This window comes from Microtus pennsylvanicus, chromosome 13 (assembly GCF_037038515.1).
Source record: "Microtus pennsylvanicus isolate mMicPen1 chromosome 13, mMicPen1.hap1, whole genome shotgun sequence".
Lineage (NCBI taxonomy): Eukaryota > Metazoa > Chordata > Mammalia > Rodentia > Cricetidae > Microtus > Microtus pennsylvanicus.
In genome coordinates this window covers 83244743-83384317 of record NC_134591.1, presented here as the reverse complement: position 1 = coordinate 83384317, position 139575 = coordinate 83244743, and the positions used below count along the sequence as shown (strand labels likewise).

General features: G+C 48.0%; 7 protein-coding genes and 1 pseudogene across 31 annotated transcripts in view; 3 read left to right on the top strand and 5 right to left on the bottom strand.

The window, feature by feature from the left end:
• Positions 1 to 1424, bottom strand: part of Tmem240 (transmembrane protein 240) — a 5665-nt gene extending 4241 nt beyond the window's left edge. Inside the window, exons 1-2 of one of the 2 annotated variants that reach the window (XM_075945687.1) lie at positions 1070 to 1424; positions 683 to 789 (exon numbers count right to left, since the gene is read on the bottom strand). In XM_075945687.1, coding sequence (XP_075801802.1) covers positions 683 to 789; positions 1070 to 1126 — 164 coding nt within the window. In that variant the 5' untranslated portion in view covers positions 1127 to 1424. The remainder of the gene's footprint in view (positions 1 to 682; positions 790 to 1069) is intronic. The other variant, XM_075945685.1, reaches the window with a different exon arrangement.
• A 987-nt stretch (positions 1425 to 2411) lies between these two features.
• Positions 2412 to 33231, bottom strand: Ssu72 (SSU72 homolog, RNA polymerase II CTD phosphatase). The gene is made up of 5 exons (XM_075945684.1): positions 32917 to 33231; positions 19651 to 19794; positions 4404 to 4543; positions 3902 to 4020; positions 2412 to 2713 (listed from the first exon to the last, which is right to left on the bottom strand). Exons 1-5 carry the CDS (start codon positions 32994 to 32996, stop codon positions 2612 to 2614), a joined length of 585 nt encoding a protein of 194 aa, XP_075801799.1. The 5' UTR covers positions 32997 to 33231; the 3' UTR covers positions 2412 to 2611.
• A 3764-nt stretch (positions 33232 to 36995) lies between these two features.
• Fndc10 (fibronectin type III domain containing 10) lies at positions 36996 to 45545 on the bottom strand. Its single transcript, XM_075945284.1, has 2 exons — positions 43981 to 45545; positions 36996 to 43677 (listed from the first exon to the last, which is right to left on the bottom strand). Exon 1 carries the CDS (start codon positions 45387 to 45389, stop codon positions 44718 to 44720), a length of 672 nt encoding a protein of 223 aa, XP_075801399.1. The 5' UTR covers positions 45390 to 45545; the 3' UTR covers positions 36996 to 43677; positions 43981 to 44717.
• A 17963-nt stretch (positions 45546 to 63508) lies between these two features.
• Mib2 (MIB E3 ubiquitin protein ligase 2) lies at positions 63509 to 78398 on the top strand. Of its 14 annotated transcripts, none has more exons than XM_075947198.1 (21): positions 63531 to 63774; positions 64066 to 64183; positions 65745 to 65900; positions 72017 to 72069; positions 72372 to 72543; positions 73419 to 73525; positions 73620 to 73814; positions 73938 to 74080; positions 74215 to 74310; positions 75186 to 75290; positions 75384 to 75546; positions 75622 to 75755; positions 75830 to 75978; positions 76082 to 76238; positions 76346 to 76506; positions 76588 to 76714; positions 76806 to 77039; positions 77395 to 77573; positions 77654 to 77841; positions 77927 to 77992; positions 78086 to 78398. In XM_075947198.1, the coding sequence occupies exons 5-21, from the start codon at positions 72428 to 72430 to the stop codon at positions 78322 to 78324; spliced, it is 2559 nt and encodes an 852-aa protein (XP_075803313.1). In that variant the 5' UTR covers positions 63531 to 63774; positions 64066 to 64183; positions 65745 to 65900; positions 72017 to 72069; positions 72372 to 72427; the 3' UTR covers positions 78325 to 78398. The 14 variants fall into 14 exon arrangements, with proteins under 14 accessions (XP_075803306.1, XP_075803313.1, XP_075803312.1 ...); XM_075947197.1 differs by having other exon boundaries at positions 74203 to 74310; XM_075947190.1 differs by having other exon boundaries at positions 72017 to 72286.
• Positions 78399 to 79780: 1382 nt separating this feature from the next.
• Mmp23b (matrix metallopeptidase 23B) lies at positions 79781 to 82575 on the top strand. Its single transcript, XM_075945064.1, has 8 exons — positions 79781 to 80121; positions 80714 to 80853; positions 80938 to 81077; positions 81151 to 81318; positions 81678 to 81842; positions 81928 to 82038; positions 82134 to 82260; positions 82379 to 82575. Exons 1-8 carry the CDS (start codon positions 79969 to 79971, stop codon positions 82551 to 82553), a joined length of 1179 nt encoding a protein of 392 aa, XP_075801179.1. The 5' UTR covers positions 79781 to 79968; the 3' UTR covers positions 82554 to 82575.
• Positions 82576 to 83201: 626 nt separating this feature from the next.
• On the bottom strand, positions 83202 to 110308 carry Cdk11b (cyclin dependent kinase 11B). Of its 7 annotated transcripts, XM_075944650.1 has the most exons (21): positions 110210 to 110302; positions 109849 to 109993; positions 109529 to 109652; positions 109410 to 109456; positions 108209 to 108324; positions 106855 to 106982; positions 105675 to 105813; positions 100786 to 100922; positions 94720 to 94842; positions 93506 to 93601; positions 93260 to 93424; positions 92804 to 92869; positions 92030 to 92205; positions 91288 to 91378; positions 85263 to 85384; positions 84936 to 85041; positions 84585 to 84706; positions 84389 to 84496; positions 84190 to 84306; positions 83870 to 84018; positions 83202 to 83643 (listed from the first exon to the last, which is right to left on the bottom strand). In XM_075944650.1, the coding sequence occupies exons 4-21, from the start codon at positions 109416 to 109418 to the stop codon at positions 83361 to 83363; spliced, it is 2253 nt and encodes a 750-aa protein (XP_075800765.1). In that variant the 5' UTR covers positions 109419 to 109456; positions 109529 to 109652; positions 109849 to 109993; positions 110210 to 110302; the 3' UTR covers positions 83202 to 83360. The 7 variants fall into 7 exon arrangements, with proteins under 7 accessions (XP_075800765.1, XP_075800761.1, XP_075800766.1 ...); XM_075944646.1 differs by lacking the exon at positions 109410 to 109456 and having other exon boundaries at positions 110210 to 110308; XM_075944651.1 differs by lacking the exon at positions 109849 to 109993 and having other exon boundaries at positions 110210 to 110300.
• A 1510-nt stretch (positions 110309 to 111818) lies between these two features.
• Slc35e2b (solute carrier family 35 member E2B) lies at positions 111819 to 138991 on the bottom strand. Of its 5 annotated transcripts, none has more exons than XR_012907411.1 (10): positions 138669 to 138991; positions 126182 to 126659; positions 125119 to 125254; positions 124274 to 124401; positions 123409 to 123529; positions 121459 to 121512; positions 120905 to 120977; positions 118987 to 119132; positions 112992 to 116213; positions 111819 to 111897 (listed from the first exon to the last, which is right to left on the bottom strand). XR_012907411.1 is itself a non-coding variant. In XM_075944874.1 (10 exons), the coding sequence occupies exons 3-10, from the start codon at positions 126498 to 126500 to the stop codon at positions 115976 to 115978; spliced, it is 1215 nt and encodes a 404-aa protein (XP_075800989.1). In that variant the 5' UTR covers positions 126501 to 126659; positions 127866 to 127974; positions 138669 to 138797; the 3' UTR covers positions 112835 to 115975. The 5 variants fall into 5 exon arrangements, 2 of the variants coding, with proteins under 2 accessions (XP_075800988.1, XP_075800989.1); XR_012907412.1 differs by having other exon boundaries at positions 113978 to 116213; XR_012907413.1 differs by having other exon boundaries at positions 113978 to 116213; positions 118987 to 119112; positions 138669 to 138944.
• LOC142833362 (surfeit locus protein 6 pseudogene) lies at positions 126534 to 136784 on the top strand (annotated as a pseudogene).
• Positions 138992 to 139575: the final 584 nt, after the last annotated feature.

Here is a 139575-nt window from a genome sequence, read left to right as displayed (position 1 = left end):
ACGCACATGTATATGCACAGACAGTACACACATGCGCGGCTCATGAGAAGATGTTTATTTCATACATGGACGTACAAACATGCAAGGCCAGAAGACTTTATCACTACACATGCACCGAAGGGGGGGTCCCTGAAGGGTGTGGTGGGTCTCACTGTGACCTTGAACAAACCCCTGCCTACTTCAGTTCCTCCCTGCACGTGACCAGTTGTGGCAGGTGTTCCTTAAGGTAGGCCCTTTCTGTCTTGACCTCCTGCACTCGCCTGCCGTGGACACAGAGGACCCAAGAGGAAGACTTGGGTCATAGGCAAGACTACTGTCCCGGGCTTAACCAGCTTCCTGTCTTCCACTGTGGGCACCACTCAGGGCTGCTGCTCTCAGGCCTCCAGGCCCTGAACTAGGAGGCTCCATGGCCCAAAATGCCACCACCAGGCAGCCTTTTCTCTAAAGGAACTGGAGGAAAGGGTCCCTAACAGACTCAGTCATGCTTCCTTTCCCAGAGAGACAGCTGGCTGATCTGGGGTTCCCGTTGGCAACCCCTCCCCCAGCACCTGGCGGGCAGAAGCGGCCCCCACCATTCAGCTCTGGGCTCTGCGGCCCAGCCTGCTCCCGGCTCACGGGCCGAACGGGGCCCGCTGCACAAGTGTGATCACGCGTGTAGTGCCTAGAGCCGGGGCGCACTCACCGGCCACAGTTGCAGTGGCAGACGCGGTCCTCGCCCCGCAGGTGCGGGAGGATGTAGTTATGGAATCGGTCCAGCAGCGCGTTCATGTCCATCAAGCACGCGATGGCCTGGAAGAGCCCATGACCGGTCAGGGCGAGGAGTGGGCCGGGCCGAAGAGGGTGCAGAGTGGGAGCGTCGGGCTGCCGGGGTTGGGTGGGTGGGCGGGCGGGTGGGGAAGCGCAGGGCAGCCGGGGCGAGGGCTGCGCAGGGTAGCAGCGAGGGTAGCGCAGGGCAAGCCGCGGAGGGCAGCGCAGGCCGCGCGGGCCGGTAAACAAGGAAGCGAGGTGGGGAAGGCGCGCGCGCGGGCGGCAGAAGCAGGGGGTGCGCGCGGGAAGCCCCTCCGCTCACCATCACGATCGACGCCCCCAGAATCATGAAGATCATGGTGTTCGCACTCATGGACATCGGGCGGGGCCGGGCCGGGCCGGAGCGCCGCCCCCCGGCCCCGGTGCCCCTCCCGGCCCCGGCCCGATGCTGAGCCCGCGCCGCCTCCGCAGAGGTCAGCGCTCGCGCGCCGGGCCGCCGCTGGCCCCGGGGGCAGGCGCGGTCACAGGCAGCGGAGGTGTGGGGGCTGCTGTAGGGTCGCTCGCTCGCCGCCCGTCGCTGGCCGCGCTCCGCTCCGCCCTCCGGTGCTCCCAGTGCCCGGCTCCCTGCGGTCGGCTCGGCGGCCCCCTCCCTCCTCCCCCTTCCCTCCTCCAGGCTTCTCCCTCCCTCCTTTTCTTCCTCACTATCTCCTCCCTCCTCCTTCTGCCTCCGCCTTTGGGGAGGGACTTCGCCGCCCCGCGCCAGCATCCAGGGTCGAGGTTCTCCACTCCTATCCTTGCGACGCAGGCCCAGACCCCTCCCCTCCGGTCTCGGCTCCACATTCTGCCCCATCTCCTCCGATCTCCTTGCCCAGTGCCACGCTGAACTCTTTTTGGCCTGGACCGGGTGGTCGTTTCTGCTCTACTTCTCCAAGTAAGGCCCCTCCTCTTGGGTCCCCTGGTTCCAGTGAGGGGTAGGAAGGTCGGCACCCAGCCTCCTCCAGCAAGAAAATGCCATCGGGGGAGGGGCCTGCAAGGTCAGAGGAACCAGGGACTGTGACTACTGGACCAGAGGTAGGAGGGCAAGAGATACGGAGTAGGCCAGAGCATCCCAGAGCATCGTGGCAGTGGTGGGAAAGGCTAGCAGGCTTCTGGGAAGGAAGGGGTGCTGGACAGTAGCCCGAAACTAGCAGCTTAGTGTCTAGCGTACTGTTTGTTGTGGCTGCCTTGCTTGTCCTGTCCACAGAGCTGACAGTGTAAGAACCAACCCTGCCCCGTGTGATGGAAGCAAGAGAGGACAGCTGACCTCCATCCCTAAGTACAAACCCCACTGTGCACTGTGTCCAAAGGTTCCAATTGGAGGGGCCCGGTATCCTGGTGTCTTACAGCCCGGGGCCTGTGTAATCTTTCTGTCAAAGGATGGTCTCAGATATGTCTCAGGGCCCTGGGTACCTCTTCTGCAGGGATTCAGGCCAGGAATTCAGGTCCTGAATTTTGCGGTGATTCCAAGTCCCCGTCTCATCCCCTGCTCCCCGCCATCCCCACCCTGTCCCACCCCCCACCCTCCCAGCCAATAAGGCAGTCTATTGTTTTATTTCGGGTTTTTTGTACAATCCAGCAGTGGAGAGCAAAGGGGTAGGAAGGCCACAGACACTTGCTGTAGGCTGTACAGTAAACCGTCTTTACTTCTTTTGGTTAAAAACAATGGATTTCAATCTGGCATTTCTGTGTGCTTCTCATTCCATATGTACAGTACACTGGCGACATACACCTAGCAGTATAAACAAATATCGGAAGAGAAAACACACTGAAAAAGTGGCTCCAAAGGCGGCTGTGCAAGTCAGGACGTGCACGGTCCACGAGTGTCTCAGTAGAAGCAGACAGTGTGCAGAAAGGCCCGGCCACTCTTCTCCTCAAACTCCTGCAGCAGCTCATCGATCTCGTTCTCCATATCCTCAGTGTGCTGGATCTGGGGAAAGCAAAGCCTTGAGTGACACTCGGGAAGTGTGACACGCCTTCCCTCCCCTGCCCTGTGCTGCATCTCCCTCCTGCAGTGGGGACAGTCTCAGGACAGTGTCCTCAGGGTCATCCCAAAGGCCCCTTCCTGGCAGTCCCTGCTTTGATAATGGGCTCCAGACCTGCACAATGGCCACTGTAGTACCCCCATATTGGGAATGCTAGATTCAAAGGAAGGACTGGACCCCGAGGCTGGGATTCGAGCTCTGCCCTCAGGCATCACAGGTTTATGGAAGCCTCACCAGCCAGTGCCACCCCAACCCTGCGATGAGTGAAGCGAGGGGCATGAAGAAGCAGGCATCTTCCTAGAACTGTCCAGCAGAGGCCGACCATGCCTCGTGATGGAGCAGCCTGTGCCCTGCAGCAGGCTAGCGCACATCTGGCCTCTACTCCCAGATACCAACAGCTTCTCCTGGTAGTGAAAACCTACAAGGTGGCCAGGCATTGCCAGCAGGCCTTTAACACTTTGAGGCAGGCTGGCTGCTGACCACACTGCCCTGCATGGCTACACAGTCTCTCAGGCTTTATCAGCCAAACCATGAACTCAACTGCTAGAACTTGAGCAGGGACTGAAAGTGGAAGCTGGGCTGAATTCAACAGGAATGTGGATCCCCATACCAACTTCCCCATCAGCCTCTACTTGGGAAGCCAAGAGGACTTCAACTCTGGCACTGCCAGCTAAACTAAACAAATTCTCAAGGGTGAAAGGCGGGACAAGGCACATGGCTCCTCCCACAATGTCCCTCCACAGCATCACCCCTCCACACAGCAGGTGCACAGCCCAGGGGTCTTCAGAGGATAAATATCTAGACAAATATCAGGCAAAAGTACACAAAATATCCCTATACTGTGAATGTTCCTCTGGGAGCCTCCAGACCCATCTCTGACAATACCAGATGAGCTCTGCACCAGAGGAAGAGGTGAACTATCAGTCATCACGTCTACCAACAACAGACGCATTGGGATGGGCTCTCAAGCCAACGCCACTGTTAACCTCCTGGAATGTGCACTTCTTGGTCTTTATTTGAAATTTAGTATTAACCAGGATGTGAAAATAAGTTGCTAGTGATGAGAGGTCCCCTCCTCTTGCCCTAACAGCTACTTCCTTGGTAAGGATGCCTGGACCAGGGCTCAGACTCACACACTGGCAGAGCTCGCAGATGAGGAAGGCCCCAAGGGTGGCCTCTTCATGGTTGTCCTGGATGTCCACGTTGACCACATGCACTGGCTGGCAGGTCTCCTGTTCTCTGGAATTCAGATCTGATTCAAAAGAGACACAATATTACTAGGCATTGGGTAACAGATGTGTCCATGTTCAGCTCTCGCTGTGCCTGCCCCTGAACTCTGGACTGTAACTCAAGGACTGAGCATCCAAGCTCCAGAAACTAAGGACAGACCCACAATGCAGGCTCAGTGAAGAAGCCTAGGAAAACAGCATACTCCACCCCAGGCCATTCTATGCCGCCCACGCTGGCACCAACAGCAGTTTCTATAAAATGGCAGGCCCAATAAATACGCGACACTGCGCTGAAGGCCACAGGCTCACAACATACAGGAACCCGTCCTCTGCTGACTCCTCACAGGCCGTCCTCCAGATGTCCATGTGGGTCAGAGGATGAGGGCGGGTCCTGTACATCACTCACCTTCTACAACCTGGTCATAGACTCTCTCTTCACAAGTGAGGATCAGGTCAAACAGGTCCTTGCAGTTCTGGAACCTTTCTGGCCGGGGCTTGATCCTTTTGTTTCTGTCCAGCATATGCAAAATCCCATTCTGTGTATAGCTGAACACCAGAGTCAAGGAGCTTTGGATAAATGATTGTTCACTAACCTAGATCTGCCTGTAAATAAATGGTCCCCCTGCCTCTTAGGGTTCCAAGTTGGCTCTTGTCAATATCACACAGCTCTAGGCCTTAGCATAGGCTGGGTAACCACTGCCCCACGACAGGAAGGTACTGACTTCTTGGGGGTGTCATGATTTCTATGAGACCCAAATCTACCGAACGGCTCCAGGTAGCCGTGGTCATTCTGATCAGGCAGAAAGCAGAGGCATTTCTGGTCTCCTCTCATGACAGTGGCCTTTTCCTCTATCATACTGACCACAGCTCTGATCTATGCATTTGTTCCCTCTCAAAACACAAAGACAACGCTGCCGGGAAACCAAACCAATCCAGCTAAGCTACAGCAGGGAGAAAATCTGGGAAAATCCACAGATTGCCCCCACCTCCCAGAGACCAGGTTTCTCTGTACAGTCCTGGAACTTGCTCTGTAGACCAGGCTGGCCTTGAACTCAGAGATCCACCTGCCTCTGCCACCACACCCAGATTCCACCAAATTTCTCAAAACTCAGCAGCAGAAATGTCCGGAAGCACACCACTGGTGAGGTCCAGGAGGGACAAGTCTGGTTCAGCTGAAAGCTGGGAAACTGCCAGCTGAACCCAAAGGGCAATCCAGATGGCACCATGTTCAGGCCCATCAGCCGGGCTTTGGGGCCTTCGAGGTTGTGCCGCCCTATCCCTCAGATAGTTCCTGGAGTGAGCTGCTCTGGACACTTAGAAACAAGCATCTGTTTTAGGGAAACAGAAAGGCTCTCCCATCGTGGGGCCTGGGGACTGACCTCGGGTTACCAGGCTCGAGCACAGGTACCCTTACCCCGAGTCATCTTCCTAACATTTCAACTTATCTAAGCAAGTCCATGGTGCTTTTAAAACTAGTCCCTGCATTCTGGACTGGAAAGGCTGCTTTTAGACCACATTTAGGGGCCAATCTAAACAGTTTAACTTGAAGACACCTGACCACGAGCTGCCAGGCAGCCCCACTCCTTGCATCATCAGCTGATCCTCCCTTCCTGCTTCCCTGCTGCCTACAACAAGAGCTGCGTCCAAGCTTAGAGCCCTTCAAGGTCCCGGGGTGGGGGTGGGGAGGGCGAGTTTAAGACCAAACCCAGTGGCTGGTACTTCTGGGATAGAGACAGGGAGCAGGGGAGTAGACCTTTTGGAAAGGAATCCAATCAGGATCCAGATACTTAAATTTAGCACTGACCCTAAGGAAAAGCTGGACAAAGTCACACAGAGACAGCTAAGGATAGTGGGAAACAACACTTTGCATCCCCACTATCAGAGTCAGGCCCCCAAAATGCTCCAAGAACTACAGTCACAGGATGGCCCTGCCTGGGAATGACTTTTAAGTGACCACCCTCAAGTGAAGAGCACTCTGTGTAATGGAGGTTGGGAAACAATCATGCCAGCACCTCACCTGAACTTGACAATTTGGGGGGCGGGGAAGGATTTGAGAAAGAGTTTCTCTGTGTAGTCCTGGCTGTCCAGGAACTTGCTCCGTATATCAGGCTGGCCTCGAACTCAAGAGATCTGCCTGCCTGTTTCCTGAGTGCTGGGATTAAAGGCGGGTGATACCACCTCCCAGCAAATTGGACACTTCTCACAAACCCCAACAACCATCGAAACACTAGCTTAGAGACCAGGCTAGGATACGAAGGTGGAAATAGTAGATAGGGCCAGCCTTCTCAGGATCCCCTATCCTTGTTACTGTTTTTGACGACCTCATTGAACAGCCAGTTAGCTAGAAAACTTCAAGAGTCCCAAGCTTAAGAAAGTCTTGGGCTAACTCTCACTTGGCCAAGCCCTGGGCTAACCCAGCAAAGCTTCCGAGGAGTTGGAGGCACAGTGTTAAGCCGATTGTGCTCTTTGGTTCTAATCAGCAGTCACTGGAGTGAGATTCCTGGAAGCTGAGGTTGTGCTGTGGCCAGGACTTAAATCTATGTGCAATAAACCAACAGTGACAATGGCTGAGGGTGTGCCGTGGCCCACCATGGATGGACTTACTATGTGCAATGAGTCAATAGTGACAATGGCTGGGGTGTGCCGTGGCCCACCGTGGATGGACTTAATCCATGTGCAATGAGCCAACAGTGACAGTGGCTGACTTTCTCTTGAATGAAGAGCCACTCCCACCCGACCCTGGAAGCCCAGACCTGTCCCCGCTGGCTTTCTGAGGAGCATCCCCAAGAGAGTGAAGGTGGGGAACAGGGCCCATACAGGGTTCACACTGAGGGCCCCAGGACCTGGGATATTGAAGTACAATTCAATATCATTTAAAAACTTCTGGATTTACCAAACAATTCAAACTCCTCTCCTTGCAGGGCACACAGTTTCTCAATACTACGTGATAGGACAGGATGGACAGAGAACAGGAGCACTGGAGCTGGGATTCCTGGTGGACGGCTCTAATTCTAGCACTCAGGAGGCAAAGGGAAGAGGATCAGGAGGTCAACTTGAGCTACACAAAGCTGAGGGAAGCCTAGGTTATACAAAACCTTGTCTCATAAGAGAAAGAGGCTAAGGAGAAGGCTTAGCAGTAGAGAGAGCTTCCTACCCTTCCAGAATCACATTCAGTTTACAGCCTTCCTTTAACACCAGCTTCAGGGAGCTAATGCTCCCCCGCCCCAAACCTACAGACAGGGTTTCTCTGTACAGCCCTGGCTGTCTTGGAACTCGCTCTGTATACGAGACTGGCCTTAAACTCAAGAGATCTGCCTACCCCTAAGATTGGGATTAAAGATGTGTACTACCACTACATAGCCTAATGGCCTCTTCTGGTCTTTCTAGGTACCCACATCTTTAAGAGAGAGAGAGAGAGAGAGAGAGAGAGAGAGAGAGAGAAAGAATCTTGACTACAATTTAAAATGGTGGATTATATTTTTGGTTGTGAGCCTAGCCTTTAACGGCTGAGCCATCTCTCCAGCACTCGGGAGGCAGAGGCAGGCGGATCTCTGTGAGTTCGAGACCAGCCTGGTCTACAAGAGCTAGTTCCAGGACAGGCTCCAAAACCACAGAGAAACCCTGTCTCGAAAAACCAAAAAATAAATAAATAAATAAAATGGTGGATTATGAACTGCCGTTTAGTTCAAACCTGCTGCCTGAGGAGGGCTGGCCCCTTGGGGACCTGCTTCCAGGGTCCTGCAACATATTCCTGAGTAGTTGCTCCTGGGAATGGATACAGTCATCCACTTGTAAATTAAGATTACACAGGTATAGTACTAGTCATGTCTTCACTAGTTAAGCAATCATCCAAAGAGGGCTATTTCCACAACCAACTTCATGGACACCGAGTATGGACTCTTACCTTTCCTATCAAGTGGGAGCAGAACCAGGCATCTTTAGCTACTCCCAAAGGGATGCTTTTGGCCTCCCCAGAGCACAGAGCTTTTGACAGAACATCCTATGAAGAAAGGCCAGACCCACAGGCAGGTCAAGTTCAACACAGGACAAGATTTGTGCTCTTTTCTGTGCCCAGCCACCCTGGAGAAAGGGAAAGTGTGCAGGAACTGCACAACAGCCAGTCCAGGGCACATAGCTCTGCCACCCTGCTTCACTAATTCTATGAAATGCCTGCATCTGTGGCTAAGAGGTACACAGACGCTCAGGACCCCACAGCAATGGGGCCTCTCACTACCTCTCAAGAACCTACTTCAGGCTGAACTTCCTGGGCTGAGTCGGGCCCATGCTACTACTACCATGGATAAATCTTTAACAGACCCCTCAAACACAGGTTTCACCCATCCTGCTGCTCAGAAGTTAACCAAAGGGCCAGCACAATCAGTCCTCCTGTCTCCAGAAACATAACCAACCACATTCAAGACAAGCCTGACTCAGAACTTACAGCAATGTTCCCTAAGACAGGGATTGGGTGGAAACAAAGAACTCTGAGGGGCTCTCAACCTTGCTGCCTTCACCACTGTCCTAACCTAACACCCACAGGTCAGACACAGCCTCCACTCAGGCAGAGGGCAGCTGCAGGACTCCCAGCCCGAGAGAAGCCACAGAAAGCAGGTATTGGAAATGCCGAGGCTGTATACTGAGTTCCTATCCTAAAACCAAACAGCCACCATCAAGGCTAACGTACTTCAGGTGAATTAATGAAATCAGTTTGACCAACAGCTACACAGCTTGAACAGATCACCCTCCTCTCAAGAGTGCTTACTGAACACTAACAAATCTTTAAGAGTTTAATATCAAGCCGGACAGTGGTGGCGCCCACCCTTAATCCCAGCACTAGAGAGGCAGAGACAGGCAGATCTCTGTGAGTTCGAGGTCAGCCTGGTCTACAAGAGCTATTCCAGGACAGCCAGGGCTGTTACAGAGAAATCCTGTCTAGAAAAACAAGTTTAGTATCAACGTAAGAGCCCATGACTTCAAGTGTATGCCATTTATCTACCACCATCCTTTAAAATTACAACTTTTCTACATATCTATGTGTGCATATGTGCATGCAGGCTGGAACACCACCTCGGCTGCTGTTGCCTGTTTGCTTTTTTACAGGATCTCGGCTACCACCGGCCAGAAACCAGGCTAGGCTGGCTAGCCAGTAAGTCCTAAGGACCCACCAGCCTAAGTATTGCAAGCATACTTCAGTCAGCTTTTATTATGTGGATCCCAGGGCTTGAACTCAAGTCCTCAAACATTGTACTGGTGGCTATCACTGCAGCTCCCCAAGTTCTGAGACAGCATCTTCCTGTGTAGCCCACAATGACCTCCAATGTCATATCTTGCCTCAACCTCCCAAATGCACCATCATACTCAACCACAAACACAAATGTAAAGTCTGTGGCTGCAGGTCTGTGCCAAGCGACCTCCTTCATGTACCTGTCTTCCCAGGCTGGGCCAGAGACTCTGTGACTACTTGTTCATCTCAAAATTATTTTACTTCCTTTTTGCTGTTTTTTAAGACAGGTTCTCTCTGAGTAGTCCCAGGTGTCTTGGAACTCACTCTGTGTAACAGGCTGGCCTTGAGCTCAGAGAACCTCCAGCCAATGTTTCCCAAGTGCTGGGGTTAAAGGCTTGTGCCACCACCACAACCTGAAATTACTTTATTTGTAACCTCCAGTTAAATTTGGTTTAAAATAAGGTACAGGGTACAAAGCACAATTTTTATTTTGTTTTGTTGTTTCTGAGACAGGCACTCTCTGCAGTAGATCAGGCTGGCCTCTGGCCTTTTGTGTGCTAGTATTAAAGGCAGGTGCTGCTAACACCACCACCCACCCTGCTTAACACGGTATGTATCTGCCTACACGTACTGGAGCATGGGTCACAGTATACATGCACATGTAAGGATCAGAGGACAACTTGTGTGAGCCAGTTCTTTCCTTTGGGGATGGATCTGGGGCATAGCACACAGTTGTCGGGCGTGGCAGCAACTATCTTGTTAAGCTATCTGGCTGGCCCCATGACTAAGTTTTAATAAATCTTCTAGCCCAGTGGTTCTCAATCTTCTTAATGCTGCAACTCTTTAATACAGGTTCTTCATGTTGTGGTGACCCCAATCACAAAATTATTTCATTAGTTATGCTTCTTCATAACTAATTTTGCTGGAGAGATGGCTCAGAGGTTAAGAGCACTGGCTGCTCTTTCAGGGGTCCTGAGTTCAATTCCCAGCACCCACATGGTAGCTCACAACCATCTGTAATGAGATCCGGTCCTCTCTTCTGGTATACAGGCATACATGCAGGCAGAACACTGTATCCATAATAAATAAATCTTTAAAATAAATTAACTATAATTATATTACTGTTATGAATCGTAATGTAAATAACTGATATGCAGGATATCTGATACGTAACCCACAAAGGGGTGATGACTCACAGGTGAGAACCACTGTTCTAGGGCTTAAGTGTCTACATCATTGAATTTACTAGGCTTCATCAAACTCAAAACTCATGAACAATAATCATCAGAAAAAGGTTGGGAACTTGATGCCATGAGACAACGCTCACTATTGTGTCCTGACATAAGGAAAATGGAGACTTTGGCACGGTTTCAGGCTTGTTAAATGAATGCCCGGATCCCTGACAATGACGGCGGCTTTCTCTAGACCCCAGATTCGTATGTTCAGTGCAGGTCTGATAGCAAGTTCAATGTCCCGCACGCAGCATCCTGTAAACAATGCTGCTCAGGGACTAATGGCTGGAGGAAATTCGAACAGCACCACTGTGCAACAAAAGGGGGTTACTTGGTTAAAAAAGGAAAAAACTTCAGTAAATATTCATTCCAAGCAGTCAGGCTAAAAATGTCAGGTATCCTAGGTCATGGTCTGGGAGTTGAATGTCCCACAGGCAAAGATGGCAGAACAAAGGCCAAACCAGAGCTGCTATTAACAGCTTTCAAAAAATTCCAAGTGATGGCAAAACCAGTAGATCAAATGGAAAGCAGGGTTGCTTGGATACATTCTGTAGGCTACTGCATCAAAGTCTACCTCCTGGAATGAACCCTAAGATAGTTAACACCTGACGCAGGACAGTGAATGGAGAGGGGGCACCGAGTCTAGAGGCCTGAGGTAGCCAGGGTGCTGCCTAACTGGGCACTGATGACCCTTGAACAAGAGCAGAGAGAAATGCAATTACAGAGAAGCAATGATGGACTGAGATTTCTTTCAGTGGACAAGGCGGAATATAGGCACATGAAGGGACAAAGACTGTGTGTGGGGGCACCTATACCCTAGTAAGGCTGCATTGCATACCTGCCCATAAAGAACCTACTGAGGTCCCTTGGAACCCACAGCACCACTATAAACACAGTTTTTCTTTCTTTCTTTTTTTCTTTTGGTGTGTGTATGTATGCTAATGATATTTTTCTTTCTTTAGGGTAATGGTAAGCCTAGAAATAGCAAAACGTCAGGACAGGGTCCGGCTACCCGCACCCACCCCACCACATACACACTGAGTATCTCTGCAAATCGGTTACACCTCCACTCCTCAGTGTTGCACCAGGAGAAACTGTTCATTCTTAAGAGGTCAAGTACTCAGCTCCATCTTGCATTTCCTGAATGGAATACTGGCTGCTCAACCACACCTGCGCCCTTCTTGAAGAAGGCACTGAGAAGCGTGCTCTTCTAGACTCTCAGGATATGCCCTAAGGAACCCAGAGAAGTCTTATTTCAAGGGACGACCTCAAGAAGGTGATGAACTCAGTGGCCAGCAGGAGCATCTCACTGCTGGTACAATGAGGGGAGTGTCCACAGGAGAAAGGCCAGGCACTTTACATCCAGATATTTAAATGGCCACAGCAACTACCCTGGCCAATCAGTTTTGATAAACCTCTGATTACTAAGAAGCAGGCAAATATCCTTCAGCCATAACACCACGTCAGACCTGCTGTAGGACATATGAGATACAATCAATAATTTAGTAAAATTGGATGACTTATTCCTTTGGGAACTGGTACCTGGCTTGGGACATACTTGTGACAACACACACCATTTTTAAAATCTCTTCGCCAAAAAAAATAATTAATTAAGATAAAGCCAAGTGGTGGAGGTGGTGCATGCCTTTAATCCTAAGATTTGGGAGACAGAGGCAGGTGGATCTCTCTGAGTTCAAGGCCATCCTGATCTACAGATCAAGTTCCAAGACAGGTTCCAAAGCTACAGAGAAACCCTGTCTCCAAAAACCAAAACCAACCAAACAAAAAACTCTTTTAAAAGTTCAGTGAGTGAGCAGGATCTGGAGAGATGGGTCAGAGGTTAAGAGCACTGGCTGCTCTTCCAGAGGTCCTGAGCTTAATCCCCAGCAGTGACATGGTGGCTCCCAACACTTAATGGAATCTGATGTACTCCACTGGCATTCAGGAGTACATGGAGTCAGAGCATCCAAATAAATAAATAAATATTTAAAATATTAGATAAGGAAAAAATACAGCTACCAACCACATGAAAATGAAGAGCAAACAAGTGAAAATCATTGCCAAGCTTCGTCTGCGAGACGGCACCATAGTCCACAGGAGGAAGCACTGCTCAGAACCCAGAACCGCTGTGTCTGCACAGCAGGGTGCACTCTGATTCCCATCTTTTGTTCAGTGAGAACAAAAGAAACATTCACTTCACCTGCAACTAGAGATTAGTAAAACCTCATCGAAATACATATATCCAGCAAACTCTCACTGGTTTAAGCTGACAAGGCAATGAATGGTGTGGAGGGCTACAGAGGAAAGAAGGACACGCCCACAGGCTGGATTGTCACAGCAACTTTCATATCATGAGGAAACATCTGAAAGAGCAACCTGGCAAAGAAACAGGGCTCCGAGTTAGAGATGTCACTCAATGCTGGGGGCAGTGGAATGCAGTAGAGACTCGTATAAGGTATAATCCCAACAGGCAGGGGAATGCAGTAGAGACTCATATAAGGTATAATCCCAACAGGCAGGTAAGGGAACTTTCAGAGGCCTTTCAGAGGACCTGAACTTGACTCTTGGCACCCACACAGTGGCTCACAACAGTTCATTAATACCAGTTCCGGAGATGTGATGCCGCCTTCTAACCTCCTCAGGCACCAAGCATACATGTTGTGCACAGACAAACAATCCACCAAAACACTCACATACATTAAAAAATAAATAATTTCAAAGAAAAAAAAAACATAATTCCAGGACATGCTGCCTGTAACCTACTTCTAAAAGCCCCTTCACCTCCCACTTTTGCCAGTATTATGAACTCAAAGGATCAATTGGGTCATAGTCCTCACAATCTACAAAGTCTTGGCTGTTGAGATGGCTCAGTGGGTAAAGAACTTCATATACAAGCCCAAGAACCCACGTTCAGCCCCTGAACCCACAGAGACGTGAGCAGAGACATGGTTTCCATAGTTGTCCTCTAACGTCTACATGCATGTCGTAGCATATGTGCACCATACTCATACATCAAAAACAATAATAAAATTATAAATTAAAAATAAACACTCTCAGACATACCCAGAGCTGTTTTTACTAATCTTCTAGATGTGGCTCATCCAATCAATCTGACGAGATTAACCATACAGCCAAGTCTGATAATTTTCTATCTCAGAAACCATTTTTTTCCTTCTACCCCAAGACCAAAACTAAGGATGAACATTCAATAAATGGATATATAAATATAATCTAAACTCAGAAGGTATCGCGACATCCCAAAGATAAACCCAAGTAGCATGCTAGAGGCAGCGGAGTCATAGCTCCACACACGCACGACTCAGGAAAGTTAAAAGCTGAGCAGTGGTGGAACCCAGTGCTGGGAGGGAGAGGCAGCGTGGCCAGCGTGGTCTACAGCCAGTCAGGGCCACAAAAAGAACCCCTGTCTCAAAAAAATAAAATAAAATAAAATAAATGGAGGGGAAAACAGGAAAGTTAAAAACCACCCTTGTGTAGTGTTATGAACAGCTCATCCATCAGGCAGTGGGTGACAGGAGCAGGGAGTGTCAACCACTGATCTTTTGCTCTGACAGACCTCCTTGTCATTCATTGGTAAGGCTGACAATTCCTCATTAACAAAATCAATTTGCATCACCATCAAAGGTGTTACAGGTTTGCCTACTACTGACAACCAAAACTAATGGGCATCATAAACAAACTCACTCCTTAATGACGATTTCAGACAGTCTTGTCTTGCTAGTCTTAAATTCAAGCTCAGCCTCCCAAGTACTGAGAAACAGGTGTACAATATCAATTCCACCTTTTTCTCTCATTTTTGGAAGGGGAATGGTCTGTTACTCAGGCAGATCCTGCACCGGTAGGCTCCTCCTAGTGATCCTTCTGCCTCAGTCTACAGAGAAGCTTAGATAGTAGTAATAACCACCATATCTGGTTTTAAAGATATTTTTCATTTGTCTCTAGTGATCAGGTGAACTTAGAAGAATTCCTATCACTCATCTAGGCATGTGCATGTGTTTCCTAACCGTCGGGAATTCTCAAAAAGGCAAATTGTAAAACCACGTTGCAGCCTACACGGCTTTATCAAACTGTGAGGGGAAGCAGTTGGTTTAGTCTCAGGTCAATCCCACTCCCTCAGCAATAATAATCGGTGCGGCCCACGGAGACAATGTGAAGCAAGTTTCAACCCTTCAGGTTCACAATCCCTGACTTAGGACAAGTCAGCTTTTCGATGGCTTGAGAATGGTAAATGTTCAGAAGAAACTGTACTCCTGGGCTGGTGAGACAGTGTAACACTCCTAACACCAGGGTCAACACCAGCTGAGCTCAACTTCCACTCACAACGGCAAACAACACACACCGCTGAAGTTACCAAGTGTAGATTAGGTAAACGCACTTTTTTTTTGGATTGTTGTTTTTTGGAGACAGGGTTTCTCTGTGTAGCCCTGATTGCCCTGAACTTGCTTTATAGACCAAGCTAGCCTTGAACTCAGAGATCTGTGTGCCTCTGCCTCGGAGTTATGGGATTAAAGGTGTGAGCTATCACCACCATTTGGTAAATGCACTTGTGACTTAACACATTTTATCCAATAGTCTCATCAGCTATAAAAAAAGAAAAAATGAAATGTTTGCCCTGACAGTGCTGAAGCAGGCATGGGCAGCACATGTGACGGTTCTGCTGGATTTGTTCATACTGGGTTTCATGGTCTAAGTTGATGAGGACGACTGACCAGATCTCATAACAGATGTTTGTGAGCTGGGCGGTGGTGGCACACGCCTTTAATCCCAGCACTCGGGAGGCAGAGGCAGGCGGATCTGTGAGTTTGAGGCCAGCCTGGTCTACAAGAGTTAGTTCCAGGACAGGCTCCAAAGCTACAGAGAAACCCTGTCTCTAAAAAACAAACAAACAAAAAAAACCCCAAAAACCAGATGTTTGTGAGCCACCATGTGGTTGCTGGTAACTGAACTCAGGACCTTTGGAAGAAGAGCCACTGCTCTTAACGGCTTAGCCATCTCTCCAGCCCCTCATCACCCATCAAGAAGTATGTCTAAGGCCAGGTGTGGTGGCACAAGTCTTTAACCCCAGCATTTCAGAGGTAGAAGCAAGTATATTCTAAGTATATTCTGTGAGTTCAAGGTCAGCCTGGTCTACAAAATTACTTCCAAACCAGTCAAAGCTACAGGAGCAATAAGACCACCCCCTCCTCACACACACACTGCCTAAAATCTGTCAGATTTACAGAATACAAGGTCTGTTACGCCGTCGTGTTTCCTCATTTGTCTATTGATTGAGGGTTTGAACTCACGATGCGGCTGAGCGTGATCTTCAACTCTATGTCCATTACCTAGGAGCCAGGCCACTTTCAAATGGCCACTGTTGTGCTCAGCTTGTTTTAGTAGAATTGTGTGAGGTAGAACATACAACTGTATGAGGAGAAACAGGTTCTGGCCACAAAGAGTAGAAATATGGCAGACGTGGTCTCTGGGCCACCAGGTTCTAATCAAGTATCTTTTCCCTGCCAACTCACAAAATCCACTACCAACTGAAAATGTAAGCTGAGTGTTTCTGAGTTACATGATAAAATATTCTTCTAACTTTGCACTATGAAACTATGGGTTTTATACAAGATCAGGAAGGGGCACTTACTACTGACTAAGGAATGCTATCCGGGTTACCTTTCAAAGGGTACCATTCCTTCCCCAATCCCCACAGTGATCCTTCCTTCCTCTACCCTCCCCTCCACATATCCCAACTATGCCCTTATCTGACCTGGCTTGATGCCAACGTACAGACAGTTCCCTGGAAGACATCTCTTTTGGCCAGGGATAGTACTGAGAACAGCACAGCAAAGCTCTGAGTACATTCTGGCTACACCTAGACCAATATACTAGCCACATGAACAAGCTTCCTGAGGACTGACCGAGGGGTAAATAACCTGCCTAGAAGGTACTCAAGAAGCAAATACTGATGACATCGCCAAACTACCAAAGTAGTCGCAAGCTCTTCTGCCTGCCACCCTGTCCCCAACACATTCTCCCCTCTGGATAGTCTGTACATTTCAAGAGGCAGCCACTGACCCTTACACCCGCCCTGTGTATAAAGATCCTGCTCCCTGATGCTGGTCTTCACTCCTTTTAGAACTCCCTAAATAGTTGAAACCTAAACTGCATTATCGTTTTCTCTTGTTTTTTTGAGACAGGGTTTGTGTAAATGCCCCAGTTGCTTTTGAACTAGCTGTGTAGACCAGACTGGCCTCAAACTCGGAGATCTGCCTGCCTCTGCCTCCCAAGTCTAGGACTAAAGGCGTGAACTATAACTGCCCGGCTAAACTTCATTCTTGTAAAACATACTAAGAGCCACCCTATCCAGGAACAGGGAAGTCAGCTGACATCAATATTAAAATTTAATTTATAATAAAGGAGTATGGATATGTGCATTACTGTATGTCTATTTCTCTCACAAAATAAATATAAGAGCATCAAAAATAAATAGTACTAACTGAAGAAATTTCAAAAGTAGGTAAGAGCTGGACATGATAAATGCATGCCTTTAATCCAGAGGCCATCCTGTTCTACACAGTAAGTTCCAGGACAGGCACAGCTACATAATACAGACCCTACTTTAAAACAACCAAAACAAAAAAAAAACAAACTCAAAGCAGCCAAGGCTTCACAATAAGATTAATGGTACACAGGCATTTAACATAAAAAATAAAATCTCAACTTTTCTCTAGGGATAAGAAAATACCCAGCCCCCAAATGAGACTCTCTGGGATTTTATGGTAATACTTACCATGACTCTAATGGAAAGGAGAGGAACACCAAGCTCGCCCAAGAGGCTTCAGGAAGAAGCTGTGCAGACACACCCCCCACTTATGAGCTCTTTGGACAAGGACGAGCAGAACACAGCCTGCTCTAACCAGCTCTCAGTCCTCCAAGTTCAGGTTCCTGGGTTTCTGCGTAGGGTCAAAAGTACCAGATGTGCTCTGGGATCCCAGGGTGGGATCCCAGGATCACGTTGGTAAAGGCCCAATCCACAGTCCCAAACACTCCCAACCGTACTGAGTGCGGCTAACAGGAAATGCCTGTGTCTCCACTGGCCACCTTTCAACTGCAGCCTGCAGCTGAGGAAGGACTGGGAAGCAGGGCGGGGACTGCAAAGATGTAGTGATCACAAGGCTTTATATTTCACTAGAAGGCATCTGAGACCCTTCAAGCTACCCAATTCATCTCTGCACCTACAAAAACATCTTTAGTTTATTATATTATTCTGAGAAAGTTTTAAGACCATCCCATCTCAGCCTCCTGAGTGAGACTGGTGTCATAATACCCGGACCATGCTTTCTTGTGAGGTTGTCTCCCAGTTACCCAGGTTGGCCTTAAACTCTGGGGTCAAGCAATCCTCTTGCTTCAGCTTCCAGAGTAGCCAGGACTCCTCACTAGCTTAAATCTTAGTTTATATTAAAATTTGCAACTATGTATGAATATAAGAAAATGGAGACAAAGTGCTGTCTGGAGTTACATAGTTCTGCAGCCTCGCGGAGGGAAGGTGAGGCAGGAGGAGCAATGTATTCATGGTCTACCTTGGCTAGAGTCTGTTCAAACCCAGCTTAGAAACCTTAGTAAACCCTGACTGAAACTTCACAAGTGAAAAGATAGATGAGGAGGAAAAAAATAAAAAAAGGCAGGATGCAGAGGCCCACACCTTTAATCCAGCACCCAGGAGTTTACAGGCAAGACAGAGGCAAAGGCAGGTAGATCTCTAGGTTCGCGGCCAACCTGGTCTATACAGATTATTACAGACCAGCCAGGAATACACAGTAAAAACAGCTCAGTGGTGCAGTACTAGCCTAGGCTAGCGTGTACAAGGCTGTCGGTCTGATCCCCAAAACCAAAAGGGAAAAAAATAAGTTGTTTGGTGCACACACCCACCGCTCAGACTATGTGGACCCCACTATGAGCACCTGGAATTCTTACTGAGAACTGACTAGGGTCAATCTCAGGGTTCCACTCTGAGCACCTAGAATTCTTATTGAGAAGTGACTAGGGTCACTCTCAGGGTCCTAACACATGCTAAACATATGAACGTGGGAATGTTCAAGAGACTATGGGGGTTATCGTAAAACTCAAACACCTGGAGCACTGATGGACTTAACCACTGCAGAGCACGGTATGGAAAAGCTATTTTAAAGTAACTTTTTCTTTCCTCATGAGTCTACAGTATAGGGTTCGGACTGTTGTGACTCTTTCTGAAGTAAAGTTCTCCCAGAAGACTTTATTTTTCCATGCTTTGTTAGGTAAACACAGTATATTTTGTTTTCATTTTGAGATAGAGTCTTGTGCTATAGCCCAAGCTAGCCTCAAACTATCTAGTCCAGGCTGGTCTCAAAACTTGCAGCAATCTTCCTGCCTCAACTTCCCAAAGGCTGAGATCACAGACATGTTGGAGAGCAGACACTTCTGCAGAAGCGCAGCTGGGCAGCCGCAGTGTGAGGAAGACACCAGCACTCTCAAGTTTCTGCTCCACTGCCTCTGGCAGACCACACCAAGGTGTGCCTCCAGCCAGTGCTTCTCCACCTTCCTGATGCTGGGACCCTTTAATATAGTTCCTCATGTTGTGCTGACACCAACCACAACTGTTTTTGTTGCTACTTCCTAACTGCAATTTTGCTACTGTTATGAATCATAATATAAATGTTTTCTGATGGTCTTAGGTGACCCTGTGAAAGGGTCATAACCCAAAGGTTGAGAATCACTACTCTTGACTCTCCAGTAGGCAAAAGGAAAGAAACTGAGTTCTTCACTGGGCTGGCACTGCACATCTTTAATCCCAGGGCTCTGGAGGCAGTGGTAGGAGTAGCTCTGTGAGTTCAAGGTCAGCCTGGTCTACAGAGTGAGTTCCAAGGTAGGCAGGGTTACATAGTTAGACCCTGTCTCAAATTTACAGGAAAAAAAAAAAAAGGGAAAAAAGAAAGAAAAAAAAGAAAGAAAGAAAAAAGAAAAGAACAAAACCAAAGCTGACTTCTCATAAATAGAAAGGACTGATGTGGGCACCATAGGCACATAAGCCAGAACACATCTGCCGATCCTGCTTCACCTCAACACACCCTGCAGGGTGGGGGGGGTCAGAGTGACTTCCAGTCACAAACCACACCCACCAGAAGACCACCCTGCTTCGCTAAGGGTCAGCCACGGGATACAGTTCTTTGTCTTTCCTGAGGAGATCATTGTACATCTGGTCATATGTGGTTTTGAAGTCATAAACATTGGGCTTGTCAGGTGCTGGTCCTGGGAGCTTCACATGAGTTCCTGTTCCAAAGGACCGGACACTGAAACCCCGCTTGCTGGAAGACACAAAGAAGAAAAAAACATCACAGTTGGATTAAAACATAAAGTTCTCATACCAAGGGACACAAAACAGAAAAAAAGAACAACCATTTCTTTCTCTTAAATATGGAAGGCTTTACAAATATGCATGTCCAATATTCTGGTTTCTCTTCAGATCGTATAAATCTTTCGCCTTTTACAAATATGCGTGTCCCCCTTGCGGGCACCATGCTGACCTCTGTATCATTCCATTTTTAGTGTATGTGCTGCTACACAATCTATTTTTTTTTAACAAATTTATTACATTACTTATTTGTGTGTGTGCATGCACCCACACACGGCATGGTATACGTGTGCAGGTCAGAGAAAATCTTGTTAGAGCTGGCTCTCTACTCCCACCACGTGGACCCTGGAGACTGACTCAGTCATCGGGTTTGGTACTCAGTGCCTTTACCAGCTGACCCTCCCATCAACCCTGTTGTAGGTGGTGAAATGTCACTTGCTGTAGACGCTTGAGAACCTAACTTCAGTGCCTGGATTAACGTGGTGAAAGCAGAGATCAATTCTTCTAAGTTGTCCTTTGACTTGCACACGTACACTGGACATGCTACCATACACAGAAGATTCAAAGATATTAAAACACAAAACAATAAAAAGTGAAATTTAAAGTACTTAAGAACATGATTTTAGGTATTTGCTTCTTAGTGCACGTGTACCTAGGTTCTCATGGGTGTGCACACTTACACATGTGAAAACTACAACATTATGCTCCTTAGTTTTCCTTCACCTTTGAGGGGTGGAGGGAGCAGGGGTGTGAGGTTGTCTCTCACTGAACCTGAAATTCAGCTCCTCTAGACTGGCTGCCCAAAGAGCTGCAGGGATCCACCTCTCTTCTTCCCGCACACTCCTGCCCCTAGTACAGGGTTTCGCATATAAACACACATCTGACTTCTATGTGGGTGCTGGAAATCTGAACTCAGGCCCTCAGAATTGCACAAGCCATCTCCCCAGCCTGTTCTTATTTATTTATTATTTAAGACTTGGGTCTCTCCATGTAGATCAGATTGCCCTTAAACTCAAGAGCCTGCCTCTGCCTCCCGAGTGCTGGGATTAAAGACGTGCTTCTGCCTTCCAAATGTTGGGATTAAAGGTTTGTGCCACAAAGCCTGGCTGACCTGGTTTCTTTTAAAACTTAACAAAGGTGTAATTTTTTTTTTCTACGAGACAAGGTTTCTCTGTGTAGCCCAGGTTGTTCTGCAACTAGCTCTTGTAGATCAGGCTGGCAGCAAAAGTGTAATTCTTTAAAATAAAAAAAAAAAAATTTAAAGGGGTGGATTCCCTAGAATTGGAGTGGCAGATGGTTGCACACCACTATATGGATGTTGGAAACTGACCTTAGGTTCTCTGCAAAATCAATAAATGCTCCCAACCACTGAGCCATCTCTCCAATTCCCCAAATACAATTCAAATGCTGGGACGGTATCTCACTATGCAGCCTTAAAACTACTGTGTGGATCAGGATGAACTTGAACTCACAGAAATCCAACAGCCTCTAACTCCCTAGTGCTGAAATTATAGGTTCGTATCACCATGCTTAGCTAGTTGTGATTTTTAACAAGCATCACCATGTAAAGCTTTTTTGTATTTTTGTTGTTGTTTTGAGCCAGGATCTCACTGTGTAGCTCAAGCCAACACGTAATACAGAACGAACATCTGGCTGGCCTAGAAGTTACACCACCATACACAATTCTCTTGTTTTTTCTTGTTGTTCATTTGTTTAACTGTAACTCCGGACATTTGGAATTATTTTAAACATCTCATTGTCAAACTGGGTAAGAACGCTGCTCACCATCTGGTGTGCAGAGAACCATGCTTACTATAGATTCATCCACCACAAAGTAACGTTACTAAAAATTCCACAGAAGGGGCAATAACTCGGACATAATATCACTGGGAAAGAAATGACCCTTACACGTCAAATATTCTATTTCATGTACAAGAGAAAAACAAAACATGCTGTTGCATGGTTTGTTTTTTTTTTTTAACTCTTTTGGCTTCGGCAGGGGGGCACCACCTAGCTCCCAAGTAAAATCACACACGGAGGCTTATTCTTAGTTAGAAATGCCAGGCCTTAGCTTGGCTTGTTTCTTGCCAGTTTTTCTTAAATTATCCCCGACTACCTTTTGCCTCTGGGCTTTTTCCTTCTCTTCTGTACATCGTTCTTTCACTCTTACTCTGGGTGGCTGGGTGGCCGGCAGGCCCTTAAAATCCTCCTCCCCTTGTTCTCTCCTGGCTCCTTCCCGCTCCAGATTTCTCCCATTTATACCTCTGCCTGCCGGTCCCGCCTATCCTTTTTACTGCCTTGTTATTGGTCGCTCAGCTGTGTATTAGAATCTCAGGTGTTTTAGACAGGTAAAGAATCACAGCTTCACAGAGTTAAGCAAATACAGCATAAACAAAAGAAACACACATTTACATCATTAAACAAATGCTCCACAGCATAAACAAACAATTTTCCACAACAGCACACAGGTACCACTTTTCAACTTAGTCCATTTAAGGGAGTGAAAGGTGACAGAGGCAGTGATGAGAACCCATTACACCACCAGTTAAGGCAGGAGGATCATAAATTTGAGGTTGTACCTAACTATAATACATATTAAAACCCTAAAAAAAATTAATGAAGATGGGGCTGGGCGAGGAGGCACACACCTTTAATCCTGGAATTGAGGGGAAAGAAGCAGGTGGATCTGTTGTTAAAGGCCAGCCTGGTCTATAAAGCAAGGGGTGAAAAGGAAGAAAGCAGAAAACTCTGCTCTGTTTCTGAGTCACTTTTTTTTTGAGATAGGGTTTCTCCATAGCTTTGGAGCCTGTCCTGGAACTAGCTCTCGTAGACCGGGCTGGTCTCGAACTCACCTGCCTCTGCCTGCCAAGTGCTAGGATTAAAGGCATGAGCCACCACCGCCCGGCTCTGAGTCACTTAGGGAGTCAGCAACAAGGAAGGACCGATCAGATAGTATCACACGGTAGCATGCAGCAGGTATAAAGTAAATAAGTGACTGTGGACTTCAGTAGTGAGTCCACACCTAAGAATTTCACTTATAGAAACCCAGTCAGACAGACACAAAGCCACAGAAAAGGCATTCACAGAGTGCTGCCTGTGATCACAAAGGTCAGAAGCCAACAAACCACTTGGTTATAAGTCTATGCAGAGTTCTTTACAGGTCTAACCATCATTTCCAAGAACTGTTTCCAAGAAGTAGCAGAGAGGGCAAAATAAAAGAGAGTTGGTGCCAAGCAACACAGTCCTGTATCACTACTTATCACTTACAAAGAATTCACAAAAGCAGAAATATAATTCTAGCCTTTAATCCCAGCACTCGTGAGGCAGAGGCAGGCGGACCTCTGTGAGTTCGAGACCAGTCTGGTCTACAAGAGCTAGTTCCAGGACAGGCTCCAAAGCTACAGAGAAACTCTGTCTCGAAAAAAAAAAAAAATTAATTCTAGCTGGATGCTGTGGTGCACACCTTTAATCCCAGCCTTCAAGGAGGCAGACAGGCAGATTCTTGAGTTTGAGGCCAGCCTGATCTACAGAGTTAGTTCCTGTATAGCCATGGCTACACAGAGAAATCCTGTCCCAATTAAACAAACAAACGAGTAAATATTCTGAAAAAAGCAGTTCATATTTAAGTTGGGACACCTCAGCTAAGGTCCCTGAGGTTGATAAAAAGCTGGGTCTGTTCCTGTGTTTCTAGAATATCCTGAGCTATTCAGAATGACATATAAGAAACACAACCTAAAACAGAATCATTAAAACCCAGAGTCCACATATGCCTGAGCTATTAAACTGGAAACACAAAAATTCCAATGTTCCAACAAAAAGTGAGTTAGAAAGCAACAAACACCAGGTGTTCGTGAGAACTGAAAAGGTGACAGAGATATCAGACAGGGTCAAAGCAGAAGGTCCCCTTAATTTAAATTTGAAACAATGTCCTTACAAACTTGGCTAATGTGCAATGGAAAGGTGTGTCTCAGGAAAACAAACAAGAATGAGGTGCGGGGGCACACACCTTGAAGATGCCCAGGATCCAGAGAAGCACCATCAGGTGAGACTGATGTTGTAGTCCTGTTTTAGATTGTTCACACACCCAAACTGTGGAGTTCCAGCTTGGTGTGTTCTCCATGAGGACTGGGATTAAGGCTCACAAGAAAAAGACTTGCCTCTTCAAGCCAATGAGTTGTTTGTTGTTTTATTTTTTAAGATGCATCTGTTAAATATACAGTGTTCTGCCTGCATGCAGACTAGAAACAGACACCAGATCTTATTAGATGGTCGTGAGCCACCATGTGGTTGCTGGGAATTGAACTCAGGACCTTTGGAAGAGCAGGCAGTGCTCTTAACCGAAAAGCCATCTCTCCAGCCCCCCAATGAGAGTTTTTAAAACAAAACAAGGATGAGGTCTAGAGACATGGCTTTACAGTAAGAAAATTTGTTCTTGCAGAAGACTCAGGTTCGCCAGGCAGTGGTGGCGCACACCTTTAATCCCAGCACTTGGGAGGCAGAGGCAGGCGGTTCTCTTTGAGTTCGAGATCAGCCTGGTCTACAAGAGCTAGTTCCAGGACAGGCTCCAAAACAAGAGAAACCCTGTCTCGAAAAACCAAAAAAAAAAAAAAAAAAAAGACTCAGGTTCAATTCCTGGCACCATATGAAGGCTCAAAACCTTTGATAACTCCAGGTTCAGAGGATCTGATGCCCTTTTCTTCTCCTTTTTTTAAATTATGTTATGTTTAATATTTTATGTGCATGAGTATTTTGCTTCTGTGCATATATATGTATCATAAGCATCCTGGAACCAGCACCTGAGTCATCTCTCCAGCCCCCCCTGCCCTCTTCTGACCTCCGTGACCACTAGGCACACATGTAGTGCAGAGATTAATCAGGTATTCAAGAAGTCATCTTTTAACTTTTTTTTTTAATTTACTTTTATGTGCATTGGCATTCTGTCTGTCTGTATATCTGTGTGGGGTCCCTGGAGTACAGACAGTTGTGAGCTGCCATGCCGGTGCTGGGAATTGAACCAGGGTCCTCAGAAAGAGCAACCAGTGCTCTTAACCACTGAGCCATTAGAGAAGTCATCTTAATTGGTTCAAAACAAGAAAGAGCGGAGATCACTTTTCCCAAAAGGTCCCACTCTAAAGAGATCTACCAGGATCATTTTAACAATGGGAAAAGCGCCAGGCGGTGGTGGTGCACACTCCAATCCCAGCACTTGGAGGGCTAAGGAGGCAGAGGCAGGCAGATCTCTGTGAGTTCAAGGCCAGTCTAGTCTAAAAAGCAAGTTCCAAGACAGTCAGGACTGTTTCACAGAAAAACCGTCTCAAAACACCAAATATAAATAAATAAAATTTTAAAAAATGGCAAAAACAGCCGGCGGTGGTGGTGCACGCCTTTAATCCCAGCACTCGGGAGGCGGAGGCAGGCGGATCTCTGTGAGTTCGAGGCCAGCCTGGTCTATAAGAGCTAGTTCCAGGACAGGAACCAAAACCACAGAGAAACCCTGTCTCGAAAAACCAAAAAAAAGAAAAAAAAGGCAAAAGCAAAAAGCTGGATGCATAAGGCTCATTTGTTTTGGTCATTCCTTTGAAGTACTAAAAGAGACAGAGCTGGGCTCTGTGGCACAAGGCTGAAGTCTCAGGTAATCAGAGGCTGAGAGAGGCAGGAGAATCAAGATTTTTAAACTAGTCTAGGATACAAAACAAAGGCATGAGTCAGAGGTGCCTCAAATACACACAACATAACCATTGTACAGACCAAAGAGGTCCCGAAAAGCATTGCAGAGGGCAGGATAGACATGACCACAACTCCCTAACGGGTTGTAAGGCTGGTGCAGGATTTTCCACAGGGAACATTCTCCAGTTAATCTATCTATATTCCTATAATCACATCATCTCCAAAACAACCTGACCTAGTCTTGATGTGGCTGAAGTCTAAGAGCTGCCTGCATGGTCAGCCATCATATTACAAGTGCCTCCCCACTCCACCTTTCTGAACTATTACTTTTAATCATCCTTTTTAAAAATAAATGGCAATGCAGTTTGTCCCCCCCCCCCCAAAAGCTGTTCCCAGGTGGCAAAAAGGCTAATTAGCAACAGAAGCTCTGCTTTCTCTGAAGCTTCTGAAACTGGCTTAACAGCCCATTTTGTATGGTGACAATCTGCTTCTTACATAAAGGCAATGAATGCTATAAAAATACTCCTGACAACCAACAGCTTTGTCTGAAGGGCAATTATTCTACCTAATCTTCGAGAAAAATAAGTGTCTTCCACACCTATCAAAAACCGATCAGTGAATTTGTTGTAGAAAGTGTTAAACTAAGGAAAAACGCTGTTTAATTGTTGTACCAAAGACTGAAAGTAAAATACCAACATGTATACCAAAGAAAATGCTCAAATTGTCAGCATAGGTTCTGACAGTTTTGGCCTTTTTTTTTGACTCTTAATGTTTTGGAATGATGAGAGTTTAAATTATGATTTTAATAGACTGAAATCCTGAACCCACTGCCTGTAAAAGCAAATACATCTCTAAACAGTAGGTGCTACAATCCTGTCATCTTTACTCAAGATTATCCAGCACTATCAGTCTGATTTCTAAAATGCTGATGACATCATGTCTGTAGAACCCACATCAACTGTTCACAGGCCACCAGCCCTCTAATATTTCAAGGCTGGTGAGACGGTTTGGTGTGGGCCCAGTGTTGGAGTGGAAGATCCCAGCATTTGGCAGGAGTTCAAGGTCAGCATGGTCTACAGAGCAAGTTCCAGGACAACCTGTCTACAAAAACAAAGAAAGCTCAAGAATTCCAACCTCACCGATGGGCTAATACAAAGGATTCATAATTTGATGACATTACTGGGGAGGAGGAAAGAAACAAGAGGCAGAGCCTAGCTGGACAAAATAAATCACCATGAATGTCTCTTATCCTCACCGTGAGTGAAGAGGTGAACAGCTCTATTCCATAGGTCCCCTCCACAATGCCCTTCTTCACCATAGGACAAAAATGGCACAGCCAAATGACCATGGACTGAAACTAAGCCCTGATCTTTCCTCCCTTCAAGTGTTTCTTAGTCATCTGTCACAGGTACAAAACATCAACTAACACAGAAAGTAAAACTCTTTGGAAATACCTTGACAAAATTTATGCTATCACTAGAAAAATTTCAAAGTACAGGCTCTACCTATTTCTCACCTACAAAAACAGGTTAAGAAGACGATTCTAAACTTTTTTGGTTGTTTGCCACGTAGCCCTGGGTGGCCTAGAACTAGCTATGTAGACCAAACTCCCAAAGACCCACCTACCTGTATCTTGAGTATTGGAATTCAAGTTGTGTGCCACTAAGCCAGACACATAAATTCTTAAATACACTTATTACGTTTACTTTTTACTTAGCATGTACTCACGTACAGGTCAGAGGACAAGCCGTGGGAGTTGGTTCTCATATTCTACCATGTGGGTCCTAGGACTCAAACTCGGGCTGTCAGGTGGAAAGAAGTGCCTTACTCCCAAGACACCATCCTACTTAGCCTGTAACTTTCCAGTGGTTAAAGCTATTACTAAGTTTGACGTACTCACCATTCATAGCTAAACAGAAGTCCATTTTCTTTAGCAATTTCTTGGTCTTAATTCTACTTTTTTGTAGGAATGAAACAAAAACTAGCTGACAGTCCCTTAAAACCTGTGAAAGTACACATGTTCTCAGGGAGGCATGTTTGTAAGACCTGTAGCCTTTTATTCTTTCCTTTTTTTGGACTTTCAAGACATGGTTTGTCTGTGTAGTTTTAGAGCCTGTCCTGGAACTCACTCTGTAAACCAGGCTGGCCTTGAAATCACAGAGATCTATGGACCTCTGCCTCCTGAGTGCTGGGATTAAAGGTGTGCATCACCACTTGCCGGCTTTTTTTTTTTTTTAAAAGAAAAAGGGTCCAAACTGGGTGATAATGGCTCACACCTTTAATCCCGGCACATGGGAGGCAGAATTAGTCGGATATCTGTGAGTTTGAGACCAGCCTGGTCTATAAGTTGCAAGACAAACTAGAGAAACCCTGTCTTGAAAAACCAAATAAATAAATAAATAAATGGGAAAAAAAGAAACAGGGTCTGTACAGCCCACATGGGAGTTAAACCTCAACACCTTGTTCTACCTAAAGTATAGGGCAATTGTCTAAGTATGCAACAACACACTCAGCTTTTTTTTTCAAGGAAGACTCTCACTATGGAGGACAGCAAGTTTATGATCCTTATGTTTTAGCCTCTCCAATGCTGGGATATATAAGTATATTGGTTCCAAGTTTTTGATTTTCTTTTTTTTTTTTAACTTATTTATTTAGTCAGGAGGACATCTTTAATCCCAGCACTCAGGAGGCAGAGGCAGGCAGATCTCTGTGAGTTTGAGGCCAGCCTGGTCTACAAGAACTAGTTCCAGGACAGGCTCCAAAGCTACAGAGAAACCCTGTCTCAAAAAAAAAAAATTATTTCTTATGCATACAGTGTTCTGCTTGCATGGACAACTGCATGCCATACATAAAAGGGCACCAGATGGTTGTGAGCCACCATGTGACTGTTGGGAATTGAACTCAGAACCTCTGGAAGACCAGCCACTGCTCTTAACCTGAGTCACCTCTACTGCCCAGTTCCAAGTTCTTTATGTACCTAAACAATTTCTAGTTCATTCTCTTACAGTATATCAAGAACCAAAAACCATACAGCAGAGACAATTTATGCCACCTCCCTGTGAAAGACTGGGTAACATGGTTCAAGAACAGAGAGGAACTCACGGCACCTCAAAGTGGCTTATGTTCCAATCTTGAGTCAGTTGCTACCAGCTACAGGATGGCACAACTCTGGTGGCCCACAGCATATGCTCACTACGACACTGGCATTCCACAGTCTACCACAAATCAAGGACTTCTGGGATCACAGCTGATAACTTTTCTTCCAGTTCTCTGGATTCTTCTTAGGCTCCTATTTTCTCGCATGGAGACACACATGCAAACAAAACACTGATAAACAAAAAACTTAAGAAGAAAAATATCTTTAAATAAACCAAACCAACCAACCAACAACGGCCTATGGTTGCATTTGGCTGTAATCTGTGGTGATAGTAGCTAACCTCGAGTTTGCTATCAGCCAGTCTGGCTAATTGGTTAGCTCCAGGTCCACTAGGTCTGTGTCTCAAACTGTATGTTAGAGTAACAGGTTATCTGACACCGACCTCCAAACACCCCATTACAGGTACACACACACAAGTTGTCAAGATGAACAATTCTGAGAATGTACCCTGGCAGAGGCACTCACCAGACCAACTCTCCTAAGCTTGTTTCTCCCACCCAGGGACTTAAACATACTTGGCCAGGCTTCACACTGCCTGGCCATCTATCTTAAGACTGTCTCGGTCTCTCTCACGTTTGGCACTATCTATGTAATTAATGCCTACAACCAACTTCTAGTTTTATTGTTTCTACGTCCTAAGTACTGGGATTATAGGCACACATCACCACATCGAGTTAGTTGTGTTTAATGGGATGCTAAGAATCAAATCCAGGGCTATGTGCAAACTGATAAGCATGCTACTGATCTATGCTGTCCCCAGCTTTGTCTTCTTTTGTTTATGAAGTTCTAGGATTGAGCCCATAACCTTGGACATACTAGGCTTCTATTCTATCTCTAAGTTGTATTGCCAGCTTATTTTGAGTGTTTATAATTAAAATTGCAGCTTCTGTGGGCCAGGCACTGTGTCCCAGCCGACTACAAAGAGCAAAGGGCTGGAGAGACGGTCAATGGTCAAGGATACTGGTTGCTCTTCAGGAGACCCATCACCCATACAGTGGTTCACAACCATCTGGGGGGACCCAATGCCCTCTTCTGACCCGTGAGGGTACGAGGCATACAAGTAGTGCATACACATACATGCCAGCCAAAAAAAAAAATAATAATCAGGACCAGGAGCGTAGCCTACTGAGACCACAGATGAAATCAAAGTCTGGCTAATAATAAAATTAAAGGGTTAGATCTTTCTGCCTTAGCAACCCATAAATAAAAGGCAGTAGACAGCACTCCAGTTGAGGCTCAGCCTGTTGTCCTCTTTTCTTATTGTTTTGATTTTTGAGGCAGGGTTTCTTTATGTAGTACTGGTTGTCCTGGAACTCGCTCTGCTGGAATTAAAGATGTGTACTATCTCTGCCTAGCCTGTTGTCCTCTTGAAGTATATTTTTTTGTTTATCTTTTTGAGACAGGGTTTCCTCTGTGTATCTTCGGCTGCCCTGAAACTCATTCTGTAGACCAGATTGTCCTCAAACTCAGAGATTTGCCTGTCTCTGCCTCCCGAGTGCTGGGATTAAAGGTGTGCGCCAGAACACTGCTAGGTGGTGGAGGCACACATCTTTAGTCTCAAAACTTGAGAGGCAGAAGCAGGGAATCTCTGTGCGTTCAAGGTCAGCATCTAAAAGAACAAATTGGTAAACTTTAAGGTAGACACGGTGGGTAGTTCAAATTCGTAATCTCAACAGTTGGAAGGTGGAGGCAGAAGGATTAGAACTTCACACCTTTAATCCCAGCATTTAGGAGGCTGAGACAGGTGGATCTAGTCCAAAATAGCCAAGGAGACTGAGACTATCTCAAAAAACAAAACACAGTTGATGATTGAGTAGGTTAAGGGACCTGTCAAGCCTGATGACTTGGTCTGCTAAACAAGTTCCAGGACAACCAGTGCTGTTACACAGAGAAGCCCTATCTTGAAAAAGAAAAACAAAATTTTTCCCCTATTTTGGTCTTAAGAATACTGAGACTGAGGCAATGGGAACTTTGATCATGCACTACTCTGGAAAGCAGAGTTTAAAAACTAAGAATGTGGAACATACCAACTATTTGGCTCAATAATCTCATTTCTAGCAATTTATACTAGAAAAGTAATCAAAAGCTATACAAACATATTTACACAAGGAGTTGTGGCAGAAATTAAAATCACATGATGTCTAATAGAACAGTAACAAAAATCAATGGCTGCCTAGAATCTCTCTGGTTACTGATAGCTTTGTAACCACCCTCGTTCATTAAACATAAATAAATGTAATTTAAATTGAATTCATAAAAATGCAAAAAGGGGGGAGCGCAGAACACAGCGGACTGCATCTGCAGTCCTAGCATTTGAGGTAGCTGAGGCAGGAGCGCCAAAACTTCACACCAACCTGGGCTACAGTGTGAAATGAGACAAAAAAGTGGGGTAATGGAAGACTGGTCACTGCAGTGCTTGCCGCATGAACACAAGGACCTGAGTTGATTCCTAAGACCAAGAGAGACCTCGTCTCAAGGACCATCTGTGTACAGCATCAAATGTTTATAATCTTAGCACACCAAGCAAGATGAATTTTTTTAGTTCAAGGTCACCTTGGCCGAGAGAGATACGATGAAATACGTATCCAAGAGGATACGATGAAATGAGACACCGCACCACATTTTCTTTTGGAGATCCAGGTCTTATAGCCCAAGCTAACTTTATACTTTGTAATCCACGTTGGTAACATTCAAAGCATGCTATCACCTGTAAAACAAACAAAGCTACCAAGTAAATACTATGTCTATGTCAATGTTTCCCAACCTGTGGCTCCTAACCCCTTCCACAGGGGTCACCTAAATCTATCGGAAAGCAAAGATATTCACACCATAATTCAGAACAGTAGCAAAATTAGTTATGAAAAATAGCAACGACTATAAAATTTGGTTGGGAGGATGGGCAGCGGTGGCACAAGCCTTTAATCCAGCAGTTGGGAGGCAGAGGCAGGCAGATCTCTGTGAGTTCAAGGCCAGCCTGGTCTACGAGAGCTAGTTCCAGGACAAGCTCCAAAACTTCAGCGAAACCATGTCTCGAAAAAAAAAAAAAAATTGGTGGTGGTGGTGGGGTCACCACAACATAAGGAACTGTATTAAAGGATCGAAGCATTAGGAAGGCTGAGAACCGCTCATTGATCTATGTGGTAAACGTTAGGAAGAGTGAAATTTTAGAATTTGCAGGTGATCGGCAGCTAGCACCCTGGCTCTCTAAGAAAAGGTGAGACAGTGTGGTGTGGTGGCAAATTCCTGTTAGCAATCCTAAGGTAGGGAGGCAGGTCAAGGGTGAGATCGAGGACAGCCAACACGCCTTTAATACCAGCACTTGGGAACCGGGGAGGCAGAAGCAGGTGAATCTCTTGAGTTTCAGGCCAGTCTAGTCTATATATCGAGTTCGAGGACATCCAGAACTACACACAGACCCTGTCTTGGGAAAGAAAGGGGGTATGAAATTGTCAAAGAATAAAAGCTACAAAAACCTCAAAAGTTAGCAAATAATTAACTCAGGGAGAAAAAGATGTTTTTACTGTACTATCAAATTTGACATTTATACCATATTTTACCTGTAATGCAAATGCATCGGTTTCTCATTTTGTCTGGAGATTTTTAAGAATATTTTATCTTCAAAATCAAAGAGAAATGCCGTATTAGACACAGGTGAATTCGGAAGGAAATATGAGATGCTACTACAAACCCAAATGTATTTGTGTGTTCCAGAAATTACCACCTAGAGTTATGGGGTGGGAGTGGCGGCTTGTGCATGAGACTTGCAAACGCTGATAGCAACGAACACTAATTCCTGACGGTGACAACTCGGGTCACGGTGGTGGCTTCCAGACTCGTTCCATCTTGATGTGTTGAGAGCTTTCCAGCGAATGTGACAGGACGACACACACGGGAAAGCCAACCGTCGGGCACCGTTCGCAGCACAGAAGACCTTGGTCTCTCCGTCCAGTACCGGAGCTGCCCGAGGCCAGCACGCAGACAGGCCGCGAAAGGCTCGCCAGCTCTTGGGTGTACTGGGACTGACGCTCCTGTGACCGCGAACGATTCGGGCCTGAGACCAACTTCATGGTAAAGCTTACCCTACAGGAGGGCGTAGCGCGCACGCAGCCCGCTGGGGGGTCGAAAAGGCTGCAAGAGTCGGGCAAGGCCCGACCTTCGGGGCCCAGCACGGTCAGGACCCGGGCAGGAATCTGCGGGGGAGAAAAAGGAGGGATGGAGGGAGGGACGGAAGGCAGACGGAGCTTGCACTACCTGAGGATGTTGTGTGCTTCCATACTCCGGTTCTGGTTACTCGAGCACACCACCGCCACCCGCAACGGCGAGGACGGCATGGCACCGATCGCACTACCCACAGCGCTCGTTACGGAGCTCCCACCTAGAAGCCGGCTTCCGCCCGAGAAAGATGGCGGAAACCGGAAGTCAGCAACGCGGAAGTGAGGGCGACGTAGGTACGTACGGAGGTCAGCGCTGCTTTCCCGGGCACGCACTACGCACTGCTGCAAGCTCGGGAGAGCGACCGGACGACGCTGCGTGAGTTTATGGCGAGAGTAGCTAAGACCGATGCTCGGGGCCGTTTATACCGGCATCTGACGTCACAGCACCCGCGCCGGAAAAGGCAGTGACGTCCGCCGCGCGTACATCCGGGGCGTCTTAAATGGTCCTCGCCGTTGATGAAAGTCTGGGCGGAGCGCCTGCACAATATTGGAAATTTCGGGCGGTTCCTACGGTCTGGGGAAACCCTCTCGCAATCCGGTTTCCTCCGTGGCCACTCCATCAACTTCGGAAACGTATCTGAGAGCCAGCACTTTGTTTACGCCCCGTCTCTATAACGAGTATCACTTCCTCCGGAAGTTCCTCATTTCCCTTGGAGAGCCCTTTGAAGTTTTAACATTTAAGTGATAATGAGAAGGTTCGGTGGAAGCTTCACCCCAGCCCCTGGCATTCATAAACCCAGAGAGTCTCTAAATGTTCGGTGGAAGGTCCACCCCAAGCCCCGTCCCCTCTGATCTCTCCAAACCCTGCCACATCTCAGAAGGCCCGCCGAATGATGACCCCACCCCCAGAGATGCTCAAGACCACTCCAACAGCGTATTTTAGCGCCCGCCAGAAACCAGATATGTGGGTTTTCTGGTCTCTTTCCATCTCCTCTCTGGGGGGTTGGAAAATCATTTAGGAGCCTTTAATCCATTAAACCTCGGGTTTTTCTGAGTCTGTTTTGGATTGCTGCATCTGCAGAGAAGTTTATCGGGTACAGAAACTTTTCAGAAAGAGTTTGTGAGGTAACCGGCTCCTCTCATTCAGCTCATCGCGAAAGTGACAGGAAGATCGCTTCACTATGGAAGCCCGTTTAGTGAGAGCTTTGTCTCAAAAAAGAGGAGAAATGGGGCTGGGCATGGTGGCTCATACCTTTAACCCCAGAACTCGGTAAACAAAGAGGCTTACAGGCCCTTGCCCTGTTGCTTTTCCTCTCAATCTCCAATAGAATGGTCAAGAAAAGAAGGAATGGGACTGTGGGAAGGGTATTACATGGGTGATTTGGAGATTCCGAGAACTGTCTTGAGGTTTGGGCTACAAGAAACATGGTCCATTTTTAGTATGAGATACATTGAAAGATCATGAAGCACAAGGCACTAAGCCACTTCCCTCCCTAGCAGGCAGCCAATGACGGCTTGTCTAGGCACTCCAGTTTTTCCTAAGATTGACAAGTTGCTGTGGGAAGAGAATCTGGATTCCCCAGGATAGATTAGGCTTTGTGTTCTCAGCTAATAGGAGGAGAAACATGGGGAGGCAGCAACAGTGAACATCAGGAAGATTGTAGCTCCTTAAAAAACTCAGTCAAAAGGACCTAAAGAGGGTGAAGAAATGAAATTAGGAATGTGTGTATATATATTGTTTTTGTTTTATGAGACAGGGTTTCTCTGTAGCTTTGGAGCCTGTCCTGAAACTAGCTCTTGTAGACCAGGCCAGTCTCTAACTCACAGAGATCCGCCTGCCTCTGCCTCCTGAGTGCTGGGATTAAAGGCATATGTCACCATGGCCCGGCTAAACTCTATTCTATTTATTTTTAATTTTTGGTTTACTTTAAGATGTATTTATTTATTATGTATACAACATTCCTTCCATGTATGCTTGCATGCCAGAATAGGGAACCAGATCTCATTATAGATGGCTGTGAGCCACCATGTAGTTGCTGGGAATTGAACTCAGGACCTCTGGAAGAGCAGTCAGTGCTCTTAACCTCTGAACCATCTCTCCAGCCCCTAATTTTTGGTTTTTTGAGACAGGGTTTCTCTGTGTATTTTTGGTTGTCCTGGAACTCATTTTGTAAACCATACTTTCCTTGAACTCACAGAGGTCCTCCTGCCTCTGACTCCCAAGTGTAACATGAGGTTGGGTGTCATTTTGTAACATGAGGGCCAGCGCTCATGGGGATTTCTGTCCTGCCAGATACCCCACAACTGGCAAGCCCCAAAGAAATCACACAGAGAGTCTGCATTAGATATAAACTGATTGGCCCATTAGCTCAGGCTACTTATTAGCTCTTATAGCTTATATTAAGCCATTGTTCTTATCTATGTTAGCCACATGGCTCGGTACTTTTCTCAGCTGGGTAGATTACATCTTGCTTCTCAGTGGTCTGGGTTGGAATGTGGAGGGAACTTCCTGCTTTCCAGAATACTCCTGTTCTCTTTGCTCCACCTCTACTTCCTGTCTGGTTTTCCTGCCTATACTCCCTGCCTGGCCAATCAGCGGTTATTTGAAACATGATTGACAGAACACAGACAACTCTCCCATACCACCCAAGTGCTGGGATTAAAGGTAGGTGCTGCAACACCCAAATTCCATCTCTCTCTCTCTAAAGACTTTATCCTTTTTCTTTTCTCTACCAAGTCTACATATATTTTTAAACACACTCTAAACTGTTTAAAGGTGTTTTTTTTTCCCATCTGAATCTATCTTTACTGTATAGCTCTTTTTCTGACCACTTGAGACTAATTTGCTAAGTGATGTGGCTAGGATTAAAGCCATGACTTTGAAGGCTGGATCCACCCCCTTCCTTAGCTTTCTGAGAGCCTAGCTTCCTGATGGAGGTTCTGGCAGGAGCCATGTTTATTGCCACAACTCCATGGAGTTTTAAGGTTGCTGCCACCACCAAGAAGCACGCTGTCCGCTATACATAAACACCGTTTGTTTTTTTGAGGGGGGGGGACTCTTAAAAGAGCTGCGATGTTTTTGCAACTCAAGCTGAGTCAGGAAGCCTCTCTTAAATGAGATGTTCTTTCTTCTAGCAAACAGAGCCCCACCTGAGAAAATGCTGCTACCAAGAAGCCGTGTTTAACAATGTTCTTTTGTGTCTAGAATTACGTCCCACGCTCTCTCAGGTTTTATGTGGATATAATTGTCCACATTGGCACGTTTGTTGACGGAGGCCTCTGTGTGTTTCTTTGGGACTGAACAGCTGAGGGACTGGGCAGGACAGAAACCTCTGTCAACAGCTGTATATATTATATAACTGCATAACCTTCAAAAATTAAGTTTTGTGTAGGAAAAAAGGGGATCTGTGGTAGAATGTCCCTAGGGCCCAGCACCAGAGGGACAGCAAGCAACCTCCACTAGCCATGAAACCCTGCTGGGTTACACCTGGTCTAGCTCTGGAGTTTTCACACAGCTCCAGGCCTTACTTTGAGTTACAAATTGTTGTCCTATGTGAATCCTGGCTGAGAGTTTCCCACAGATACAAAGCCTATGCAAAACTTGATTTAGAAGAAAACCAGAAAACCGTGGTACCACATGAAACAGGTATTTGCAACTGGCATTGTATTGCTGGGAAGCTTCTATCAGTTTGTTTTGAGATATGGAAATCTTCTAGTAAAGTGTAAATACAGGAAAAAAATAAAGGAGCTGAGAGGAGAAAGTAAGGAGCTGCAGTTCACCCAGACTGAGCCCCCTGCAGCCGCAGAGGCTATGTTCATTCTCAGTGCTTCTCTGAGTCTTCATTTCTCCAACCCGTGTAAACTCACACACCCACGCCAAAATATTAGTGACACTTCACACTAAATTGTAGATTTCACTAAAATGCACGGATTTTCTCCAGAATGAAACAGAAACAAGGACATAGATGTTACCTGTGTCTGAGTATCTGTGACAACAGATCTGGGGGCATGGGTGGAAAACAGGCCCTTGTTGGAGAGGAAGAAACTCAGAAGCCTTGTGGTGGGGGCACCATACTCACTGATAGTGAAGTCTGCCATCATTGTTCATGTTTCTGAGAAGAAAACGTTTGAGAATGTTGAGATAAGCCCACCAGAGACCATCACACTAACACTATTAGTGACAAAATGAAAGTCTTTATTGTTGCCCAAGGGCTGCACAGAGAACTTTCCCAAATCATGTAGCCTTGAGCCTTACAGCTCTGTCTTTTGTGTACAAAACACATATCTTGGTTGGCACATTTCAGTTATCAAGAAGCAGAACTACAGAAGCCAAAAAGCAAGATTAGTACATTTAGGGACTTTTTCTTAGGGACTCTTCTGGAACTATGGAACACATCTTTGTTTCTATTTTGGTAGGTATCGGGGCCCATGTGCGAGGTTTAGGGCAGAATGGTGTCTAGCATGCCAACAGTCAGTGCTAAAGTCTGGGACTCTGTTAAAACCAGGTGCCAAAAATCCTTAAGGGCCTCTCTAATGCGGTCAAGGGGACAGTATAAAGAATCACGTGAGCCAGGTGACAGTGCATGCCTTTAATCCCATTACTTTAACTCAGAACAGCCAGGGCTACACAGAAACCCTAAAAAACCCCAGGGAAGAAAGGAAGAACCATTCATTTGTTTTGTCAGACTTGGGGGTTTGAGGCATGAATGAAGACACGTTCCCCACTTTTGCAATATTTACTGTTTTAAGATCCCGTTGCTAGGAATGGTGTACCTTTTTGATTGTTTGTTTTGGGCTTTTGGTTGGTTGTTTTTTTTTTGTTGTTGTTATTGTTGTGTTTTGTTTCTGGTATTTTGAGACAGTCTCAATGTATAGCTCTGCCCTGGAACTCCCTATGTAGATCAGGCTGACCTGAAATTCACAGAGATCTGTCTGTCTCTGCCTCCCAAGTGCTGGAATTAAAGGCAGGTACCACACCACCTGGCTGGTAGAGAGAATCTGTCTAAACAACGAAAGCAAAACGAAATTTTTTTAAAAAAAAACCTGTATGTGGGACCAAGGAATAGTTATCAATGTCCAAGGAATCTTTACCAAACTGAGAATGTCAAAGTGAAACTGGGCAGTCATTTGAGAATAAGGATTGAGCCGGGTGGTGGTGGTGCACACCTTTAATCCCAGCACAGCCAAGGCATTACTGTCTTGACACCAACCTCTCCCCTCTCTGCTCTGTCTTGGAACTTGGCTGAACAGCTACATACCTGCTCATCCCATGCCTTTTTCTGTGGTGCACAAGCTGCTCCCATCTGTTGTCTCTTTAGTAGACACCTGCCCTGCTCGCCCAGCTATAGCTCAGTCACCTTAGTCACTGATTGAGTAGAACTGATGCCCTTCTTTCAGAAAGCCTTCCCTTCCTGCTTCCTCACCCCACTGTCCTTTGCCCCCAACACTACATTCAACCTGCCCATGTGTTTCTGATTGTTCTTTTCGGAGCTATATGCTCTGCTTATAGAATCTGAGCCCTCAAGGAGTTCATGTATAAATGCTTACGTACATACATACATACACACATACATGAAACCTAGGGCCTTACACATGCTGAACAAGAGTTCTACCATCCATCTTCATCCCATCTTTTACTATGCATAGACCTGTCCCAAACTGGGTAGGATGGTACATGCCTATAATCTCAGTATTTAGGTCATGGGCACAGGAGAATCAGTTCAGGGTTAATCTCAGCTACAGAGAATTTGAGGCCAGTCTAGGCTACCTGATCTCTATCTCTAAAGCAAAGCAAAACAAAAGCTACTGTCTCTTTATCGGTCTTCACCTGAGTGCTCCCAGATCGTACTGAAGGCAAGGGCTGAAGTGACATCACAGCTCGGGGCACACTGGGTATTCAACCCACCGAGACTGCAGAGTTGGACTTTGTCACTGTCTCAAAGTATGATGTGGGGGGATGGAGAGATGGCTCTGTAGTTAAGAGCACTGACTGTTCTTCCAGAGGACCTGGGTTCAATTCCCAGCACCCACATGGCAGCTCACAACTGTCTGAAGATCCAGTTGCAGGGGATCTGACACCTTCACACCAATGCACATAAAATAAAGTTAAATAAAAATATTTTTTAAAAAGTATGATGTGGGAAACCTAACCTGAAAAACTCTGTGTGTGTGTGTATGACTGGAGCCCCCGGAGGCCTGAAAAGAACATCAGAATCCCTGAGACTATCCTTACAGATGGTTGTGAGCCACCACATGGGTGCTAGAAATTCAACCCAGATCTTCTGGAATACCAACTCTCTCTTAAATGTTGAGCCAATTCTCCAAACCGAGAGCAGTTGGTGTTGTTTTTTTTTTGTGTGTGTTTTTTTTTTAAGACAGGGTCTCTCTATGTAGCCCTGACTGGTGTGGAACTCACTCTGCACACCAGGTTGGCCTCAAACTCCCAAGTGCTGGGATTAAAATGCTACCATGTCTGGCTAGAACAATGTTTTATAGCCAGAATAATAAAACCTAGTAAATCACGAATATAGCATTTAAGTGAAAAAACTTGGGTTATCTTTCTAGATATATGACTATACCTACGAAATCAACAAAACATGTTTTTCTTCATACCACTTTGTAACCTTTTCTGCCTTCCCCTCTTCCAACACTCAGTCATCTCCCCAGACAACTCACTACTACCCAGACAGCAGTAACAGTGTTTCCTCTTACTATAATTTGTGCATTTTAGAGTTACAAAGTATCATGTAGTCCAGGCTAGCATCAAAGTCCATATATATAAACTGGGTGGTGGTGGCTGTGCATGCCTTTAATCCCAGCACTCCGGAGGCAGAGGCAGGCAGATCTCTGTAAATTCGAGGTCAGCCTAGTCTACAAGAGCTAGTTCCAGGACAGCTAGGGCTGTTACACGGAGAAACTCTGTCTCAAAAAACAAACAAACACAAAGAAAGTCAACATATATGTGATAATTACCTTGAGTTCCTGACCCTCTCCCTCACATCACCAGTGCCTATCTTTAATTTTGATTTATTTATTTTGGAGACAGGGTTTTTCTGTGTAACCCTGGCAGTCTTTGAACTTGCTCTGCTTCCCAAGTGTTGGGATTAGAGGCACATGCCACCATGCCAAGTTTCCTTATTGCCATGTTGCTTGTCATTGTTTAAACATAGCATATTTTGTTCAGTCATCTGCAGTCGGGTATTTGGGCTGTCTCGTCTCTAGTCTCGGGCTATTACAGATACCTTATATGTGTGTGAACAATTTGTACAAATACTTTTATTTTGCTTGAGTTAGTACCTGCAGATAGAATAGAGAAGAGGTTTTCTTTCCTTTTTTTTTTTTCTTTTGAGCTTTTATGGCAAGGTCTCACTGTGCAGCCCAAGCTAGCTTCAAATTTGTAATCCTCCTGTCTCACTCTCCCCCACCTGAGTGCTGGAATTACAGGCATGTGCCACCATGCCCAGCCTGCGTGTGTGTGTGTGTGTGTGTGTGTGTGTGTGTGTGTATGCATTTGGGTTAAGAAAATGTCAAGGGGCCAGGCATTGTGGCACACGTCTTCTGTCCCAGCATTCTGGAGGCAGAGGCAGGGGAATCTCTGTCAGTTCTAGGCCAGACTTGTCTATCTAGCAAGTTCCAGCACAGCCATGACTTCACAGTGAGAGTTTGTCTCAACAATAAATAAAAGAAGAAAGGAAGGGAAGGAGAAACATAGGAAGGAAAACTGTTGAGGGGATGAGGGCGCAGCTTCAGTGGAAGGAGCATTTGACCAACATGTAGGACCTAAATTTAATCCCTAGCATAGACAGGAGCTTACTCTGTAACCTGGCTGGTTAAAGCAATCCTCTTGCCTCAGCCTACAAAGTGATGAAGTCATGTGACTATTCCACCATGTTTGGCAATAGGCAGAGACTTTGTTTGCTTGTTTGTTTTTTGTTTTGTGGTTTGTTTTGTTTTTTGAAACAGGGTTTCTCTGTAGCTTTGGAGTCTGTCCTGGAACTAGCTCTTGAAGACCAGGCTAGCCTCAAATTTGCAGAGATCCGCCTGCCTTTGCTCCCGAGTGCTGGGATTAAAGGTGTGTGGTACCACTTCCTGGCTCATAGGCAGAGATTTAAATTTTTTTTACATTCCTTTATTTTGTGTGTGTGCACACGGACCATGCACATGCAGGGGCTGACAACAATCTTAGAAACTACTGCACTTCCTTCACTGTGTGAATCCTCGGAATCAAATCAGATCCTCGGGCTTGACAGGTCCTTTGCCTAGTGTGCCTTTCTCACCAACCTGTGTTTTGTTTTTTGAGACAGTCTCAAATTGCCAAGACTGCCCTGGAACTTCTAATTTTCCTGACTCCACATTTCCATCTTCTGGGACTATATGTTTGAACCACCACACCTATCTTAAATTTTGTAGTTTTTAAATTAATTTGTTCTTTTATGATACATATTGTGTATCAAATAGAAAAAAAGGTGCTGGGCATGATTTTGTTGTTGTTTTGAGACGGTCTCTTTGTACAACAGCATTGGCTATCCTGGAACTCACTTTGTAGACCAGGCTGGCCTCACAGAGATTCCCTGCCTCTTCCTCTCAAGTGCTGGGATTAAAAGCGTGTGCCACCACCACCTGGCACTGGATAGGATTAATGGTAAACTATTCCCTGTAGAATAGAAGATCAGAGAAGCTGAAGGTATAACTAGAAACTTCAAAACTGGGATGGGGGATGAAACTCAGTTGGTAGAATGCTTACCTAGATACAAAACATTAGATCTGATACCCAGCACTGTATAAGGTTATGTCCTGTGGGACATCAATTACTTCAGCACCTGAGAGGCCAAGGAAGGAGGGTCAAAGTTCAAGCTCATTTTTTAATAAATAGTTTCTTTTTTCTTTTATTATTTATACAGTGTTCTGTTTGCATGCCAGAAGAGGAAACCCGATTGAATTACAGATGGTTGTGAGCCACCATATGGTTGCTGGGAATTTAACTCAGGACCTCTGGAAGAGCCGTCAGTGCTCTCAACCTCTGAGCCATCTCTCCAGCCCCCTCAAGCTCATTCTTGACTAATGAGTTGGAAACTATCCGGGGCTACAAGAGACTGTCTCAAAAAATAAAACAGGAGGGGCAGGGAGGGAGAGAAAGAGGGAAGAGGAAGAGGACTGTGAAGGCAGGCAGGAGCGGCGGTACTACACACCTGCAAGACTCAGGAGGTGGAGTCTCACACTTTAATCTCAGCAGCTCAGGAACCAGCTGCAGATCTCTGGGAGTTCAAGGCCAGCCTGGTCAACAGAGCAAGCTTCGTGGCAGTCAGGACTACATAAAGAAACCCTATCTGAAAAGCAAAATTTTCCTTAGTCACACTAGCCACATTTACGCGCTAAGATCTACAGTGTTGTTTTTCTTTCTCCCTGGTCTTTAAAACAACATATAGCTGAGAGTGACTTTTTTTCTGGTTCTTCGAGACTGGGTTTCTCTGTGTGACATTCCTGGCTGTCCTGGAACTCACTTTGTAGACCAGATTGGTCAGGAATGCAGAGATCTGCACGCCTCTGGCCAATTTCTGGAATCAAGGACATGCACCGTCACGTTCATCTGACTTTGAGCTGCTTATCCTCCACTCTCCACATCCTGAGTGTTGGGGTTACAGATGTCTGCCATGGTTCCCAATTTATACGGTGCTGGAGACTGAACCCAGAACCTTTTCAGTGTTAGGAAAGCATTCTAAACACTGAGCTACAGTTGAATCCTGTTGAGGGCCAAAGGAGGTCACATAGAATGTTAGCACCAGACTGTGCCCAGGGAGCTAGAAGCTGGACACTACGGTACTTCAGATACGGCACTTCCAGAACACCAACTTCTGTCCATGCTGGCTGAAGACACCAGAATACACCTCATAAAAACAGCCTAGGTCCCCCAAAGAACAGCAGCTGTACTGCAAACTCCTCCCATTTCTGTCCTGGCTGTCTAGACAGCCTGCTATGTCCTCCACCCCTCAGATGAGTGCAGGCACATCCGTACACCCACAACCCTTCTCCCACCCCCTCGAGATGAGTCACTCATCCGAGCTGGCTCATTCCTGCCTGTGCTTTTGCTTTCTTCGGGGTCACAGGAGCACAAGAGTCTCAAGGACATTCCAGGTGAAGAGTGAGTGGCTCATGCAGTAGCCCCATGCTGGAGAGGGTACCCCTTTCTAGTGCTGCCTGACTGCTGCTTCTCACAGTACAAATGGCTCATCACTGTATGTTGAGGCTGTTTCGAACCACTGCCAGTCCCATCCCCCACCCCCATGCCCAGTACGGCTGGCCTAGGAAGAGATGTTTTCCCAAGGTCTGGGGGTGGACAAACAAGCTATGGACACCCTACCTGTCCTTTTGCCAGAACTGTCAAGTCATCATTTCAGTGAACACTGCCTGGGGCTGACCCCCACCCCATCCCCACCGGGAAAGGTTCAGGGCCAGCCACTGGACTGATGCTCGAGAGGCCCTTCCCTTACCCGCATCACCTTCCCTCCAACATCCCAAATAAACACACAAGACAGTGTTTTTGGTCTGAGAGTGATGGACATTTAGATGTTGGCAACTGACCAGTGCCTCTTGGGGAGCAGGCAGAGCAAAGACAGAGAGGTAGGGTACAGTGCTGCCAGCCAGGGCTCAGGTCATCGTGGTTGCTGGGGTGCGAGTGGAGGGAAAATAGCCAGGGTCAAGTCCAGTGCTCAGAGCCTTACCCTTTCCAGTGCCCAGTATCATCAGATGGCTGGGTGACCTCAGCCAGGTGCCTTTGTGTGCCAGGAGGTAGGCACGGCCAACCTCTGCCCATTCAGATGGAGGGGCAACGTCACTGGGGTCAGATCTCAGGCTCTCCACTCTCTAGTAGAAGAAGGACAGGGGTGGCTCTGTGGCTGTGTGGCCACTGAGGTCTCAAGTTGGTTGAGGCTTGGGATCCAGACCACAGTTAAGGGTCTGGCTGGACAAGGCTGGCAGCTTTCCTTAAAGCCCTCATGATCCCTTCAGCTGCCCTCCCAAACAGTCCCTTCCCCAACACACACACACACACACACACACACACACACACACACACACACACAACCACCGGGAAAGTCCTAATCAAGGCAGTACAAGCGAAAGGAAAAGGGTGAATCCCCAGCCTCCTAAGGTGGAGGGCACTCACCCCTGGATGCAGCAGCTGGACGTTGGGCCCAGTCTGCTGAGCTACATCATGGCTCTTGGCTTCTCGGACACCCACATAGGAAGACAAAACAGGACCTGTGAACCCCTGCCCCAGACTCCTGAAAATCTCGAAGCTGGTGTGTCCTCAGTGGGCCTCTGGCCAGAAGCATGCATAAGCCAGCCAGTCTCAGAGCCACAATTCCCTATGGACAGCTGAGGGATGATGGGTGGCTCCTGCAGTGGGGCAGAGAAACTAAGGCACAAAGCTAACCTAAGCCCACTGGGTAAGGTGGGGTGGGTACAGGATCCAGAGGTCACTCCTCCCCCTCTGCGAAGCACAAAGGGACCAGGCAACGATCACGACCAAGCTCTGACAACCTGGCACGGGAAGAAAGTTCAGGTTGATGATCCTGGGTACCAGTGAGTGGCTCTTGACAGAGGGACTGTATATTCTGGCCGGCCCGAAAAGGACTCTAGAGATGGGGAAGATCCCTGGACGCGGCTGACACTCTAGTCTGGGCCCCATGGCCAGTCTGAGGCCTGAGTCTGGAAAGCAGACATCCAGCTGGGGCTGGCAAGGTCGTGGATGATGACAAGGTCCCTGCATGGGCTAGTCTCCATTAGGCCCTCCAAGGGCATCGTAAAGAGGGAGAGAGAATGAGAGGGAAGCAGGGTAAGGGCCTAGGGTCTCAGCACATTTAGGCAGGTGGAACCCAGATGGGCGGGTCGCCTTGCGCTTCAGGACTGCCTGCGCAGACTGGGTCGCCGGAAGGTCGGGTGCATGAGGTTCTCGGTGATGTAGGCCACCAGCAGGCAGATGACCACCAGCATGACACAGATGGAGCCGCCCACCGCCGTCATGGCCACCACGATCTCCTGCATAGCTGCCGGTTCGGCGGTGAACTCCACGCACTCGGCGAGCTCTGGCTGGGTGGCGGCGAGCTCGGCGCGCAGCGGCAGCGGCTGCAGGCACAAGCGGTAGCGCACGCTGTCGTGCACGTCGGGCAGCAGGTAGTCGCGGCAGGAGGCACCCAACAGCACGCGATCGCACGGGAAGCGTGTGTAGGTGCCACGCCACGAGCAGTTCAGCGCGAAGACTCGCACGCGGCGCGCCTCGGCCGGAGCCAGTCGCCACTGCAGCAACACGCTGCGGTTGCGCAGGACGTGGGCGCGCAGAGAACCACCCGCCGAGACCAGCGTCACGCAGCCCGGCGCCTGGCAGCGGAAGCCCCGAGCGGGGCTGCGAAAGCATAGGCGCCCACCGCCCGCCTCGGGGCCCTCGGACAGCACCTTGTAGGGGCACCAGGGAGCGTCGGAAGCCGGCTCCCAGCCCGGCGGCGTCGGGACCACAGCGGCGCCGGAGGGCGGCGCGCAGGTGGCCAGCAGCAACAGCAGCGGCGGAGCGCGCATCCTGCGGCTGGGCCGGCGCTGCGGGGCGCGGGCTCGCGAGCGCACGGGGAGCGGCGGAGGGTCACGCGGGCCGCGCCGCCCCAGCCGCTCCCGTGCCCGCCCCGCGCAGGGCCCTTAGCCGCCACGGGCTCCAACCCGCCCCACGCCCACGCCCACGCCCAGTGCGCTCTCGGACCCAGCGGCAGAGGCGGGGCTGCCCCGCGTCCCCGCCCCCTTAACCCTCGCTGGACCGCACCCCACGGCACGAGAGTCCACTTACCGTGGGCAGGGGACAGGCCCTGGCCACAATCGATGAGGACCCCTGAGGGATGGTCCCTCTATCTGATGCTGGCCCCCGCTCTGACCAAGGGACTAGGCTCGAGGACTGAAATGTAACTTCACCCTGAACTCTTGCATCTTTGGAACAGTTGGCATCCTCAAGGCTTTGGCTTGGTGGGAATTAACTGCACACCCGAAGAGAAGCTGCAGGTTGACTCGTCCTTCTCCGTCCCATCGGTTTTCCTTCCCTTCTTTGGCGCGTGAAGAGGGTCAGGACCAAAGAAAACGCCCCTTGCAAAAAAGCCCACCCTGCGTCGTGCGGTGCAGGTCTATAGAATCCAAGCCGCTTAAAAGAGAGCCCACCCGGGCTACCAAATGAGTTCAGGGTCAAGCTGGGTAATTTAGTGAGATCCTCAAAATGAAAACAAGATTAAAAATAAAACAAACACCCTAGAGACCTGTCATCCCAGTTCTTGGGAGGGTGGATCAGAAAGTCAAGGCCATCATCCTTGACTACTTAGCAAACTTGAGACCAGTCTCAAAAAACGCAAAACAACCAGACAGAAACAACTCATCTTGCACAACGGCTGTGCTGCTCCACGGATGAAAGGGAAGAAGGATCACACTCCAGGACCACTGCAGTCTTACCCTGGCACAGGTCACCTGGCTAGGCCTGCCTGCCTAACGACGACGGGTGAAGCCGGACCCCCCTGGTGCTGAAAGCTCTGCTGTTGAGGACTGTGTACTGAACAGGGAGGTGAGGGGGGGGTCTCAGCCAACCGTCCTATGGATTCCGACCCCCTCATGACACCTTCGAGGTAACCTTACCCAGGAAAGGAAAAGGAAAATATTCACTGGGTCCTACGTCTTGTGTTATAGATGATTGTACGATCCCACACACCCACAGAGCTCTTTCCTAGACTATGTCCTAGTCTTCCTGAAAAACCTGAGGGGGACCAGTCTCATGGGCAGTAAGGCTCAGGTCAGAATCAGAAGTCTCCCACCCAGCCACAGCGTGCCTCATCACTAACTTGGAGGGACCCATTTGTAGAAAACCTGGATAGGGTCTACTGAGATCTCTGCTCCCATTGGAGGTCAGAGGTTTTGAGAGATATATCCCCCTATCACCCATTTCTACCTTCCTCTTAGGCTGGGCAAACCCCTGACTCTTGCCTCATCCTTGTAAGAGTGCCCAGGAATTTCTCAGCAAAGTAGAAAATAATGATTACCTCAGGGACCTGTATGTCAGGTCTAGACCTACCCAGACCCTTCATCCAGTTGGTATGGAGGTATCAGCTGGAAATCTGGGCACCTAGCGTCCCTCTGCACCTAGGTGCAGGGTATAGGAATGGGCATGGCAACACAATGTGGAATCTTTGGACGGAAGAAAGCTGGATGCTCCCCCTCCTCCCCCATAGGCTCTTAGATCTGAATGCTTGGCCGCTAGGGAGTGGCACTATTAGTAGGGGTGGCCTTGTTGGAGGAAGTGTGTCCCTGGGGGTGGGCTTTGAGGTTTCAAAAGTCCAAACCAGTCCCAGAGTTCTCTCTTTTCCTGTCGCCATGCATCTCACCAAGCTAATTATGGACTCTGTGAGCGAATCCCGATTAAATGCTTTCTTTTGTAAGAGTTGCCGTGGTCATTGTGTCTCTTCACAGCAATAGAGCACTGACCAAGACGAGCTGTCCACCGTGTTACAGTCAGTTGGATTGAAAAACACAATACCCAGAGCTCTGGCCTAGATCTGACTTCATTCACACCTCAGGCTTGTCCTAGGGTGAGGGCCTTTCCAGTGGGCTAGGGGCTCACCCATACTGACCTTTTCCTGGTCAAGGGCATCACTAGCTCTGCTTCCCACTGTGCGAGAGAAGTTGCTCTCCCTCCTGTCAAGGACCAGCCTTGACAAAATCACCTCTTTCCAAGGTTGGGGCATGGGAATTGAAGAAATAGTAAGTAAAGAATATGAAGATGCATAAAAATAAGACAGAAAACATAGAATATTACTGGGAGGGTATTCCAGTGATTACTGCAATCCTGAAATTGATCTGCGTTTATTTTTCCACAGCTTTTATACCCAATATAAACGGGGGTGGGGAGAAGATGACAAAAGGCTTTACTAACCTGATAAAAGGATAACTCACACAGTCAATCACATTATCACTCTGAGACGTATAGTCACAGCATTCTGTAGTCTAGGTAGCAGAGATGCTCCAGATCACAATCCTGAAGGCCGCCCCTCCCCAGGTGACCTCACAGTTACTAAGAAGGAGCAGAAGTATGTTTGCATATCCTGACCATCTGTCAGGATGGCACAGACCCCTCTTAATTTCAAAAGAACCAAGCAGTCACATCCTGAATTAGGATGTGCAACTATGCCTGTCAATCCCCAAACTCTCTGACTTCAGACAAGGTGGAAAGGGGCCTGCATTTCTCGGCCTCCACACCCTCCTCTGGTAGGGGGCTGGCCACGGGGGATGAGGATTTTGTAATAGTCTGTCTGGATCATTCTATCTTTGGCATCTTTCCAGCTAGGAACAGAGAGAGGACAAAGGAGATTTCTACGCAAGCCATGGCAGGATCAGAGAAAGCTGACAACAGGAGACCCTGCTTCCCATCCAACATTTCTAAGCCAACAGAACAAAGAAAGAACTATGCTGTCCCTAGAGACCACAAGAAACCCACCAGCACCTCCCTCCATGTTGACCCACTCCTGTTTTACAGCATTGAAATGCGATGCTCCCTGGCCCTATGGCAGCACCGTCTTAGGGCTTGGCTCCATTGAAGCGTACAGCCCCAATCACCCCACTGGCCCCTGTAAGAGTAGTGGGTGCCCTATTAGGACCTATGTTCATGCCCTACACAGGATTTCCTTGTTATGTCTTTGCAGGTCCCTGCTCACGAGACTACCACTCTGCAAAGAGCACGGTGGGGAGGCGGGCTGGAACAGGTGGCTCCACTTGGGGCTGCAGCCAACTTCCTAGGTAGTGCTGTTGGGAGCTGGAGGTAAAGCAGCCTGCCACAAGCAGGGTGCCCAGAAAGTACATCATGGGGTAGGTAAACAGATGGAGGAGGATTAGCACAAAGTGCACAAGTTAAGGCCGAACCACGTCCTTCAGGATACGGAGGCTGTTGTGGGAAATGGAGCAGGGGCTGACTACCCCTGGGCTATTTCCAGTTTTACTAGCATCGATTCCACTTTCCTCGGGGGACTTTCTTTCTCAGGCCAGGAGGAGTTTAGGTGGGACTGACCTTGCTCTGCCCTGGGGTTGGCAGGTAACTTGGGCTGGCCTGCACATTCAGACTTGCTATCAAGCTCGTGAAAAGGAGTTGATTACCCCAATGTCAGCTTCTGTGACTCTGAAGTTATCTTTTTTTTTAAGATTTATTTTTTTATTATGTATACCCACACACCAGAAAAGGGCAGCAGATCTCATTACAGATGGTTGTGAGCCATCATGTGGTTGCTGGGAATTGAACTCATGACCTCTGGAAGAGCAGTCAGTGCTCTTAACCACTGAGCCATCTCTCCAGCCCTCTGAAGTTATCTTAAGGGAATAACTATCCAAAAGGGAAGCCAAACAGAGCAAATCCAAGAAATCCAGCATGTGTGCTTCCTCAAGTGTCTGGATCTAGCCTCAGATGAAGAGAGCCCATGTGCTGGACTTCACAGTACAAGAGATAGCAAAGTCTTTTTTTTTTTTTTTTGATTTTTCGAGACAGGGTTTCTCCGTAGTTTTTGGTTCCTGTCCTGGAACTAGCTCTTGTAGACCAGGCTGGCCTCAAACTCACAGAGATTCACCTGCCTCTGCCTCCCGAGTGCTGGGATAAAAGGCGTGCGCCACCACCACCCAGCAGCAAAGTCATTTTTTAACAAGCCCTGAAACATGGGATTCTGACTGAGGGTTTCCATGGTGTTTGCAGTGGCAGATCCTACAGAAGAAGTTAGTCCATCCTAGCTCACATTGGGCCTCTAGTTATGAACTGTGGATACTGTAATGATTTGTTCTGTCTCTTTTTAAGAGACAAGCCACGCCCACTCCCCTGTCCACTGAGGCAGGCAGATCTTCCTTCCTGCTTGCAGCCGGAGTCTCTTCCTTTTCTGTCTCCCTCTCAAAGAGGCAACTTCTGTCTTTCTCTCTCTCTCCCTTTTCTCTCTCCCTTCTCTTGAAAGACCCCTACTTAGCAGCATTAAGTTAGCAGCAGCAATAATGCTATTTTACAAGGTTTGAATTTTTGAGCAATATAGCTGAAAGCTAGGACAGGGGAGTTCAATTTAGAGATAAGGGCGTTGGTCAACTTAGGGGCAGGGGTGTTGAGCTAGACAAGATATCTATGGTCAACCATCTTGACTGCCAGCAGGGAACTTGGGGTCCAGAAGAAGAGTTGTACCCTAGATAGGCCGAGTCAGCATGCATATCTGATTTCTTGGAAACCACAGAACTGTACTCAGTTTGAACCCGAGCCTTATTTGAATTGCCCAATCAGAACCCTGTAACTATGCGTCTCGCTTCTGTACCCGCGCTTCTGCTTCCCTACCCTATAAAAAATCCACTGCCCCAACCTGAAGGCGCGCTAGTCCTCCGAGCGACTAAGACGCCCCAGGTACCTGTGTATCTGAATAAACCTCTTGCTGTTTGCATCCGCACGAGTGGCTTCGCTGTTCCTTGGGAGGGTCTCCCCAGACTGAAAGGCAGCCCACTTTGGGGGTCTTTCACTCTCTCTCCCTCTCCCTTCTCTCTCTTTCTCTTTTTCTCTCTCTGCCTCTCTGTTCTTCTCACCTTCTCCCTTCCCCCTCCACATAACCCACTAAATAAATATCCAACCTCACTCTGCATGGCGGGCCTATCCGTCTGTCTCTTGCCCACCACCTGGGACCAGCCACCTTTGGAGACCTGCAGCATGGTCTCATGGCCTGCTGCCCGCTGTAGCTACTCAGGATCCACAGCATTTTTTATTAATCCATTTCAGATACAGATTTAACTTCAGTACTGGATTCTGGGTAAGAGGCAATGGGTGAGGGACAAGGAGAAAATAAAGAAGGACAAGGCCATATCTGTTGGTTGCCATTGGAGCAGAAGAAGCTACTTCATGGTTCCCCAGGTCTCCTATTATCAATGGAGATTTTGGAGGAGAGTATGGCTTGAGAAGGGAGGAAGGCATAGTTTTCTCCAAACTGCTTCTTGCTATTTGTTGGGTGAAGTATTTTAGGGTTCACAGAGACCTTTTGGGGGACCTTTTCTATCAGACCAATTAGCCTGGAAGGAATCCACAGGTTCCAATCCTCTGTGGAAATAAAAGCAGAACCTCTTTTCCAAAATAACATATCCTTAGATTCAAGTTTTGAAGTCAAGATACCTTTAAAATATGTGTTTGGGGCCGGGCGGTGGTGGCGCACGCCTTTAATCCCAGCACTCGGGAGGCAGAGGCAGGTGGATCTCTGTGAGTTTGAGGCCAGCCTGGTCTACAAGAGCTAGTTCCAGGACAGGCTCCAAAGCTACAGAGAAACCCTGTCTCAAAAAAAAAAAAAAACAACAAAAACAAAAAAAAATATGTGTGTTGGTTTAGCTTAGCAGCCTCCAGAATCAAATATCTCTCTGCATTAAAAAATTCAAAAAGACACAATAATATACATAATCCAGTCTTTGTGCATATTCCATGTTTACATGGATTATTTTTCTTTACTCCTTTAATCTATGTCTGTATTCTTTTATATTACTTTTACTGTCTCTTTAAAGATTTTGTTGGGCTGGAGAGATGGCTCAGCGGTTAAAAGCACTGCCTGCTCTTACAAAGGTCCCGAGTTCAATTCCCAGCAACCACATGGTGGCTCACAACCATCTGTAATGAAATCTGGTGCCCTCTTTTGGCCCACAGGCATGCCTGCAGGCAGAGTACTGAAAATACTGTATACATAATAAATAAATTTTTTTAAAAAAATTTTGTTTTATTTTTAAAAACTATTTATTTCTTTTTATAACTGTCTATACTCTTTTTCTTCTCTCTCCCAAGCCTATGTATATTTTTAAATGCACTGTGACCCATTCAGAGATTTATTGTTGTCTGAATATGTCTTTTATTGCGTATCTGTAATAATTTTCTGACCAGGAGCACCTTTTTTGTTTATAATGCTAAGTGGATGTGGCTAGGACCAACTCCGTGGCCCTGCCTGTTGACTCCACCCTGTCCAACATGATAGAGGCATGTTCAACTCCTCTGCTAACCATGCAAAACACCCCAGCTCCAGGAATGCAAATGATCTATGTCATCATTAAGTAACTAGCAGCACGCAGCTCACAAACCCCGTTTGAGTGCAGACCTCCCAAAAGAGCCAGAGTTCATGCAGTCAGCACGAACCAGGTAGTGGCCTTATAGAAGAAGAAGAAGAAGAAGAAGAAGAAGAAGAAGAAGAAGAAGAAGAAGAAGAAGAAGAAGAAGAAGAAGAAGAAGAAGAAGAAGAAGAAGAAGAAACAGCAGCTATGCAGTTCTTGCTGCTATGCTAAGTCAGGAAGCCTTCTCTTAAAGGAGCCATGCCGGGCTGGAGAGGTGGCTCAGTGGTCAAGAGCACTGCCTGCTCCTCCAACGGTCCTGAGTTCAATTCCCAGCAACCACATGGTGGCCACAACCATTTGTAATGAGATCCGGTGCCCTCTTCTGGCCTGCAGGCATACATGCAGACAGAACACTGAGAATACTGTATGCATAACAAATAAATAGATTTAAAAAAAAATGGAGCCATGTCTCTGCTCGCTGTCAGCAAACAGAGCCTATCTGGAAAAAAAAATGCAGCTACCATTTCCAGCTGAGCTTGGCGTCCATTTTGGGAGATCTAGAAGCCCTCTTTTTTTCCCTTAAGCGTTTTTTAGGTCTTAAGTGGATCTAGGTCCTAGACAGTGTGTGCCATTTTGTAAACAGAGACTGCTTGTTCATTTCCCAGCTACCCAGACCCAAATAATCACACAAAAACTATATTAATCACAGCACTACTTGGTCTTTAGAGAGAGAGAGAGAGAAAGAGAGAGAGAGAGAAAGAGAGAGAGAGAGAAAGAGAGAGAGAGAGAGAGAGAGAGAGAGAGAGAGAGAGAGAGAGAAGGCAGCCGGGTGTCTTGGGTTGTTCCTGCTCTTAGGACCCCTTAGGGAGTCAGTGGACACCAAAGTCCGTTTGGAAGGCAGAGGAACCAGTATGTGTCATAATTACCCTCATGGCTTTCTGGCTTCATGGGGTCAGCTAGTCAACACTAGCTCAGGGGTCCAGCATAGGAATAGCGGGTAGACCTGGGTTCAAGGCATTGAAAGCTCTCCTGACCCCTGTCCATTTTGTCTTTGTACAGTTTAATAATTTAGTCTGCCCAGATTTCCTAGAATTTTTCCATTTTTTTTTTTTTACATATTCAGATGTGCTGCCAAAAGCCGTCCACAATGTTTTCATTCCTGCTGTGTGTAACTGTGTCAGCTCTTCCTTCCTGCTGTGGGAGAGAAATACTACAGCACCGTGGCTCGTTCCTGTTACCCCACCTCCTCCTGGATGTTTGGCAGGTTGGAACTCTGCAGGCTTGTCCTTTGGAAGCTTAGCTAGGAAGCTTCCGTCCTGGTATCTAGTGGTCAGTTGTCTGCCAAGGGACAGTGAGTGGTCCCCTTGTCGCTGGCAGCTTCCATGAGGCCAAGACTGAAACTTACCCAAGTCTTCCTGGTCTCCTGACAAGTGGAGAGTGGAACATTTCTGAGCTTTGTTTTGATTTTGTGTGTGGTATTGGTGTTATTTGGCACTGTGACTCCAAATTGCAACATTTGCTCTAAATTGCAACATTTGCCTGTAAGATGGAGTGCCTCCCTGGGTGGTAGTGGCTCACACTTTTAATACCAGCACTTGGGAGGCAGAGAGAGGCAAGCAGGTATCTGTGAGTTCCAGGCCAGCCTTGTCTACAGAGGTAGTTCCAGGACAGCTAGTGCTACACAAAGAAACCTTGTCTCAAGAAGAAGGAGAAGGGAAAGAAGACAAAGACGAAGAAGAAAGGGCTGGAGAGATAGCTTAGTGGTTAAAAGTACTGACTACTCTTCCAGAAGACCTGGGTTCAATTCTCAGCACCCACATGTCAGCTCACAACTGTCTGTAACTCCAGTTCCAGGGGACCTGACACCCTCTTACAGACGTACATGAAAGCGAAACCAAAATGCAATAAAAATAAATAAATTTAAAAAAAGAAGTACCTCTTGGGTCAAAGGAAGAAATTGAGACCATGTTCCTCTTTGGTGGTGTTAGGCAAAGCAGATTGATGTAGCACCACCAAGGTCATCAGAGAAACACGAGGAAACAGACTCTAAGGAAGGACTCCAAGATGTGGAGGCAGAATGGCTCAGAGAGACTGAGGATGACATAGAGCTAATTAATTGTACCCAACCTGGTCTGTGGAGAAGAAGACAGATACAAACGGATGGAACTTTCCATGTCTATGTTCAGCTTGCTCAGAACAGATGAAAACAGACTTCCGGAGGGATTTAAGAGAGCTACAGTTGTAACCCCACTATTTAGTATGGGATGGTGGCTCAAGATATTGCCGGTGTCCTTCCCATCCTCTGGAAAAGGTTCTGTTATGAAGATGACATAATGCTAACTTCTGAGTGTTTTGCAGATGTGGAGATAAATGAGTGTATCTGAAGGAACAAGCATGAGGCATTAATTCACAAAGAGCAAACAAGGGTATCTCACTCACAAGGACCAAAAACATAAGGTTATTGGTGGAAACCCTCAGTTCCAGAAGTCGGTTACTCTTAAGAGCTTATTGGCCAAGGAAGCCCAGAGGCCCCGGAAAGATACAAGTTATCTGCCATAGTTGTTGGTACATTACAGAACTGGACAGTGAGATCCTTTTGCCAAAGACATTGTATGCTTTGCTTGTGAGTCTAGGAGAAATAAAGCTAAAACTTGGCCTGAAGGGTCTCCTCCCTGTGAGCTAGCTGCTGAAGTTTCAGAAGTTGCCCCTGAGGACGCTGTGAAGGACGCACAAAAGTGCTGTTGCTCAGGGGTGGATCCTGCAAGCTTCCCATTAAGAGTGCAGGGCTCCTGGGCTGGAGAGATGGCTCAAAGGTTAAGAGCACCTGAGTTCAATTTCCAGCAACCATGTGATGGCTCACGACCATCTATAATGAGATCTGGTGCCCTCTTCTGGCCTTCGGGCATACATGCAGGCAGAACACTTTTTACACAATAAATAAAACCTAAAAAAAAAAAAAAATAACCACTTGACACTATCACAGCTAGTGTGTCAAGAGTGGTTATTTCTGATTGAGGTGTGTGTGTTCATTTCCCATGAAAAGTTTGCCACATAACAGTAGCAGGGTTTTCTTCTTTTGTTTTGAGACAGGATTTCTCTATGTAGTAACCTTGCTTGTCCTGGAATTAACTGTGTAGACCAGACTGACCTCAAACTCACGGAAAACCACCTGCTTCTGCCTCTTAAATGCTGTGATTAAAGGTGTGTGCCACCACCATCCGGCCTCAGTGGGAGATTTTTTAAGACACCTTTTTTGAAATTTTTTGTACAGGGAAGTTTCTGTGTATCTGACCTGAGAAAGGAGCCTGTCTTAGTTTGGGCTGCTATTGTTGTGGAGAGACAGCAAGATCACAGCAACTTTTATGAAGGAAAACATTTAATTGAGATGGTGCATTAGAGTTCAGTGGTTCAGTCCATTATCATCATGGCCGGCAGACCGCAGTGTGCAGGCAGACATGATGCTGGCTACATCTTGGGCCACACCTCCCAATAGTGCACTCCCTATGAGTTTACGGGGGGGGGGTAGTGGGGGAAGTGTGGGGGGAAGTGGGGGGATCACCTCCAATCTGACCACTGCAGTTGGTTCTGTTACTCTGAATTTTGTTCTGGATTTTTCTTTTTTTACTTCCTTCAGTCAAGGTGGCCTCAAAATCACAACAATCTTTCTTCAACCTTCTGAAGCCTGGGATTTCAGGCGTGAACCACGATGCCCTGCTGCCCTAAACATGCTCTCTGGTATGACTTATGACTTCCCTTTTTCCCCCTGAGAAAAGTACTTGTACAGTTTCTTTGTAGAGCCAGAAAACAAAACAAACAAACAGAAACCTCTGGATATTTTCCCTTCTCCCTTTATATGAAAAAAACAATGCTATAAGGCTGTTAAGAGACCTCGTCTGGTAAAAGTGCTTACCACGCACAAGCTGATAACCTGAACGTGACGCTCAGAACCCAGGTAACGGTGGGAAGAGAGAAGAGCTGACACCACGGGATTGTCCCCGGCACATACTCACATGATATCAGGATCACATCATGCGCAACAATAATAAACTTAGAAAATTTTTCAGATTTTAATTTTTTTATTTTAATGTGCACTAGCATGCATGTCTGTGTGAAGGTAACAACAGATCCTCTGGAATTGGGGCTACAGACAGTTGTGAGCTGCCATGTGGGTACTGGGGACTGAACCCCAGTCCTCTGGAAAGGCAGCCAGTAATCTTAACTGCTGAACCGTCTCTCCAGGCTTTGTTCTTTGGTTTTGTGAGACAGGGTTTCTCTGTGTGGTCTTGGCTGTCCTGGAACTCACTTTGTAGACCAGGCTTGTTCCAAACCCAGGGATCTGCCTGCCTCCGCTTCCCAAATCTTGGGATTAAAGGTGTGTGCCACCATTGCCTGGCTAAACTCTCAAAATTTAAAAGTCATGATGAATTTCTCAAGTTACTGAGTCTCTTAAACAGAGTTCAGTCTTTCCGCTCAATGAAGACGCTCGAAGGCTTCTTTGGTATCACAGGCATTTTTGGGTTGTCACACACCCACTGGCTGTGTCAGACAACTGTCTGTTCTGTTCACTTGTGTTCTCAGCTGCCCTGCAAGCTTCTGTTTTGTCAGCTGTGGTGAAGTCACGAAATACAGAATTGCTGAATGGGTTCCTATGCATATTTCACTCACTAGTTATTCCAAAAACATTGGGTCCCTGCCAGAAAGAAAAATGAGAAAGAATACAGGATTCTTTCTGATGCTAGGTCATCCTCATCCTTCCAGCCCCTCGCTTTGTCCTTGCTGCCTCTCATGTCTCCCTAGCAGCGCCCAGCACCAACCTGAGTCTTACAGTCATGGCATTCTGCATTTGGAGCTTGCATTTCCCTTCCCCTCATCAGCTCAGTCATTAATATGAATAGATGTCTTTTGCATCTTATTTAGCTTTTAAAACTATTTACTTGCGATCTTTCAAGTTACCTGTTCACCTTGTTGCTGAAAATAGGAGCCTCAGATCCTAGTCATTCATTCCTTCAACTTATTATTATTATTATTATTATTATTATTATTATTTTTGAGACAGGGCTTCTCTGTGTAGCTTTGGAGCCTGTCCTGGCACTAGCTATTGTATACCAGGCTGACCTCGAACTCACGAAGATCTGCCTGTCTCTGCCTCTCAAGTGCTGAGATTAAAGGCACATGCCACTACCACTTGGCTATCACTATTATTATTATTATTTTATTTGTTTTTCTAGACAGGGTTTCTCTGTAGTTTTGGAGCCTGTCCTGGCACTAGCTTTTGTAGACCAGGCTGACCCTGAACTCACAGAGATCCGGTTAATTTCAGTATTTTTTTTTAAGGTTCACAAATGAAGTATTGTAAAAGTGTATCCTAGGCCGGGCGGTGGTGGCGCACGCCTTTAATCCCAGCACTCGGGAGGCAGAGGCAGGCGGATCTCTGTGAGTTCGAGACCAGCCTGGTCTACAGAGCTAGTTCCAGGACAGGCTCCAAAGCCACAGAGAAACCCTGTCTCGAAAAACCAAAAAAAATAAAAAAATATAAAAAAAATAAAAGTGTATCCTAGGATAGATTGCTCCTCATTAGTGTCCCCCACAGGTGTTCCCTCACATGGATAATTGTGTCCACCAGGAGATAAAGGTGTGTTGTCTACTTGCTCCGTGTTTATAGTCATAGTGTAAATCCTCCGCTCCCTGGCCTTTCCCCTACCTTAGAGTGATGTGTGTGGAGATACTTGGACACCCTAAAACAGAGCAACACTTTCTTGATGGCAGGATTTGGTTTCAATCATTTGTTGCAAAAATTGCCCTCAAACATACGGTTTCTGCATATGTGTATGGACTCCATCCCAGGAGACATGCAGTCCAAATTGCTGACCTGTGTTAGTAACTGCCGCGCACCACGGCCCCTGTCTGCGCTCTATGCGCTAGACCTCAGTTAGCGAGCTTCGGGCAAGGGGCTGGAGGGGAGGATACAGACGCAGAGACAGACCGACAAGCAAACCTTCAAACACTGGTACAAAAGCCCCTCTTTAATAGCGCCTTGGAGGCTTAAATACGGCCAGTCAACGGCCAACAGGTGAAAATCCCATCCTCTGATCCTCTAAGCTAGGCACAGCTTCTAGTAACTTCAATTAGAAGATTCTAGGAGGGAAGAGCAGCTGAAGGCCAGGACTCAGTCATTAGTCCCAACAAGTAACTTTGAAGTCTTTGAGAGGGCTAACTGTAGATCACTGTAGAGCTTGGGCGCCACCTCCTGGATGTAGGGTGTATTGCATGCTGGACTGGAGATGAAGGTTGCTGTTTGTTGGGGATGGGGAGGAGGATGTTGTGTGCAGCTGCTCTTAGCTCCAAAACAGAAAGGTTATTGTTGTTGTTGTTGTTATTATTATCATTATCATCATCATCATTATCATTATTATCATTATTATTATTACAACATAGCTCTGGCTAGCTGGCCTGGAACTCTCTAACAGACCAGAATGGCTTGGAACTCAGGGAGTGCCACGTGCTGCTGGGATTTAGTGGTGGTGCATTAATAAGCATGATGCATATGGAACTGTATGGGATTGCATTTTGAGATGACTCTTACTATATAGCCCAGGCTGCCCTGAGCTCATGAGTGTCCTGCCTCTGCCTTGCTGGAACTACAGACTGATCTCTCCCAGTTGAATGTTTTTGCTTCACAGCCCCAAGGTCCATTTAGTTATCTCTATTCTTTCCTCTCAGGTGGCTATGCTTCCTCATACGGTTTCACCAGTTCCCTAGTCCTGTGGATTCCATACCATGGAGTTGTCCCATGTTTCTCCTGTGTGCAGAGGTCATACTCGTTGATGTTGGTGCTGAACCTTGCACAGCGGGGAGGTATGGCATTGGCTTGTCTTCCCGGTGCTGTTAACACTGCTTTCTGTGGTTTACAGGGTTTCTCCAATGTGGTTTTTGTTTGTTTTTAACAAACATCTCGCCGGGCTGTGGTGGCGCACGCCTTTAATCCCAGCACTCAGGAGGCAGAGGCAGGGTGGATCTCTGTGAGTTCGAGGCCAACCTGGTCTACAGAAAGAGTTCCAGGACAGCCAGAACTGTTACACAGAGAAACCTTGTCTCAAAAAATCAAAAAACAAAAAATCTCTTTGCACTGTCAATACAGACTCCCAGGCATTTTATTACTTACTTTATGAGTTACAGTTCTGTACGGTTAGTATTGACTTTGTTCCTTAAAGGCCTTCATGTGGCTCTCGGGAAGGCTTAGGTTGAACCCTGCATCTTTTTGGGATACTTTCAGCTATAGTTTTAATTGACATGAAATTTACCCTCAACATAAAGCCAGACACACTGAACCTTATAGAAGAGAAAGTGGGAAGTATACTTGAATGCATTGGCACAGGGAACCACTTCCTAAATAGAACCCCAGCAGCACAGACACTGAGAGAAACAATTAATAAATGGGACCTCCTGAAACTGAAAAGCTTCTGTAAAGCAAAGGACACGGTCAACAAGACAAAACAACAGCCCACAGAATGGGAAAAGATCTTCACTAACCCCACATCAGACAGAGGTCTGATCTCCAAAATATAAAAAGAACTCAAGAAATTGGACACCAAAAGATCACATAATCCAATAAAAAAAATGTAGTACAGACCTAAACAGAGAACTCTCAACAGAAGAATCTAAAATGGCTGAAAGACACTTAAGGAAATGTTCAACATCCTTAGTCATCAGAGAACTGCAAATCACAATAACACAATAACTCTTACACCTGTAAGAATGGCCAAGATCAAAAACACTGATGACAACTTATGCTGGAGAGGTTGTGGGGAAAAGGGAACACTTCTGCATTGCTGGTGGGAATGCAAGCTGGTACAGCCCCTTTGGATGTCAGGGTGTCGATTTCTCAGAAAATTAGGAAACAACCTTCCTCAAGACCCAGTAATACCACTTTTAGGTACATATCCAAAGGATGCTCAATCGTGCCACAAGGACCTTTGCTCAACTATGTTCATAGCAGCTTTGTTTGTCACAGCCAGAACCTGGAAGCAACCTAAATGCCCCTCGATCAAAGAATGGATTAAAAAAAATGTGATACAGGGCTGGAGAGATGGCTCAGAGGTTAAGGTTCTGAGTTCAATTCCCAGCAATCATATGGTGGTTCATAACCATCTGTAATGAGATCTGGTGCCCTCTTCTGGCCTGCAGCATACATGCAGGGAAAACTGTATACATAATAAATAAATCGTTTTTTAAAAATATGATACATTTACACAATGGAGTACTCCACAGCAAAAAAAATAACGACAGCTTGAATTTTGCAGGAAAATGGATGGAACTAGAAAACATTATTTTGAGTGAGGTAACCCAGACACAGAAAGACAACTATCACATGTACTCAGTCATAGGTGGTTTTAAAACATAAAGCAAAGAAAGCCAGCCTACAAACCACAGAGAACTTAGACACTGGAGAACTTAGACAACAATACGGACACTAAGAAAGACTCACATAAGGCCGGGCGATAGTGGCGCACGCCTTTAATCCCAGCAGGTGGATCTCTGTGAGTTTGAGACCAGCCTGGTCTACAGAGCTAGTTCCAGGGCAGTCTAGTCTCCAAAGCCACAGAGAAACCCTGTCTAGAAAAAAACAAAAAGAAAAAAGAAAGAAAAAAAAGAAAGACTCACATAGATATAATCTACACGGGAAGTAGAAAGTGTAAAAAGACAAGATCTCCTGAGTAAATTGGAAGCATGGGGACCTTGGGGGAGGGCTGAAGAGGGGAGGTGAGAGGCAGGGAGGGGAGCAGAGAAAAATGTAGAGCTCAATAAATATCATGGAAAAAAAGAAAAAAGATTTGCAAACATAAAATTAGCCATTTTCGGGGCTAAAGAGATAGTGTAGTGGTTAAGACCACTTACTGCTGTCACAGAGAACCTGAGTTCAGTCAGTTCACAACCACCTGTAACCCCAGCTTCGGGGGCTCAGACACCTGTTTTCTACAGGTATGTGCACATGTGTGCACATACACACAGACATACACACCTATTCATAATGAAAAATAAATTAAATCTTTTCTGGAACTAGGGATGGAGCTCAGTGGGTCCAGTAGTCTTCTATCATGCATGAAGCCCTGGGTTTGATTCCCCAGCACTGCATAAACCAGGCAAGGTGTGTGTTCCCGTGATCCCAAAACTTGGGAGGTGGAAGGAGTTCAATCCTCAGTTACATAGAGAGTTTGAGCCTAGCCTGGGGTACAGAAGACCAACCTGTCTAGAAAAAAAATTAATTACCCATCTTAACAATACAGTTCATTAGCATTTACTACATTTTCAAAGTTGTACAAACCCCATATCTACAAAACATTTTCAATACATCAAAAGGAAACCCATCACCTATTAAGCAATTATTCTTCACCTAAAGTCTCTGGAGCCGCTAGTATGGTTTTTTTTTGTTTGTTTGTTTGGTTTTTGGTTTTTCGAGACAGGGTTTCTCTGTGGCTTTGGAGCCTGTCCTGGAACTAGCTCTGTAGACCAGGCTGGTCTCAAACTCACAGAGATCCGCCTGCCTCTGCCTCCCGAGTGCTGGGATTAAAGGCATGCGCCACCATCGCCCAGCGCTAGTATGTTTTTGTAACAGTGAATTAATGTCTTTTAGATAACTGCCTTACTCCATTTGAGCTGTTGTAACCAAATACCTTTTGGAGAAGAAGGAGTCTGCATTTTGTTTTTTGTTATTAGACAAGGTTTCTCTATATAATTTTCACTGTCCCGAGCTAGCTGTATATATGTATACATATATGTGTGTGTGTGTGTGTGTGTGTGTGTGTGTGTGTATACAGCTAGCTCCCTCTCCCTCCTCTACTCTCTGTCCTTCTAACACCCACCACCCTTTTTTGAGATCTCACCCTGTAATTCTAACTTGCCTGGAACTTGTTCTGCCTTCAGGTGAGTTGGGCAAGCACCTTATAATTCAGCTACAAACCTAGCCCAACTTCATCATGGAATCTTTATTTCCCAAGGTCTTTCAGTCCCTTGAAAGATCCTCCACTGAGTGACATCTTGGCAATCTTGTCATGATGGGGGTGCAATGCTGGTCCACAACTGGTAGGCATAGGTGGTAGCCATCCCTGTTCTCAGCCTCCAGTCCAGTCTCTGACTTACATTGAGACACCATGTTAGATTTAAAGGAATTGGCTCCCATAATCTCACAGGAAGTGACACGATTAGGAGATGTGGCTTTGTTGGAGTGGGTTTGGCATAATTGGAGGAAGTGTGTCTCTCATTGTGGGGGCAGGGCTTGCGGTTTCCTATGCTCAGGATACCACCCAGTGTCTCAGTCGAATTCCTATTGTATTCTGATCTAGAGGCAGCTACCTCTCCAATACCATGTCTGCCTGCATGCTGCCATGCTCCCCACCATGATGATAATGGACTGAACCTTTGAAACGAATTGAGCCATTAATTGAATCTTTTCATCTTTTCTTTTCTTTCTTTCTTCCTTTCTTTTCTCTCTCTCTCTCTCTCTCTTTCTTTCTTTTTTGTTTATTTTTTTTGAGACAAGGTTTCTCTGTTTAGCATTAGAGCCTGACCTAAAACTACCTCTAGTAGCCCAGGCTGGCCTCAAACTCACAGAGATCTGCCTGCCTTTGCCTTGCATTGCCTCAAGTTCTTCATTCCCTGTCTCTTTCCTTCTCAGTGCTATTTCACCTGGCACTGCATAAAAACAGTTGGGTTAGGCTTACCTTTAATCCTAGCGCTAAAGGGGCAGAGGAGGCAGGTTAACCTGGGCTACACATGAATTTCAGGCCAGCCAGGACTATTTAGTGAGACCCATCTCAAAAATCAACTAGCCTACCAACCAACCCTCCACATAAACGAACTAGAGAGTGGCTGATGTTATGCCTAGATCACAGAGTCCCCCAAAGACCGCCAAGGAGTCCAAGTCAGTATGCAAAAGCAAAGAGCTCGCGCTTGGACCCTCTTTGTGTCCAGCGCAGTCATATGAACGGAGAGTGCCCAATCTGGGCAGGGTAGAGGTGAGGGGATGTTCATGGTTCAAGACCCTGATTGACTGACATTTGTCTAGGGGTGTCTTGGCGTAAGGGAATAGGTGCATAGGTGTGTGCTGGGCTCAATGACATCTACCTGGTGATCTTAGTCTTACCTAACGGTTGGGGTATTTGGGATATCAGATAGTTCCCCTTTGATGCTAGCCTGTCCCTGGGTGGTATCAGTTTATGACTCTTCCTGTAATTGGGTGCTGCCTGCCAGTAAATGGAGACTGAGACCTACTCCCTCGGCTGGTCACGCTAAAGCTCTGTCTCCAAGGCAACTGAAAGCGTCCTGGGAAACGTTCTGCGCAGACCGGGGTCACTAGGGCTCCGCCCAGACGCACTTCCGGGCGCGACTTAGCGCGTCTGGCCTCCTCGGTGCCCACTCCCGCCGACCCTGTTCTCTCCCCATTTGCGGGGACGCGGGCTTTTCCAATTTCTTCTTTAGCCAAGCATAACTCCCACCGGCCATAGACGCCCCGGCCGTCAGCGCCACGCGAGGGTCTCCCGGGGCCGTCTGCCCCGCCTCCCAGCCCGAAGTATTCTGCGTCACGCGCGGGGCCTCCTGGGAGCCGTCTGCCCCGCCCCCAGTCCGGGAGCCGCAAACTACAGCTCCCGACAGCCTGTGCGGCGGCCGGGGACCGTAGTCGGGGGCTGTGGTGGTGGGGCAGCCGGGTGGGCTGGCGCGGGAGAGGCAGCCCCTCCAGGCGCTCTTGAGGGGCGGAGGACGGCGCGGTGCAGCTGGCGCCTCTGTGGCGAGCCGAGGATCGGCTGTCAGCCTCTGCGCTGCTCGGGGCCCGGTGTTCCAGGGCCGACGGGCACGGAAACTCAGGGCAAGTGGGGGGGCCGGGTCGGGCGTCCTCCCAGCGCCCGGGGTGGGTGGCACGGGGCCGAGAGGGTCGGATCCGCTTGACCGGGCTGTGGCTTGGGCGGGCGTCCTTGGCCCTTGCTTGCAGCAGGCTTTGGATTCTGAGCCCCTGGACACAGCTCGTGCCCGGTGCGCGTTCTCGGTGCGTGGGGGTGATGCAGCGGGTCCCAGCCGCCGAACCCCTGGGAACCTTTTTTAAGGCGAGCGGCGGCCTTTTCTGTTCTCGGGTGTTAACTGTGCGCACCCTTGGCCACAGGGTTGGATCTCCAGGGGCTCTCACGGAAGGTCAGCCCGGAGGAGGCCAGTCCTAAATCTCCAAGCATCAGGGCTGCCCGATTCTCAAGGCGGGTGGGGGACACTGGACCTCCAGACAGGTGAGCTCCTGATGACGGTGGCCTGACAGTTTGGGTTTGGTTCGTTCTCCTTGCGGATGCCCATCTGATGTTATGTCAACGCTTGTGTTTGTGTCTAAATGTACTTGAGTGGACTGGGCAGTGAGGAATCGTCCTTCCTGCCTCCTCTGGGTTCAGAACCAATGAGAAAAGCAGAGGTGACAGGAAGGTTCCTGATGAGCCAGCAGGCTTGGGGACAGAGCAAGGTTGGCTCCTCATAGTAGGCTTCCTATCTTCACATTCCTCTCTGGCCTGTTGCTTCTGTGCAACAAGTATCTGAATGTCATTCCCCCAGCCAAGGTCAGCCCTAGGCAGCGTGGTGAACCCCGAGCTGCAGTGTACCTGGAGTTTAGCAGCCATGATACCCCTGAACCGTAATGGATGTCCCCAAGCAGATGTCTGGACGCAGGGCAGATGCGGTTTCCTGGTCTCTGTGTCTTAGGCTGACAGTCTTTGTTTTGTCCTACTGGCGCCTAGGATGTCCACCTGTACCCAGTAGGAGCCTCTGTTGCACCAGTTTTTGCACGCATTTTTCAATCCAGCAGTGTCCCAGGCACCACCAGAGGCGTAGGGAGATAGGCTTGAATCCTGAGTGGTCTCTATGTAACTTCATCTGAATAAAGGCAATTTGCTAACTTTCACAATAAACACGATTTAATTTTTTTATGATGTATTTATCTTTATTTTATGTGCATTGGTGTGAAGGTGTCAGATCCCCTGGAACTGGAGTTACAGACAGTTGTGAGCTGCCATGTGGGTGCTGGGAATTGAACCCGGGTCCTCTGGAAGAGCAGTCAGTGCTGTTAACCGCTGAGCCATTTCTCCAGCTCCATGATTTAATTTTTTTTATGGCTGTGTGGGGATTTCCAGTAAAATAGTCATGTGATAAGGGACAGCGTCCCCCGCCCCACAGTCCTGATACTTCTGACCTATTGAGGGATGTTCAATTCTGTCTGGACATACATGATTATAATTCTAGCACTTGAAATGGATTCCAGGCCAGCCTGAACTACATAGTGAGTTCCAGGCGAGCCAGGGATACTGGTGTAGGAATTTTTTCTGTTTGTGTGTTGCTTTTATCGGATAATGAATTAAAAAACTGCCTTGGGCCTAGTTGATAGGGTGAAGCTTAAGTAGGTGGAGAAGACAGAACTAAATTCTGGGAAAAAGAAAGAGAGAGAGCCGCCCTAGAACTGCCAGGGTCAGACATGCTGAATCTTTCCGGGTATGCCATTGCTACATGGTGATACACAGATTAACAGAAATGGATTAAATCAAGATGTGAGAGTTAGCCAATAAGAGGCTAGAACTAATGGGCCAAGCAGTGTTTTAATTAACACAATTTCTATATGGTTATTTGGGGACTAAGCTATCCGGGCGGCTGGGACGAACATGCAGGCCCTCCTTACAAGAGGATGCATTGTTTGAAAAGTGTGTTTCTTAAAAGATGGAACATAGTAGCAACAGCAGTCCCAATGGCCACTGTCTGGGCATGGTAGTAAATACCGTGTGTAAATCTGCCTCTAAAATGGTCTTTCCCCAGCCTGGTTCCCTGCCTACCTGCTCGGTTTGCTGTGTTCCATGTTGGCAATGGCTGCTAGTTTTCCACAGGAAGTTGTGGTGGCTGAGAAAATTTGTGGCCCAGGAAGTAGCAACTAAATGCCTGGGATGCTGACCAGAGGCTTCTGTGTGTTCTAAGGTGAGTTCTGGTTCTGCGGAAGCATGTTTGTTAACCAAACCCTCATGCTCTGACACCCCCCACGGTAATTGTAAACATGCATCGCGACAGTTCTAGGGGTGTTTAGATACTTGCCAGGGTCATGGCTATGTCTGATGGCAAAGCCCAGTATTTCTGGCCAAGGCAACAGTCCATTAACTCTAGGTAAATTTCCTACTGAGATGGTGGTACCCATAACACATTGGGGTTTTCAGCATCCTGAAGAATGATGTCTATCAGAGTTTGGTGATATTTAATGTGTATTTAAAAGAAAAGTTTGTTTGCATGCCTGGACTTCAGTGGTTGCAGCTCTTCGACTGTTCTGGGGCTGGCTTTCAGACCCTATGTCCTTTCCACACACAAGGCCAAGGTTCCTGCAAGGCTCCTGCACTCTTTGGGAGCAGAGGATTCTTCCTCAGTGGGAAAGCACTGGCTTATGGTAGTTGTTGAAGGGTTGTGGTAGGGGTATCAGTCAGGGTTCTTAAGAGGAATATATATGTGTGTGTGTATGTGTGTGTGTGTGTAGGTAGATGGATGGATAGAGAGATAGATAGACAGACAGACGGATGGATAGTAGCTTACAGGCTGTGCTCTAGCTGTCCAGCAATGATTTTCTCCTAACAGAAAGTCCAAGAATCCAGTAGTTCTTCTCTCCATGAGGCAGGATGTCTCAGCTGGTATGCAGTATATGTTGAAATCATGAAGAAGTGGGCTCTAATACAAGTGAATTGATATCAAGAGCAGGGAGGCAAGAGCAAAAGCAGAAGGCATGGCTGTGTAAAGGTGATCATCCAAGCTCAAAAGATCCAGATTAAAAATAGGTCTTCCCACTTCGAACAATTTAACTAAGGGAATCCCTCATAGGTGTGCCCAGCTGCTTGGGTTTCAGTGACTTCCAGGGGTCATCAAGTTGACACCAGGATTAGCTATCACTGCAGGGGAAGGTCAAGAAAGGGGCGGTGGGAGTAAGTTCCCTGGAGGATGCATGGATCCCAGAGGAGGGGGCTGTTCCTCTTCAAGACAGACCTCCAGGCCGGGCAATGGTGGCGCAAGCCTTTAATCCCAGCACTCGGGAGGCAGAGGCAGGCGGATCTCTGTGAGTTCGAGGCCAGCCTGGTCTACCAGAGCTAGTTCCAGGACAGGAACCAAAAGCTACGGAGAAACCCTGTCTCGAAAAATCCAAAAAAAAAAAAAAAGACAGGCCTCCAGTCCTACCTTTCTTCAGGGGCTTCTCTTTCCAGGGACCCTGGGTGTAGACTCTCCTGAGGTTTGCAGAATGGCTGTTCAGGCGTGCAGCCTCTTCGTGGGCTTGTCCAGAGGCTTGGAACAGTAGTTTCATCATCTCTGGCCTGGTGCTGCACCCAGGATGCTAAAGGCCAGCTTCCTTCTTGACTCTGCCCTGGGCTTTACTTGGTCAATTGCCTAGTAAGCTCAAGGGATGAGACCTTTGTCAGAAAATTGGATTCTGAAGTTGACTCGTCCCCACCACTCTCTGTTAATCATGAGGTAGACAGGGCCCCTTCACTGTGGTCAGGGTCCTGTGCCATCCAAAGACGAAGGCCTCCTAGATGGATGTAAACAAGAGCCGAGTCCAGAGTGGAAACCTTCCTACGGTCTGTGTAGATCTTGTCTCTGTCATCTTATTCTGTTCTGCGTCAGCCACCCACCCCTCCAGGTACTCCTGGTGACCTTTTCTGTTCTGATAGTGGCATCACAGGTTAAGGAACGGGATGAGAATGGTAGGTTGCTGATAATGTAGAGACCAGGCAGGGAGGCCTGGAGGGAGAGGGGAGAGAAAACCACTGGGTCTTCTAACAGTTTCACAAAAGGCTATATCCAGCTGTTTTTGAAGTCCAGGAACCCTGTCTCCTGTCTGGTTGTACAATAACTATGTTTTGGCGGGGGGCATTCCCAGAGACCCAGCTCAGGTAAGGAGACCCCAGTCAGATAATACCTTGAAAGATGAGGGGAGAGTGCAGCCTCCAAAGCAAAGACCGTAAGACCTCCAAGGTACAGGTAGTGTGTGTGTGTGGGGGGGGACATAGGCTTCCAATTTGCATGTGCCACCAGTATTGGGCACTCTTAGTGTTCACATGGCCCAGTGTTAGCGGAAAGCCTGTGAAAGTAGTCATGTTTTGACTCTTGTCTATGGCCCACAGTTTTGCTCCTGCAGGGCAGTCTTAGGCATTGAGGTAGTGGTTCTGGGAAGAAAGCCCTTGCTCTATTCTATCTGGTTCTGTTCTGACTTTGCTGGCCTGCTCTTGAGACTGGAAGTTCACTGGCCAGGGACGAGGAGAGCTTTGCTTAACCAGGCGTGATGGTGATGTAGATGTTGGTCACTGCAGACCACTGACCGTCGGGAATGCCTGGTAGCATTCCTGCTACTCCATGTGGAGTCATTGGTTGAGGCCCGGCCTTGATGCTCTTAGACCTTGATGGGTAGCCTCCACCTGAGCTCTATGACCTCTGCCTGTTCTCCTGAAGGCAGGGCCACACAGGGGTTATGTTTGTTGGCATGTTTGAAGCCCACCCTACTCCATGTCTGCAAAAAGTCCAGTATCAAGTCCAGCCATTATCCTGTAGAAAAGCTGTGGCTGAAAGGCCAGTTTCAGAAACAGAGGCCTGCCTCACAGCTCTAGAGTGACCGTCTCCTCCTTCTTCCTCTCTCACTTCCTCTTCCTCCTTTTTTCCTTCTTCCCATGCTCTTTTGAGATAAGGTCTTGCTACATTGCCCTGAGCAGATTTGTATTTGGGAGCCTATTGTCTCAGCCTCCCAAATGGAAGAATTACAAGTGTGCACCTCCATGCCTGGCTTTACTTTTCTACTTTTATTGCAGTGCTGGCCAGGTCCAGGGGATGGCTGTCAGGGTTTCCCCCACTATCAAAGCTACCAGTTGAATCTGTCTGCCTACTTTTGTTGAGAGTCTAAGGTTCTCTTATAGCAAGCCTTGCTCTGGCTAAACAGCTGTGTTCTTGTTGGAACGGGAATGCAGTCTTCTCAATGTCTTCCCAGCTGTGAGGGGCAGTGGAGTTGAGTTAACCAATGGACCTCCACGCAAGGTGAGGCACCAGTTGGTGTCTGGCTTGCAGTGAGTATGCAGTGTTTGGGTGTAAGGGACCTGAACCATTTGGGCCATCAAAACCACAGAATTTGTAGTCATTACAGGAGCCAAGCACAGCGCTCCCTAATCTCCCTACTTTTTTGTGTCTCACCCATCCTAGCTATTCAGTCATTGCTGATTCTGGCAAGGCTGGGTCTAACTAGACATGGTTAGTCAGACTAACCGTGTGGCAGTGAAAGGACTTGGTGGCTGCCCCCCAAGACTTGGGACTAAAGTGCCTGATCAAAGGGAGTTGTGTAGAATTGAGGGGGGCTCTGGGTCCCCTTGTGTCAGACTCCTGAGACTGCAGGAGGTGAGCTATACAGACCGTAGAGGAGCAGAGCCAGTTGCCATGGCTAGCTGACCACAGATTACCCCCCCCCCCCCAGTCTGGGGTTCACTAGCACCACTTTTGAACATTCTCACCAAGAGGTCTCTTTATGGGTTGTCCCTCCTGTAGAAAGAGGAAGAAGGAAGGATTTACCCTGGCATCAGGCCCTCTTGCCACATCTTAGCAGGCACTCTGGAGTCCATGGAGAGGAGTGAGCTAAAGAGAAGACAGACAAGGTCCCTGGAAGGATGAGGGGGGTCCCCTGAAGCACAGAGCCCAGCTGTGTGGGAAGGCTCTTCATAGTCTCTTCATGAACTGCCTGTTTGCTTTTGCTGTGGTCCCTGCAGTCCTGGACCTGTGTGCTGGCATAAGAATTGCAGAAGGGACCTGGAGCTGACACAGTGGTTAGGAATGCTGCCTGCCCTTTCAGACTCAATCCCTAGAATCCACATGATGTGTCTCAGTCACTGTAACTCCAGTCACAAGGGCTCTCACGCCCTCTTTTGGCCTCTCCTGGCACTGCACCCATGTGGTGTAGATAAATGCAGCAAAACACTCACACACATAAAATAATAGAATCTTAAAAAATCTGCACAAGGCTGTGCTGGCTGGGAAACTCGTGCTCCTGAGAATACGGTGAGATGTGGACCCAGAGTCTGTGTGTGGTATTTCCCCATGCACAACATGAGTTCTGAGTGATGTTGGAATTTTTCCTGTGCCTGGTTCTGGAATAGCCTGTGGTGTGCAGGCCACTACCAGCAGATACCCAGCCTTCAGCTGGTGTATGTGGCCAGGCAGGGCTGCTGATCTTCCTTACTGCTCATCTGTGGCTTCATGGTGGGGAGTGGAGAATGCTTCTTGAACTGCACAGGCCAGAGGCTGTCAGTCTGGGGAAAGACAGGAATCCTGGAGGAGGGCCCAGGCAGAGGGCTGGTGTGTGCTGTCTTCCTCCTGTTGCTCACTTAACAATCTGACCTTTGTCCCATGACTGAGAATGGCCATGAACCCCCAGCTGTAGTTGACAGGACGCTGTCATAGTCTTCAGCTGCACCCAACCAGGTGAATCCTGGACCAGGCCTGCTGGTGTCCATTTAAGCAAGTCCTCTGCTTCAGGGCCTGTGCTTAAATAGGATGAGAAATGACGAGGACGCCTGCACTGTGACGCTGTCATTTCTCATCCTATTTATTTATTATTATTTATTTATTATTATTTATTATTTTCTTTCTTTTTTTGTTTTGTTTTTTGTTGTTTTTTTTTTTTGTGTTCTAGACAGGGCTTCTCTGTGTGGCTTAAGCCTGTCCTGGAACTAGCTCTTGTAGACCAGGCTGGCCTCAAACTCACAGAGATCTGCCTGCCTCTGCACCCCGAGTGCTGGGATTAAAGGCACCACCACCCCTGGACCAGAGAAGGTCCCTAAGATGTTATGTGTCTTTACTGCCCTATCCTTTGAGCAGAGAATCTTGTCTTGCCCATTCCCAGCTTGTCTGGCATTTTCATGTACACTTGAGGTAGTTCTCTGTGGATTGTGAACACTGCAAGCATCTTCTCTCACGTGGTTATCTCCCCATTTGCTTCATGGTATCTTGTTGAATCAACAGTTCTCTAATTTAGTCCCACATATCACTGAGCTGCACAGAAAAATAGTCTTTGCTTCTTTTTTTTACTTTAAAGATTTACTTATTTATTATGTGTACAGTGTTCTGCCTGCATGTATGCCTTCAGGCCAGAAGAGGCACCAGATCTTATTTTAGATGGTTGTGAGCCACCATGTGGGTACTGGGAATTGAACTCAGGACCTCTGAAACTGCAACTAGTGTTCCCAGCCTCTGAGCCATTTCTCCAGTCTATTTATTTTGATTTTTTGATACAGGGTTTCTCTGTCCTGGAACTCACTTTGTAAACCAGGCTGGTCCTCGAACTCACCGAGATCCGCCTGCATCTGCCTCCCAAGTACTGGGATTAAAGTTGTGTGCCACCACCGTCTGGTTTATTAGTTTTATTTTTAATTAATTAATTACACAATTTTTGAGACAGGGTTTCTCTGTGTAGCCCTGACTGTCCTGGAACTTGCTGTGTAGGCTAGGCTGGCCTTGAAACTCATAGGATTCACTGCCTCTGCTTCTGGAATTAAAGGCGTGTGCCACCATGCCTGGTAGTTAATTTTATCTTTGTAGACCGGGCTCTCCCTATGTAGCCTTAACTCACTGTGTAGACCAGGCTGGTTTTAACTCACAGAGATCCGCCTGCCTCTGCCTCCTGAGTGCTGATGTTAAAGTGTACACCGGTCCACCTCTAGCTTTAAAGTTACTTATGCTGATGGAGCATCATGCAGACTTTTGGGAACAGATCCACTAACTGTGGCCACAGTGCCAGGTTCAGTCTCTGACCATTTGTGCCTGTCCACTTACAATGTTCCCAACTTCTGTTCCTTCCTTTCAGGCAGTGTGACTCCCATAGAGTCACCGTGGTGGGGGTTCCCGCATTTCCTACGAACTTCCTGGCTTTCCCAGCCTGCCCTCCCTTGCCCTTTCTTCTTTGTTCTTTTGGCTTTGTCTTCTCTACTCCTGATCCATCCTTCTCCCCCAGGTGGCCGTCTCAACACGTGTCCTGTGATCAGCCTGGTGTATGACATGTTGACACAGACTGAGCGTGCTCTCTGTTACAGGTTCCTGAACAGCCCCACTCACCATGGACCTGGATCCCCACGCAGGTGTGCAGGTGGGCATGCGTGTGGTACGCGGAACAGACTGGAAGTGGGGCCAGCAGGATGGCGGTGAGGGCGGTGTGGGCACCGTGGTGGAGCTTGGCCGCCATGGCAGCCCCTCGACCCCCGACCGTACAGTTGTTGTCCAGTGGGACCAGGGCACACGTACCAACTATCGAGCTGGCTACCAAGGTGCCCATGACCTGCTGCTCTATGACAACGCCCAGATCGGTGTGTGGTGATGCCCAGCTGTGGGTGGGGCTGCCCGGGTGACTGGAGACCCAGCAGGTCCTCACGTACCCCACCCTACACCTAGGTATCCGTCACCCCAACATCATCTGTGACTGCTGCAAGAAACACGGGCTTCGTGGCATGCGTTGGAAGTGCCGTGTCTGCTTTGACTATGACCTCTGTACGCAGTGCTACATGCACAACAAACATGACCTCACCCACGCCTTCGAGCGCTACGAGACATCCCACTCACGCCCGTGAGTCCCCCAGGCCACAGCCCACCTCCCTGAGGCCTTCTGAGTGGTGCTTTTGACATTGAGCCAGGCCCTGACCTCTGGCCGAGTTACTTCCAAAAAGTACCTAGCGAGCTCACCCTGCAGTTTCCTGGGAGAATAGCCAGGGTCAAGTGATTCTCCAGCTCTGAGAATCACACGCCTCCATTCCTCACTGAGGGCTTTCTCCAGGCACATGGTGAAGTGGGTGCTGTGGATGGGGCTTCCCCATACCTCGCTCTTAAAGCCAGGCAGGCAGACTCCAGTGCAGCTGCAGCCTGGAGCACTGAAGGTGGCCTCTGTGTTACCCACGTAAATAGCAGTGGCTGTTGAAACATACAGCATCCCCTGATGGGGCCAGGCCTGGCAAGGAGGCTTGTCACTGGACAGCTCACCCTGGGTGCCCACCCATGGGCACAGCCGGGAGTGGCCCTGGCCCGAGGCAGAGAGATAAGGATGGAGGACTTGGGAAGGCACTCCCATCCTTTATTCTCTGATCTCTTGACCTTTCCTCTGTGTGGAGAGAAGTGTAGTAGAGGTTCCCTCTTCTGGCCAGCAGGAGGTCAGGGCGGCTGCTGTCTGCTACCTTAAAAGCAGCAGACATGGACATCATGATCACATAGACTGCTCCGAGAGTCCCTGCCTGGTACCGGTGAAGGCGTCTGAACCCAGAGACACTGAATAGCTTGTCCCCTTTCCCAAAGTGTGGAGGCTGCCTGGGAAGGCCATTCAAGGACAGCAGTTTGGCCGGAATCCAGAGTTCCTGTTCTACAGACCCTGTAGGATAGAAGGACGGGGTGACCAGTGCAAGAACTGGCTGTCATATCGCTCTGCACGGCTCAGGCTTCATTCTCTTGCAGGGTCTCACTGAGTCCCCGACAGGGCCTCCCTCGAATTCCACTGAGGGGCATCTTTCAGGGAGCAAAAGTGGTCCGAGGCCCTGACTGGGAATGGGGCTCCCAAGATGGTGAGTGTTGGCCAGAGAAAGACAGGGAGGAGAGACTGGGGATGGCTTAGCCTTGAGGCACTTTTGCCTGCTGATGTACATCCTGTCTCCCCAGGTGGGGAAGGGAAGACAGGCCGCGTGGTGGACATCCGTGGCTGGGATGTGGAGACAGGCCGAAGTGTGGCTAGCGTGACGTGGGCAGATGGAACCACCAACGTGTACCGCGTGGGCCACAAGGGCAAGGTGGACCTCAAGTGTGTTGGGGAGGCGGCTGGCGGCTTTTACTACAAGGAGCACCTCCCGAAGCTCGGTATGGGGCTGGGGCCATGACACCAGCTGCCCTCCTGCCCCGGCTGTACCCATATTACGCTGGCCTGTCCTGACGGGCGGGGGCAGGTTGCTTCCTGAGACCTAGCCTGCCACCCTCCCCCAGGCAAACCAGCAGAGCTTCAGCGCAGGGTGAGTGTCGATGGCCAGCCCTTCCAGCGTGGGGACAAGGTCAAGTGTCTGCTGGACACAGACGTCCTAAGGGACATGCAAGAAGGCCACGGTGGCTGGAACCCTAGGATGGCGGAGGTGAGCCATCTCTTCTGCTGAGTCCCCATGTCCCCTCCTCCCCTAGTCCTTTGGACCCCTATCCCTCTTCCTGCCCCGAGAGTCCAGCCTGACCCAGCCATAGCCTCCGTGACCCGCCACAGTTTATCGGACAGATGGGCACCGTGCACCGCATCACAGACCGTGGGGACGTGCGTGTGCAGTTCAACCACGAGACCCGCTGGACCTTCCACCCTGGGGCTCTCACCAAGGTGCCTAGGGAGCTGGGCTGAGCCCCACTTACTGCTTCTCTAATTCCTTCCATATACCGGTTCAGTCTTGGGAATGCTTAGTCAGGACGAGGGCACCAGCCTTCCCATTAAAGACTGCAACCTGCGGGAAGGGGAGAGCCTGGTGGGTGGAGGTGAAGCCAGGAAGGGAATCCAGTGTGAAGCACACAGAAGAATGAAGTATAGACAACATTTTAGACTAGAGCCTGTGGGCCAGGGGCTCTGTCCTGAGAACAAAAGGAAGGTGCTGTTGTAGGCTAGAGGTGGAGGTTTGCCACAGGAGACCAGCTTGGGCAGATTCTGTGAAAGCTGTTTGGAAAACTGGACTGTGGGATGGAACGTGTGCCAGACAGGTGGGGCTGTCCAAGCAGGGACAGAATGGGCCAGAGGAGGATTCTTCAGGACAGGCAACGTTCAGGCTTTCGCTCTGCACACAAGTGCATAGGTCGTAGGCATAGATTCCCTGCAGGACCCCCCTCCCTGTAACAGGCCCTACTCTACCTCCTGGCCCTGTGCTGACACCCTAGGGTTTCACCCAGTTCCATCTTCAAGGTTTTTCCTGGGTCTGACCAGTGGGTAGGTGCCCTGGAAACAGGTCTAGGCCTTCACAGATCTCTAGAGCTGGCTTTGGTCTGGTCTGCTGCTACCCCACTGCCCTGTGGCTCAGGCTGGCCACCCAGGGCTGATTTGGTCACTTGAGGCCCTTGACCAGCCAGGCCATTTGGTTGTACTTGAGGCAGGAATTGGGGTCAAGGTTAGATCTGCTTGCCCTCCAAAGCAGGAGGAGCCCTCGTGCATGATCCTGAGTAGAGAGAAGTAGCTGGAGGACTCCCCTTACCTGCTTCTCTGTCATCTAGCACAACAGCTTCTGGGTGGGTGATGTGGTCCGGGTCATCGATGACCTTGACACTGTGAAGCGACTCCAGGCTGGACATGGCGAATGGACGGATGACATGGCTCCCGTGAGTCTTACCGTCTGCTGTCACCACGTCTGTCCCCACCCCCAGCTGCTGTCTGCTCCACTTCCAACCTGTTGTGACCCCACCTCTCCCCAGGCCCTGGGCCGTGTGGGGAAAGTGCTGAAGGTGTTTGGAGACGGAAACTTGCGTGTGGCAGTCGGCGGTCAACGGTGGACCTTTAGCCCCTCCTGCCTAGTGGCCTACCGGCCCGAGGAAGACGCCAACTTGGACGTGGCTGAGCGTGCCAGAGAGAACAGAAGTGCGGCATCAGCCTCAGTGGCCGGTGGGAGGAAGGGCAGCCCCTGGCCGGCACTTACCTCAACCCTGCCCCCAGGCTCACTGAGTGTGGCCCTGGACAAGCTCCGGACCCAGAAGAGTGACCCAGAGCATCCAGGGAGGCTGGTAGTAGAGGCTGCACTGGGAAATGTAGCCCGGGCTCTGGATCTACTGCGGAGGCACCCAGAGCAGGCAAGCTTCCGCCCAGCCCTTCCAAGAGCCAGCGGGGACAGGGCCTAGAATTCATGTGTTGGCTCTCTGCACAGGTGGACACCAAGAACCAGGGCAGGACCGCCCTCCAGGTGGCTGCTTACCTGGGCCAGGTAGAGCTGGTGCAGTTGCTGCTGCAGGCAAGGGCTAGTGTGGACCTGCTGGACGATGAGGGCAACACTGCGCTCCACTACGCAGCTCTGGGGTGAGGCCTGGGCAGGCTGGTGGGTGGGTCCTCTTGGGAATGAACCTTAGAGCCAGTGTGCGCGTAACAGGGTGACCCCAAATCTTCCCATTTCTTCCCGTAGGAACCAGCCTGAGGCCACAAGGGTGCTCCTGAGTGCAGGATGTGGGGTTGACGCTCGAAATGGCACACGCAGCACAGCCCTGCATGTGGCTGTGCAGAGGGGCTTCCTAGAGGTGGTAAAGACCTTGTGTGAGCGTGGTTGTGATGTCAACTTGCCGGTGAGTGAGAGTCCCTGGACGCTCTGCCGCTCACCAGCCCTAGGTCAAGGAAGCAACTTGACCTTGGACAAAGGCACCCTGTGTGTGACCAGCGCCGTCTGTTTCAGGATGCCCACGCGGACACGCCCCTGCATTCTGCCATCTCTGCAGGTGCCGGTGCCAGCAGCATTGTTGAAGTCCTCACCGAGGTGCCTGGTATCGATGTCACTGCTACCAATAGCCAGGGCTTTACATTGCTGCACCATGCGTCCCTCAAGGGCCATGTGCTGTGAGTGTGCCAGGCTGTCCCTACTGAGGGCACTCAGGTCTGCAGAAGACCTTGGACAGACCGACCTCCTTGTTCCTACAGGGCAGTCAGAAAGATTCTGGCACGGGCACGGCAGCTGGTGGATGCCAAGAAGGAGGATGGCTTCACCGCACTGCACCTGGCAGCTCTCAATGACCACCGTGAGGTGGCCCAGGTCCTAATCCGAGAGGTGGGTGCAGGGGGCCCTGGGCCACCCACAGGCCAGGAACCAGACCCGGCGGGGTCTGGAAACTGAGCCCTGCCTCACCCCCTTTCCCCAGGGCCGTTGCGATGTGAACGTGCGCAACCGGAAGCTTCAGTCTCCGCTGCATCTGGCTGTGCAGCAGGCCCACGTGGGGCTGGTTCCGCTGCTGGTGGATGCCGGCTGCAGCGTCAACACTGAGGATGAGGAGGGAGACACAGCCCTGCACATCGCCTTGCAGCGGCACCAGCTGTTGCCCTTGGTGTCTGACAGGGCTGGGGGGGACCCAGGGCCCTTGCAGCTGCTGTCAAGGGTGAGGGGCTGGGAAGGAGGGCCTGGGTGATTTTCCACTTCCCACTGTGCTATAGGGAACCAGGATTTCTGGACAGTGGGGCAGTTTGGAGGACTTCAGTTTCAGGATCTGTAATCTAGGCCAATTGGAAAAGGGTTGGGGTCTGGTTGGGACGAGAGGATGAAGGGTCTCAGAGTTTCTACACCTACCTAGCGAAGGGTACCTTTGGGGCCTGTCTTCTCCACTCTTCCTAGAACCAGAAGCCTTAGCCCAGAAGGGGTGTGTGCGTGCCCCATTGTTCAGATTTCTGGGTCAGCAGAGGCTTTCCTCAAATCCGCGTGGGTGTCCGCCCTTATCTGTACGTTCTGCCGCTCAGCTACAGGCCTCAGGCCTCCCAGGCAGCACAGAGTTGACCGTAGGCGCGGCAGTGGCCTGCTTCTTGGCACTGGAGGGTGCTGACGTGAGCTACGCAAACCACCGTGGCAGGAGCCCACTGGACCTGGCCACGGAAGGCCGAGTGCTCAAGGCTTTGCAGGGCTGTGCCCAGCGCTTCCGGTGAGCCCAAAATGGGGGTTTGGAGGGGGGGGCACTGCTAAGGCCACCGGGTCCTTTCAAGCCCCCTCCTCCAACTGCAGGGAGCGACAGGCAGGTGGCGGTGGGAGTGTGCCCCCGGGCCCCCGGCACGTGCTGAGCACCCCTAACACCGTGACGAACCTGCATGTGTCTGGCACGGCAGGGCCAGAAGCTGCCGAGTGCTTGGTGTGCTCGGAGCTGGCGCTGCTGGTTCTGTTCTCGCCGTGTCAGCACCGCACCGTGTGTGAGGGTGAGTGCAGGTTGTGGAGGCCCAGGGTGGCCCGGCCGCCTCGTCCGGCCCGGCCCCACTAACGGTCCGCTGCCCCTGCTGGCAGAGTGCGCTCGGAGGATGAAGAAGTGCATCAGGTGCCAGGTGGCCATCAGCAAGAAGCTGCGCCCAGGTGTGTGGGAGGGGCTTGGCGCACGCACACCCTCTCGCCGGAACCCAATCTTCACACCTGCTGTGGCTGACGCCCACTCACCTCACCCCACAGATGGCTCAGAGGTGGTAAACACCATCCAGGTACCCGGTCCTCCTCGGCAGCTGGTGGAGGAGCTCCAGAGCCGCTACCGGCAGATGGAGGAGCGCATCACCTGCCCCATCTGCATCGACAGCCACATCCGCCTAGTGTTCCAGTGCGGCCACGGGGCATGCGCGCCCTGTGGCGCTGCTCTCACCGCCTGCCCCATCTGCCGCCAGCCCATCCGCGACCGCATTCAGATCTTCGTGTGAGCGCATTCAGCACACCGTGGCGGATCCCAGACCCTTCAACAAAACACGTGTATTTTATAAAAAGATTCTCGGACTTTGCTGCCTGCTCCTTGCCTAGCGATGCTGGGCAGGCCCCAGCGATCCTCACCATTCCCAGCAAACTCTCCCCACCCCCAAAACACATACAGCGCATGAAGCCCCAGGCTGCCTGTAGGTCAGGAACACTCACTGGTTGTCGTACAGACCACTTAGAGTGATCTGGCTGTGGTTTGACACAAGAGGGTCCCGGAACCCACACGGTGCTCCAAAAGGCTTAGGGTGGCCCTGTTTTCGCCCCCATGGGGGCCCATCGTACTTGCCTCTGCCCCTGTGCCCGTCCCTTCCTCCGCCCCCCCCCCCCCCGGGCGGAACTTAGACTATTTGGATTTTGGCCAAAGCAGTCTCCCCTTTCAGAGGGTCCTGGCTCAGGAGTGAGAGGGTAGGAGGCTGCCAGGCTCTTGGCAGTTGATCAGGGGCAGAGGGAAGACGCAAGAAAGGGTCCACTTGTTGGAACAAATATTTAGTAATGAAAGGAGGGCAGATGGCTAACGCTTTTCAAGAACTTCCAGCACAGCTATTCCGGGCAGCTTGGCGCTGACTGCTGGCCAGTACATTTGTTGCTGTCACCCAGGGTCCAAAGCCGGCATGGAAGACTGGGAGGGACAAGGCGTCTGGCTGGGAGCCCCTCCTTCCTCAGCCAGGCTCTTACCCCCTGCTCTCCGTGTCTCACCCACCCAGTCTGCTCCGCCCTGGAGATCTTAGCTGGGCCTGGCATCACTTGAGTTACCATGCCACGCTCATTGGGCACACACCCAGTACAGCCACCGGCTGCCAGGTCTACCTACCCTTCAGGGCTCGGACCATCGCTCCTAACCTTCTACACCCCCTCCCCAAGCCAGAACTCTACCAGGCCACCACACTCAGTGCCTTATTTTGTTTCTGTAACCCCCTCCCCTCTAAGCCTGAGCAGAAATTCCGGGTCCTGGCACTCTCCCCAGACCTCCCGCTCTGATCCAAGAGCACCTTCTGCTCCAAGTAGATCCTTTCCCAGATGTCCTAAGGACCCCCACAGACCTCCTACGCCCTGTCTTTCCTGAGGCCCCTTCTCTACTGCAGTCTCTCCCGTCTGCCCCGCTCAATCACCATATTCTCACTGCCACGTCCCCTGCCTCTGCACTCCCCTCTCTGTGTCCTGGTTCCACTCAGTCACTGCGGGGACCAAAACCGAGATTTCCCTCGCGGACTCATTGTGAGCCAAAAAGTCATTCAGCCCCAACCAGGTGGGCATGGGGAGCAATTGATGCCCCTTCCCCAAATCTTAGCCCTGGCGCCTTACTTGTTCCTAGCCGTTTCTCCCGTTCTGATAGACATCCCCCATCATTAGGGCGGGCGTTCAGGCCACTGTCACCGACCCTAAGACCTGGTTCCTGGAACCCCCTAAGGGATGAGGATCGTTCCGGACGGGCCAGCTGTTTCACTTCACAGGCCAGCGCCGGGTCCTCGCCCCACGAGGGCTGTAACTCGAGCCGCTCGTCGCCAACCCCCCTCCCACTCCGCCCCAACTCTGCGGCCCAAGTCCCTGCGTCGCGCTGCCCCTTGAGGCCCTGATCCGATAGCAAGTGTGCCATGGGCTGCCCAGCCTGCGTCCATCTGGAGGTATCGGGTGCTGTACAACAGGGCCGCTGGTTCGGGGCTGTCCTGAGCGGGTTGTGCTTTCTCTCCGCGCTGGTGTTGCTGGAGTGGCCACGGGCGCCGGCAGAGACCGTCTGGAGTGCAGCGGTGAGCTGGTTCGCATCTGAGGGTCTGTCAATCAGTGGGCCCATCTGTAAGGGGGCGTGTGGGCCTGCGTGTGAGTCCTTAGTTCCAGGCATCCTCAATCAGTGTGTCCAGGGGTCGCTGGTGGGAGGCAGGGTCCGTCTCCAGCTCTGCTCACTCTCACTGGCTATTTATTTATTTATTTGAGACAGGGTTTCTTAGTGTAGATTTACTTGTGGAACTCGCTCTGTAGGCCAGGCTGGCCTCTGTAGACCACCTCCACCTCCAGAGATGAAAGGCACGCGCCACCAAGCCTGCCTCGTGTAGCTCTGAACAACTCCCCCCTCCCCCCTTTTTTTTCTTTTTCTTTTGGAGACAGGGTTTCTCTGTGTAGCCTTGGCTGTCCTGGAACTCGTTCCGTAGACTAGGCTGGCCTTGAACTCTCCTCTCTCAAAGCGAGTAAAAGCAACTCATTAAGTGTGGGAAAGCAAAAAACCCCGAGGGTTCATTCGCAATTTCCCCCACTCCATTGCCTAACAAGCTAGCTCTCAGCAACTATTTTGGGAACCACAGACTCTTTCTCCTGCCTCCTCAAACCCACTTTTTTCCCGTGAAGAGAAATGTAGACGCACCAGACCCTTCAGGGGTCTCCACTGTCCAGGTTCCCAGCTTGTTGACCATACCGGTACCCCGAAGACGCCGGTACACGCTAACACCGGCCAGGCTGCGCTGGAACCACTTCAACCTCACCTACAGGTGTCACCCCGGGAAGGCGGGCGGGTGGTCAGGCCGCACCGCAGACACCGTCTCCTACACTAACTCTCAATACCCCACCCCCAGGATTCTCTCCTTTCCCCGGAACCTTTTAAACCCGGAGGAGACCAGGAAGGGCCTGGCTGCCGCCTTTCGCATGTGGAGTGAAGTTTCCCCATTCCGCTTCCGTGAAGTGGCCCCCGAGCATCCCAGCGACCTCCAGATAGGTGGGTGGGTGACTGAAGCGCTCCCGCCCCGCCCCCGGTCCCCACAGGTGTGACCGCAGCCTTGTCTTCCTAGGTTTCTACCCGGTCAACCACACCGACTGCTTGGTCTCTGCCCTGCACCACTGCTTTGATGGCCCCACAGGTGAACTGGCCCACGCTTTCTTCCCACCCCACGGGGGCATCCACTTTGATGACAGCGAGTACTGGGTCTTGGGCCCCACGCGCTACAGCTGGAAGAAAGGTGATCCAACTCCTTGGTCTGGCCTCTTCCTGGGGCCCCAATCTCTCCACCATGTAGGCTACAGAGGGCTTTGGGGTAGGAAGGATTTCCTGGGGCTGAATATTTGAGAGGAATTCTGGTTCTCATAGGCCTGTCTCCTCCCCCCCCTCCATCCCCTCCCCCCAAGCCGCTGGAGAGGGAGCTGGAGCTGCATTCCTGAGGGCCAAGCTCACAGCCTAGGCCGGGAACAAACTTATCTTCCTTGGCTGTGGGCTAAGGGTGACTTGCAGCTGGGCTTCCCCATCAGCGCTGGGCCTCCAAGAGCAAGACTGGGAGCGGAAGGGCTGAGGGCTCCCAAGCACTAACCATGGGGCCCACAGGCGTATGGCTCACAGACCTGGTGCATGTGGCGGCACACGAGATTGGCCATGCGCTAGGACTGATGCACTCACAGCAAGAGCAGGCGCTCATGCACATCAACGCCACCTTGAGGGGCTGGAAGGCACTGTCCCAGGATGAGCTGTGGGGATTACACCGACTCTACGGTGGGTGCCTTGGGGCAGGTGGGTGTCAGATGGATGGGAGGGCTCTAGGCAAGCTCTGAGCCATGCTGCTTTGCTCTCCTATTAGGCTGCCTGGACCGGCTCTTTGGGTGTACATCCTGGGCACGAAAGGGATTCTGCGATACCCATCAGAGGCTCATGAAGAGGCTCTGCCCCAGAAGCTGTGACTTCTGCTATGGTGATGGAGGCTCAGATGGGGTTGGGTGGGAGTTCTCGTGAGCCTGGTTTGATGGGGTTAAGCACTGACGTGGCATTTCACCATTCTCTGAGCAGAATTCCCATTCCCCACTGTGGCCGCCACCACACCACCCACCAGAATGAAAACGAGATTGGTCAAAGAGGGCAGGAACATGACCTTCCACTGTGGGCAGAAGATCCTACGCAAGAAGGGCAAAGTATAGTGAGTGAACAGCACTGGGCAGGCATGTCCAGAGGGGCTTGGGGCTGCCTGGGGTGCCCCTGTGGGTATATCCTGGGGCCCTTGGCATGGGTAGGGATGCAGGAACCTCCCCCTGCAGCTGGTACAAGGACCAGGAGCCCCTGGAGTTCTCCTACCCCGGCTACCTGGCCCTGGGCGAGGCACAGCTGAGCATCATTGCCAACGCAGTCAACGAAGGCACCTACACGTGTGTGGTGCGCCGGCACCAGCGTGTGCTCACCACCTACTCCTGGCGCGTGCGACTGAGGAGCTGAGCCTGCGAACAGCCAGCAGATAAAGCACTTTCTCTCTGATGTCTCTTGTGCTGTTTCATTGGGAAGAGGGAAGGCCGGTCTCTGCCATCTGGATGTGGGGGTGCTGGGGTCAGTACTCACTTATTTCTGCTTTGCCAACCTGGCCCCTGGAGCAGTGGGGTAAAATGAAACCCAGGGGTCAGCAGTATCCCCTAGGGTGTGTGAGAGGGATGTGGGCCCTGGGTGAGGCTTCAGTGTGGAGAGGCTGAGGATCAGCGTGGACAGAGGTAGGGGCCCCAAGCAGTCACAAGCACTTAGGGCCCAACTGGGAGCCAGCATGATGGGGGAAAAGAAGACATACAAAAGCTTCCTCCAAGAATAGTTTACTACTTAAAACATCTAACAACCTCATGTATAAAAACCCACTGTGGCTAAAGTTGTCCCACACCTGGTTCTGAGAGCCAAAGCTTGTGGTGGATGGGTCTGGCTTAGTTACTCCAGCGAGATGCAGGCCGCCTCACGCATAGCACACAAGCCACCAGCCTCCCAGACTGACAAGCAGACAACTCCAGCTCGCTCCAGACCGGGCCTCACTACGCGGAGGGGTGGGCCATCTATTCTGGCACCTCCAGATGCTCACCCTTTTTCACGAGGCAAGTTAGACAACTCTGAAAACTCTTTCCTTTCCAGAAGGAAAAATGTGATTTAATTCTACAAATTTTCAACCCACCCCAAAACAAACAACATAAAAAAAAAAAAAAAAGAAAGTTGCCCTGATTCAGGTCTGCCTGTCACCAATCTAGCTGGCCAAGGTCAGTCAATCTGACCTCAGAACTTGAGACTGAAGCCAGGGCCAGCAGCTGAAGCTCCCTGGTTGGTGGTGGTGAGGTGGAAGCCCGTCTCCTTCAGGTCGTCATCACCCAGCTGGCTGTAGCCCAGGCCGCCCTCAGGGGGCCGTGGACTGGTGCCTCTCTTCACTCTCTGCTGCTCACTCTTGGCGGGCCACGTGGGGAACATGGACGGGTCAATGGGGAGGGGGGTCTCTCGGAAATACTCGTGTTTCAGGCCGTCTTCTGCACTGATCCTCCTCCCAGGGTAGTAGGTCAGGAACCTGAAGAGAACGACATAGGAGATCAGGGCACACACGGCCATCACAGACAGAGCCAAGCCTCTTGGTGGAAACTTGTGGGGCTAGGTTGAGAAGGAAGATGAGACCCACTGGGCCTCAGCGTCTCCTACAACCTGGCATTCTGGGGGCTTCCAGGCCCCATGGCAGTTCTGCAAGAGAAATCAGCCTGGAGCCCAGTGGCTGCCAACTATGCCACCCTCAGACTTACTTGTTCATGAGATCAAAGCCCTGATCTGATAACAAAGCCCCAAATCGCTTGCGGAGGTTGTTATAGGGATACTCGCTGAAGGTCATCTTCTTGACTGCTGGGAGGTCATTATAGCCTGGCCAGATTTTCTCGCTGGGAGTTCCCAGGTCCTGAAAAACAGGGATGTCTGAATTAGACATGCCCTTCATGGTGCCCACATGTCACTTCTTATCAGAGAGGCCACCAAAAGACCAGCATGGCCGGGGTACCAATCCTGATCCCAGTTCTGCACACACATTGCAAGTCGTTCTCTAGAAAGACAGGCCATCCCTAACACTCACCTTGAAAACCTTGTTGATCTGGTCGATGTCTGACTTCCCAGGAAACAGAGGCTTCTGTGTCAGCAGCTCTCCAAAGATGCAGCCCACTGACCACATGTCCACAGCAGTAGAGTACTCCTAAAGCCCAGAGCACAGGGTTCAGACGCCTGAGGCTCAGGGTCAGCCACAGGCTTGCTCTCAGACCCCTTTTTAAACCCACCTTAGCACCAAGCAGCAGTTCTGGGGCGCGATACCACAGGGTGACGACCACTGGAGTGTAGGCCTTCAGGGGTGAGCCATACTCCCGAGCAAGCCCAAAGTCACCCACCTGTAACAGAGACAGGGCGGCCTGTAAGCCCTGTAGGACAGGGCTCCAGGGGTGGGGTGGGGTGGGGTGGGGTAAGTACGGGGCTCACCTTGAGAATGCCAGCATGGCTCAGCAGAAGGTTGGAGGTCTTAAGGTCACGGTGCAGGATCCAGTTGTCGTGGAGGTGTTTCACCCCACTCAGCAGTTGGATCATCAGGGTCTTCACCTCCCCTGTGGGAGTAATGAGGTCACACACATTCTTCCTTTGCCCCATGAGCTCCCAACACCCCTGCAAAAGGGCCCAGGTCTCAGGGTTATCTGTGTAGCCCAGCAGCAACTAGACTTCTGGGGGGACAGGTTCATCCTAGGAACACTCCCAGCCCAGGGAGACTCTGAGCTCATACAGACAGGATCACATGTGCTCTGTCCCTATGACTGTCTGGGGGGTGTGCAGCCATACCTGGCAGGAAGGGCTGCTTCATAGTCTCCATTAGGCTCTTGAGGTCATGTTCAACATAGTTCATCACGATGTAGATCTTGTCCATATTGCTTCCCACAACGATTTCCTAGGAATTAACAGTCAATCTATGGGTTCTGGGTGTGGTTTCTACCTCCACCCCCACCCTGGCAAACACTGATTCTGGACCTACTAAGACTTCTTGGGAAGCAGGTATCATTGGAGCTGCTAACACCTGATCCTACAATGCCGGAACCTTCTCCCTTGTCCCTTCAAGGGATAAACCTCCCACACAGGCAGGGCATGCCAAATGTGGAGACTGAGCCTCACTCTGACAGTGACGATATTGGGATGCTGGGCCTTGAGGATGGTGTTGATCTCCCTCAGCGACGTGATTGGGAAGCCTTCCTTCTCCTTCTCCATCTTTAGCCGCTTCAGAGCCACGATTTCATCTGTAAAGAAAATTGTATAACCTGGGTATGGTGGCTCATGCTTGTAATCCCAACACTGGAGAAGCTGAGGTAGAAGGAATGCCACACATCTGAGGCCAGAGAGCGGAACAATGTCCCCAAAACCAAAACCAAACCAAAACACCAACATAGTTAGATGTAGTGACATATGCCTTCAATCTCAACATTTGAGAGTAGAGATAGATCTCAGTGATTCCAAGGTCAGTCTGATCTACATGGTGAGTTCCAGGGTTACATAGAAAGGGCTGCCTCAAACCAACCAACTAACCAACCAACCAACCAACCAACCAACCAACCACATAAATGCAAAATGAATTCAGGAACACATCAAAAAGATAATTCAGGCCGGGCGGTGGTGACGCACGCCTTTAATCCCAGCACTCTGGAGGCAGAGGCAGGCGGATCTCTGTGAGTTCGAGACCAGCCTGGTCTACAGAGCTAGTTCCAGGACAGGCTCCAAAGCCACAGAGAAACCCTGTCTCGAAAAACCAAAAAAAAAAAAAAAAAAAAAAAAAAAGATAATCCACCATGATCTAACTGGCTTTTTATCCAAATATGCAGGGATGGTTTGATATAAAATCAATAAATGTGATAAATTACATGGTTATCTTATAGATGCCAAGAAAGGCTTTTTGACAAAATCCAACATCTTTCATGTTAAAATTCCTGAAGGAACAAATCTCAATGTGATAAAGGATAAATGTGCTACGTTTACAATTAACTCAAAAGCATTTCCAGGGCTTGGTTGGAGATGGCTCAGCAGTTAAGAGTACTTACCACCCTTGCCGAAACCCAGGTTTGATCCCAGTGCCAACATGGTCAATTACAGCCATCTTAACTGTATTTCCAGAGGACCCAATGTCCTCTTCTGGCCTGAGGCACCAGGCATACACATGGTAGATAGTCATGCAAGTAAAATACTTATACACATCAAAAAACAAACAAACAAACAAACAAACATTTCCACTGATATGAGGAACAATACAGGGAGCCCACCACTCTTATTCCATATAGTATCAGAAGCCTCTAAAAAAAGAGAATATAAATTTACAGATGTTACGATCAGCATTTTCTCATTTAGTGATACAACCATATGTACCACCACCAGCTGTAGGGCACCCAGCCCATTGTGGGTAGTGCCATCCCTGGGTTCTATAAGAAAGCAGGCTGAGCAAACTAGTAAGCAGCACCCCTCCAAGGTCTCTGCAACAGTTCCTGTCCCGACTTCCAATAGTGATGGGTGACTGTTGGGGACACAAGGGCCCTGCAGCCATGTATTGCCAGGGAAACCAGGAACAAACACACAGCGGTGCCTTCTCAGTGAAGTAGGTAAGATACCCACATTCCATCCAGAAGGCAGAGAGCGGATTTTGCCAATAGCCTTGGTGACCTCACCCAACTTCCCAGAATGTTTACCCCAGACCCTCCCTCCCTAGACTGTTATCTTTAGCTCCCAGCTAAACCCGTCCTTAGGGAGGTGTCACACTTTATTCTATAGCCTGCTGATCTCTATGCTATTTGAGACCACACTAGACCTTTTAGCCAGCCAGAGAATCCACCCTCACGGTCACTTGTACTTTGAAAAGGCATTTCTGTGTAGTTAAACCTTAAGCTTTATGTGCACCTAGAATTGGAATGATTGTTGCCTGGAAACTTTCCCCCAAATTGTGCCATTTTAAATATGCTGACGATGAACCACCTACATTAGACTTTCCCAAGTCTAGACCAGGTTGACAAGTCGATCTGAATCAAGTTTTATTCTCATCTCTTCTCGGATCATTGCCTGTATGAACACCTGCAGGATCCCAGTAAGATTATAATGTGGAAGTGTAAAACCCTTTCCTCCCCAGCCGGCTTTTTGTCATGGTGTTTCATCACCAAAGTCGTAACCCTAATAAGATAACAGGAGACACTAAAGACTCCACAAGATACTCCTTTTCAGGAAAGTGGTGGGAGACAAACTTAACACAAAAATCAATAGCTTCCCATATACCAATGGCAAACACACCGAGAAAGATACCAGAAAAACAATTCCATTCACAACACCTTTGACCCCAGTGCTTCTGGAGGCAAAGGCAGGTGGCTCTCTAGGAACTGGAGACAATCTGGACCACATAGTGAGGTCTAGGGTAGCCCCAACTAACAAACAAAAACAATCCCCACCTTGGGATAAACCACACAAAAGATATGAGAATTCTGAAAAGAAATTAAAAAGATTTGGGGCTGGAAAGATGGTTCAGTGGTTAAGAGCACCCACTGCCTGTAACTCCAGATATAGGAGGATTCAATTCCTCTGGCCTTCCTAGAGGAAGCTAAACGTACACACACATACTGATAATTAAAAAAAAATTTTAAAAACGAAAAAAAGAAAAAAAAAAAGGCCAGACGGTGGGGGCGCACGCCTTTAATCCCAGCACTTGAAGCAGAGGCAGGCGGATCTATGTGAGTTCAAGGCCACCCTGGTCCACAAAATGAGTTGCAGGACAGTCAGGGCTATACAGAAAAACCCTCTCAATAAAACAAAACGAAGGGGGGGGGGGGGGGAACAATCTTAGGATTCATATGGAAGCCGGGCAGTATTATGTGATGTTTCAGTTGGTTAAGACACTGTGAATTAACATGCTCTCCTTTGTCTTCTCCAACTGAGGAAGTAGGGAGTACATTTCAAAATACAGGCATAGGTAAGGACTTTCTGAATAGCATCTGGATCACTTGAGGCCAATAACAGAGAAACGGAATCTCCAGAACGAGGGATTCCCATTACAGGAGGGAAGAACAGGCTTTAATGTGAGCAGGGGATAGGAGAATACATGTGATATGATATTAAATTAGGGGGAGAGCTGGAGGCAGAGGCAGGTGGTCCACAGAATGAGCTCCAGACATCCAGGGCCACATAGTGAGATTATGCCTCAAAAAAACAAAGAAAAGCAACAACAACAAAACTAAGGGTTTACTCGGGGCTAGAGAGGAAAGAACGAGGAGCAGGCTAACAAAACACAGAAGTATGAAAAACTCTCATGGACACATACTAGATTTTACAGTTTTAGCTCATTTTATGCATACAGGTATTTCCCCTGCACGTACGCTGTGTCCCACAGAGGCCAGAGAGGACCGAATCCCTTGACACTGGAGTTGGACCGCTGAGAGCCACCACGTGAGTGCTGGGAATCAAACCAATCTTAACCACGGAGCCATCTCCAGACCCCTTATCAGACAACCAACAAAGGAGTCTCCCTGGCATGGCTGGATGTGACCCGACTGTTGCACCTACCGACGGGCCCTCCGAAGGTGGACAGTGCTGCAGAGAAAACATGGGTTATGAAATGAAAATCAAGCGCTGGGCACGGGTATCTCCCTACAAGTGAGTGGTCATGAAGGCCTTAGGAGTCCCCAAACACAAGACAGACTATTGCTAATTCTTAGTTTCCCACCATAAAAAGATGGTGAGACCTTACTGCTGAATACAGCATACACTCTGAGTGCAGGACATCAAGACACCAGGCTGGAACTGACCAGGGAGGAAACTTTCAGTGTTGGGAGACGCTATGCAGGCTGCTGGAGAAGACACAGCACTCACTGGCTTCACCCTTCACAGTGCTGAACCCTGCATGCCATAACACCAACTTGCAGACGAAATGTGCCCACTGGAGCAAATAGAAACATGACTGTTAGGGATATCCAATGGATTTCGGCATAGATTTCTCCACAGAAGAGAATTTATACCCGATGCAGTAAATCTGCTCATGACTGGGAAAGGCATAAGCCCAAGGAGGGAACTTATTATTGTTGTTTTGCTAAATGTTCTCATTGTCAAACCGTCTTCCAAATATTTATTTTTATACTCATGAGTTAGTGCTGCTTTTAACCTTGGTCAGAGAAGTTTCTTCTGGCAGTGGTTGATGCAGAGACCCATAACTGCTCAGGCCTAAATGGGACACTTAGACCATCCTCAGTCCTGGGCTCCAAGAACATCATGAAGAGGAGGAGGAAAGAACGGAAGAGCTGAAGGAGGGAGAGTGCTGTAAAATGCCATCTTTAGACACAACAAGGCTCTGTGTTCATGAGCTCACAGCAGCTGGTTACCCACACAAGATCAAGCTAGTCACCATTTCAACATTTGGGAGGGCTCATGAGACCCCTCCCGAGTGGAAGAGCTATTACTGCCAGTTGATAGCACTTGGGTAGGGAGTTTCTTCCTAGGTGTGGTCTACTGTTGGCAGCTGGGGCTCCAGTGGATGGACCCACACCCAGGAACATGCTGGTAGCACTAACTAAACAGACTTAGTTAGGAAAATGGGGGTTGTGTGTGAACAGAGAATACGTTGGGGGCAGACATAATCAAGATATTTTACATACAATTGCAAAACTGCCGGGGATAAATTTTAAAAAATCATGTACCCGGGTGGTGGTGGTGGTGCATGCCTTAATCCCAGCACTCAGGAGACAGAGGCAAGAGGATCTCTGTGAGTTCAAGGCCAGCCTGATCTAGAACAGTTTGCTCCAAGACAGCAAGGGCTGTCACACAGAGAAACCCTGTCTCGAAAAAACAAACAAACTAACAAACAAAACAAAAAGAAAAAAACATTATATAAAGGAGCTGGAGCAATGGTTCAGCAGTTAAAGAGAGTTTTGCTGCTGTTCTTCCAGCAGTGGTGGTGTAGGCCTTTAATCCCAGCACTCGGCTTCAAGAGTTAGTTCCTGGACAGGCTCCAAAGCTACAAAGAAACCCTGTCTTGAAAAACAAAACAAAACAAAACAAATCCCAGTACTTGGGAGGCAGAGGCCCGTGGATCTCTGTAAGTTCAAGGCCAGCCTTGTCTACGAGACCTAGTTCCAGGACAGACTCCAAAGTTAAGAGAAACTCTGTCTTGAAAAACCAAAACCACCACACTTCCGAGTCTTGTGTCTTAGCACCTGTGCTGAGTGGCTCACAGTTTCCTGTAACTGCACTTCTAAGGACCCCAATAACCGTTTGTGGCCTCTGTGGGCATCTGTACTAATGAGCACATGAAATCCCTCCTCCCCAGGTATACACATAAATGTAATAAATCATGTAAGGGGCTGGAGAGATGGCTCAGAGGTTAAGAGCACTGGCTGCTCTTCTAGAAGTCCTGAGTTCAATTACCAGAACCACATGGTGGCTCACAGCCATTTATCAGATATGGTGCCCATATCTGGTGTACAGGTGTACAGGCAGGCAGAACACTGTATACATAATAAATAAATAAATCTTAAACAACAACAACCAAACCAAACAAACAAAACCCCAAGCAGCTGAGAAAACAGCTCTAGGTGTGTTGGCGTACACCCTTAATCCCAGCACTCAGGAAGACTCTGGAAGTTTAAAGCCAGCTTGGTCAAGGTAGAAAGTCCCAGGCCAACCATGAGTATTCAGGGAGACCCTGTCTCAAAAATAATAAGACAAGCCAGACATGGTGGTACATTATCTCTAATCCCACCACTTGGGAGGCAGGCAGATGAAGGCCATTCTGGTCTACACAGGGAGTCCCAGGCCAGCCAGAGATGGGCCTGGTGTCAGGTATGGAAGTATAGAGAGGCCTGAGAACTGGCTCCAGGCAAAGAGTGGGCTGCTTCTAAGGATCCAATGGAGCATGCGAATGTGAGTCCACGTCTAACCATGGGCTGGCACATGGCACAGCACACTGCAGGCCAGCTGCAGACCAGCTGCGGGCAAGGCACCCAGCCTGCCTTCCTGAGTCTGCACGAAGACCAAGGAAGGCTCTCCAGGGGAACCACTGCCTGCTAGAACTCCCAAGACTGACCTTGTACCAACACAGGGGCAACCAACTCAAGATTGACTCCTTGCCCCAGGGTAGGCCAGAGCTTTCTGCTGACTAGTCCCTGTCCCTTAATAGATAACCTACCTGTTTTCTTGTCCTTTGCTCTGTAGACTACTCCATAGGTGCCTTCTTCAATCCTGTTTAGGCACTGGAACTCCTCTACACTCCGGCACCCCTGTGGAGGAGGTAGGCATATTTGACAGCACTTAGTACATGACAGGTGTCCTGGAAAACTAGCCTAAGTAACTTCAGAAGAACCAAGTATGCATTGCTGGTGTGAATAGAAACAACTTGTTCTTTTCTCTGTTTCTTCCGAGACCACCCACCCACCACTTTTCTATTAATTGAACTGGCATGAATAGAAGCATCCTCTTCCTGGTGAACTATGCCACTCTACAGAGGGCATGGTCTGCTTGTGCCAACCTTCCATGCATACCATGGACTGGAATACCACCACTCTGTGTGGTCTGTAGCTAGACTCAACTGTTTGGAAATGCTAACTCACTGGAGGGCAGGTGACAGGGCTCACAGCAGTGGTCAGGCACTCAGGATGACCACACCCTCTAAATTTTCCAGGCAGTGTCAAATACTCACTAGTTTTTCTCCTAAACAAAAATTTTCAGACCTATGCACTCAGGCTAAATCCCCTGCCCTATCTAGGGATCAAGCCAGGCATAAGGAAGGACCACGTCTGGAATCACGACTAGCCAGACTGTATGGAGAATGTCAATCAGCATCTCAGGAGCCACATCAGCACCAAAAAGCATCTTTCCCTTCTATAGCACCTACTGCATCTGTAGATGGGAGAGGTGGGGCGGGGTCTGACCTGCAAGGCCGGCAGGTACTTGGGCAGCTCTTGTTTTAGTTCAATGGGCGACAGGGCTGGGGAGTCAGGCACGTAGTCTCCTTCCGTTGGGGCGCTGCTCTGTGGGGTCCCCTCGCCCACTTCTTCTTCCCCTTCTTCACTGTCCCCAGAATCTCTGTCAAATCGTGACTCTGGAACTTTAAGATTTAAATCTAATTACAGACCAAGAGAAATTAAGTGCAGCCATCCCTCTGCCTGCTCTGGGGCTAAGTGTTATAGGAGTGGCATGCCCTGTGTTCTCCATATGGAGCCAGCACAAGGCCATCCCTGGGAAAAGGTACTGGAGTGAGGCCTGTAGCCCTCGTGATACAGGTAAAGTCGGAATCTGAGCCAGGACCAGATACTGGGCTCATATGGGATGAGGGCAGATGCCACACGAAGTGGGTAGACCCAGGACTCATGTCCCCCAAGCCACCAGACCCAGAAACTGCTCCCCAACACAACCTCATTCCCTCTGAGCACAAAATCCTGGGCTCCCTCGGCATCTAATCTACAGTGGGCACAGAGAAGGATGCCATACATATGAAGATGTTTCCTGTCAAGTAATGTCAGACATGGTGAGCAAGGCTGCAAAATGACCAAAGATGTGTCCCTGGGAGTCACACCGTCTCTCAGATGGCACTGCCAGGACAGCAGCTCTCCAGTTTCCAGGGACAATGCTGAGTTCATGGGGTATTATGGGCTGTGGATGGTTTGTATTAACAGGGCCAGGTACTACCATAAGGAGCTCCTTACCAACCAAGATGTGGTTCTCATTTTCTCTGTCTTCGTCCTCACTCATTTCCTCCTCACTCACTTCTTCTGCAAAGGAGAACAGGCGTGTGCTTAGTCAGCACGGAGCTGAGAGCAGGACTGGGAACCGCAAGCTTGCCCTGTCTCAGGCCGACCTGATTGTCAGCAAGAGGTCTGGAAAACAGCAAGTGGTCTTACCTACCAATCTGGGGGTTTATTTTTCTGGTGGTATTGGGGATTGAACCCAGGGCCTCACACACACTAGGCAAGCACTTTACTATTGAGCTACATTTCCAGCCCCAATTCTGGAGTCAATGTGAATCTCACAAAGAAAGGCAACTTTATTTGCACACATGCTTACATTAGACTTTAAATTATTTTTCTGCAGTACATAAACTGTACAGTGAGCATAAATTACTCTTACATCAATGTAACCCATATGACTTGCCAGGTACTCACCTGCAGACTGCTCTGAGGCTTCCTCAGAGTTGCTCCCAGTCTCCTCTTCCTCCTCCTCCTCGTCTTCCTCCTCTTCTTCCTCTGATTCTTCACTGGTGCTCCCTTCTTCCTCTTCTTCCTCCTCCTCTTCCTCCTCCCCTTCCTCAGAACCTGAGCCTGATTCTGCTACAGAATGAAACAGTCACTGGGTGAATCTTGGTTTCCCCTGCAGCAGCATCAGAGCCTTAGCCAGGCAGCCCCAGGTACCTGATGACGATTCGGCTGAGCTGGTTTTCCTTTCGCTGTCGCTGATGTCCTGCAGGTCTGACAGAAGGTCTCGTTCTTCCATCTTCTCTTCTTTTACTTTGAAATAAATCACATACAGGTGATTTTGGAGAGATGATTGTTTCTTTCTAAAATTACTTCACTGATTATTATCTTGTGAGTATTTGCTGCATGTATGTACATCGTATGTGTGCTACTGGAGTCACTGGAACTGGAATTACAAATAGTTATGAGCTGCCATGTGAGTTCTGGGACAGAATTCAGGTCCTTAAAAGAGCAGCAAGTGTTTGTCGCTGCCAATTTAGCTCTCCAGTCCTAATTTTTTCTTTTTTGAGACAGTGTCTCGTGTAACCCTGCGGTCTATAGCTTACTACGTAGCAGAGATGACATTAACTTCAGATCCTCCTGTTTCCATCTCATGAAGACTGGGAATATAGACCTACCATACTCTTTCTTATGTGGTGCTGGGAATCAAACACTGGGCAGGCAATCTACAAATTATGTATCCAGCCATGGGAAAATGTCCTTAAATAAACAAGACAGCACCACCCAAAAGTTAACACGCGGCTTATGCAATGATCAGCTTCACTGTGTATGGCAGAGAGTTCATCCACACATATTTTAACTGGATGAACAACTTCCAAAAAGATTACAAACATGCATCTCAGTTAAGAATCACACGCCCGGGGCTGGAGAGATGGCTCAGTGGTTCTCCCAGAGGACTAGAGTTCAATTCCCAGCACCCACATGGCAGCTCACAACTGTCTGTAACTCCAAGATCTGACACCCTCATGCAGGGTGTGCAGTCAAAATACCACTGAACATTTAAAAAAGAAAGAAACACATGCCTTCTTGGGAGAGTGTCTGGAGGTCAGAGGACACCTTGTGCAAGCGAGTTTTTCCTTCAGGCATTACAATTAGGTCAGCCCATTTGGTAAGAACTTTTACTTGCTGAGCCATCTTGCTGGCTCCCCAATACAAGATTTTATTGTGCCAAAGAAATCACTTGGCGAGGTTTTCCTTAATTTCATAAACTATTGCCCCTTCCATTTTTAAAATAAACTTTTAAGGGTTAGCATAGAATACAAAATAATAGGTTACATTACAGCATTTTCATATGTATCATAATTACTAAAAAGGCAAAGTCGCATGTTCAAGTATGTCCCAGGAAAATGTTCATGCTTGCCTGGCCTCACCTGGCTTACGGTTGTCTCCCATCTCAAAGCGCTCCCGCGGTGGCCGCAGAGGGCTGCGGCTCCAGTGGCCAACCTTTCCCTTATCACTGTAGTCCTCCCTCATGGTGCGGTGGTGTGCAGAGACTGTACACACAAACAGAACAGAGAGGTTGCTGGGAGCTGCCTTCCCAACATGGTTCTACCCTGTGCACAACTGCCGGGGTGTTACAAACCCACATGGCATTAAAAGCTTCAACATCACAGGCTAAAAACTCATTTGGAAAAAGCTCCAAGCTGGAGGTTACTGGCTTACCAGAGGACTTTCTAGAATGATCTTCACTAATCACTGAAGCCAAGGTGGGAAATAAGTCTAGAAAGATGGTGGACTGAGAAATGCCAGGCGTCACTCAGCATCAACTTGGCCTGGGTTACACAATTAGTGTGGAACTCTGGAATCAGCTGAGGGTCTTCAAGTTCCAGGGAAGGGTTGGATAACAAACTGGTTAATTCTGGTCAATTTAGCTGTTAACACACCAGAAGCTGCCCACCCTCGTATTAAGGGCAATCAGTTATTCTGAGTTCCAGAGGAGTTTGCAGCTGAGAAGGGCTTATCCCCAACTATCAGAGACCTGTGCTATCGCTGCTGCTTGCAACCCCAGAGGGATAAAGTAGCCAAGCTTATCGAGACTGCACCTCACTCTAGTTAGGGTGTCTTTTAGAGAATATAAGGGCTAGAGTACCTATACCCACTTCCATTTCTTCTTTTCCTCTCAGAAGCTAGATAATTAAGGATGCGGACATTAAAGCAATTATACACAGGGGAAGCTAGAAAGTAATTACACATTCCCAGACAGGTAGATTTAGATTTGGCACAGGAGGATGTGCCAGGCCAACACAGCCCCAACACTCACAGAGTCACAGCAAGCTCTGAGGAAGGGTCTGATCTCAGAATCATGACAAACATTCAAGCTAAAAAATAAACAAGACCTAACAGGGTGGCAAACGCCTTTACTCCCAGCACAAGGAGGCAGAGGCAGTGGCGGCTGAGGCAGAGGCAGAGGCAGAGGCAGAGGCAGAGGCAGAGGCAGAGGCAGAGGCAGAGGCAGAGGCAGAGGCAGAGGCAGAGATATCTCTGAGTTGGAAGCAAGCCTGTTGTACATAGTGAGTTCCAGGACAGCAAGGGTTACACAAAGAGAACACGTCTAAGAAAAAAACAACCAACCACAATGCTGGATAGTTTTATGTCAACTTGACACAAGCTAAAGCCACCCAAAAGGAGAGAATCTCAATTAAGAACATGATTCCAGCCGGGTGGTGGTGGTGCACACCTTTAATCCCAGCACTTGAGAGGCAGAGGCAGGCAGATCTCAGTGAGTTCGAGGCCAGCCTGGTCTACAGAGCTAGTTCCAGGACAGATTCTAAAGGTTACACAGAGGATTATGGAAACTGTTATATTAAACCAACCTATGTATTTTAAAAATGTTTTAACTTCACAATGGAAATCTATAAATATGTTGCGTTGGAGAAGAGGTTATGCTTTTGTTTCCACAGAAAATGCAAGACTGTAGATTCGATTAACACAAGGTTGATAATAGTGATCAGATTTGATGGGGGAGATCACCTGAAAATTCTAGCTACAGACATAAAAAAATAAACCTTAAAAAATTACAAGACAGGCATAAAACATCATCTTTGGCTGGCTTGTGTTCAATGCAAAGTTCACACTTGTGTTAATAAAGATACGCATGTTACCTTTGAAAGTTTGTGTTTTAAGAGCAAGAGGACCAGACACCAATGAAAACAGGTGACCCAGGTGATCCAGCCCCTCAGGGTGCCTCTGTCACAGTTTCCTAAGAGTTCTGCACCCAGAACAGCTTCAAGGCTGCTTGCTGAGATAGATGGTCCAGCCTCACAGACTACTCCAGCTAGGACTTCAGATAAGCCTTGGATTAGCCCATCACACCAAAAGTGGACAAGGCTAGCTTCTTCAGGCCTTGGCCATTATCTTAATTTTCTCAAGGTTCCCTAAAGATGTCATCGCCCCTAGCTTACGAGAGGGGTTGGTCACAAGCTGAAACTAGTCATGATCAGAGGAAAAGCTAAACAAAGGAGATTAGATTCATGGAACTCTTTCTGAAAGGAAAAGGAAGATATAGCATATATAGTATAGATGGAATAAAATTTTTCAATTTACTTTTGAACAACCACTAGTCTCAAATATTTTATATTGCTATGGAATTTTATTGATACAAATTAAAATTATTTTTCTTACTCTTGTTTAAGGTATTGTTCCTATACAGCTCATTTAACAATGCAATATAAATTTCAAGTTCTTGAAAGTGATTATTACAAACTATTTAGGATAATAAAGAAATGCAAGTTGGCAGTCAGTCACTATAACAATCAAATTTGTTGTCATGTGAAGTAAGTTTTCAAGGTCAAACAGATATTTTAGATAGACAGGTGGTCTTAAAACACTTCACAGATCTACAGAATGTGGTATGTTAATAATAAGGCTTTGCAAGACAGTGAGACATCTATTCCTGGCAGCACCATTTTACTTCAAAAAAGGATGATGGGCATGGAAGAACCTCCATATGGAGTTTACTTTCTTTGTGAAAAAGCTAGCCACCAGGCAAGAAACTGACCGTGCCCTGACTGCTGACAGTGTGCTGTCTAAATCGGACAAATAGGACACAAAAGAAAGTGACTGCCAAAGTTTGCCAAGACAAGGTAGGACAGTCCTTGAAAATCCCTGCTTCACAGAAAAGTTTGTCAGATATTTTAGGCCTGTAGGCTGAAGACGGATGTTCCAGCATTGCAGAAGAACCTTGGGTGACTGTCCAGGCAGTTAGATGACTCTGTTATTTTTGTTTGTTTGTTTTGGAAGTTGCTTCCTCTGCACTTTCTGTTTACTTTGGTAATATCATATCCTTCTCAAGTCTTTGATGGAGTTGAAGAGAGGTAGTTACAGTTTTCATTAGTTATGATAGAAGGTAAATTAGGTACAAAACTTTAGACTCACCAAGACAGCACTGATAATGGAGTATTTTCTCTGAATTTGCCAAATGCAAATGGACTGTATGCTGTAAATTTATTTTTTACCTGAGAATTGTTCTTATTGGATAGTTTTATTACATTAGAGTTAAAAGCCCTTTCTTTTTGAGTTAGACAAAAAGGGGGAAATGTTGCAAGATATTGGATTACACTGTGTAAAGTCACTGTGACTGGTTTAATAAAAAGCTAAATGGCCAATAGCTAGGCAGGAGGTATAGCAGGGACTTCTGAAGAGAGAGCTCTGGGAAGAAGAAAGGTGGAGTATTCGACAGCCAGAGAGGGAGAAAGACTATAAAAGCCATGTGTCATGTGGTAACACACAGATGAGTAGAAATGGGTTAATTTAAGTTATATGAGCTGGTGGGATAAGCCTAAGCTATAAGCTGAGCTTTTATAATTAAAAGTAAGTCTCCATGAAGCTTTTTTGGGATCTGGTAATACAGACAAAGGTTCACTACAGGTGGTGCCATTTCCGGACTGGTGATCCTGGGTGCCATGGAAAGTCAGCCACAGAGCAGCATTCCTCCATGGCGTTTGCATCAGCTCCCCAGCCAGGTTCCTGGCCTGTCTGAGTAACTGTCTGACTTCCTCTGACGATGAACTGTGATGTGGAAGTGTAACCCAAATAAACTCTTTCCTCCACAAGCTGCTTAGGTCATGGTGTTTCACCACAGCAATATTAACCCTAACCAAGACACCAACCAACCAACCAACCAAACAAACAAAAGCAAACAACTTTTAGCACTTGAAAGGCAGAGGCAGATGGATCTCTGTGACTTGGAGACAAGCCTGGTCTATGTAGTGAATTCAGGGACAACTAAGGCTTTGAAGAGACCCTGCCTCACAAAACAAAACAAAACAAAACAAAAAACCCACACCCACAAGTCATTCAAAGAAACAGCAAGGTTTGTCTCAAAGGAAAAACATTAACCACACCAACATAAGTGAGATGGCAGATGCCAACAAAGAGAAGTCTGAAGATGACCTATAGGAATGACCTCAAAATAATGGGAAAGAGATGTCACCAGTCTGCACCAGACCTTGAAGAAATTTTGTGGCTGGTGTCCACGTAGTGGCACCATGGCCCATATGTTTGAGTTCTCTGGCAAGGAACTTACCCACTGCACGGCCTGGGATAAGAAGTCCAAGGCACACGCTGCCAGATGACTGCCCAGGCATGGCTCAGAAGTATGAAGGAGCTGTGCTGCCCTACCTATCATGATCTGGACCACAGGAAGAAAGGGGACTCCTGGACCATCAAGGTAAGAAGACAAAGCAAGACTGAGGGTACTGATCTACGTCTCTACTAGCAGTATAACAGGACTCCTTACATCACTGTTTATGATGAAAATGGCTTAATGGAAACAAACAAAAACCAAGACTTTAAGACAACTATTTTAAAGATATTCCAAGAACTAAAGATGTGGCAAAAACCAAGGACATGGTACTATGAACATGAAAACACCAACAAACAAATAGGAAAGCCGGGTGGGTTTACAGGTGAGTCCCATAATCCCAGCCCAAGGTAGCCTGGCGAAGAATGACTGTTGAGAGTCCAGTGTCATAACAGGATACCCAGTAAGTGCTAGGCCATCTGGACTAATCTGAGACACTGGCTCAAAATTAATAAATAGATAAATCGATTTTAAAAAAAGGCCCTCTAAATAAAAGATTCCCAGTGAAAATATTTGGCCCACTATAGGGATCCAATAGCAAGCCTGGGTAGGCAGAAAACAGAGTCAGTGAATTGAAAGATATAGCAACGGCAACTATGAAACCTAAGAAACAGGAAAGGAAAACCATTAAAGAAAAATACCAAGACCAGAGAGGCCCTGAGATTACCGAGTCCAGTAAGGATTAGAGAGGAACAGAGGACACCTAAGAAGGATCTGCTGAAGCACACATTGTCAGAAGACACGAACATCAGCATTCACGCTGCTCCACAGACTCCAAGCAGGATGAATTCAGAACCACACTGCATTTACTGTGTGTAATAAAACTGTTTTCTGGAGTAAGGTAGCCACTGTTTATAGCTCTGTTTGTTAGGCAATGCACTTTTAAAGGTGCTAGTTTAAACATACGAAGATGCATTTTTGTGACAGGAACAACTGGAAAGGTTTCAGAGAGATAAAAGCAACAGAATTTGCAAGTTAGTAAAGTGAACTGGTATCAATTCAAATTTGTCATAACTTTAGAATATTGTATGTGACCTCATGGTAACCACAAACTAACAAATAAAAACCAGATATAGACTATATACAAAACAAAATGAGAAATGAACTAAAATATTTGGTTTAAAAGTAGATAGATGGAACTGGAGAGTTGGCTCAGTGGGTAAGAGCACTTATTCTTGCAAACGACCCAGGTTCAAGTCCCAGGACCCACATGGAGGCTCTCACTCACCTCCTTAGGCACCACACAAACATGTGGTGCACAGACGGACATGTAGACAGAACACTCATACACATAAAATAAAAATAAAACAAAGAGAGAGAGTAATAGATTAATGATACAAATATGATAATAAAGCAAAAATGAGGGTAAAAAATGTAATCAGGTATGAAAAATATAAACAGCAAACGACAAACGCAAGCCTCCTTCCAGCTCTCCTTCAGAAGACACAAACTTGAGTTCTAGCACCGACGCAGAGACTCACAGTAATCTCTAACTCCAGGGCCAGGGGATCTGATGCCCTCTTCAGATCTCTAAGCACACACACCAGGCAAGCACGTTACACTGACATACATACAAGCAAAGCACTCATAAACACAGAATAAAAATAAATAAGCCTTCTTTAAAAGGGTAAAATGGACAATAGACATATATTGCCATGAAACTTAAAATGGGAAAAGGAAGGGTTTAGCAAAGCAAGCACAGGAGCCAAGAACTGCTTCTCTGCCTCCCTTCAAGGGTCCTTCCCAGGGCCCAGTCAAGGCTGTCACATCACAAGCACTGTCTATGGCAGCAGTCAACCCCCTCAGAGTAGTCCAAGAGGACCCACAGAGAGAGAGGGCAGTCCCTCCCACCTACCTTCCCTACGCGCTTCTCTCTCTTTGCGCCGCTCTTCTGCCCTCCGTTCCCGCTCCTTCTGTTCCCGCTGTTCCTTCTGTTGCTCCCTCATCTTGCGCTCCCGCTCCCTCTTCCTTTCTAACTGCTCCAGGCGGTCCCTGGAAAAAGCACACCAGGTCATCATGCTCCTAGCCCACAGGAAGTTTCTTTCTTAGGCCAGGTTGATTTCTGCTGAACTTATGTAGCGTATCTGCACACTGTAAACCCATACATGGCTACTTAGGTGTCAAAACCATATGTGCACATCATCAAGTAGTTAGTTCCTGGTGAGCCACAGCAGAAGAAAAGCATAGGAGGAGGCTATCACCTGTCAGACCCCAAACACATCGGTCCTATTGCCTCAGTTGGCAGCTCTAGGAAAACACAGCACCCAGAGAACCCTGGTTAGATCCTGCAGATCAGGAGTACACAAACAAGAGGTAGAGAGGCCTCTGGGATGGGGGAAAGGCAGCCATGGCCTAAAGACCTGAGTGTTGACAAATTCCTTCACTAAAGTCTGGGCAGATGAACCTTGGGCCACTTCCTGCCCCAGCTTGAGACAGCGAAGGAGCTAGTTGCTTGAAAACAAGGCAGCTATCACCAGGACAGCAGAAAACTTACTAGGTACTGAAACACGTCCAACTGGCTAAATCCACCATTTTTCATATTCCTATGAAAAAAGGCTCTGCATTTCTGGAGTTTTATGTTTTAATTTCTTCTTTGATTTTAAACAGGTACACTTGATGTTATTTAAACTCATGGTCTGTCTGTTAGGGTTTCTCCAAGTCTCCTGGCCTGCCTTAAACTTTCAGCAATTTTTCTGCCTAAACCCCAAGAGCTGTGTTTACAAGGATACACTTCGATGCCTGGCTAGTCTTGCTATTTCTTGGGAAAGTAGGAGGCTGAGAGAGGGCCTCACAATGCAGCTCAGGCTGGTCTCAAATCACAAAGATCCACAAGCCTGAGTGACATATGCACAAACTCTGCTGTTGACCTTACATTCACCAATTCCAGTCTGAAGCTCATCCTGAGGGTCTTCCTTACTACTTCCATAGGCTTGCTAGCTATGAAGTCCACCAGGCCCAGTTACCATGGAACGTCTTTCCTTTCCTCTCCTCTCCTCTCCCCTCTCCTCCCCTCCCCTCCCCTCTCCTCTCCTTTCACTTTTGTAGAAAAGTTGTGCCAGACATAGACTTCCCAGCTGAGATTTTTGTTAAATGGTGTAGGGCTAACATTCTGACAGGAAGCGCAGATCTCTTTGGCAACTCTTGGGTTCACCCTGCTCGGGGCTTACCGAGTTATTTGGGTCTGGATATCTGGGTTTGAGAGCAAACAGAGGAAGTGCTCAACCACTATTCAGGAGCCCATCATTCTGCCTTTCCCTCCTCCTCGGACTCTTGTTACAAAAAGATGGTACCAAAGATGCTGTTCCACACACAGGGCACTGAGACTCCTTTCTCTTCAAAGAAGATTAACTCTTACTACTCTATTTTTTTTTAATTTTTAAAAAAATTTTATTTAACTTTATTTTATATGCACTAACGTCAGATCCTCTGGACCTGGAGTTACCTCAGACAGTTGTGAGCTGCCATTTGGGTGCTGAGAATTGAACCCAGGTCCTCTAGAAGAGCAGTCAGAGCACTTAACTGCTGGGCCATCTCGCCAACCCCTCCTACTGCTCTATTAAATACAGTCTGCATGTTTTAGCAAAGTTCCAGAATTCTCCAAGGCAAGTTCACCTCTGCAGTCCATGTGATTTTCTTTAAATGAATTTTATGTGCATGAATATTTTATACACATGTATGTGTGCCATGTGCATGTGTATGCAGCCTGTGGAGATCAGAGAGGGTATCAAATCCTCTTGAATTATAGTTATAGGCAGCTGTGAGCCACTGTGTGTGCTGGGAAATGAACCCTGGTCCTTACTTAACTGCTGGACAATCTGTACAACCCTCTCACCCCCTTCATGTTTTGAAATAGGGTCTCAGAGGCTGGAGAGAGAGAGTTCAGTGGTTAAGAACACTGGCTGCTCTTCCAGAGGTCCTGAGTTCAACTCCCAGCAACCACATGGTGGCTCACAACCATCTTCAGTGGGGGTCTGATGCCCTCTTCTGACATAAAGTTGTATATGCAGATAGAATACTCATATACGTAATATAAATACATCTAAAAAAGGAAAAAGAAAAGAAAGAAACAGGATAGCATGGATTCCAGACTGATTTCAAACTCTGAACTTAGGACCCTCCGATAGGTCAGTTTTTACTGCTCTCACCCCCAGTTCTCAGATTATCTCAATGGGTTTCTAAAGCACAATTATGGTGGCTCTTCTCAATTATAACCAGCTTTAGAGCTGGCTTGGGAGACAAGGCAGGTAGACTTTGCTTAGTCTTATCCAGAAATATGTCCACGTTTTCTCCTATTTTCTTCTGCTTTACCTTACAAAAAATTACACAGATGCTCAAACTTCATCTACCAAGCTCTACTTCTATCCCAAGCCCCCACCGCTGGACAAGGCATCTTTAGTCTCTAGAAAATGAACAGTGGGTATAGGCTGTGAGTTTATATCCAGACTACTACTGGCCTCAGACTGACCGCTGAGTGTACCAAGTGCTTCAGTGAGAACCAGCAATTTTTGTTCTTACCTATGCTGTGTGTTTAGTGCTACCTGCTGGAACAGTCAGTATCTCTTTAGGCCTTACTGTAAATAGGTCAGCTCCCAAACTTTCCCTGAACTCAGCCTACCCTACTCCAGAGGATATACATGGAGCTAAACAGATACTGTTCCCAGGGTGTAAGCTGACAGAGAATTGCTGGAAAAATGTCCTTAGCCTGGTGTCCTAGTTCCTAGACTGTCAGGTCCTTGGGGAGCTCCTTTCTTATTTCTTAGTCCCTTTATGTTGGGAAGAACCAGGCCGTTTCCACTGTGATGCAGACAACCATAGCATCCACTCTAAACAATCTCCTTAGCTGCCCTAGGCTGCTCCTGCTTATTGAACAAATGATAAACTACATAACGGTTAGCTTTGAATGTTGACTTTTCACAGTGGAGAATCTTCTGAGAAAGACTCAGTGAAGGATTGTCTAGATTAGGGTGGGCTGTAGTTATATCTTTAGAGGATTATAATGAATTTTTTTGGTTTCTCAAGACAGGGTTCTCTACGCAGCCATGACCTACAGAACTTGCTCTGTAGACCAGGCTGGCCTAGAATTTGTAGAGATCTGCCTCCCTCCACAACCCGAGCGCTGGGACTAAAGGCGTGAATTACCATCACCCAGATTTATAATGACTATGCCAGCCGAGGTAAGAAGACACACCTTCCCTAGGGAGAGTGGAGAATGTAGGGCTAGAGAGATGGCTCACTGGTTAAGAATGCTTGCTGCTCTTGTAGAGGATCTGATACCTCTCATCTCTCAGGGAATCTGCGCTCACATACACAAACATACCTACACACATATACACATAATTAAACAAACAACAAACAAAGGAAAAAGCTTTAAAAAGACGATCCTTAAGAGTGAAGAAAGTAGCTGGGCGGTGGTGGCACACACCTTTAAACCCAGCACTCGGGAGGCAGGGGCAGGTGAATCCCTGTGAGTTCGAGGCCAGCCTGGTCTACAAGAGCTAGTTCCAGGACAGCTAGGGCTGTTACACAAGGAAACCCTGTCTCCAAAAACAAAAACGTGGAGAAAGCGAGCTGAGCACTGCTGTGCTGGGATGAGTTCACCGCCCCCTGCTCTTGGCTGCGGATGCAGTACTATGTCCAGTTGCTTCAGCTTCCAGCTGACTGCCCTGCAATGATGAACTGTAACCTGAAACTGTAGAACAATTAAGTCCCTTCTCCCTTAGAAAAGTTGCTTTTGTCCGAGTATTTTATTGTACAGAAGAGGAAACTAAGACAAACATGCACAGCCACACCCCCTAAGCACTGACTGTGACAGGACTCAGATCATGAGTTTGCATGAGTTCCTCTAGGATGCTGCATCTACGGAGCCCTGGCTGGCTCAGAATTTGCTATGTAGACCAGGCTGGCCTCAAATTCAAAGAGGTCTACCTGCCTCTGCAGTACTGGATTTAAGGTGTGTACTACCATGCCAAGTCTCCACTTAACTTTACCAAAGCTTAAAAATAAACCACTACTGCTGGATGGTAATGGCTCACACCTTTAATTCTAGCATTCAGGAGGCGGAGACAGGAAGATCTGTTAGTTCGAGGCCAGCCTGGTCTAAAGACAGAGTTCCAGGACAGTAACAGAGAAACTGAAAAGGTGTCAGACTCCAGGTTCTTTTTTGTTGTTGCTGTTTTGTTATTTTTTTTTTTTGTTTTTGTTTTTTGAGACAGGTGTGTTGCCCTGGAACTTGATCTATAGACTGGCTGTCCTTGAATTCAGAGACACAACTGATTGCATGTTCTTACAAAACAGAATCTGCCTCACTCCCCAATGTGATAGGGTCAGGGGTACTAGGAAACACCAGTTTCCCACTGTCCTCCCTTTCCAACTCCACCACTTCACATCTGGCTGAATTCTTCATCCTCATGCCTGAATTCCTACCTTGTCAGTTAATACTGTCACCTTGACAGGGTCTAAAATCTCTGAGTACTGCTGTAAGGGAGTTTCTGTGGGTATCACCATTTAATGGACTGGGGTTCCAGAATGAATAAAACGTAGAAAGAAATGAGTACTAACATTCATTATTTTGTTTCCTGACTGCAGACGCCACCCTACCATGATGAACAGTACCCACAGCAAAGAGAAAAGTCAGAAATATAGACCTATATTCCCTTGCGGTATCCTTCCCCAACTATTCACACTAAACCAGTCTTTCAGTCACCACAGACACTGTATTAAAGGTCCGTAAGGAGCAGGCCTCACCTTTCTCTCCTGGAATGTTCTCTTGCCATTTCCCTCCTCTTCTGTCTTTCCCATTCCCTGCGAGCTTTATCCTGTTCTTCTCGATGGCGTTTCCGACGTTCATGTTCTCGTTCTTTCTCTTTCACTCTGGCGTGCTTTCCTAATGAGATATGAGCATCATGCAAAGAAGCTCAATTATGCCAGGCAGGGGTGCAGCCTTTAATCCCAGCACTCAGGAGGCAGAGGCAGGCGGATCTCTGAGTTCAAGGCCAGCCTAGTCTACAAAAAAAAAAAGTTCCAGGACAGCCAGGGCTACACAGAGAAACCCTGTCTCAAAAAACAAAAAAAGAATGGAACTAGAGATGACGCCTGCTATTCTTCGCAAGGACCTATGACTGATTGATTCCTTGTCAGGAAGCTCATGACGACCTGTAACTTCAGCTCCAAGGGATCCAATGTCCTCTTCTGACCTGCATATATACGGCATACATGGGTGCTTGCAAGAGCTTATGTGCACCACAAACATGCAGGTGTCCTTGGAAGGCCAAGCATATTGCATCCCTGGAAGTGGAGTTATAGGTGGTCGTAGGCTGCCCAGTGGGGTACTGCAAGAGAAGTAAGTACTCTTAACACTGAGCTATCTTTCTCTCCAACCTTGATTTTCACCTTTCTTAGTGTTCTACTATGACATTTCGTAACTTAAAAAAAATCATTATTCATATACAACACATAGCAAAGCTGTTTCTTTTAGTAGATTCTATAGTACTGCTGAGAACCCCTTGGAAATGGCTGTAACCCCAGAATCTAGGAGGCTGAAGGAGAAGAAGCCTGAGTGCTGGAAGGCAGCCCCCAAACAAACAATAGCTCTTGGTATTGTCCTCTCAAGTCAAAGCTGTTAGTTGGACTTGACCCCAATACCTATTATTATTTTTTGGTGTTTTTCTTTCTGTACTTATTAAATGAGAGCAATTCTATACAATAGACAAATGACTCCAAAAAAAAAAAAAAAACAGTAAAAGGGGAAAGAGTAAAACATACACATACCAACAGAAAAAGGAAAGAGTTATTCCAAAGTCAGCACTGAGTCTAGACTTCTGGCTAATACTCCACTCATCTTCACTGCAGACACACTCTGAAGAAGATGCACATGACAGAGGAAACGGAGCTGTGACTACCACATGAAGAAAGCACAGACTCCTACCTCCCTCGGCTGAATGGCTACGATGTCTACGCTTCTCTTTTCTCTTCTCGTCTTTTCTGTGATGGGCTTTTTCTTTCCGAGACATTTGCTGGGGTGGTTTAATGGCCAGAGAATCATCTTCCTCTCCTCTGAAACAGATGAGAGACATACCATGGTGGCAAGTGCAGAGAAGCAGTGTTCCCGATAGGATAACGTTCAACTCCAGCCGTCATTTAAGAAAAGCTAAAACTGAAGCTATTTTAAGATTCAGATGAAAAATATGAGAACCCAAGGTTGTCTGCAGAACAAAGATGCCTCTCTTTAGGGAGGTGTACGCTCACTTGTGCTTTTTCTTGATTGTGGTAATGGTTTTATGGCTAAGCAAAAATGTGTCAACTCACACATTATATGCAATTCATGCAGTCATTTATACTTTAGTAAAACTGCTGAGGTCCTGCCACCCCACCACCCGTAACCAAGTCAATGTTCACCCTCATTTATACATCAGTAAAACTGCTGAGGTCCTGCAGTCCCACCACAAATAACTAAGTCAATGTTCATCCAACAGTGCCTTTAATTTTGTAACTCCAGGATCCTGGAAAATTTTACACTCTGAGCTTCTCAAAAGAGCCAGGTAATTTTAACTTTTGATCATGCATGTTGGCTTGATACTAGCCCCTCTGAATTCCACTTTGGATTACTTACGGTAAACATTTAAATGTATTATCTAAATCGTTGACTGAAGAATACATGCTCATTTTGTGTTCATAATGCCACACAAAAGCAACATCACATGTGAGGTCAACTTCAAGTTAAAATACAAACTTTACAGAGACAAGCATAGTGGTGCACACCTTTTAATCCCAGCATTTGAGAGGCAGAGGTAGATGGATTTCTGAGTTCAAGGATCTATATAGTGAGCTCCAGGACAGCCAAGACCACGCAGAGATACCTCTCTCAAGTAAACACAAAAACCAAATATACAAAAATTCAAATTTTTATATTCATTTTTGAGGATAGTTGTTAGCCACCATGACCATATCGTGCTGAGAACCAAACCTGGGTCCACTGTAAGATCAACAAGTGCTCTTAACCGCTAAGCCGTCTCTCCAGTCCCCAAACTTTTCCAAAGTGATACTGAAACAGGCAGGCTAGGGGGCTCAGTGGTTAACAGCATTTGCTGTTCTTGAACAAGACTCAAGTTTAGTGCCCAGAACCCATTCTGGGCATCTCACAACAACCTGTTACTCCAGCTTTAAGGGATGGCATTTTATAGTTCTGCATGGACGTATTCAGGGATAATCTGGGGCCTGTGTGGCCCATGGGCTGCAAGTTAGGTTAAACATGCCTACTACAACACCTTACATGTTCTCACCTGTCTTCCATAGAATCCTCTCTTCTGTACGGTGAGTTCCTGATAGTGATTTCCATCCGGTGATCCCTCAGCTCCCCCTCCTCAAGGGAATCCCTTTTGGAATCCCGGTCATCAGACTAAGAAGCAAAGAAAAATGAATCATTAAGTCATTTTCCTTATAGATAACCTTCCTAACCTTTGAAAAATATCTTGTTATGTATCTCAGGCTGGCTTTGAACTTGAAACCTTTTACCTCAGCTCCAAAATGCTGAGGTTACCTTACTACTAAACATATCTTTTTTTTTTTCTTGAGACAGGGTCTCACTATATAGCACTGACCTCCTGAGGTCCTGAGTGTCGGGATTAAAACTGAAGCTTGCTGAGTAACTTTAAATATACACGTTGCATGGTGACATTACAAAACACAAGGTAACTTTTGTTCAAATTTTATGTAATTAACATCACATTTTCTTTTTGTAACTCAAAACCAGAGAACAAAAAGTTAAAAACACTATATATGATAAGGGACATGAGACTGTGCCAAGAATATTACTTTTTTTTTACGAGCCAAAATTAAGATCTAAGTTGGACTTAACACATCAAATACATCATACAAGATTCATATATACATTTCGAAATGATCTCTCTCTAATTTTATCATAAGAAGTACTTACGTCCAATCGCCCCAAACTACGTCATCATAGTTCTGACTATGATATACTATGATATCTGACTATGTTATCATACAGCCACAAAAGCTACAAAATGATTCACTTTATTTGCAAGGCAAGATCCCACTATATTAAAAAATACTTGGCAATGGTGTTATGAATATACTAATTATGAGATGAGAAAAATTAGTCTGCTTGTAATAAAGATTCTAGGTTCAGAACATTTTATTTTTTTAAGGAGAGATCCTCATTTAGATACAGCTTCGGGGGCTGGAGAGATGGCTCAGTGAATAAGAGCACTGGCTGTTCTTCCAGAGGACACAGGTTCAATTCCCAGCACCCACCTGTCTGTCACTCCAGTTCCAGGGCACCTGACACCCTCACACAGATAGACATGCAGGCAAAACACCAATGCACATAAAATTATGAAAACAAAAAAAACCAAAAAACCCAAAGAACTAGATACAGCTTCAGTGTGTTATCAATCTGGCTTGAGTGTCAACTGTGTATACGAATGTTTTTGTTAATTTTAGAATAGATTTTGGGCTCACCTGTGACATTTGGAAGTACAAAAGAACTTCACCGAAGAAGCGTTGTTCTAATGGAAAAATGAGGGCAAAGAAATTAAATCTCCTTTAAGAAAACCACTTACTTAAAAAACATAGCTTACATTTTTTAAGCGTTTTATCTCTGCTTTCTCCTCTTGTTCTTTCCTTCGTTTCTTTTCCTGGAGAATTTCATCTAATGTTTTCACTTTCCAAGAGTCCTTTTCATCACCCATTTGAGTTAAAACGCTGCAAAAAGAAAGATAATTCAAGCAACCTCGGGACACAACAATCTATGCTCTGTTGCTCTGTCTATTCTGAACACTTAGGGTTAATCATTAATGTTTCAGAATAAGTCCCAGAAGTCCAGGTAGGCAGGAAGGATTCTGCCTTCTTTTTTTTTTTTCTGTCATTCCTTTAAGGTTTTGGGCAACTCAGTTTTTACCTCGGTTCACTTTTCCGTAAAACGCAATCATCACCATCCACGAAATGGTACCGTTCCAGGATGAAAGACCATCCCGGTCAGAGCTCTTATCTCAGTGCCTTAGGTGTCAAAGGGCTGTGTGAGAACGCTCCAGGACGCGGGGGGCCTGGGTGACGGGTAAGATCAAGGGGGCCCGTCAAACCCTGGCCCCGGGGTGCGGTCCCGCAAACATGAGGCGTGGGCTGGCTCCGGGGCGGCCAGAGCCCGCCGCCTCCGCGGCCCGTAGCTCCGCGGAGCGAGGCCGAACGCGGCAGCACTGTGTCGCTAGCCCGATTCTTCGGGAGCACCGTCAACCCACGTCTGACCTCCCGCCGCCACTCACCCCTGCGCCGCCGTCGCCGCCGTCGCCGCCACTGCCGCCGATCCCGGAGTCTGAGAAGAAACTGCGCCCGGCGCGCGTCAGGAACGTTGTCACTTCCTCCTCGGGCGCCCGCTGATGACGTGAACGGAGGCGGTCGGAAGTGACGCACACGGAGCTCAGGGTCAGCGAGCATCTGGCACCGCTCTTGGGTGTCACTAGTGGAGGGTGTGACTCGGGACGACCCGCCCTGGCCTTGTTTAGCTGTGTGGCCGCGGAGAAACAGAGCCAAGCCTCCCTCACCGCCACGACAGCCGGCAGGACTCGGTAGCATCGGCTACATGATCTTCCACAACCCAGGCGTTTGTTTCTCTCAAACTTACACGAGGCCCTTTGGCTTGGGCCAAGCCGTGCTAGGTCACTAAAAGTGGAATCCCGTTAGAGGGTCAAACCATCAAATGGAAAAGTCTTTCCGTTCTACCCAGGATTCAGGAAGCCGAATTCACAGGGCTAGTTACATGATGAGGAAGCTCCGCGTTCAAGAACACAACATTGAAACGAATCCAGTTTCCTCAGCCAACCTCTTCTGTGTGGGCCTACTGAAGTGACTGGGTGTTTGTTATTTTCTCTGAGACGGGGTTCACTATGTCGACCTGGCCTCGAGCTTAGAGAGAGCCTCTTGTGTGTACCACCATCTTCTTTGTTTTTGTTTTCTGTTCATTCTAATTGCAGAACTACAAAGTTAAGATCTCCGAAATTGTAATTTTGTCTTGGTATGCTGAAGCAGGGCGGGTAGAGCTTGACAGTGAGGTTTTAAAGCTGATACTATGGCAGTGTTTCTCAGTGTGTTTAAACGAACTGGAGATCTTGAAGGAACCCTACGATTCCACAAAAGGCTTATCAGAGCTTATGAAACAGAGCAGAAATGAAAATTGCTTCTGCATGCCTTTGTCAGGCTATCTGTGGGTTTTGGGGGAAAAATAGCCAAGTATGGTGGTGGTGGTGCTCACCTTTCCTTCCAGCATTCTGGAAGCAAGCAGGCAGATCTGAGTTCGAGGCCAGCCCGGGCTACACAGAGAAACCTTGTCTTGAACCTGCCCCCCTCCCCTGCAAAAGACAAAAATAAAACAAAATCTTACACAAAACAATTACACATTTCACATTTATTTTCTTTCACAAGAAAATTGGCGGCTTGGAAAGAAATGAGATGAGGAGGCTTTCACAATACCCATTAATTACATGACTCACAATATCCATTTATTACATAACTCACTGAATTACTTTACAGAACTCTAGGCATTAATCTAATCACTGAAATACTGAAATAGGTAAAATATAAAACATCATACATTTTTTTTTTTTTTGGTTTTTCGAGACAGGGTTTCTCAGTGGCTTTGGAGCCTGTCCTGGAACTAGCTCTTGCAGACCACACTGGTCTCGAACTCCCAGAGATCCGCCTGCCTCTGCCTCCCGAGTGCTGGGATTAAAGGCGTGCGCCACCACCGCCCGGCTAACATTATACATTTTATGATGCATCTTAGTTCTCTAGTATTGTTTGGTGCAAAACAAATATGACTTGGCTTTGTTGTAGACAATTACCAATATACTATCAAGGTTTTCTTTTTTTTTTTTTAAGGAGGGTGGTGGTGGTTTTGAGACAGGGTTTCTCTGTAGCTTTGGTGCCTGTCCTGGACTAGCTCTTGCAGACCAGGCTGGTCTCGAACTAAAAGAGATTCACCTGCCTCTGCCTCCCAAGTACTAGGATTAAAGTCAACATCACCTGGCTTGCTGCTGCTGCTGCTGCTTCTTTTTTTTTTTTTGGTGTGGAACTTACAACCTTAAACTGTGGACTTTTCCAAAGTGCCAATACTGCTTGAACAAATACAAATTCACAGTTATCTTCAAGTCTAAACACTAGAAATTAATTTAATGCAGTTTGAGTCCCAGAAATGGAAACAAACAAAAAAAACCACACACACACTTGCCAACTGGATTGATTTCAAACTCAACTTGGACATGTGAGCAAGAGTCTAACAGTCACCTAACTCAGAATTAGAGCCCCCAAGGAAACTAAGAATGAAAACATCCGGGCGGTGGTGGCGCACGCCTTTAATCCCAGCACTCGGGAGGCAGAGACGGGTGGATTTCTGTGAGTTCGAGGCCGGCCAGGTGAAGCGTGCCTTTAATCCCAGCACTTGGGAGGCAGAGGCAGGCGGATCTCTGTGAGTTCGAGGCCAGCCTGGTCTACAAGAGCTAGTTCCAAGACAGGCTCCAAAACCACAGAGAAATCCTGTCTTGAAAAAACAAAAACAAACAAAAAGAATGAAAACATTCTTAGGAAACACCAAAGTTAAAAGCTACTACACTCTGAATTGTGGTTGGAACTGTCTGTCCACATTAGTATGATGTTAATGTTCTAGTTCATGGGGCGAGCCAAGACATTTATAAACTAAGAAAACAGTTGCGGGGGAGGGGGGTTATAGCTCGGAGAAGAGCAACAGCCTAGCATTCCCGAAGCCCTAAGCTCTAGCCCTAGCGCAAAAGAGAGAGAGAGAGAAAAGAGGAAAACGAAGAGATGAAAAGGCCTCCCCATAGGTAGGCCATATATTTCTTTGTTGAGGGGAAAAAAAATAGAAGAGAATTGAAAACGGCTGGTGACACCTGCTTGTAATCTCAGGACGAAGAAGACTGAAGGAGCCGGGCAGTGCTAACAGTGCACAGCTTTAATCCCAGCACTCCTGAAGCAGAGGCAGGCGGATCTCTGTGAATTTGAGGCCAGCCTGGTCTACAGACTGAGTTCCAGGACAGGCTCCAAAGCCACAGAGAGGGAGGAGGAAGACTGAAGAAGGCTGCAGATCTCAAGGACAGTATGGCTCACGTAAGGACTCAAGGGAAAGAGAACAGGCATGGTTTTCCACCATTAGTATCATCTTTGTTTACTCTTTTCCAGTGTTAGGAAATAAAATGCTTGCAGGAGACATCACTTGGACAGAAGTGAAGTGACCACAGAGGAGCTGGGTCACAGCCACGTATTTTGTAGTGATCTAAAGGCAGCAAGCAGTTTAAGTGACTGATTCCCTTGTGCGTGTTTATTCTCTTTCATCTCCTCTGATTCATCATTTTTATTTTTGTCAAATTAGAAACATATTTTGGATTGCACAAGAGTACTCTCGACTTTCCAGGCAAACAGATTATAATGCTGGTATGTAAGAAATTACAAAGATCAGAAAAACAATTAAGTTTTTTTTTTTTTTGAAACAGGATCCTAATATGTAGCCCAAGTTGGTCTTGGAATAACTGTATAGCCTAATGCCTCCACAGGACTATGATTACAGGTAAGTGCTACCATGCCCAACTTTAGACAAAAACCATCTACTGTGGTGGATGTTTTGGGGTCTCGTCTCCCTCTATCCCATGTGTGCTGGTCTCAAAATAAATGACACCAATGTATCACTAAGCTACACCCCAAAGTCATGGGAGTCTTTTTTAATGTACTCATTTTAAAATCGTGTGTGTGTGTGTGTGTGAGTGCAGATGCCCACAGAAGCTAGAGGAATCAGAATCCCTAGAGCTGGAGTTACAGGCAGTTGTGAGGCACCCTACAGAACTTCTGGAAACTGAGCATGGGTCCTCAGCAACAGCACTACTTGTTCTTCCCCACCAAGTCTTCTCTACAGCCCCTAGAAGCGTTCTGAAATTAGAAATCTGTGTATCTCTTAACCATGTGTGTAGTGAGGAAGCAGATGGCTGGCTCAGAATGCCCATCCGGTGTTCTGTTACAGCAGACCAGACAAAGACATGGACTTAGGAAAAATTAATCCAAGATATTTCTACATGTACATCAGCAACAATTCTTGAAAAACACAGTATGATATAAAAGTACTGACAACGTTAATAAAAAAATATTGTGATGGTATGGTTATAACAAATGGCCAGGAGTCCTGGAAATGCTGGAAGAGGTGGCTGTGTGGCAAGGATGTGCATGGAATGTAAAGCCTGACAGGCCGTGGTGCTGCCTGTAGCACAGACTCCATGGTCTTCCCGCCTGTGATGAGGACAGGCCGTGATGCTGGCTCTAGCACAGATGACATGGTCTTCCTGTCTCAAAAGCAGCTTTTTAAGAAGTTGTTTTAAGAAAATCTTTGTTTTTGTTTCTAGTCCACAAACTTAGAATCAAAACAGGCGGAAAGGTTGGTGAAGTGGAGGAGTAGACAGAACAAGTTACGACGGGCCATTTCCTAATTCCACATGGGAATTCCAAGTGCTACTCAGAAACCAGGCATTTGGGGCTCTGATCTGTAAGAAGGCCAGAGGGATCTTCCAACCACTGCCCAAACACGTGTCCTGGTGTGTCAGCAGCTCCACAGCCAGGTTCTTGAGGAGAGAGGCCTAATGTACAGATTAACCCAATATCCATCATCTGCCCTCCAATGCAAGTAGAGAACCCTTCATAGTGGAGGTGACCTCAGCACAGGGAAGACACACCTAGCCTGTGTCCAGAACACAAGCCCCTTCTCTGAAAAGGTGGATTAGAGATTAAAAGACCTCATTTTGATCCATCATCACAGCAAACTTTTTCAAGTACATAAAACTTAAGACATAATTATTGCTCTTTTTCAAATCAATCTGTCTCTTTGAGGGGCTATTTTCATATTTTCCAGGCAAGGAGCCAACTTGGAAATCAATGAACCGGCATGGGCCCTCAAGATGGACAGCAGAGAAAGTGAGACTTGGAACTGAAAGTCTCGGAGTTTGGGTTACTGGAGAAGAGTCTTAAAGACTGGCTGGCCATGGACTGCACCCCACATCAGAACCCACAAACTGATGAATAAGTAAAACCTCAGCATCTCATGCCCAAGCCCCCACTATGGTCCTTCACTGCTCAGGCATCCTGAGCTCCGACACCAGTGATCCTGGGAGGAGAGACAGACTCTGGGCACCTGGTAGCTCAGGAAGTGTCACATATGATCCCTGGGAAGAGCCAGCTGTGTGTGTAGACTTGGATTCACCTTACATGCAGACACTCCAGGAGCTTTGCTAAAATGAGTCACTGCACATGAAGCGTAACTGTAAACACAGATGCTCTGCTAAACTTCCCTGTCATCATCCCGAAGGGGAATCTGGCAGGGTGGTCAACTATGCCTGCTTCACATTCAGTATACCCAGGACAGAGAAGAACTCCAGGGGGACCTGTTCTGATTAGAGATTTGCCCGAGTTGGAGAAATCACCAAACGGGTAGCAGAAACACAGGACAGCAAGGGGTAGCTCAGTGTAGCATAGGCCAAAAAGGGGAGACTTTCTCTTCATAGAAGCTCTACTCCTCCATGGAAGAAGACACTCGTCTCTGTTGTCAGTCATTCTGCATCCCCAGGGTTTTGTGGCTCTTTGCTAGAGTCACTGGCATCTGGAATTTCTGTTTCTTGTCTGTCAGGAACCAGGAGGCTTTGGTGTCTGTGGTGGTGGTGGTGGTGGTCATAGGAAAGTTGAAGTCTCCTGGATGGCATCAAGCAGACAGCAACTCCTGTTGGTACTGGAACCTGTGCTTATTCCACAGTTGGCCCCACCGAGTCACTGGCGCAACTGCAGGCTGGACAGTGTGCCCAGTTAGCTGTAGGCCATTTGCTCCCTCCTGCAGGGCTCTGTCAGGCAGAAGCTGATCCCCAAACTCCCCATCTGGTGTCCAGTGAGGAACAAAAGACCTGCCTGCAGAGTCTGCCTCTCTCTTCCAGCATACAGTGCAGGAGGACAGTCTAGGCTTGGTTTCCGGGGGTCACGGCATCAAAAGGAACTCAGTGGTGCTGTCTTGAGTCCTGGGGAACCAGAGGTTCTGTGTCATCCTCTGAGCCCCGGCTACTGGCTGTGGCCAAACTCTGCATGGTCTCCTGCTGATACTGCCTGGCCTTGTTGTAGAGCAAGACGCCCACTGTGACAAGGACGGTGCCAATGGCAGACAGGCTGGTGATTTTGTTGCCAAAAACGATGATGCTGAGCCAGATAGACAAGGCGTGCTTCACGGTGCTGGCGACACTATGGCAGTAGAGCAGAGAAAACAGTCAGGTGCTGGCTCACACCCACAGAGGCAAGCCTGCTGTGGCAGTGACTGACAGCTGTCACACCACGTACCGCTGCTGTGCTGTCAGCCCGGGGTCTTGGCCCCAAGGGGGACATGGATGAGGTTCCTAGCACTGAGGGGTTTTGTCTGCAACTTTGTTCTCAGGTTTACTCCTTTTTTTTAAAAAAAAATATTTATTTCATGTATATGAGTGCTCTATCAGCATGTGCGCCTTTATGCCAGAAGAGGCCATCAGTTCCCACTATAGATGGCTGTGAGCCACCGTGTGTTTGGTGGGAATTGAACTCAGGATCTCTGAAAGAGCAGCTAGTGCTCTTAACTGCTGAGCCACCTCTCCAGCCCCCAGGTTTACTCTTTTTAAATGAAAAATCTCAAAACAGGGGCTGAAGAAACGACTCAGTGGGTAAGAGCAGTCAGTGGCTGCTCTTCCAAAGAACCCAGATGGTGGCTCACCACTGTCTGTAACTCTAGTCCCAGGGAATCCGATGCCCTCTTCTGGCCTCCATGGGATACAAGCATGCACATGATATACACACATACATTCAGACAAAATACCCATACATATTAGGTAAATAAACTTAAAGAAAACCATCAAAGTAGTGAAACACTGACGTAGTCCCAGCACCTGGACTTGAAGAACGGATTCTGCTGCATCTTCTTGAGCTTCCTCCCTTCCTTTGCAGCTCAAACCAACATCTAACTCTAAATAGACGAGGCTGATTCTGAACTACCAAGCCTACCTCTGCCTAAATTCTGGGATTATAACTCCATTATCACACCCAGTTTGTCCTTAGCAGTTTTGCCCTTCCTAAAATCATTTTATTTATTGTTTCACTTTCTGTTGTTTTGCCTGTATGTCTGTATATGCACCACGTATGTACTTGGTGCTCACAGAAGACAGAAGCGGGCCTTAGATCCTCTGGAAATGGAGTTAGGCATGGTTGTAAATCACCACGTGGGTGCTGGGACTCAAACCCAGGACTTCTGCAAGAGAAACAAGACCCTAGGCTGGCCTGAACCTGCAGTGGTCCTCCTGCATCAGCCTCCTGAATGCTGGAATTACAATGTGCTACAATGCCTGTCTCAGTAGTGATTTGAACTAAATGTTTATTTGATTCTGTGTGTGTTTATATGCATCGTGTATGTGCAGTGCCCACAGGTCAGAAGAGGTGTTAGATTCCCTAGAATTCGAGTTACAAATGGCTGTGAGCTGAATCCTGGTCCTCTTTCAGAGCAATAAACACATAGGGCTGGAGAGACGGCTCAACAATTGAGAGCACTGGCTGCTCTTCCAGAGGACCTGAGTTCAATTCCCACCAAACACACGGTGGCTCAAAACCATCTGTAATGAGATATGGTGCCCTCTTCTGACCTGCAGACATACATGCAGACAAAATACTGTATACATAATAATAAATAAATAAATATTAAAAAAAAACAGCAGTAAACACTCTTAACTACTGAGCCAATTTCCAGCTCCTGGACTGAAATATTTTAAGGTCAGCTGGAGATACTGTGTCCTGGGGAGGTGGGAAGGGAGAGCTCTCATAGTGGATCCTACTCTTGCTTCTAACTATTCTTCTGAGTACTGTGCCACCACTCCCAGCAACACTGTGACATTTGCCCCTAAAATACCTCGGGCTTGCTCTCTGTTAACAGAATGAGACAAACACCATGTGTACTGTCAAGAACTCTACAAACCTGAGGGAAAACCCTAAGATTAATTTGTTAAGTGAAACTGACCCCATGCACATATTAGGCCCCAGTAGAAACAGTTAATATGAAATACGTTAAAATGCCTGAACTTCTGTTCTGTTAGACTGGGATTATGAATAACTTAATTTTTATACTTTTCTGTCTTGTTGAAATTTTTAAATTTATTTAATATGCATTGTTGTTTTGCCTGTGTCTGTGTGAGGGTGTCAGATCCCCTGGAACTGGAGTTACAGATAGTTGTGAGCTGCCATGTGGGTGCTGGGAATTGAACCCGGGTCCTCTGGAAGAGTAGTCAGTGCTATTAACCACTGAGTCTTCTCTCCTTTTGACCTTTCTATGATGAGAACAATTAATTCTATGGGTTAAACATGCCTGGAGTAAACCACAGACAGAAATATTTGGGAAAAAACAGAGCCTATATTGAATGTGTATAGACTTTCTTCCTTGTTATTACTCCGTACATGTACAGTACGGCAAGCTGGGAGGTGGTGGTGCACACCTTTAAACCCAGCACTCAGGAGACAGAAGCAGGTCAATCTCTGTAAATTCAAGGCCATCCTGGTCTACATAGCTAGTTCCAGGACAGCTAGGCTTGTTTCACAGAGAAACCCTGTCTTTGGGGGGGTGGTACAGTTTAGCAATAATTTATACAGCACTTAGGACACAGCATCTTGTTAGTCCTAAGGTCTTAGAGGATGAATGCAGTTTCTCTGCAAATCCCTGGTAATTTAATATAAGGAATTTAAGATCTGTGGCTTTTGAATCAGATATGGTAGTACCTGGCTATGATTCCAGCATTTGGGAGATAGAGGATAAGGAGTTCAAGGTTTCCTTGCCTATATAGTGAGTTCCAGGTCAGTCTGGGCCATATATAAGAGCATCTCAAAAAGAAAAACTAATCTGTGAATCTCAGGAAAATTTCTGCAACAACGACTTCCAGGAAAAAGTTCCCTGAAAATCTGCTTCACACAGTGATGGTACAAAGTATCAAAGGAGGAGAACCTCACTCACCTGAAAGTCACAGGGGAGATCTTTCCCATCAGGGCGTATGCGGTGACACTCTGAAGGTGAAACAAGGCGCCGTCTGTCAGCAGCAGCAGCACGATGTCCTGGCTGTAGCTGAAGCTCTTCCCACTCCTGCCAATCACAGGGACATCCTATGGCCAAAACAAAAGGACGTTCTTCTGGCCTGTCGTCGCTGCTGAGAAGGTAAGGTACCACCGGTGCCAAGTAACTGAAAGTCAGTCACACTGGAGCTCTGAATGCCTGTCTGCTAGACAGCAGTGTGCACATTCATTAGGACTTTCAGTACAGACCAGGCATGCTACATGCCTACAATCCCAGCACTCAGGTAGAGACAGGAGGACTTGGACATTCAGAGAAAAACAGCAAATCTGAGGCCAACTTGGTTTAGACAAGCTCTTATCTCAAAAGTGAGGGGGGTTATGTCAGAAAAATGCCTCAGTAAGTAAAGAGCTTGGAATACATGAGTAAGAAAACTCATGCCAGAGCTGGGTGGTGGCAGCACACACCTTTAATCCCACCACTTGCCAGGCAGGCAGATCTCTGTGAGTTCAAAGCCAGTCTGGTCTACTAAGAGAGTTCCAGGACAGCTAGGAGTTAGAGAAACCCCGTCTAGAAAAAGCAGTAACAAAAAAATCAAAACTAAAACCAAAAACTCAAGTTCAGATCCCCAAAACATATGTACAGCTAAAAATGGCAGTATAGTCTATAATCCCACTATTACACTATTGTAAGTGGGAGCAGAGACAGGAGAATCCTCGGAAACTTGCAAGACAGCTAATTTGGCTTGCGAATAAGGGGAAAGCAAGGACCAACTCCCAAAGCTGCCCCGTGTCCTCCATGTCCACACTTCAGGGAGACCGAGGCAAGAGGACTACCAAGAGTTCAAAGCCAGGCTGGGCTGCAGTGTGAGTTCTGGGCCAGCCTGGGCCTGCAATTTTAGCGTTTGGGAGATTGAGGCGAGGCCTACCAACAATGTGAGACCAGCCTGGGATATATAATGTGTTCTAGGCCAGCCTGAGCTACAAAATGAGACCTTGTTGGTTTTTTTTTTTTTTTTTTTTTTTTTTAGTTTTTTGAGACAGGGTTTCTCTGTGGCTTTGGAGCCTGTCCTGGAAGTAGCTCTATAGACCAGGCTGGTCTCGAACTCACAGAGATCCACCTGCCTCTGCCTCCCAAGTGCTGAGATTAAAAGCGTGCGCCACCACCGCCCGGCTGGGTTTGTTTTTATAAATCAACAAAACCCCTCATTGGTAAGGATCTTAAGAACCTGGAACTCCTGTGTGTGTATTTTGGAAACATAAAATGTTTCAACCATCCATTCCAGCTCCAAGACTATATTCCAAAGACACACCCCCATTTGCAAAGGGTGTTGTGTATGGCACTGTGGGGCAAGGTAAAGCTATGACCCGCAGCATTCATCAGTACAGACTTCCCAGTGTCACATGTCTTAAGGAGAAAGGTTTACACAGACACACACTTCCGGAAACGGAGGGACTCCAGGAAATGGGCTGGGAGTAAATCTGCACCCACAAGCTCGCTACAGGGCAACTTAGACAAGGAAGCTAAGGGTAGGAGAGCCTCTCCGTTGGTTTCAAATATAAAACTGCTGACTTAGGTGGGAGTGGGAACAGAGCCTTTAACACTAGCACTAAGAGGCTGAGGCAAGCATAGCTATGTCAGTTTGAGGCTAACCTGGTCTACATAGCAAGCTTCAGACTACATAATGAGACTCCATCTCAAAAGAACAACAAAACTCTGTTTACTATTCTATAATGGGCAAAACCATTTCCATAATAAAAGGTAAGTTAAGCAAGCCTAAAAACCCTAACACAAAACTCAAATTTGGCCACCCACCCTTCTTCGCCTGAACCCCAGTGTGGAGGGTGCCAGGCTGGAAACCTACCATGAAGAAGGCCCACGCTGGGATCAGCAAGGCCACAGCAGCAGCACTGGTGTAAAACTGCAACTCCGGGGCCCTGGAGGGACAGGAAACACGTGATCTTTCTCATGGGTCTGGGCTTCCACCCAGGCATTTTCAGCAAAGAAAACTCAAGAATCAGCAGTCAGAAATGTGTCTCCCACAATGTCAAGGATGTAAGGGTCCCCATGACCTGAGCTGGCTGTTTGGTAACCCGAGGAGTGAGCTAGGAAGCAGGTGGTTTTCTCTCAATTTTTCACAAAGAGCTGTCAAAGCCACTCAAACCAAATGAGTTCAGGCTCCCAGGGCTCATTCAGAGCTGTAAAATGACCAAAAGTCCTGCTGGGTCTTAAGAAATCACAGTCGGTGCTGGATGTGGTGGTGCAGACCTTTGATCCCAGCACTTGTGAGGCCTGCTCTGTACAGGGAATGCTAGGACAGCCAGGGCTACATAGACATGTTATCTCACCCCTGCCCCAATTACTGCTACCGCCACCACGCCAAAATTAGAAACTATAAATCCTCTTACAGATACTTACGAGAACCTGTATTTGTCCCCACTGAGAAGCTTTTTTGAAAAAACATTCTGCAAACTAGAACAAAGAGACATCGAACACTTAAGTCAGTCAGGAATAAGGTGAAGATCAACCGCCCACTAAGGCCAACAGCCACAGGCACTTACACGCCTGAAGACCAACAGCCACAGGCACTTACGCGCCTGAAGCCAGTCCTGTACCAGGTGTGCCCAGTCATCACCACCCGGAGAAGTAGAAGTGTGCCTACTGTCCCTACAGACAAGTAAACAGCCTGAATGACCTGCAGTCTCAAACATCAGGGCACCACGATGGTTTTGCTCTGCACGCTTTGAAAACCCCAACATGGGAAGCTCAGGCAGGAAGACTAGGAATTCAAAGTCATCTTCAGATACATAATGAGTTTGAAGCAAGCCTGATCTATGTGGGACCCTGTTTCAAAACCCCAAAAGAAGGGCTGGAGGGAAGGTTCAGTGATTAAGAGCAGTTCTTACAGGAGGACAAAGGTTTGGTTCTTAGAACTGACAGGGTGGCTCACAACCTTCCATAATTCAAGTTCCAGAGACTCCATCGTCCTTTTCTGACTTCTGAAGGTTACTGGTGCACGTGTGATGCACATACATACATGCAAACAAAACACTCATACATACATAATAAAAATAAATCTAGTTGGGTAGTGGTGGTGCATGCCTTTAACTCTAGTACTTGGCAAGAAGATGCAGACAGATCTCTGAGTTTGGTGCCAGTCTGGTCTACATAGTGAGCTCCAGGACAGCTGGGTCTACCAGAGAAACTCTGTCTCAAAACAAAACAAAAAACAAACAACAAAAAATTAAATCTAAGCCAGGAGTGGTGGCACACGCCCTTGGTGCCAGCACTCAGGAATCAGAGGCAAGCAGGCCTCTGAATTCAAGGATAGCCTGGTCTACATAGTGAGTTCTAGGACAGTCAGGGCTAAGTAGAGGGACCCTGCCTCAAACAACCAAAATCTAAAACCAACCAAAAGAAGCAAAGTAAGTAAGCAAACAAACAAAACCAAAATAGCTCACTGGATGAAATTCCATAAATTCAGTACCCTTGGGTTCCGGGCAAAAGAGGGCCCCGTGGCATGTGTACGACTGAATAAAACTAGTCATGCACGCAAAACCCAGTGAGATGGCTCAGTGGTTAAGAGCATTGCCTGCTCTTCCAAAGGTCCTAAGTTCAATTCCCAGCAACCACATGGTGGCTCACAACCATCTGTAATGGGGTCTGGTGCCCTCTTCTGACCTGCAGACATACATGCAGACAGAATATTGTATACATAATAAATAAATAAATATTAAAAAAAAAACCCAGTGGGAAAAATCAGATTTTAAAGCCAGAACTTAGAAACAGACACACCATAAGGGAAACATACAAATAGCCATTGGGAAAATAAAAAAAAAAATCCTGGCTTCAAAAGTGACCTCAGAGATAGAACTTGACATAGTGGACATTGTTGCCTAGCTTCTTACTGGAGAAGGATCTTAACTTAAGTGTAGGAAAAGGTGATGCCAATCCGCAGGAACAGAATAGTGACCAAGGACGCTGTCTCAAGCCACAAGACAGCAGGAATCAAGAGCATCTTCAGAAGTCCAGGACTCATCCAGTGGTTTGCCTTTTAGAAGCTTACCCTACAGGCAAAGATTACCGGCATGTGTGCCACCACACCAGTCTAGCTACCATTTTGATTATCACAATTATCCTTACCGTGTAACCATATCCCTCTAGTTGTATATTAGCAATTAGGACTACATATCAAATTCCAGCTTTGTTTGGAAAAAATGCTCTGGAACTTATTGTTGTACTTCTTGAGAAACAGGACAGTGGAGCCTGGCTCAGCTTGAATCTGAATACCCGTGGGCTCAGATGAAGCAAAACCAGCCCTTCTTAAGCAAGCTTCCTTCACCATCTCCCCTTGTGATCTTAACTCACCAATCCATAATGTTGGTGGATAATGCAGCTGAAAACCCCAGGATGTTGAAGCTTATCTCAGTGGCTGTGCACAATGCCAGTCCTCCCATGACTGGGATAAGGGACAGGTTGACCAACAGCCCTGGCAAGAACAAAACAGGAACGTGCGTAAGTGTGGGTGCGCACAGGCCACGACACACAAATGGAGGATAACCTGTGTAGACAACTCCCTCCTTCCACCATTAGGTCCTAAGGACTGAACTCAGCAGCTCCTTCACCCACTGCTCTAGACCCCGTCTCTAAAAACAAAACAAGCAGGACTAGAGAGACGGCTCAGGGGTTAAGAGCACTGGCTGCTCTGAAGGTCCTGAGTTCAGTTCCTGTACTCACATGGTGGCGGCTCACAACCATCTGTAATGACATCTGGTGCCCTCTTTGGGCCTGCAGGCATAATGTATACATAATGAATAAATAAAAAAAAAATTTCACAGCAGGGTTTCTCTGTGTAGCTTTGGAGCTTGGCCTGGCACTAGCTCTGTAGCCCAGGCTGGCCTTGAATTCACAGAGATCCGCCTGCCTCTGCTTCCCTAGTGCTGGGATTAAAGGTGTGCGCCACCACTGCCAGGAAATAAATAAATCTTAAAAAATAAAATTCTGTTCACTGCAATGAAAATCACATTTTCCACCTCTGTTAATCTTGGAAATGACAATACTTAACAGAACCTTTTCAATTTTACATAGAGGACTTATTTCAATTGTCACAGAAAATAAGGACATGCAGCTGAACAAGACCCAGCACGTAATGGGCAGCAAGTGACACTTCAGATGAAAATAAAAGGTGCTGAGGCCCAGGCCAGGCCGAAGGGCAGGACCAGGAGAGCCCTACCTGTGTACTCCCCCAGAATCATTCGAGACATGATCACAGTGAAAATGGGAGCTGAGCTCTTCACAGTCTCAGCGAAGGACACTGCCACATTCTTCAGGCTGACCAGCCCCAAAACCACCGTGGCAAACCTTGAAACAAGAGAAGAACAATGTGAGAAGGGACGTCTGCTTATAAAATAGACTCCAAGTGCTTAGCCACGACCAGTGGGCACATCCGGTCCCTCTTCCCAACAAGTAGGCCGAGCCCCAGGTGAGGGCAACCCTACTGCACTCCAGGATGGCAAACACCTTCCAACCACTACTGAGTTACCTTTTTAAAAACATCTTATTTGAGACAGAGTCTCGGTATGTAGCTCTGGCTGTCCTGGAACTCACTATGTAACCAGACTGGTCAAATTCACAGAGATCCACCTGCCCCTGCCTCCCAAGGATGTGCACTGAATTACTTTTTAAGGCTGCCGTATAAAAGACTCAAGAGAGAATGAATGTGGCTCAAGGGCCACAAAACTGAAATCCAACTGATGGATATCCCACATGTGGACAGACCTATAATTGTATCCTGTGCTAGAAACACACACTCAGACACACTAATCGCCAAGGCCTCCAATAGGGTTTCCACACTTACTAACTAGAAAGATATTTGTTTTTGGTTTTGTTTGTCAATACGGAGTTTCTCCGTATCTCTGGCTGTCCTGGACTCTCTTTGTAGACCAGGCTGGCCTCAAACTCAGAGAGACCCACCTGCCCCTGCCTCCTGAGTGCTGGGATTAAAGTCATGAACCAACACTCTCAGATCGTAGGTGTTTTATATCTAAAGAAACAAGTAAGATGACCAGCACATTGTACCTCATGAGGCCCACGAAGAGCATGGTCATGATGAAATTGGGTGGGTAAGAGAGCCGAGTTTTGTGTTGATACAAACAGCAAGGAACAAATATTTTAACGCATCCAATTAATGTCGTAGACAGCATCTGTACAGCACCTGTGGAGGGAGCATGGGGCGCACTGAGAACAGTCCTTTCCCACACGTGAGCACAGACATCACCCTTCACTCCAGGACATTTCTGAGTAAGCCCCTTTAGCTTTTCCCTCCCTCCTGGTGGCCTCTGGCCACTCAGCATCGGCTCCAACAGGAGAGCGCACCGGGCAGGCAGCATTACCTAGCATACCGGGCAGGCAGCATTACCTAGCATGCTGGGCTCTCCCTCCCCCTACAACAGGAGAGCACGCCGGGCAGGCAGCATTACCTAGCATGCTGGGCTCTCCCTCCCCCTACAACAGGAGAGCACACCGGGCAGGCAGCATTACCTAGCATGCTGGGCTCTCCCTCCCCCTACAACAGGAGAGCACACCGGGCAGGCAGCATTACCTAGCATGCTGGGCTCTCCCTCCCCCTACAACAGGAGAGCACACCGGGCAGGCAGCATTACCTAGCATACCGGGCAGGCAGCATTACCTAGCATGCTGGGCTCTCCCTCCCTCTACAACAGGAGAGCACACCGGGCAGGCAGCATTACCTAGCATGCTGGGCTCTCCCTCCCCCTACAACAGGAGAGCACACCGGGCAGGCAGCATTACCTAGCATGCTGGGCTCTCCCTCCCCCTACAACAGGAGAGCACACCGGGCAGGCAGCATTACCTAGCATGCTGGGCTCTCCCTCCCCCTACAACAGGAGAGCACACCGGGCAGGCAGCATTACCTAGCATACCGGGCAGGCAGCATTACCTAGCATGCTGGGCTCTCCCTCCCTCTACAACAGGAGAGCACACCGGGCAGGCAGCATTACCTAGCATGCTGGGCTCTCCCTCCCCCTACAACAGGAGAGCACACCGGGCAGGCAGCATTACCTAGCATGCTGGGCTCTCCCTCCCTCTATAACAGGAGAGCACACCGGGCAGGCAGCATTACCTAGCATGCTGGGCTCTCCCTCTAGCAGCGACAGGATGTACTTGTTGAGGAACAGCGTACAAAAGCTGAAGAAGAACCACAGCGTGAGGTAGATGAGAGCCCTTGAGCTCCACACACCCAAGTCCGACTCAATGACAGTGGTCTCTGTGATGGTGACGGTGAGCAGGCTCTCCTCTGGACTTCCATCACCTTTGGTAAAGACAATCTTCTCACTCCGGTGACCAAAAAGGGGGCCCCAAGTGGGAAGTGACTTTCCTCTCAGCTCCTCTTCGCAGCCAGGCACTGTCTCCTCTGGGGCTTGGGATTTTGCTGATGACATGCTGAGGGGACTTGTGGGAAGTGAACCTCAAGGATGGACCACATGGATCAAAGTGACTTCCCCAGCAGAGGGACACAGTTGGAGGAGCAGGCAGCGGTCCTGGTCTGCATGAACGTGGACCCCGACATGTCTGTTTCTGGCAAAGTGAGGACGCAAAGGCTGAAACGTTAGAAAAGAAACTGCATTACTAACTTTGGACATCTCCTATTCTTCTGTAATTTGTATATGATGCATGTGTGCACCTGAGTGTGTTTAAGGGAAGACACATACGTGGAGGTCAGAGAGCAACCTTGGGCCTGACTCGCACCTTGCTGAGCTAGCTGTTCCACAAGCTGACAGGGCCCTCCTGTCACTGTTTCCTCTCGTCTTCCAAAGATTCTGTTCTGGTTTATCTTGCCGTATAAGGAAGTATAGCTGCCTGGACCGGAGACCCCACCAACCTCGGAAGGTGCCAGGCTGAGGCAGTCCCCTTACTCTTGCCAGGCTGGTCCTTCCCTGATTGGCTCAGCTCAACCCAGACCTGGAGTTCCTTCTGCCCCTGGTCTCTAAGACAGTTTGCATCAGGTTTGTCCACACCTTCCACAGATAACCCTTGGTACTTTATCCAGAGTTTCTATCTGCTCACCACATTGAGTTTTTAATTCATGAAAGTCCTATTTGTTTCTGTTTCAAATTGGCCTGTCTTTCAATTCCTCTTTTTTTTTTTTTAAGATTTATTCATTTATTACATATACAGTGTTCTGCTTGCATATATGGTTACAGGCCAGAAGAGGGCACCAGATCTCATTACAGATGGCTGTGAGCCACCATGTGGTTGCTGGGAATTGAACTCAGGACCTCTGGAAGAGCAGTCAGTGCGCTTAACTTCTAAGCCATCTCTCCAGCCCCTCAATTCCTCTTTCATATCCTTTATGGTCACTGATGATTCATTATTCATAGACCGTGGCTACCTAGGCCCATTTTTTTCCTTGGTGGATGGATGAGTATGTCAGACAGCACCTCTACTTGTTGTCCTGGTTTAGGTTTTCCAAGGGCCAAGGACCAAGTCCATGCTACTTTCCAGACAACACTAGTCAAAGTCATCAAAGCTTGGCCCAAGGACATTCAGACGCGTGCTATAGTGTCTACAATGAGATGTCTACCACTCTTAAAGTCTCAAACAGAGCCAAACCATCCTGTTCTCCTGTGGAGGTTGGCATTCTCCTAGTTCTGGCTTTGAGCAGGGTCTTGTCTTTGACCTGCTTAATCTCATCAGAACTTCACTCCAGGCTGGGACATAGGCCTTTGGTAGAGTGCTTGCCCACCATTCACGAGGCCTGAGGTTTGAGCCTCAGCACTCAAACAATAAAAATTGAAGGTGCATACCTTTAATCCCAGCACTTGGGAGGCAAAGGCAGGCAAATCTCTGTGAGCTTGAGGCCTGCCTGGTCTAGAGTGAGTTCCAGGACAGGCTCCAAAGGTACACAGAGAAAATCTGTTTTGAAAAAGAAAAATTGAAAAATAATCAAAAACACTACCACGCAAGTAGCTTTAAAGAGCTGTTTGTTGCTTGTGCTTCCTGGTTTTGGCTTCTATGGTTTGGTGCACTGGCTGCTCTTCCACAGAACCTAGTCTAATTCCTAGTACCCTCCGTAACTCCAGTTTCAGGGCATCTTATGGCCTCCACAGGCACCAGGCATGTACATGGTTCACATATATACATGAAGACAAAATACCCATACACATAAAAATTTTAAAAAGGGCACCTCTTTCCTATCCCTTTCTTTTTACGTTTAAGAGTGCTCTGCCTGCATGTTTGTGCACCATGTGTGTGGCCGGTGACTGCAGAGGTCAGTAGAGGGTGTATGATCACCTAGAACTGGAGTTACAGAGGGTTGTGAGTCCCATATAGGTGATGGGAGCCAAAGTCAGGACTTCTACAAGTGTCTCTCTACCCCATCCCTCTTTCTGAGGCACACTGAAGGTATTAGCTCCGGAGTGTGATCCAGCTTCATGTCCTTCTGGATATCATGGTTCCCACCTCTCTAGGACCATGTTTGCATGTGCCTGACTCATGTCAAATGATCCGTATGTATATCTGCCTGCCTGTGCTCACCGTATGTACTTTGCTATCTGTAGTATAGAGGATGCCATACTCAGCTGGGCAGAGTCTGCAGCCCTGTCCTGTCCCGTCACCCTTCTCCACCCAGGGCTCTGCCAAGTCTCATCATTACCTTGGTGTCACCTGATCCTAGCAAGTATTCTTTCTCCCATCATGACCCCTCAGTACACAGGAGAAGCCCTTCAGTGTGTCCCAAACCACTATGGGGATGGCACTGTTCCTCAAGCTTCCTGGGTTCTGTTAAGCCAGACCTCTACCGAATGCTGTTTTCTTCTTCCTCACCATTGGCAATGTCACAGTTTGGCTCCAGTGACAATTTACTGGTAGCTGAACGTCCTAGACTCCAGGACTGGCCAGGCCCTGTGCTGGGATGCAAAGAGAATTCATACTCCACCATCTCCCTTTCCTGCCCAGGAGAGCAGTCAGACTTTCAAGTAGAGTGGCCATTTTACTATTTGGAAGAAAAAGTTCAGAAACAAAAATCACTGCCAAGGTGTTGGAGTAAAGTCTACACCTGGGGACATCCAGGACCCCCAATCATCCCTCAAACAGACCTTTTGGTGGGCAGATTCTGTTCTGTGCTAGTGCCCTATACCCTCTTACAGTGGCCCTAAAGCTACAGCATTCAGCTACCCCCTTGTTGACAGCTCCACTCTCCCTGTCAGACTCTCAACAGTTCTGTTCCAATCTCCAGGGGACACTCCTCCAAACACAGCATACAAATTCCTTAGCCACCACTGAGCTTCCAACACTGTACTCTTCGGGCACCGCCCACCCTGGGACTCTCCCGGCAGAGCAGAGAATGACTACTGAACTTGTCTTCCGCCCTCTGCGCCCACACCACTGCACACAGGTCACCACCAATCCACCAACACCTACACAAGTGTAATTCTAAAGATGTGTAAAATGACACTCAACGAACATCCATCAGGTTAGCAAACACAAAGATGAGAGAAGTCCTGTGCTCTCAGCATTGACAGATCATGCAAGTGGCTACAAATATTACAAAACAAAGCTTGAGCTCAAATGTGTACTCACCCTTGCTCAACCATCTTACTCCCAGCAGTCATTTCACTCAGCTCTTATCAGGAATTCACAACATTCAGGCAACTGGTCCTTGTCCTCTGGTGAGGCATTGTGCTCACCAAGAGCCCTAGGAGGCAGTATCTCTGGGCCTAGAGACCCTACAAAGCCCAACATCCCAGCCTTCACCACTCAAGCTTGGTTAAGACCATTCACGGAACTAGGAACTTTCTGTTACAATAACTTAAGGAAAATAATAATTTTAGACAGACTCATTCCCACAGTCATTACCACGCACCATCTCCCTATTTATAAAATGGCACATGCATCCTCCCCTACCAACACTTGGGTTGAGCGACCCAGAATATCCACTCATCGTCTGCAAGTGTTTCTGCTGGGTGCCCTCGGGAGTAGAGACACCCTTCACAGCATGTGCATACGCTCACCACGTTTCTGCTGGGTGCCCTCAGGAGCAGAGACACCCTTCACAGCATGTGCATATGCTCACCACGTTTCTGCTGGGTGCCCTCAGGAGCAGAGACACCCTTCACAGCATGTGCATACGCTCACCACGTTTCTGCTGGGTGCCCTCAGGAGCAGAGACACCCTTCACAGCATGTGCATACGCTCACCACGTTTCTGCTGGGTGCCCTCAGGAGCAGAGACACCCTTCACAGCATGTGCATACGCTCACCACGTTTCTGCTGGGTGCCCTCAGGAGCAGAGACACCCTTCACAGCATGTGCATATGCTCACCATTATAAGATACGGTACAGACGCTACACCCCCATTTCTGCTGCTCTTGTCTGAGGTCCTCCAGCCAGGGTTTATTTTCCTGCTCTGCGATTCTCCAGCTAGGATCTGTTTGCCTGCCCACACAGTTCTTCCCGTTTCCCTCTTCACTCAGAGCATTAACACCATGAAACGTCTGCACCCCCAGCATGCGTGTTGCCACAGCCCATGTCCCAGGAAAAGAGTCTAATCTTCCCCCATGTTAAGCATTTCTGACTGGACCAAGCAGTAGAAATTCCTACCACCAATTGTGGATTCAAATCAAGACCCAGGATCTATTAGCAACAGAGAGGAAGAAGAGGCCCGATATCTCCAGCAGTAAAGTATGAGAACCTCAAAGAAAAGTTCAAGTTTCAGATCATGTTTCATGCTCTTTGATGATTCAAGGGCAACCAAGCAAGGAACCACTGAGAGAAGCCACTCCCACAGCGACACTGGTGGATTTTGTTTACTCCACTGATCAGAGAACATTTTGACAGTGCAAATGCAAACAGACTCCAGACATGGCCTTCCTAGAGTCAGGGTCAGCAGGAATGAGGTGCAAGTCTGTAACCCCAGCACCGGGAGCTTGTGAAGTATAGTGACCTGTTTCAATTCTCCCACCCCTCCTCCAGCACACAGTCTTTGTGACGGTTGGCCTTTTGACAAACCGCCCACTCTGCCCACCTGACCAGGCACTGCGAGGAAGGCCAGCACAGGGCACAGAAACCCCACAGGCCTTGGCCAACATAAACCCATGAGATTCACCAGGCAGCCACTTTTCCAATTTTTAAAATTACATTTGTCTACATAGTTTTTGTGAGCAGGGGTGAGTTCATGTGTACACAGCATGTCTGTGGAGGTTGAAGGAGTTGGTTCTCACCTTCTCGTATGTAGGCCTAAGGGATCAAGGTGGGTTTGTCAGGCTTGAGGGTGGGTGTCCAAGTTTGAATAGAATCTACAGAGACCGAGACCTGGGTAGCTAGGCATGAAGAAGAGAAAATGCAGGTTTGGATCTATACCCCATGATTGGCTTTTGAAAAGCCGCTTCTCACTGTGTACCTAGAATAAGGCAGTTTCTTATTTAATTTCCTTGCATAGCTGCAGATTCCTTAGTGAGACAACTGTGATGCCCACCTTTAAACTCTCTAGCTCTCTTCAGGGCATATGCTCTTCCTGGAACTCACTTTGCAGACAAGGCTGGCCTCGAACTCACAGAGATCCAGCTGCTTCTGCCTCCCGAGCGCTGGGATTAAAGGCGTGCACCACCACCGGGCCCTCACTGGTTAATAAAGAGCTGACTAATAGCTAGGCAGGATTTTCGGGGAAGAAAGGAGGCTGGGAAGAAAAAAGCCGGAGTCACCAGGAGATTCAAAGAAAAGCGATATGAAATAGCAGTGCTGAATAAGGTACTAAGCCAAGACATAGTATATAGATAAGAAATATGGGTTAAGTTGTAAGAGCAAGTTAGTAACAAGCATAAGAGTCATCTAAGTCTTTTGACATCAGACATTACCAACAGGATTTGGAGCTTACCATGCTAGTTTTTGTTTTGGTCCAGGATTTCCTCACTGTGTCCCCCTTCCTCCCGTTTGGAATAGTGATGTATATTCTGTGTCATTTTATGTTAGAAGTATATAATTTGGTTTTTACTTTAAAGGGGATTACAGTTAAGAAGGTGGATTTTGTGAGCTCGCGACCAGCCTGGTCTACAAATCAAGTACCAGGACAGTCACAGCTGTTACACAGAGAAATCCTGTCTCGAGAAATTAAAAATTCTTGACTGAAAGACTGTGGGGACTCTTGAAGTTGGTCTGAATGCATTTTGCATTATGATATGACTGTAAACTTCTTGAGGCCAGGAAGTGGAGTGTGACTGTTTGAATGAGAACAGCCCCCATCAACTCATATATTTAAGAATGCTTGGTCCCCAGTTGGTAAAACTGTTTGGTAAGGATTAGGAGGTGTGACCTTATAGGAGGAAGTGTGGGGAGGGTGAGGTTTCAAAAGTCCACACCATTCCAGTTAGTGTACACACTCACTCTTTGTGCCTTGTGGTTGTTATCTTATCATGTAAGCTCTTAGAGACTGTTCCAGCACCGTGACTGTCTACCTGCGGCCATGCTCCCCATGATGGTCAGGAACTCACCCTCTGAAATTTTAAACAAGCCAAAAAACGTATCTCTCTTTTTTTTTTTAATTTTTACAAGTTACTTTGGTCATTATAGCAATAGAAAAGTAACCAAGACACATAACTCCACGTAACTTAAAAATAATAAAGAAAAAGTTTCAGCCACGGTGGTTACACACTGTTGTAGAACATTCCTTTACACTGTGTGAAGATATTCCACTGGAACTGTTTCAATAAAACGCTAAACGGCCAACACTAGGCAGGATTTGGGGGGCAGCCAAAACACTGGGATGAAGTTGAAGTCACCAGCCAGATGAAGAGGAAGCAGGACATGCAGGAGGAGAGGTGACAGCCACGAGCCATGTGGCAGCATGTAAATTAATAAAAATGGGTTAAGTTACAAGAGCTAGTTAGAAGCAAGCCTAAGCTATCAGTCGAGCTTTCATAATTAATAAGTCTCTGTGTCATTATTAGGGAGCGGGTAGGCGGGACAGAGAAAAATCCAAAGACAGCACACCTTTAATCCTACCACCTAGGAGGCAGATGGAGACAGAGCTCTGTGAGTTCAAGGCTAGCCTGTTCTAGATGGTGAGTTCCAAGATAGCGGGGCTGTGTGGCCAAACTCTGTCTCAAAAATCAAATAATTAATTTAAAAAATAAGTACAGCCGGGCGGTGGTGGTGCACACCTTTAATCCCAGCACTCGGGAGGCAGAGGCAGGCGGATCTCTGAGTTCGAGGCCAGCCTGGACTACAAGGACTACAAGAGCTAGTTCCAGGACAGGAACTAAAAAGCTATGGAGAAACCCTGTCTCGAAAAATCCAAAGTAAAAAAAAAAAAAAAGTACAGCCATAAAAAGAAAAGTTATTCTATTAGGGAAGAAAAATCTAGGTTAATGGCCTAGAATGCAGCTCAAAGACAGCAGATTAAAAGACTAAGGAGACATTACCAGATACGGGAGAAGCAATAAGAATAAAAGTTCAGAAGGGCCAGGCTTGGTCAGGGCCTATAATCCCAGCCATCCAGGAGGATCACACATTCGAGGTCTGCCTGGGCCACAAAGCAAGTTCAAGACTAACACAGGCGCTGGGCGGTGGTGGCACAAGCCTTTAATCCTAGCACTCGGGAGGCAGAGGCAGGCGGATCTCTGTGAGTTCGAGACCAGCCTGGTCTACAAGAGCTAGTTCCAGGACAGACTCCAAAACCACAGAGAAACCCTGTCTTGAAAAACCAAAAATAAAATAAAATAAAAAAGGTTAAGGATATAGCTTAGTGACAGAATACTTGGTTAGCATACATGAGGCCCAAGGTTCAACTCACAATATCATTAAAAAAAAGAAAAAGAAATCGTCAGGGCCAAAGAGACGGTTCAGCAGGTAAGAATATTGCCTGTTCTTCCAAAAGACCCAGGCTCAATTCCTAGCAACCACAGCAGCTCACAGCCATCTGTAACTCTAGTTTCGGGGGATTCCGTACTCTCTTCCAGTCCCTGTGGGCACCAGGCACTCAAGCAGTACACAGACATAAATGCGGGCAAAACACCTACACACATTTAAAAAAAATAAAAGTAATCACACGATGATATTAAGAGAAGAAACTTCTGAGCATTACCTATGTCAGGCTGAGGACTGAAAGGGCTCTGAACAACACTGAGCACCAAGAACAGTCCTGTTTGACAGTACCAGGACAGCCATGGCAACACACAGAGAAACCCAGACAACAGACAACGGACACCAGATTCAGAAGTAAGGACAGTTGTCAGATGCAGGCAGCACTCTGGCTACTGCCTAGCTCACTGCTCCCACGCAGCGCTGAATTAAAGGGATCATTTGGTGTTGGAGAAATGGCTCAGTGGTTAAGAGCACGGGCTGATCTTCTAGAGGACCCAGGTTTGCTTCCCAGCACCCACATGGTGGCATATAACCATCCGTAACTCCAGTTTCAGGGGATCCAATGCCCTCTTGTCTCAGAGGGCAACAGGCATACACAAGGTTCAGAAATAAATACTGGAAGCAAACATTCATACATATAAAATAAAATTTTTTAAAAATCAGAGATTATTTGTTGGTTACTATAATACCACATGGACAAGCTCCTGGAGAAGACCTTTGGGGGCAGAGTCTGACTCTACAGATCAACCAAGGGCTACACAGCTCTAGTCTGGCAGAGTCCGACTCTCCCAGTCCTGGTCCAGTTCTGCCTTCCCAATCCACAATCCACGACAATTACAAAGATAAGAAAGACTTTGGCCTGCAAAAGCTGAAGGTCAGCAGAGATCTGAAAACAAGCTGCTTGCATAAGAACTGGCGGTTGATTTTACCAGCGAGGGCCTGGGAGACACTTACAGCTGCTCAACTTGATCTTGAGGTATGTAGAACAAGCCACCCAACCCTATCATTGGCTGTAAAGTCTGAGTCATCATGACCCTCTCAGATTAAATGTACTTCTAGGAACAGATAAGAACCAAGATGTAACTTCCCTTCCTCTGGATTATTAAGACTCTCTTGCTGGCCAGGCCTTGGAGGCGCACACCTTTCAACCCAGCACTCAAGAGTCAGACACAGGCAGATCTATGTGTTTGAGGCCATCCTGGGCTTCAGAGTGCATGCCAGGACAGCCAGGGCTGTACAGAGAAACCCTGTCTGTTCCAAACAAACAAAAGACTCCCTTGCTGACAAGACCTGACTTGTGAGCTTTTACTCTAGTCCTTCAAAGATGTGCGTACATGCCAGGCGGTGGTGGCGCACGCCTTTAATCCCAGCGCTTGGGAGGCAGAGGCAGGCGGATCTCTGTGAGTTCGAGACCAGCCTGGTCTACAAGAGCTAGTTCCAGGACAGACTCCAAAACCACAGAGAAACCCTGTCTCGAAAAACCAAAAAAAAAAAAAAAATGTGCGTACAGAGCTCAAAGGAAAATGAGCCACACAGTGCTCCAGACCAACAGCAAAGACATGACGTTAAAGCTACAAGAACCTACAGCTGCTTGCCTGGGATTAGCAGGCAGTGGTAATCTAGTGAGATTATCTATTTTTTTTTGAGACAGGATCTTAATGGTAGCCCAGGCTGGCCCTGAAGGTGTGGGTTCTCTTGTAGCAGCCTCCAGAATGCTGGAATCACAGGCACTCCACCATGCCCGGTCAAGATACCATTTTTACACCATTCAATGCTTACTTTTTCCATTTTCTAGTTCCATGAATCTCAGGTTAAGAATGTCTATTTTTGGCCTCCATTCAGGGTGCTTCCGGCGGAGCGGAGGAACACAGAACCTCCAAGTGTAGCCTCCAACCATAGCCTCTCTGCAAGCCAAGGATGCATATCTGCAGGACTGGGCCAAGAAGATCTGCGCACAGCCTGGCCCCAAGTGGCAGGGGAGCAAGTGGGCTGTCAGAACAAAACACTTGGAAGCTGCCAGGCCCCCAAAAAAGAAAAGGAAAAAAACACAAAAGAAATCTCGGGAACAGGACCAGAAAGCTACAGAGCACAAGACTAAGCCCCCAGGGAAGACGGCTTCCACCTCTTCTAGGGCTAAGAAATCCAAGAACTCCAGCTCCCTGGAGTCCCCTGAAGATGGCCAAGTCACAGCACCTGATTCTGTCTTTGCACTGGATTTCCTGCGACAGCGGCTGCCCGGGACCAGGGTAGCACCAAGGAGCTGTCTGCTGCCACTCTAGAGAAAAGACAGCGGAGGAAACAGGAGAGGGAACGGAAGAAGAGGAAGCAGAAGGAGCTTCGAGCAAAGGAGGAGCCAGCTGAGGCCCCCAGATATGGCCTGCAAGGAGCTGCAAGAGTCAGGGCTTATCTTTAATAAGGTGGAAGTGACTGAAGAGGAGCCGGCCAGCAAGCCCCAGAGGAAGGAGAAGTGGCAGAAGGTGAAAGGAAGCCAGACACCACTGACGGGCAGGAACTACAGGCAGCTGCTGTCTGCAGGTGCAGCACGGCCGGCTGGAGGAGCTGCGAGACCAAGATGCAGGCAAGGTCCAAGAACTGAAGGCCAAGATGAAGTGGACCAACCTGCAGTACAAGGCGGAGGGTGTGAAGATCTGTGACAATGAGCACCTGCTGCAGGAAGCCTTGCAAGATAGAGCGCTGTGCTGGCGGAAGAAGCGCTCAGAACACTTGGTAGAGAAGACACAGCAGCGTCAGGACAAGCGGTGCCAGAACCTGCGCAAGAAGGCCATGAAGGCCGAGCGGCGGCTTCGGAAGGCTCACAAGAAGGGCCGGGAGCCACCACAGGACCTGGAGTGAGCAGGCCTCTCCTGAGCAGCTTGCAGCTCCAACATTCCTGGCCAGACACTTAGGTGACAGACTGTGGGTCTCCTATGTGAGACTGACATGTTCTTGCAACACATAGCCACAGTGAGGGCTCCAATAGTGTGCCAAGAGGATGTCTGGCCATCATCCTTAAGTAGGAGAGTGTCCTCCATCCCTGGGAGGGATGAAGAGGATCTGTGCCCAAGTCTTGTGAGTGTGTGTGTGTGTGTGTGTGTGCACGCCCGCATGTCTGTCTGTGTCTGTGTGTGTATTTGGGGGTTTCTGAAGGCTCCAGAATCAGGGTAGAAGTTGAGGTGGAGGTGCCCACCTGACCTCTTCCTACCCACCTGTATTTCCGGTGACCATGGGAACAAAAGGCCTTGACTACTGCTTCTGTGCTCACAAGTCCCTGGCAACAGACAAAAGCCCACTGGAGTTCTCGGGGGAATCTGATCCAGTTAGGTCTATCTCTGGGCCAGAGCTACAAAACCCAGAGTCTTTCTGGGATCCACAGGATGGGCCTTGGGTAACATGGCCTCCTGTGAGCCAATTGGTATCAGTGCTTGGGAAGGAGTGGTCAGTTTAACATAAGCTAGAGTTATCTGAGAAGAGGGAGCCTCACTGAGGAAGGAGACAACCTTGCCCGTGGGCAAGTCTGTGGTCCACTTTCTTTACTGGTGAATGATGTGGCAGTGCTCGTGGGCTGGGTTAGATAAGAAAGCTGGCCATGCAGAGCAAACCAGTAGGCGATGTTCCTCCATGGGTTTTGCTTTAGTTATGCCTCTAGGTTCTTGCCCTGACTTCTCTTGGTCATGCACTGTTACCTGGATATTAACACGAAATAAACCTTTTCCTCCCCACGCCACAAAAGAATGTCTATTTTTGGCTGAAGTGATAGCTCAGGGGGTAAAGGGACCTCCTGCCAATCTCCCTCCACATATGCCATGGCAATGCGTTCTCACACATACATTCTTTTTCAAATCTGTCCTTCATGGAGGATGAGGTTCACTGGCAGAAGGCTAGCCTAGCATGCTCAAAGCCCATTACAAACTGGAGAACAAGGAAAGGAAGAACAGGAGCAGATGGAACAGAGAACTGGGGATGTTCTCAAACACCTGGCCAGGACATCTGGATTGGTCAGTGGTGACTTAGAGAAAACATATCAAACCTATATCATGCATGTCTGCGAGTTTACCTCGGGGAAATAATCCAGCAAAGGGTGCTCACATTCTGTCCACCCGCTCTTGCTTCTAACACCGGCACTGCATCAGGCCAGTCAGTAGTGAAGAATTTGTACCGAGGGAGGGTGGTTAGCCCTGACGAAAGCAATACACTGCAGCTATGGTGGCTTTTGAGGAATGAGTACTTTCAGGACCATTTATGTGGTGTGTGCAGATTAAAGGCACATCCACATTACCAGCCACAAAGCAGCATGTGGCAGACCGGTCCTTTAGTTCTCTGTCTTCCCATCTTCTAATCCGTCTACACAGGAAAAGAATCACTTTAAAAGCCTTCCTAGCTCCTCACTTAATGAAACAACAAAACACTGAACAAGGAATCCACCTCTAGATCACAGTGTTTATCTTTTTGTTTTATGCTTTTGCACGCCTCAAGGATTCAAACCATCAATGTTGCAGCCAAACTGTTTTATGCCGGGAAAATTCCAGTTGAGAAAAAAACCGCTAGCTCGCTAAGATAAAGTTGCAGCTCCGGACCTGGCGGCATCGCCCATTTAGAGCACGAAATAACATGCTTCCGGAGCCAGAGGCAGTAGAGGCAGGCAGACGACAGGGTGCCTGCACTTGCCATCCGGGCGGCGCCTCCTTCCCGACGCCTGCTGCGGCTACAGCCCGCCCGCGATCCCGCCGGTGCCCACCCCGGTCTCCACCTTACCTGTGCGTCCTGCCCTGCGAAGTCCGCCACCCGGGCGCCCGGTCCCTAGTTTGCCCCGGGCTGACTCCAGGGCGAGGTGAAGCCCGTCCCCCGTAGGGCTCAGTGCTGCAGGATACACCGGAGTCGACTGCGCGCCGTCCGCCCACGCCAACGGACGGTGCAGCTAGGTTCCCCGACGCCGCCCACTCGGGGCCGAGCAGCTTCGCGCGGAGGAGAGCCGGGTTCGCGGCCAAGACTGAGGGCTACACACCCCCTGGCGGCCCGCGGGCAGCGCGCAGCGAGCTTGAAGTTGGGACGCACAGGCGTGGGATGGAACCGGATGTGACGCACAGGAAGTCGCCACTGCGGAAGCGGGGTCCGGGTGAGCCCCCTGGGGAACACCTTGGTTCCTTCCAGACCCGAGCCGGGGCCCTTGGACGCTCGCGTGTCGGTGCCTTCTGTCACGTTCGGGCGCAAACCACGCGCGCGCGTGTGTATGGGGCGGGGGTCTTTTCCATTTGTAGCGCGACCGTGTGGCCTCCCGTTGGCTCCTTCCGGGCCGGTAATGCGGAACGGAAGAGCAAGACTCCCCCCCGGTCATCTTTGGAACGTTCCACCGAGACCGAGACCGGAGGGGTTGAGTCACCAGGCTGCGGAGGCACAAGGTACCGATCTGCAAGTCCAGCCTGGATTTTGATATCGAGGAGCCTAAAAAACAATCTGGCTAGAAAACAAACGCAGCGAAAACAAAAGTGCTCACTGACGGACACACGAACCACCCCAGCACCGGACTCCCTGCGTCTCGGGTGCGGTCACGAACTGCGGGGCGGGCCGGGACCGTGGCGACGAGGCCCTGGGTGGAGCCGGAGGAAGCTCGCTCGGCGTTTGAGCGTCCCTTGTGGCCACTGGCCGCCAGAGCCCTCCGCTG

Bases quoted from the DNA above. Each gene is read 5' to 3' on its own strand.
- Ssu72 (XM_075945684.1), bottom strand. From the start codon at position 32,996: ATGCCGTCCTCGCCGTTGCGGGTGGCGGTGGTGTGCTCGAGTAACCAG. The intron at 4,544-19,650 runs GTATCCCGTGGC...TCTGGTGTTCAG, and splicing joins CTCAGGAAAGACAAAGAACT to CTATACACAGAATGGGATTT. The intron at 4,021-4,403 runs GTGAGTGATGTA...CTTTTGAATCAG, and splicing joins CTATGACCAGGTTGTAGAAG to ATCTGAATTCCAGAGAACAG.
- Fndc10 (XM_075945284.1), bottom strand. From the start codon at position 45,389: ATGCGCGCTCCGCCGCTGCTGTTGCTGCTGGCCACCTGCGCGCCGCCC.
- Mib2 (XM_075947186.1), top strand. From the start codon at position 72,040: ATGGACCTGGATCCCCACGCAGGTGTGCAGGTGGGCATGCGTGTGGTA. The intron at 74,081-74,202 runs GTGAGCCATCTC...GACCCGCCACAG, and splicing joins GGAACCCTAGGATGGCGGAG to TTTATCGGACAGATGGGCAC. The intron at 76,239-76,345 runs GTGAGTGAGAGT...CGTCTGTTTCAG, and splicing joins GTTGTGATGTCAACTTGCCG to GATGCCCACGCGGACACGCC.
- Mmp23b (XM_075945064.1), top strand. From the start codon at position 79,969: ATGGGCTGCCCAGCCTGCGTCCATCTGGAGGTATCGGGTGCTGTACAA. The intron at 80,854-80,937 runs GTGTCACCCCGG...CCCCACCCCCAG, and splicing joins CACTTCAACCTCACCTACAG to GATTCTCTCCTTTCCCCGGA. The intron at 81,078-81,150 runs GTGGGTGGGTGA...TTGTCTTCCTAG, and splicing joins TCCCAGCGACCTCCAGATAG to GTTTCTACCCGGTCAACCAC.
- Cdk11b (XM_075944646.1), bottom strand. From the start codon at position 109,639: ATGGGTGATGAAAAGGACTCTTGGAAAGTGAAAACATTAGATGAAATT. The intron at 84,707-84,935 runs GTATGGCTGCAC...TTACTCCCACAG, and splicing joins GAAGCAGCCCTTCCTGCCAG to GGGAGGTGAAGACCCTGATG. The intron at 84,497-84,584 runs GTGAGCCCCGTA...TCTCTGTTACAG, and splicing joins GCCATGCTGGCATTCTCAAG to GTGGGTGACTTTGGGCTTGC.
- Slc35e2b (XM_075944873.1), bottom strand. From the start codon at position 126,500: ATGTCATCAGCAAAATCCCAAGCCCCAGAGGAGACAGTGCCTGGCTGC. The intron at 123,530-124,273 runs GTAGGGCTCTCC...TGTTCTTGCCAG, and splicing joins GATTCTGGGGGAGTACACAG to GGCTGTTGGTCAACCTGTCC. The intron at 116,214-118,986 runs GTGAGTGAGGTT...CTACTGCCATAG, and splicing joins ATCTCCCCTGTGACTTTCAG to TGTCGCCAGCACCGTGAAGC.